Source organism: Emys orbicularis, chromosome 4, assembly GCF_028017835.1.
Source record: "Emys orbicularis isolate rEmyOrb1 chromosome 4, rEmyOrb1.hap1, whole genome shotgun sequence".
In the NCBI taxonomy this organism is placed as follows: Eukaryota; Metazoa; Chordata; order Testudines; family Emydidae; genus Emys; species Emys orbicularis.
In genome coordinates, this window is record NC_088686.1 from 41814474 (window position 1) to 41943745 (window position 129272).

Here is a 129272-nt window from a genome sequence, read left to right on the forward strand (position 1 = left end):
AGGCTTTCTGGGGCTTGTGTCTTGGTTGTGGGCTCAGAGCGATCAGGCCCATACACCGAGCAAGTGCCAGGTTTCCATTTGAGCCAGGAGCTGCACAACATCACAAGCAGTTCTGAGCCGAGCCGAGCCGCTCCACGTGTAATGCTATGGCAGTGCTGGCTCTGGCAGCACGTTCCCGTGGCTGGGGGGGCGGAGGGGGAACTAGCTGTGTGTGAATGTGTGGGGTAAGAGTAGTGAGTCATCCAGGCAGGCGCCATCACCCCCACGGCAACGCATGCCTGACACAGCAGCAGCTGACCTTGAGCTGGACCACATCCATCAGACGGGGGAGAGGTGGTGGAGAGAACGGAGCAGCGGTTGATTGGGTTTGTAAGGGACTAACGGCACAGAGTGACAAGTCATGCTCAGGGAAGGGGAAAACTAAAACTGGGGCTGGGGTGAAAGGGGTGGGTAGCCATGCACTTCTCCCCCTGCAGGACTCTAACATGACACCCTATTTATTTTCCTGTGCGACAGTACAGTACAGTGCACATACATCACCAGCCACAAGATGTGAGTTCTCAGATGAGATTCCACAGCACCTGCTCCCTGAGGTGTTCAGAGGAGGGTTTGTAGCATTACCTCCATGTTACATGTGGGGAAACTGAGGAAAGGAAAGCACTTGCCCAAAATGACACAGTGACTCCATAGCAGAGCTGGGAACAGAACCCAGAAAAATCCTGGCTTCCAGACCCTTGCTCTCACCATTAGTTCCCATTCCCTCTCAGAGCTGGGAATAGTACCCAGGAGTCCTGGCTCACAGTCCCCTGCTACTAGATCATTCTCCCCTTAGAGAAAATTCCTGTCGATTTCACAGGCATTAAACCAATAGGATTCTGTACAAACTACTGAAAACCCTATTGGATTCCATAAGGAATGATTTCCTCTCTAGGGGGTTTGAACCATCCTGGAGAATTCTAGGGCAGGGATGCATTTCTCTTAAATGCCATAGGATGGTTTAAAAGGGGTAGGGGCTAGAAAAAGTTCTCCTTTCCTATTCAAGTCTACAGGATGTTTCCATAATGGTACTTCCCAGAGCTGGGAACAGAGAGACTCCCAGGCCCCCTGCCCTGCCCACTAGATCATACTCCCACCTCTCTCGTTGCTAGAATAGAACTCAGGAGTCCTGACTCCCAGAGCCCCTGCTCTCCCCTCCCTCTCTGCTATAGAGAAGCTTATGCTCTGACAGCCAAGGCCGGCACCATGCGTTACAAGAAAAGCGTCTCAATAGCCTTTGTGGAGTACGGACAGGAATGGTCAGGAAGGCAAGTGTGCTGCGGAGAATGGAGGCGAGCAATAATTGCCCAGGCTTCTCCCACCAGTTCCTGTCAGTACGGAGAATGGTGCATCCGGCTCAGGAAAGCAATGACCCAGTTCCCCAGCCGGGACCCCTTCAGCCGCAGGAAGAGTTCATATAAGTTGATCTGCCACAGGCTCAGAGCTTCTAAGAGAGAGATCTTGGCCTTTCTGTACAGGGAGTGAGACTTGCTCCTCTGATACCTGGGCAAGGGAGAGAAACAGCTGCATTAATCTCCCAGGACACAGCCCAGCAGCAGGGTAAATCTTGGATCTTAGATCTTGAAGACCAGGAACCCCCCTCCCCCCCGCCCTCAGGTGCCAATTGTCAGCCAGGATCCCCACCTCTGAGGGATCCCAGTTGGCTGGTAGGTCAGGGTTTCCTGGGTTAAATGTTCCCCAGAGAGGAACGGTCCCTCCCAGCAAAAATGGGAGAGAGGAGAAAGGCTGTGCAAGTGCAATGAGCTTGAGATCAGGAGTTCAGAACTCCAGGTTTCTGTTTCCACAGCTGGTGCTGACTTGTCTTGGCCTTCCCTGTTCTATGCCTCAATCTACCCATCTGGACAGTGGGGCGATAGCACCTCCCTTCCCCCCTCCCAGGGACATTATTCCATTAGTCAGAGTGTTTGACATTGCAGGGGGCTATCCAGGTGCTAACTATAATTATCAATAATAATAGTTAATGATGAGCACTCACCACATGGTTTGTGTTCATGTAATCAGATCCCTAAACAACACAACATTCGACTGGTCCTTATAGAGAACCATCACTGCTAACACTGCACTGCTCCAGGACCTCTCCCCTAAGGCTCTCAACAGTGCTGGGGAACATGCAGCACTGAGAAGTTAAGCAATTTGCCCGAAGTCACACAATAGGTCAGTGGCAGGGCCAGGAATAGAACTGGGCACTCCTGACTCTCGTAAACATAGTACTGGGCCCCTATCCAGTAACACAAGTTAATGGAGCCTCACGATGCCCTCATGAGGCAGACACAGAATTGTTATCCCTACTGGGCAGATGAGGAAACTGAGGCACAGAAAAATGAGGTGACTGGCCGCCAATCAAAGAGCAAGTCAAAGTCAGAACCAGGGATAGAACCCAGGAGCCACACCCCCTAACCACAAGGCCATGCTGTGAGACAGGCAGCTGTGAAGTTTGGGTTCTTTTTCCATCAGCTGTTTCTGGTGGGGACATTAATCAGATGTGGGGCGAATTATGATCCCAGAATCAAAAATTTAGTACAAAATCCCCACTGTTTCCAGCTCCCACCCTGTTCCCAGTTCTGTCTGGCTCCAAGTTCCTGCTGAGAGCTCCTTCCCTATGGAGACCCGGGGGTGGGGAGTTGGGGTAGGATGGGGGAGAAAGAAGATGAGATTGAGAAAGAAAAAAGGGGGCGGGGCCTTGACAGACATGCTAATGAGGGAAAAAGTTCAGGTAAGACAGGGCAGTTTTAGAAGTTCCAGAGCCGCCATCTCTGCAGAATCTCACTAGGGGACAAGAGACAGGAGGGGTCCAGTGGGGGTTGGGGCTCCTGTCTCAGAGACACAGGGACTCACGTGGAGACGGCTCTAATGCAGCAGCGAGACATGTTGAGGAAGGAGCTGGCACTGGCCCGTGTGTGTAGGGCTGACTCAATCCCCCTTAGCAAATCATTGGTCTTCAGCAGCAGCAGCATCTGGCGGGGCACGTTGTTGAGGAGCTGGTTGATCTGAGGTAGGTAAGCAGCAGCATTGGTCCGGATCTCCACGTCCTGAGCACCGTCAGAGCAGAGAGGAATGGTGGGGAGAGAGGAGAGAGATGTTAACAGAGGCCTCGGAGTCTACGTCCTGCTGCTTCTGCCGGGCAGACTGGATGAAGCGGCTGCTGAGGAGATTGCGTCTCTTTTCCAGCAGCTAATGGGCTCCAGCCTCCTCCTGCAGAGGCCTGTCTGCATAGGCGACTGGGGCAGAGGACACAGAACAGGTGGGGAGCCAACCTCACCCACGAGAGCCTGACTGAGTCTGTCCTGACCGACTTCGCAATTCACTCCCATTTGCTGCGTTCAAGCGGCTTCCCAGCCTGCAGCTGGCTGGAGCTCCCGGGTCAGCCACAGGGGGTTGCTCAGTGACTCTGTGCCCCAGCAGCTGGGCAAGTTGCTGCTGCAGGGTTCTCAATGCTCTATTCCCCTCTCCCACCCCCATCTGCACAGCGAGTCACATCGTGATACGGAGACTTCCCCATACGGGGTTAGGAGCCTTTCAGAGTCAAAGGGACTTGCTACCATCAGAAGTGTCTCTCCTCTTGGACCCTAGGTCAGGAGCACCCAGGCCTGTATATAGCTCATCATGGCAGCTGCTGCCTTCAACCCAAGCTTCACCACACCTGCCCCCAGCCGGAAACACTGCCTGCAGCGGGAGAGTTCTGCAGGCACCAAGCAGGACTTAACTGGGTGTTTGGGGAAGATTCCCCACACCTGCAAAACATGTCAGGTGGCCGCCCAGCCCAGGCATTTTACCTTTCTGCTCTAGCTAGGAATTTGTAATGTACCGGCTAAGTAATAACAGAGTTCTGAATTGTGCTGGTCAGGAATTTTTCAATGGACCTTTTTCTTTTTTTTCCACAGGAAAGGGCCAGTTTCCACTAACTTGAGTTGAGACAGGTTCTCACGTCTGGGAGGGACTCTCTGGGCAGAGAGAGAGAGAGACAACCCCACCCCAGGACAGCCACACGCCTGGGGCTTAGAGCACTCACCTTGGAGGCAGGAGAGCTGGGTTCCAGTCACAAAGAGCAGGAACTGGAAGTTGGGTTTCCCACATCCCCAGTGAGTGCCCTAACCACTGGGCAATTGGCTGCTGTTCTCTGCGTGTGCCTTTTTCACTAAAGGGCTCTGTCTCAATGCGGAACAGGAAGAAGTTTTGAATTCTTTTTGCAGTACAGGAAAACTGAGTACTGTCCGGCTCTAGTACTGAACAGATTGTGCCCAACGCCTGGCATGAGAGAAGGGCTCCCAGTGTCCCTGACTCCAGTCCGAACACCCTGCCCAAGAGGCGGCTGTCCCTGATGTCCCTGACAGTCATATGAGGAACGTCCTGGGAAAGAGAAGCCTTGCGATGAATCCTAGTGTTCGCCTACAGCCAAACTCTTTGGGGGGGTTCTGAGCTACCAGAGATGGGCTCTCCCTCCAAAAACAAACCAACCCCATAACAGGGATCAACCCCATCTGAAAATTCCCTCCTTGGCAAAGCGGGGCCTGGACCAAGATAGCAGGGTGAGCCTAGAGGTGCACTGGCAGAGCTGCATGTGTGGGAGCCTAGGACTGGAGTTGCAGGAGGTGCTGCAGATCAGAAATGAGATGCATGTCTGAGCCATTGGGGGGAAGCTTGTCCACTGCCTGCCCACACTCTCCTGGCTCTTGCTAGAGCTGTCAGTCCTACTCAACAAGAATCCCAATGAATCTAGGGCGGTGTAATGGATCATCACACACATGGACTTTCCCTGCATCCTCCAGCAGCTGTGGCATGAACCAGAAGATCCAGAAAAAGGTCAGTGGAGCATTTGAAGGGTTCAGAACCCAGAATGTCACATGCAGAATGCACCAGAAACAGATTCTTATATAGAATCAGAGTTATGGTTGGAGGGGGAGGGGGAAACGGACAGTTATAAAAGAATTTCTCCTCCACAGTGGGTTTGACTGGGGCTGTACATTTTCCCTGTACTGGCTTTGAGACCCTTCTATCATGCACATAAGACTTGCAGAACCATAATAGACCTATGGTTCACATAAGTCTGGTGTGCACCTCCAACAGATCAGACCAGTTGTGTACTTCATCCAGTACCCTATCTGCTGCTGCTTTGTTCAGACAATGATCCATCTAATCTGGTGTCCTGTCTCTGACAGTGACCAATGCCAAATACTTCAGAAGGCAGCTTAATAACTCTCAGTGCACCTAAATGTTTAACATTATCCCCTGGGGTGAAATTCCTTCCTGACCCCAACTTATGCCCTGAAGCATAAGGTTCCTCATCAATTTATCCCAGCTACCATCACTGAAGAGGATATTCCCTCTTATACAAAATATCTAATCCTTTTTTGTTTGTTTGTTATTCTTAACATCTTTGCCTCATAGATTCTAGGACTGGAAGGGACCTCAAGAGGTCATCGAGTCCAGTCCCCTGCCCTCATGGCAGGACCAAATACTGTCTAGACCATCCCTGATAGACATTTATCTAACCTACTCTTAAATATTTCCAGAGATGGAGATTCCACAACTCCCTAGGCAATTTATTCCAATGTTTAACCACCCTGACAGTTGGGAACTTTTTCCTAATGTCCAACCTAAACCTCCCTTGCTGCAGTTTAAACCCATTGCTTCTTGTTCTATCCTTAGAGGCTAAGATGAACAAGTTTTCTCCCTCCTCCTTATGATACCCTTTTAGATACCTGAAAACTGCTATCATGTCCCCTCTCAGTCTTCTCTTTTCCAAACTAAACAAACCTAATTATTTCAGCCTTCCTTCATAGGTCATGTTCTCTAGACCTTTAATCATTCTTGTTGCTCTTCTCTGGACCCTCTCCAATTTCTCCACATCTTTCTTGAAATGCGGTGCCCAGAACTGGACACAATACTCCAGTTGAGGCCTAACCAGCGCAGAGTAGAGCGGAAGAATGACTTCTCGTGTCTTGCTCACTACACACCTGTTAATGCATCCCAGAATCGTGTTTGCTTTTTTTGCAACAGCATCACACTGTTGACTCATATTTAGCTTGTGGTCCATTATAACCCGTAGATCCCTTTCTGCCATACTCCTTCCTAGACAGTCTCTTCCCATTCTGTATGTGTGAAACTGATTGTTCCTTCCTAAGTGGAGCACTTTGCATTTGTCTTTATTAAACTTCATCCTGTTTACCTCAGACCATTTCTCCAATTTGTCCAGATAATTTTGAATTATGACCCTATCTTCCAAAGCAGTTACAATCCCTCCCAGTTTGGTATCATCTGCAAACTTAATAAGCGTACTTTCTATGCCAATATCTAAGTCGTTGATGAAGATATTGAACAGAGCCGGTCCCAAAACAGACCCCTGCGGAACCTCACTTGTTATACCTTTCCAGCAGGATTGGGAACCATTAATAACTACTCTCTGAGTACGGTTATCCAGCCAGTTATGCACCCACCTTATAGTAGCCCCATCTAAGTTGTATTTGCCTAGTTTATATTATGTAGCAAGTAGTTCCACAGGTTAACTATACTGCAAAAAAACCCTTCCTTTTAGGCTTAATGTTACTGGATAATTTGAAACATATTCAATAAGGGCGTGCTTATGCCAGTTGACAATCTGTAGGACTCAACACCTCGTGAGATGGCAGTTCCAGAGAGAGCAGAAATTCAAAGATCACATAATTGTGTTTGAGATTATTACAGTTGTATTTTTAACTTTTGCTTCCAGGAAAATCTGGGGATTTGAGCATGGACCGGGATATTCATTGGGTTTCCTAGCAACAAGTTAAAATGGCAAGTGGAATCTTGAACCTCGAAATGGGGTAATGTCAGCCCTTCAGAGCCTGGATAGAAACATGGGTGTTTTGGGGCATGGTGGTGAGCAATTCCCACATTTCATTTGGTGGAACAGTGGACATAGGTGCCGACTTCGTGGGTGCTCCAGTCCTGGAGCACCCATGGGAAAAAAATTTGTGGGTGCTTAGCACCCACTGGCAGCCAGCTTCCTGCTTCTCCCCCAGCACCTCCCACCTTCCGGTGGCCCTCTGATCAACTCCTCCCCCTCCCTGCCAGCACCTCCGGCCCGCCGTGATCAGCTGTTCCAGGGCGTGCAGGAGGAGCTGGGGGGAGGGGGAGGAGCGGGGACGGGGCGTGCTCGGGGGAGGAGGTCGAACTGGGTAGGAAGAGGAGGGGCGGGGCGGGGCAGGGGTGGGAAGAGGCAGGGCTGGGGTGGGGCCTTGGGGGAAGGGGTGGAATGTGGCAGGGCCTGGGGCTGAGCGGGGGTTGAGCACCGCTGCTCAATGGAAGAAGCCGGTGTGGGAATGGGCACACATTTCACAGGATAAGTACTATTCATTCCCCCTTCCCCCAGCATGCTTACTACATTGCCAATCCCCCTGGATGTGGATCCCACACAGATCACAATTAAATAACTCTGATACATCTCAGTCTAGTGCTAAGTAAGGGTATTTGTCCCCATCACAAAACAACCACACTATGTCATCATAGCTGGTGTTTTCTGACCAGGACAAAGTCTGGAATAGCAGATGGTGCACAAGATAAGGCCTCCGGTGTGCCAGCAGATCTGGAGAAGCAGAGGGTGCTGCAAGACAGGATTTAGAAGCATCATCAGAGCTGTGTGTTACATGGTACCTACCGCCACAATGTCTGGTTCTCGCTGCTGCTATTAACCTCTCAGTTTCACCCCAAAACCAAAAGAAAGAAGCTGCCTTCCCCTTAAATGTAAACTCACCTGCTGATGCCAGAGGGGAGCTGTATGGTATTTGTGACCCACCAGAGCAAACCTTAACTCTGGCCACAAAAATCAAGCACCAGCCCATAAAGAGTGAGGAATTTCCACCACATAATTTCACAACAGCCAATTTTAACCCTTCTTTATGAATTCTTACCTGCATATTACATCTGCACAGACACCATTTACCAAGCAATACAAAGCCAACTCATTTTGTCCTTTACCCCTGCCCTCCCCCCACACTTTGCCACTACAATAACACAAACTTCTTACACTCACATTAAAATAAGCCATGTGAGACATGCTTCCCCCCACAAACACTGGACCACCTGTTACTGCCATACCCCTGCCTGCTTACCTCTACAAACAACATGGTTGCCCATTTGTTCTTTAGTGTGATGAAGATGGGTGCTGTGAGTGGTAGACAGATGTACATGAGTATAGAAGGACTCGTGATACATGGACAGAAGGAAGAGGAAGAATTTAACTGGTGATTTTCTAGATTTTTCATGATTGGGTTTATGGGATTTGCACTTAAGCAACCTTGACTTACCTCCTGTACTAAACAACCTCTGTCATTTCCAAGGATTTTTGATGAGCATGCATCAGTGCTGATGGTCATTCACATGACTAGCAATTAACACTAATATGTATTATCCTCCCCCACTGAGCTCCGATGTCTCCTCTGCCCCTTACCCAGCTCGGTGTGCTCCCTGCACAGCTGCACTCAGGAAAATTTTCAGAGAAGGGCGAATTTACAAAGGTTTCCTCTACCAGAGCTGGTAATTTATTTAACCAAGAAAATCTTATGGGAAATTTAACTGACCTGTGATGAGTGCGTGTGAGAGATGAGGAGACTAAATTCAGCCATTAAAAGTGCATAGCAAAGGGATTCCAGGCCACCTTTAGTCCATCTCTCAATGCAGCCTCTCGATAGGCCTGCTAGGGCAGCCATTAATATTAATGTCAATTAACTAGGTGATTATAATGGAGAAAGACACCACAGGAACACGGAGCGCAAACAGGCCGTACCTCATTGGCTGTGACCGGTGACCGGTCGATGCCCCTGTTGACAGAGTCCCAGGACCTGGCGGTGAGCATGCATGCAAAGAGTGGGTACAGGTCACCTGCCCCTAGCCGTCGGCTGTACTTCTGCACCCTCTTCATATCAGCCTTGATCAGGGACTGCCAGAGCCGGCAATAGTCCAAGCGGAACTTCTCTGTCAGGACCTGGGGAGAGAGGGCCATGTTCCCCAAAGGAAATCAATCAACAGCACCAGGGCAGGGAGGGGGAAAACCTATCCCAACGAGCGGGCCCCTTTAACCACCTCCGTGTCTGATATTTCAAGCTTCCAGGCATAAAATCCCATTGAAGGGTGGTAGGCGCTATAGGAAAAATCCACAAGGGGGATCTGCAAGCCTGGGGTGCCTCTTTAATTCACCAGGGCTATGACTGGCTGGGTGAGATAGGAGGCTCTCAGCTCAATTCTGGCCTGAAGCATACAGGCATGAGTGACACCTCCCCAGAGACAGTGCACAGCATCAGCCTGCTGGCTCCCAGCACCCTCCATACTCACATACCTGGTAGAGCCCATGGTCCAGCAATATAATGTGGGCCTTGCCGGTGGCTGGGCACTTCCTCACGAGCACGTTGCCCGGGTGCGGGTCACAGTGTACGAAGCCATTCACAAAGATCATTTCACTGTACATCTTCCCCAGATTGCGAGAGATCTGAAAGGAGACAGGAGGCAGTCACAGCACAGGACAGGGCTACCAGCTACTCCACGGTCTAACAACTACAGGGAGGGGAGAGTCTGCCCGCATCATGTATGCCAGGGACTGATGACTACAGGGAGCAGTGAGGAGCCAGCTCCTGGCATGTACCCTGGGGGCTGATGATTACAGGGAGAGGAGGTGCTGGCACATACCCTGGGGTCTGATGGCCTGGGGCATTCAGAAATATGGGAGTGTCCATCCACGGGGCAAACGTGGAGGGGGTTGTGGGGACAGGTGTAAAGTGTTCGTCTATGGCATAACTGGAGGGAATTGGCACAAAGGCTAGCATCCATCTGGGTAGAAACAGGGGCACCCATTAGTGGAGAGGAAAGCCACAGGGGCAGATGAGGAGGTATATGTTGGAGCAGTCATGGTGAAGGTGTCTGACTGGGGCATCTGCCAGGGCAGAAGTGGGCATCAAGGGACAGACACAGGGGAGGAGCATCTGTCTGGGGATGGATGGGGCAGATCCAGGGTGCACATCTGAGGCAGACAGGGCAGCATCTGTCGCTCTGGGTGGGGTCTGCCTAGGAGAGACTGTGGCTGGTTTCTATAAAGGGAGTGTCTCCCTCCCTACATTGCTCAGTCCTTCTCCCACCCCCTCCTCAGTCCAGTGCTAATCTGATTTATGATGTCTGGGAAGATGAAGCGACAGCAAGAGGCTGTTTAGATCATCCTGTCATGGCCATGTCCCCCCCATGCTGTGGCTGCCTTATCGCAGGGTGATTTTATCACAGTTAAAAGCCTCCTGGGAGTAAGTAAACAGTCCCCAAGCCCAGTGTCTCGCTGGGGCAGGAGCAGCGCCAGGTCCCCCTTCCCATGCACTTGTGCAGCCCTCAGTAACACATACCCCAGCCCCAGCCTCACAGCTCCCCTCCCCACCCCCCAGAAAGTTCCAAAGAGCCCCCCAGCAGGGCACCAAACAGGCAATTAAAAGAAAATCATTATAAATGATTCCTACCGCTCCCCCTGCTCAATGCAGTGTAACCAGCATGCTAAACCCCCTCTCCGCAGGCAGCCTCACTGGAAGGGGAAAGGGATCCCAAAAAAGGGGCAACAGGGATTCAAATGCCAAACACCTCTGCACAAATAAACATCACACAGTGCTTTGCAGGGATCACTTTGCCAACCACTGAAATGCATCCGCCTCTGGGATGGGATGAGGCAGCTGTTTGCCAGCCACAGAGCTACGCTGTGCAGTGTTACATTAGGACAAGAAACGAAGATCCCCATATTTTGTTGACTCTGCAGGATGACATTGGAGGATCAGAATGCTACCCAAACTGGAATTCGGAATTAATTAAGACCCCAATTCCTATGGAAAGTGCCTGAATGACTCCCAGTGGTCAGGAATAGACAACATCTTCAGCAGCACAGCTCCCCTATCACCATGCTAAGGAAGTGGGGCCAGTACTGACCCCTAACTATACATGGGGGCATTATTACCAGTATTGACTGAAGGAAGAGAGCACCACCTGAATCACCAACACAACCCACAGCAACAACTAGGTGATACTTAGAGTGATCCAAGCACTGATCCAGATCAAACCTGTTTAGCTTATAAAAGCTGGTGGGATCAAAGTACAACGTGCTGTGGTGTATTAAAAGAGCCAGCTAATAACTGCACAAAGAACAGGGAAAGGCAGCACAGAAGGTCCTTCTTAATCTGTTAATTCATTTAGATGATGGGAAAGAATCTACACTGGGTTCACAGACCAGCTGGAATGGATCGGGCTTCACCTAGATTACAGAATCAGCTTTTCAATTCAGGACAGCTGGGTTCAAATTCTGTCTTGGGTCCAAAGTGAACTGAATTTTGCTGTCTCAGACTAAACTTTGTAGATTTTGGAGGCTTGGAATAGCCAGGGTTACTGCAGGTCAGGATTGACAGGCATCGGCAAAGCTGTGCATGAGGGCCCAGAACTGGAATAGTTGGGTAGCCCTATAGGTCAGGGCCCAGGGCTCAAATTCCCACCCAAGTGCTAGTACAATGCAGGGAGTGAGACAGAAAAAGGGTGTAAGTGAGAAGGGCAGGAGCCCCAACCGAGTGACTGCTGCCCTCATGTGAATTCCCATCCTGAACACCCATGTCCTATGCCCTGCCTTCCTCTTCAAGTGCTGTGAGGACCTACTATGTGAGCAGACTAGGATTCCATCAGGAGATCCCCTGCCCCTCCTCCTGTCCCTGTAACTCTCACCTCTACCTTCTCCCCTCAGTGCAGCCCTGGGCAGCCAATGTGGCGCATCGGAGCCTTTCCCTGAGCCTGCTCTAGAGAAGCCTTTGTCCTGACAGAGTGTCAAGCTGGAGTGTGAGACCAGCTGAGCTGGCAACTGCATAGCACGTCACCCCTCTTCCTGCCCTGCACGCTCAGGCACCTGGGCCTCAGGCCACCCAGCTAGTTGCATGGAGGCCTTGCTGCAGCTAGGCCCTAGAACTGGAATCTCCATGGGATTTGGAGCAAGTGATAGGAGGGTGTATGTAATGTGTCTGTGTGCGCGTGCACGTGCGTCACGGGGAGCATGCGCTGCATGTCCGTGTGTGTGTTGTTCAATAAGCATACGTACATGACTGTGAGTCTGTGCCTATTAATGCAAACTACTTCCAGTGAATGTGGCTGGAATTTCAAAGGGAATTCACTTGTTTGGCCACAGTTGCCTCTTTTTTCCTCACTTTTCACCAATATCCCCATGACCAACCTTTACTGGCACGATCGATCATTCACAGAAAGGGAGTCCCAGAGCATCACAGTCTGTGCCGGGAGTGCTTGAACGCTCATCCACTCAGGGAACACAAATAACAGCATAGTATTTACCTGACCAATCACCACTATGCAACAGAGCCTGATTCTGGAATATTCATGATCAATTCACTGCATATAATTCTTTAAAAAATAAAACAAAAAACCACCACTTGGAAAATCAATTGGAGGAAGCTGCAATCTACCCCCTCAGACACTCCAGTGCTGCCGGCCCTGGCTAAGGTGTCCCACCCTTATCACTGCTGACCTTATCCCTTCCACACTGACCCAGCAGCCAGGTAAATAACAGGGAATAAAATGAGATTCACCTTGGAAGAAGGCAGCTAACAGATATGGGAAAATAGCCCCTGAGAACCTGCTACTCACTGGGAGGGAGAAATCTGGCAAGTAGCGAGGCTGAGAGAGTCCAACCATAGGGGTGATGGTGGACAACAAATTAGATAGGAGTTTGCCGTGATCTATGGAAGCATAGCCCAGGCATGGCATCATGACACAGAGAGGTCACAGCATCCAGCATAGTGAGACCCCAATCAGCACCAGGGTTTTTAGATGTTGCTGTGATACAATAATACAATAATAAATAATAATAATGTGGCCATGCCTGGAATCCTGCATTCACTTCTGGGCACCTTATTAACAGAAAGATGTAGACAAACTGGAAGGAGTTCAGAGAACAGCAGGGTAAATGATTAGGGGGCAGGAGGGATACACTTCGGAGGAAAGATTAACAGAGCTAACGATGTCTGGCTTGGCTAAGGGATGAAAGAGAAGGGATACGATAACAGTCTACAAACATCTGATGGGTGTGAACACTGAGGAGGGAGAAGAGCTACTGAGGCCAGGTCTACCCTAGTGAGCTTACAGCGACTCAGCTGTACCAACGCAGCTGCACTGCTGTAAGATCTCTCGTGTAGCCACTCTATGCCGACGGGAGAGATTTCTCCCATTGACATAATTAAACCACCCCCAACGGGTGAAGCTCTCCTGCCGCCATAACACTGCCCACACCGGCACTTCTCTTGGTGTAACTTATGGCGATCCAGAGGCTATTTTCCTTATACCCCCAAGCGACATAAGTTCTACCGACAAAAGTCGTACTGTAGGCAGAGCCTCAGGGGGTACAAGGGGTGTAACTAGGAGGAATGGGGTGTAACTAAGAAAGGGCCTAGTCTGGATGAATATAAGGGGAAAATTCATATCTTGTCAGCAGAGGGAGCTGGGTCTGATAAATCAGAAGGGTGCAAGATTTGCCCCTATCCCAATGGCTTTGCCCTGTGCTGTTCAAGAGATATTTGCAGGATGTGTTACTGAATAAATCCAGTTCAATTCAGGTGCCCATGTTGCATTGGAACACGCTGGCAGTAGCCAACAAGTGGTATCGTAGCATCACCACGGCACAACACAAACAGCACGATGCCACCACAATAATATGTGACATCACTACAGCCCCATGCTGTGCAAAGAACACAGTTTCAACACGACCTTGCCACTTCACGTGGGAGAGGGGTGAGTCACTGGGAAGAGTCTAGCTGAAGAGATCAGCAGATGGGAGATGGAGAAGGGGAAGGAACCAGATCTATAGAGCCTGCTGTTAAGCGCATCATGGAGGAACATGCTGTTGCAGGCTGTGACACACTCTAGCAATAGATACATGCCAGACTTTGACTTTTACCCCCTTGCATTTGCTAAGTTTATGAACTTCTCTCAGCATATATGATATGGCAATGACCCTAGAACACATGAGCAAACACACAATAACAAATCACCATTCCTAGAAGTCCTGAGCTACCCTACAACAACGGCTGGGCACAGCCTTCCAAGGGGAGCGGCGGGGGGTAAAAGATATATCTGGCTTCAAGTTTAAGCTTGATAAGTTTATGGAGGGGATGGTATGATGGGATAGCCTAATTTTGGCAATTAATTGATCTTTGACTATTAGCGGTAAATATGACCAATGGCCTGTGATGGGATGTTAGATGGGATGGGATCTGAGTTACTACAGAGAATTCTTTCCTGGGTGTCTGGCTGGTGAGTCTTGCCCACATGCTCAGGGTTTAGCTGATCGCCATATTTGGGGTTGGGAAGGAATTTTCCTCCAGGGCAGATTGGCAGAGGCCCTGGGGGTTTTTCCACCTTCCTCTGCAGCGTGGGGCACGGGTCACTTGCTGGAGGATTCTCTGCACCTTGAAGTCTTTAAACCACGATTTGAGGACTTCAGTAACTCAGACATAGATTACGGGTTTGATACAGGAGTGGGTGGGTGAGAGTCTGTGGCCTGCGTTGTGTAGGAGGTCAGAGTAGACAATCATAATGGTCCCTTCTGACCTTAAAGTCTATGATTCTATGAGTCATGTGCAACCCTGCAATAACAAGCCAGTGTGTCCAGCTGAGCCTTCATCAGAAAAAAACCCTATAAAAAAAAAACATTGCATAGCCCATCATAAGTGAGGTTCCTGGAATAGCATACCATTGTGCACAGTCTAATGTTCGTAAGAAACCTGTCGATAATAAAACAGCATGTGCACTCTGAGTTTCAGAGCAACTCTACATTAGCAAGCCAGGTTGCACAGTTGCATTGCTCATGTGTAGCCCTACAGTAACACTGGGGGAAATCAACAAGATCCAGAGAACCAGATTACTTTCACTCTCCCTGTCTTGGGAATCAGCTGAAGATTCAAGTGAGTGCTGATTCTTACTGCATCCTTCCAACCTGCCGTGACTTGAGTACAGATCCGGACATGCTTATAGAACCTGTGATGTTTGCACTGGTGAGCTGAACTCACTGCTGTCACAGAAGGATCCCGGGGGTGCTGGCTGATAGGGCAGTGTCCTTTCCTGTCTCTCCTCCATTTGTTCCTGTCTCTTTAGATCAGGAGCGGATACTAGCTGTTTGCCCTAATTCATCTGTAATATTTGCTAATTATTTTAAGAGATGGCGACACTAACTTCTATTGATCTCATTAAAAGTAAAGGTCGTTGTGCAGCTCATTTCTCAGGGCTCAATATTACCTCCTCAGGCCAAAAGAATAGCATCGATTCTGGAACCTTAATCGAAGGTTAATTGGATTTGTGAGTGTGTTGCTTTTTTGGTCATTTTTAAAAAAAATCCTGCCATTGCAGAGACCCAGTTAAACGGGTGTGAAATTAGGGAAGGGCATTGGAGATGTAAAACCCTCATCATGGCTCTGAAATGGTCCTCAGTGAGGGTTTGGAATGAGAGGCCATGGGTCTTGAGCTTTCCCCTCCAACACTGAGCTGTTAAAATCAAGACACAGCATCTTTGTGTAGTACAACATTATCATTGCACACTGTGTCACGCTGAGATAACATTTAGGGAAGAAGGATGCAGTTAAGATGTAGATGTATTCAGGACTCCTGGGTTCTATTCCCAGCTCTGCCTCACTGTGTGGTTGTGAGAAAATCATTTTCCCTCTCCGTGCCTCAGTTTCCCCATCAGAATAATGGGGAGAATGATATTAATCACCTCCCCGGGGAGTTGCGAGATTAAACTTATTAGAATCTGCAAAGTGCTATGGAGGGGGTAGGGAAGGGCATAGAAGTGTTATTTATTTATTGTATACATTTGTGTTGTAACTTTGTAACATCTGAAATGGAGTCAGGGCTCACTTTCCCCTATATGGAAAGTGAGTATATAGAGTATATTTCTTTGGATTTAATGTAAAATGCGTCTCCAAGACTCCTTGGGAACTGATTGATGTTGATGCTTGAGATTGACTTACAGTCTGAACAGCCCTCATCTCTGTTTTAACCATTTGCTGGGTGTCTTTGTACTGCTCAGGAGCCTGTATTGCCAGTAGCAGCTCTCTCGATCTCTCCTTACTAGTGTCTGGCACTTTTTGCACTAAGCTTTAACGGGGGCAAATTAAAACGATCTCTAAGGAAACTGCTCCCCAAACTGAAGGGTGAGGTATAAGCAGCAAGAGCAGCTGATCTCTTCAGCATTCTTTTCTGTGCTCCCTTTCTGCAAACACTCCAGCATTATGAGCACAAATGCTCGAGAAATGAGAGGTTCCAGCTCTGGTATACACAACGGAGGGCTCCACCTCTGTGCAGGGGGCTAGCCAAGTGCACCACAGAAATCCAACTTGCATATAAGCGATGCATAGGCCTTACATTGGTACTGTGTACAGTGAGGTATCCTACCTCAAGAGAACATTTCACAGTGTGTATTTCTCGGCACTCAGAAGAGTGCCAGACACTTTACAAAACAAAGAGGAAGACCCGGTCCCACCCCTGAAGAGTTTACCATTTCAGATGATTCAATGAGTGGAGACAGCAAACAGCAAGAAGGGGATGCAGCGGCAAAGAACAAGGATTATAGCAACAGGTGCCTGGAGTTACTCAGCTTAGGTCCCTTGGTGGTTTGCTTTTACTTTTGATTAATATAAAATATATCATTGACTGAATGTTACTTGTAACATTCACAGTCTCCAGGCAGGTGGCTAGCGACAGGAGGCACACGGTACCATTTCTGTTCCCCGACTGGATGGCTTGTGTAACTAATCGACACAGCACAAACTACAAGTTGTGAATCTCTCAGTGGAATCTACAATTGGACAGTTGAGCTGTGCTAGTTAGATACACCAGCTACAGCTCAACCTGTGAGCTGTATGTTCATTTACAACATGCACAGCTTGCACAATCTGCCGACCAAGAGCTCTCTGGGTGAGACGGGTGACAGAACCTCCGTTGGGATAAACAGGAGAAGCCCGAACAGAAAGGTTCGGATAAGGAAGACTGTGAGTTTTATGGGGACAAGTCTCTTTAAGTGAGTCAATTAATGTTTGAGTGGGTTCAGCGTGGTGGCACCTGTTCCATCAGGGAAGGGGTTCTTTAGAAGGACGTACTCTGAACAGCCTCATTCTTCTTTACTTTCCTGCAGCAAACATGTCATAAGTTCCTGGATCCCTGTTTGCTCTCCCCCGTCCTGGCCCACAAATGCTCTGATCTCCTGAAACAGAGAGAGTCCATTTCCAAAAAGATCCAGGTCTTATCCCCACACACCCTTCCTTGCCTCTAGATTACAGCAAACTAATTTCTCTGAGATCCACGCTCCCCTCCCACCGTTAATATCCCAGCTGCGTTCTCCTCCTCGGCTGTGCTTGCACATGAATAGGTAACTGTTCCACAGGCAGATATTTCAGTGTTTGCACTTGTCTTTAGAAATCAAAGCCTTCTCTGATTAAATGCCATTACAGTCCAGCGCTCGGACGGCTCCAGAGAGATTAATGTGCTTTTGGGCAGCTTTAATGATAATCCCGCTACAGACGGCATTAAGTAAATGTCAGTAACCTGGTTTGAAGGGAGCTTTCACCTCAGGGATCCTTTCCATTTAGAGGAGAGAGGCTCAGCTTGCTCTTCAAGTCTGCGTTACTGCATGAGAGAAATCCTGCTTGCTGAGGACTCCTCTCCCTCCACCCAGTTAAAAACGGTAGGGAAGAAGCATGCCTGAGAGAGAGATTTTACCCGCAGCTCCGTACTGTTGTTTTGTTGACAATTAATAAAAGAGTTAATCGTTTTTTTAAAACTGCATGTGTGTAAGTGAGCAGCTAAGTGGTGTCTACGGGAACCGAGATGGCCTGCGTAAATACCCCATCCAAGCACAGAGCTGCAGTAACTGCACAGACTGACCAGGCAGACAATAGCCCAGGGGTTTTTGCACCCCGCAGAAGCAGACCTTTTTTAAAACCAACCGCTGGAAACATTACGACAATATCTTTGGGGCTGGCACAAAGCCAGCATGCTGGGAGGTTTCATCTCAACATGGCACCAGCGCACTGAGATGTGGTAACGCAACCTTCCCAATCGCGTAAATACGACAGCTGGAATAAGAGCCAGCTCGAATTTCCAACAAGGCTCCGAATGAACCCCTCCATGCCACCGAAAGCTTTTGTGAATTGGAAAACGTGCAGTTAGCTTAGTCTTTACATTATTCTGTCACATCCGGACACCAAAATGCCCCAGAGAAAGGCTATGCTTATGGAGATTCCAGTCTGATCGGGAGCAGGAAACCCTAGAAAGCTGACAAGAATGCCTGCTCCACTCCCCTCCCCCGGGCTTTCCCAGACAACTTTGCAGCCCCAAGCTGTTAGGGAGGGAGGGATAGCTCAGTGGTTTGAGCATTGGCCTGCTAAACCCAGGGTTGTGAGTTCAATCCTTGAGGGGGCCATTTAGGGATTGCGGGCAAAAATCTGTCTGGGGATTGGTCCTGCTTTGAGCAGGGGGTTGGACTAGATGACCTCCTGAGGTCCCTTCCAACCCTGATATTCTATGATTCTATGACGGAAGTCAGATAAGCAGCTGGACTTTAGGGGGCTCAACTTGCACTGACTCTCCAGGCTTCCAGAGCTGAGGAGGACCCACCTCCGTAAAACTCAGAGAAGCTTCCAAATGTGGATCCAAATGTTGCTCTGGGCCCCTATTTCTAATGGGTCAAAACCAAACTCCAGATCCAAACTCCTCAAGACTTGGGGAATGTTACGATCTAGATCAGAATGTTGTGGATCAGACTCATCTCTGCTTCTGACATTCTCCTATCACCAGGCTTTGTGCAAGGACTTTATCTCAGGGGGAAGAGAGCTGCATAAGACACATCTCCTCAAAGGAAGGGAGAAGGCACCTCTGAATGACTGGCTAGGCCTTGTCTGGGAGCAGGCCAAAATCCAGCTAGTAGTTGGCCACATCTTTCTAAAGGTTACCCCTACTTGTGGCATGACAATCTCCACCTCAAAAATGTCAATAGAGCTCCTTGTTGACTCGCTCTTCTGCAGCAGGAGCTCTTCTATGCTGGCCAGACCCTGAGAATACAAGATATGGGGGCTCCAGCAGCAGGGGCTCCAGCAGCAGGCAGGGAGGGAGAGGGTTGACCCCAGACTTTCAGAAAAGTCACCAAGTGGCTGCCTCAGGGGGTTGGGCATGAAATATAGACTCTTGTTCTTCTAGGTTACCAATTCCAGTGCAGCCTCAGGGCAAAGGCAAGGAGCAGGGTGGATCAGAGGGGTCAAGGGATAATAGGATATGGAGCTGTCCGCTCTCTCTCGGTCTATGGTGTTTTTAAAGTACCTTTCACTACGGTTTTTAAGTGCCAGACCTCTAGGTTGCCAGTTCAAGTCAGGCATTGGCTCTCTAAGTTACCAGCCTCAGCAGTGAGGCCAAACACTGAACAGGTCATGGAACGGGAACTCCCTGCTCCTCCCTAGGAGTTGCTTCAGAGCAGTGGAAGCCACTTTCCCTCCTGCTACCCATGCTGCACTTGTCCGAGGGGGGCAGAGAGGCCTTCAATCTAGGCTGTCAATTTGGCACCACTCACCAGCATTGAGCTCACTCTGAAAGGAGTTTCTCTCACAGAGCGGCTTGGGAGCTGAGGAACAGGCACCCACCACAGAGAGCAGCCCAACAGGAAAGGTTGGATCTCAGGGTTAACCATGCTGAGATGTTTCCTAATTATGTTTCCGTGACTAGAGCTGGCTGCTCCTGTCTGGAACAAACTGTTGGCCTAGCCTGATTATGTGGTTGATGAAAGCAAGGCTGCAAAGTCCCCACTGGCTTAAGGTGAATGGAGGTGGGTGGGGGATCTGCTGGGGACCGGGCTCTTTTAGTCTCCCTTGATTGCAAAGTCAGTGAACCGTCAGCACCTTGTGAATCACACTGGGACGGCTCTTCACAGACCAGACGTATCACAGAGCTAGTCACAGATGCATTTAGCTTGGTAAACACAAGACAACTTCCCTGTAGCAAAGCCTACACAAGAAAGGCAATGTGTGTGCTGTGCCCACTGCTGATGAGACACATCCCCATGCTGTAGGGTTGGGATACAGGCCTCAACCAGCCTGTGATGGGGCACGTACCCCACACAGGCCCAGAAGGTGTTAACGTGGGCATGAGAGGCCAATTAACATATCTGGCAGCACCTGCAAGAGATAGGGACAGAGAAAGCTAGGCTGAACTGATAATGAAGGCCAGCTGGAGAGGGGCTGAGTGGTGATTATAAAGCCGAGAAGTTTGTAATAGAAAGGGGCTGCCAGGAGAGAGTCTGCACTCACTCTTGGGGGGATAGAAGAAGTAAGAAGCCATCCAGGGAGGCAGCAAGGAGTCTGAGGGAGTAGACCTTGCTGTCAACTACTGGGTTTCTTGGCAGGAACCAAGAGTAGAGGGAACCCCCCAGAGAGTAAGGACCACAGAGCCCAGAGACAGAGGGAATACATACTATAAGGTCATTGGACTATAGCTTGACTGGACTCTGTTATCCTGGAAGGGGTGGACTAAACCACTACCTGGCTGGAGGGCCAAGCTGCAGGAAGAGAGACCACCTCACCGACGGAGCGACCGTTGGCAGTGGGTGCCATAGGAGAGACAGCCGCTACACCACGCCTGGCCACAAGGAGGTGCACCTGTGGTGAGTGAACCCCATGGCACAGCCTAGGGATGCAAACGTGCATGGCAAGGCTAAGGGCCTGAACTGCAGCTCCCAGAGGGGAGCCCTGCGCTTGGGTGCAAGTGCTATTAGAGAGGCTCCACTGTCTCAGCCAGTTCCATGTGCCATGCAAAGAACCTGAGTGTAAGTGAGTGAGAGACTACGCCGTCAGCTGCCAGGGTGAGCTAGGTGAGGAAGCTCTCTGAATAAAAACGGGGGCCTGACCAGCCATTTTGCAGGGAAAATACAAAGTACTCTGCCCTTCCCCTTGGCTTGTCCGACATGACAAGAAGCCTATGGCTGGGAGGGGCGTGCCTCCTCTCCAATTCAGCATCAAGGTTCGCCTTGTTTTGTTCCTCGCACTTTCCCAACTGAACTCCCCAGCAGACATGTTTCAGAAGGCAGCTGCCTCCCTTTACTGGGCAAGAGACTGTTGCCTCTCATTGGCTCAGCTCGCTACAATGTAAAGGAACAGGTGAAATGCAGATCAGCTGGGAGGGGTAGGGAGACACTAGTCCTGGTCCCCACCTGCCCAATGCTTCCCTGACAACTCTGTGTGCCTATGTAGTCAGGGAGGTGTCTAATGCCTTCTGGGGACAGTTGAGGGGACACAGACAACTTCCTAGCCTGGAAGGGGCTAACACACACATAGTTCCCTTCCCCCAGCTGTTCTTTGGAACATCCTTAATTGACGGTGAGTGAACTCTGCCACGGATAAAAAGGGAGGGGAGGGATGAGGCGTCCAGATTTCAGAGCCGAGCGGAGGGACAGATTAAGTACAATTGATTTTATGCTGTAGCTCTTTGATAGCTAGTCAACCAAGTGGTGCTTTGAGGCTCATCAATAGCGCACAGGGGAAAAGGCTGGCAGCACTGACTCAATCAACACTCACAGATTGGGAAGGGAGGGTTGAAACATCGTTCAATGGCTCAAAAACCTTCCCCCAGGCCTGTTCTCAGCCCTTTCAGGAGGTAATATCTTGCTTTCTTCCTGTCCCTTTCATGTCAAGGAACCCAAAATGCTTTATCAACTTCATGCTATACACAGAAAACACTTCACCCATCACTGAAATGCTGCCACCTCTGGGATGAAACACGGCAACTGTCTAATAGTGTATAGCAACATTATACAACTGTTTAGGACAGGAAGTGAAGAGGAAAACTGTACTCAGTTTCAACCACAGAGGGGACTAGAGAAGGAGATTTAGGGAAGCAGAATATAATGACCAATTGGAATCTGGGCAGCACACCAAGGTTAACACTGTGACTCTTGCAAACTCTTTAATAACCATGATCTGCTATGACCTCGGTTGTATGGCTCTTTCAAAAGATGCTATCTGAAGCCAAGCAGAGACTCCTAAAAATTGTTAGGGATGTAAGCTAAATTCCAACAATGTTGCAACTTAAAGGCGAAAGTCCTACCAGCACCCCCACTTTAAAGAAGGTTAAAGTTCTGCCAAAATGCAGAAGAGAGAAGAGGAAGGATGCTGTGTCAGAAGGTGACCCTGTTTCCTAGGATAACATGAATTGCCATCATGGAACAAACCAACAGTCCACCTATTATCTGAGCAAGATACCCAGTGTCCTGCCTCCTACAACGAACCACAGCACAGGCTGCAGAAAAGGATGTGAACTCCCTTTAGTCAATCCATACAACTCTGCAATCCTACAGGGTAGATGGGTTGCAGGGGGGACCTTTCTGATCCCAGCAAGTGGTCATCTCTTATGCCCTGAAGCACAAGAATTGAGAGTTCTCTCTCAGATGTATCACTACAGATGCTGTTCTATTTATGTGCGTCATCCCTTTTTGGTCCTTCACGGACAATCAGTCTCAGCGATACCACGTCTAATAACATCACCATTTCTATCTCTATGCAACACCCTCAGTGTCCGACCTCAGAGATGGGTGACAATTTACCTCATTGACGTCGATGCTGTTCCTCTCCATATAGGCCCTGTCATTCACCTGCCCACCTTCCACAAACTCCATGAGAAGGACGCGCCTGGTTGACAGCTCCCAGTAGATCCTAGGGACCTGGAATGGGATGATGGAGCGTTAGGCCAAATCATGGGACAGCAACAGCAAGGGAGTCATGCACCAGTGAGGAAAAGGGGAAGGAAGAAAGGAACTTTATAGTGGAGGTGAAAAGAACCCATGTTCTCTCCCTATTTGCAAGAAGGGATGCCACCACATCCACCCACCTGGGTGCTTTTCCTTGGTTACTTTAACTGCATTTAATCCTGGTGAAAAGCACTGGAGACCACAGGCCTCTCCCCACAGCACAATGGTCTCAGCAACTCCATCTCCTGTCCACATTTAAGGCCTGACTCTCCAAGGCACTGAGCACTTGTGACATCCACTGGTGTCCGTGGGTGTTGTTAGACGCTCAGCCCTTCTCAGGGTCAGGCTTCTAACTATTACCTGTTGCATGGATCTGAGTCACATTGTCGGTTCCTCCAGGCAAGAACCCTGGTTCGTATTTGTTGTGCACTGTGCACAGAGCTCTATAAATGATAAGTAATCATCATTGGTATCTCGAAGGTGCCCTTTGGAACACCAGTGGACCCAGGCAGACAAGCCCCATGCACTTCAAGCTGTCAGCAATTGAAACGGGAGAAAAATTAAGCCTCACAAATACGGGGTTTGTCACGGAAACCCTGGGAGACCCGTAGGCATCTCATTGCAAATGTGACACTGTCACACAACCGCAAAATGTCACAGCGCTTTCTGCTCAAGCTGCAGTAAATTGGACTGAGTGAGGTACGAAGAGGTGGAGTAACTGGCCCCAGTGTTGCACAGAGACTCAGCAAAACCGGAGTCCTAAACAAGCTTGGCTCCTTTTCCATAAGCACCAGCTTGCACCTCCTACCACATTCTGTGCAGGCTGAGACTCCTGCTGTTGACAAGTGAGCCAGATTGCTAATGCTCCCACTAGACAGAGCTTCACCTCATGGCACCCTCCGTTAGCAGGGCTAAGCTAGAGCCACCTTAGCTGAGCGGATGTGCTATGCTATGGAGTGGACTCACTAATCCCACAGCAAGGGTCCATGACCCTGAGGCAAGCCTGGGAGAGGGAAGCAGTGCTGCCCACCTCGTATGAGTGAGGCCAGGGGAACCAGCCATGCCACTGTAGCTCATCACAACCCCTAAGCTGGCTGCATTTGTTTTATAACTTCAGTTCTGTGGGGCTGTGGTTAGTGACAGTGCCTTCAACCTCACCTGCTGCCCTCCAGAACTCCAGTTCTTGTTCTCCTCACAGCTCCATGAATGCCCCTCACTCCTGACCTGCAGCCTGCCTTGCTATTCCAGTCCTATGCCCACCACACCTCAATCCTGTCCCCTAGCAGCCCCTGCTATTCTAGCCCGGGTCCCTTACACCCAGCTCTTCCAGGGCCCCTCAGTCCTGCTGTGCAATGCTCCCTACAACCTTCATGTGTTAGCCGCCTGTGATTTGAGGCCATATGTCCAACATGAAAGGCAAGTGCACTTACCCAAGGTCTCCCCTAGATCCATCCCATCTGGACTTTTATTATTTTGAAACTTGTCAGGAAGTTAAAAGTCCCACAGCCACTGGACACAGACTCCAAAATTAACAGGTTCCCCAGCTCCTGCAGTTACCTGGAGCACTAGCTCCTAAACATACTGAACCCAATGGCTTTAGAGGATTTAAATTCCAAGCTGACACTCATCCCCATCTTGAGATTTACAGTGGAGGGTTAGGAGGGTTACTAAGCCCCATACAAGCATTTGGAGATGTGAGGCAAAGTCTTTGGTGATTCTTGAATTACTCAGAGATGTTTGGCTGTAATGCCAGTGCATGGAAACAATTTATCTCTGGCTTTAAAAGCTCAGCTGGGTTCATAGCAAAAAATCCACTCCCTAGCTTAGTTGTGTGTTTAGGAAAATTAATGATACAGGAGCCCAAATCTCCTGTTGCCTACGTGTTGATGAACACTTCTCAGAATCGGCAGGTCAGATGGGAGGATCCATTACTTAGCCATCTCGCAGCCATTTGTTATTGTTACCTGTGTAAGCATCCTGACAGCTCTTTAAACCACGAGGACCTGATTGGCCATCTCCATGGGGATTTACTCCATAATATCCTACTTACAACAGCGACGGACACAGCTCTCCAAGATGCATCACTTTTGATAAGCATCTCCTCAGCAGAATTGTTAGTCCTTGGCCTCCTGCCACCCCAATGTCCCACTGGGTTGTAACTGTGCTTAGGGAAAGGCAGTCACATGGTGCCACTGAGCTCCAAAAGGATCATCCCATGCCCACTGCCAGGATATGAGGAATCACAGGACAGGCAGGAGGGACGAGGGAAGCAACACCCTGCAAAACCTGATGAAAACTCACATGGTCTTGGGCATCTGTCACTTTCACCAGGAAGTGAAAGGCAAAGGGAAAGAGTTGTGTTGATGCATATGTGCTTGTGTCATGTGAGTGCATTTGTTCGTACGTCTTTGTGTGTGTGCAAATGGATTTGCATGCCAGTGTCTGAGTGTGCATATGCCTAGGTGTGTTTATATGCACATGTGGAAGCATGAGGATGGGCATTGTGCATGCAAGTTTCAGTGTGTGTATGTGGGGTGAATTTGTGCACACCCCTGAGCATTTCAGTGGGGGACCTGTGGGCGTATGCACATACTCACATGGCTGTCTATATGGTGATGAGCATGAGAGGACTATGTAGGTATGCATGTGGGCAGATGAGTGTGTTGGTTTTTGAGGAGACAGATGTGTGTGTCGCTGTAGCTGTGCATCAGTGCATAGGGTGGGCAGAGTGTATGCATAGGGGAGCTGTGTGTTTGGCTATGGATGTGCACACATGGAGAGGGGTTCTGTATGTGCACTGGGTGAGGAGGGTGTCTGTGTGCAGTGCGGGTGGATTGAGGGGGAAGTGTCCTTCCTCCCACTGCAATATGCATGGGCTCTCTCGCTCAACATACCTGCCCCACCCCCGACTTCATTAGTTACAGCCCAGCTCTTCTGTTTGAACTCCATTTCTAGCCCTTGCTTCAGAGGAAACCCAGGAAAGGTGCCATCGGATGGCCCAGCAGCTAATGGCAAATTCACAGTGCTCACGACAAGGCGAAGACCTGATGGAATCAATCTCTCTGGCCCAGGAGGAGACAATCTAACCCAGATGAGGGCAGGGCTGGATGGCTCAGAGACGATGAGTCACAGGGTACAGGGACTTTCATCCCCAAGTCCAAATTTTGAACCAGCCCAGAATGGTAGTGACAGAAAGCTGTTACCATCTGCCAGGTGTTCAGTGGCTTGCAGTATGAAAATGAGTTGGAGAGTCTCAGCTCAATTCCTAGCCAGCCTCAGCGAGAAGCCCAGCATCGAATGGGCCATGGGGACTGAACTCCCCTCACTCCACCTGGTTCCTCCAGGTCACGGATGAGGCACATTGATGGGCATGATCAGGCCATCAGTCTCCAGCACTGGTGATCCAGCACTATCACCAGCATTCAGGGCCGGCTCTGGCTTTTTTGCCGCCCCAGGCAAAAAAGCCTCCGGCCGCGCCCCCCCCCCCCCCCCCGCGGGGGGGGGGGGGGGGGGCGGAGCCCGGGGAGGGCGGCCGGAGCCCCGGGGCGAGGGTGGCGAGCCCCGGCGGGGGCAGGGCGGCGAGCCCCGGCGGGGGTCGGCTCTCCCGCCGGGGGGAGGGCGGCCGGAGCCCCGGGGCGAGGGTGGCGAGCCCCGGCGGGGGCTCCTCTCTCCCCCCGGCGGCCAGAGCGCCGGGGGCAGGGCGGCGAGAGGGCGGCGAGCCCCGGCTGGGGCAGGGCGGCGAGCCCCGGCGGGGGCTCGGCTCTCCCCCCGGCGGCCAGAGCGCCGGGGGCAAGGCGGCGAGAGGGCGGCGAGCCCCGGCTGGGGCTCGGCTCTCCCCCCGGCGGCCAGAGCGCAGGGCGGCGAGCCCCGGCTGGGGCTCGGCTCTCCCCCCGGCGGCCAGAGCGCCGCGCCGCCCCCCTCCAGGTGCCGCCCCAAGCACCAGCTTGGTTGCCTGGTGCCTGGAGCCGGCCCTGCCAGCATTACATTCACTTCAAAACAGAAGATTGTTGCTATACATCATTGTCCTCCCGCACTGAGCTGAGGTGCCATCCCTGACTCCTGCCTGTGCATGCACATAAATTAGCACACACACACACACGTGTGACATGCACGCACTCTCCTACCTTCAGGAAGTCAAAGTCCTTGAGCATGTGGGCCACCTTTTCTGCATTCCTCCCCTCATTGAGGAAGTCCAACTCCAGGGGCAAATTCTTCTTAGCTTCATCCACCAGCCACATGAACTCAAAGTCTGGGAAGATCTGCTTCACGGTCAGCAGGAGAATCTGAAATCAAGAAAGTGATGGATCAGCTGCACCACTGCTCCCGAGCTGCTCTGCAAGCAGCATTACAGGACCAGGCAGCAATGCACAGCCCCCTGCACCCGGAGCTGCGCCTGGCCTCTTTTCTCTCCAGTCAGGAGCCCCTTGCTCTTAACTGAGGCTGAATACAGCTCCCACTTTCAGTGCTCCGAACCTGGCAAGGGAGAGAACGAGTCACAGAAATGCACTCGCGTCTCTCCCACACACTAGCTGCAGGTGTATTCACTACGGAATGGCTCTCCCCTACCCACCCCTGTTGTCACAGGGCAAACTTGCTTTGTCCCACATTGCCTGAGGACCAAAAAAACCAAATCTCTCCAAATACCTTTGGGGCTAATGCACTGTCATGGTGCAACAGGGCAATGCAATTGCCTTCTCCTGGAAGACAAGGTCTGGTCTGCTGCACCCACACTAGCTGTGACCAACATGCCTGCTGAGCTGTTAAATAGTAGAAAAGCCACCCAAGGGAAGCAGTAGGAGCCCCACTGCATGGTGCATTTAAAACTAGACAAGGCAAAGCTCTGGAGGATAGGCTGTATGGTGTGATCATGCTGGCCCCTGAAGGGGTCAGACTAAGTGACCCGCAAGGTCTTTTTTGAATGTCTGATTCCTGTGATTTGATGAGTCACTGTTCAGTTTCATTTAATGGCCTTCAGCTAATGTGAAATAGGAACATCTAAAATAAGGCCTGTCACCTTTACGTTACTCCTTACGCTGCTAAGCAAGAACTTCGCTGACACAGGAAAATGCCACTGGGCAGTTCAGAAATGAAGGCCAATTTTCTTTACAGATAGAAGGCTGCAGCCCTTGCAAAAACACTCTCTACGAGGGTCAGGGCCCACCCTCAGCTGTCCTGGGGTTTTGACTTATTAACCTTTCAGACTGAAATTGGCAATGCTGCCTAAGGGATCTGGATACCCAGTTCCCATTAAAATGAATAGTTACTGGGCAGTCGGACTCCTTAGGTGACTTTGCAAATCTTAACTTAAATATTTAATGGACATTTCTGTTTACAGAAATACTTAATAAAGTACAAGACCAGAAAGAGGAAATCTAGGGGGGCAAATGATGGACAGTCCTTCCTACAGGAAATAGAGGATGGCCCAGCAAGATGGTTCTTCAAATACACGAGACTGCATTTGGTGGCATAATCCTAGTTATAAAATGTTCTAGCAAAAAATTCCTGTGTTCAGTTAAGGGACACAGTCAGCATAAAACTCAAGTAAAGCTGTGTAAATTGCTGCAGCTCCACTGATTTCAGTGGCCAGCTGACAGCAGCTGAGGCTCTGGACCCATATCTTTAAAAAAAAAAAATCATTCAGTTTGTTATTCAAGCCACCGGAGAGTCCTAAAACGGAAAGACTTTTTAAAAAGTAATTCACTTTGCATGGTTTATACCATCTGTTTTGTTCTTCACTAAGCCAGGAAAATGAAAATAGACCCGTCTGTGTGTGAATCTAGACTGTTTCACTTCCTGGCTCAACATTGTGAGTCAGGGTTTCCTGCACTGCAGTGGGAATGTTTGCAATGCACTTAGAAAGGGAACTACTATTGAAATGTAAAACAAAAATAAATTCATAAACCATTTCTGCTCCTGTTCAGCTGTGTGAAACCATTTATTCACATCCCCCTCCAACTTCTCTTATCTATATGTCAGTCCTAAACTCAGTCCACGGTGTCCTTTTAAAAATGTAATCACTGGGTTTCAGATCTTATTGAATGATTTTCTCCCATTATGTCTGGGGGCATAAATCCTCTCAAATTTACGTCACCCAAATGAAATGTAACCAGTGATCTCCATGTACGTGTGCACAAAAACTTTCCAGGGCTGCAGGATTACTGCACTGATGCTTGTGATCAGAACATTTATACGCTGTTTTCTGCTTTTTAAAATAATGATTCAAATCTATTTAATGACTTTAAAATTAACAGGGACATACTTAATAGCAATTTGTCTGGCCCTTTTCAAGAGCTGTCTAGAATACAGTCCTGGAATAAGGGCGTGTGACGTTGCACTCCATATCATTTTATGAAAATATACTAATGAGTGTGAATATAATGTAACTGGAATAGGCTTCGTGCAAAAGGTCTCTTGTAAGGTATCATTACAAAGCTTATAATCTGCTGCGTGTGGTCATCCTATTTGTATGAATGTATCATTCTTGTATCTGAAACTAGGAATATAAAATATAACTCTGAGGTCCTATTGTAGTTATGTAAAGTGTGGGCCATTAATGGTGGTTTAGAATCTTGGTGGCTCCCATCAACTAGGACAATTGACTGTAGATGGCTGTTTACTTGCAAGCCTTCCTGTGAGTCAGGCTGGGAAGAATGAAGGCTTGGGGTCTCACAGGACACCATGTCACCTGGTGCTGGAATCCATCTTAAACCTGGTGCTTTTCCATTTAGGAGGGGTGGGGACCCAACGAGACAAAAGATTCCTGCCTTGTGCCAAAGGTATATAAGGGGGTGGAACAGAACAAAGAGGGGCAGTCATGAGAAATCCCCTAGCCACACCTGAGCTAGAACAAGGACTTTACCAGGGGAAAGGATTGGGCCCAGACTAGAAAGGAGTCTAGGCTGTGAAAGATGCTTATTGGAACATCTCTGAGGGTGAGATTTACCTGTATTCAGTTTCCTACTGTATTAGGCTTAGACTTGCGTGTTTTTGTTTTATTTTGCTTGGTAATTTACTTTGTTCTGTCTGTTATTACTTGGAACTACTTAGATCCTACTTTTTATACTTAATAAAATCACTTTTATTAAATAACCCAGAACAAGTAATTATTACCCGGGGGAGCAAACAACTGTGCATATCTCTCTATCAATCAGTGTTATAGAGGGCAAACAATTTATGAGTTTACTCCGTATAAGCTATATAATGAGTAAAACGGATTCATTTGGGGCTTGGATCCCGTTGGGAGCTGGGTGTCTGCGTGCTAGAGACAGGAGCACATTCTAAGCCGTTTTCAGTTATGTCTGCAGCTTCTGGGGGACGTGGTTCAGACCTGGGTCTGTGTTTGCAGCAGGCTAGCGTGTCTGGCTCAGCAAGACAGGGTACTGAAGTCCCAAGCTGCCAGGAAAAACGGGCTCAGAGGTAGTCTCAGCACATCAGGTGGCAGTCCCAAGGGGATTTCTGTGACCCAACCCATCACAGGGTGGATGTAGGGCAGTGGTTCTCAAACTGGGGCCGCCGCTTGTGTAGAGAAAGCCCCTGGCGGGCCGAGCCGGTTTGTTTACCTGCCGGGTCCACAGGTTCAGCCGATCGCGGCTCCCACTGGCCATGGTTCGCCGCTCCAGGCCAATGGGGGCTGCGGGAAGCGGCGCGGGACAAGGGGTTTGCTGGCTGGTGCTTCCCGCAGCCCCCATTGGCCCGGAGCGGCGAACCGCGGACAGTGGGAGCCGCGATCGGCCGAACCTGCGGACCCGGCAGCTAAACAAACCGGCCCGGCCCACCAGGGGCTTTCCCTACACAAGCGGCGGCCCCAGTTTGAGAACTACTGACGTAGGGAGAGTTGAGTGGTATCTCCCTCTGGATTTATCAGGTGCTGTCCTGATTTTTAAAGAGTCAGCAATGATGCTATGAAACCTGCAAATAAAGGCAGTTAAATCGTAAATTTTCTATCTAGTTTTTCTGATTCTCTCTCATCACTCTCCGTAGGAGATCGTATCAATCAGTATTTAAACGGTCCTAAATGCGACCTCCTATCTAGTTGCAAAGTCTGTGTAATTCTTAAATGGCCAGATCCTCAGATGATGTAAATCAGCATGGCTCTAAATAGAGTCTGAAAAAACCAGTGCAAAGGCCCTGCACACACAAAGGACCCTACAATAACAACAAGCCAATGTGTGCAGGAGACCTTTCAAAAACAAGACAATGTATGCAGGGAGCATTCATGAGCAACTATACAGTAACAAGTGCATGCAGCCTAGCACTCACAAGTGACCCTACAATAACGTAAGTGCATACATAACAGATGCTTGCTGGCATCCCTACTAGGACAAACCAGAAGGTTTTGTGAACTGGAAGGAGAATAATTAATTTAAGGAAGGAAATAGATTTTTTAGTTTCAAGCTTCCCAAGGGGATTATTCTAAAAATAGAGAAGAAAGAATCATTGTAAATGTATTTATTTAAATGTCTCCTAATAGTACAACAAGCAAAAAGAAATCCAATCCAACGCTTCACAGCTACACACTGGGGAATGTGCTGGTAATAGCCTATGTTAATGGAGAGAATGTGCCGCTGGGTATATCTACACAGCCCGCTGGCCCAGGCTTCAGAGCCCGAGCCGCAACTTCAAAGCACTGTCTACACAGCTATTTTTAGAGCCCTAGTGTGAGCTCCTCTAATCCAAGTCTGTCAACCCAAGCTGGGAGACTCGCTCCCATGGGCTGTGTAGACCTACTTATGGGTCTAGACCCTGGATCCTTCACACACAATTTCCTCTTGTCCCAATCTCACACTTTGTCATCTTTCTTGTTCTTCCTCCTGCCCTGACTCTACTCAGCCTCTTCCATGTGGTCCTGGGTTTAAGCAAAGCATGCCATGATCATCCTGGTAGCCTCTATGCAACTTGCATGCAAAGTGCAGAAGAGATCTCATCGAGTGACTGATGCAATCAGAAATACAGTGCAATCAGTCACAGGGAATGATTTTTTCATTGTAAATTTTACAGCCCTGACTGCAAGGAAACCTGCAGGCTGAGCAGGTCTGACCATGCCAGGGGCACTTACCTCCTCCTCTTCTCACCTTGGCTATTGCAACTCTCTGCTCCTCAGCCTGCCCAGGTCCTGCTCTCTGGACCCCTACATGTGCAGGATGCCACTGCCCACCTTCTTACATGCACAGGAGAACACAACCTCTTCAACCCCATGATCAGACAACTCTAGTTACTCCTCATGCATTTCAAAATCCAGTCAGAAAATGCCCTCTTTGGGCCAGATCCCTAAGTTAACTGGAGTTGGGCCAGTGTAAGGATTTCAGGACTTGGCCTCGTTTCTGAAACCTCCATGGACTTACTCAGGTCTTTCTCACAGACCTCCTCGCTCTCTTCCTTTTCCCCTCCCCCTCAGCTCCCTTTCTCCCCGTCTGCCCATCCAGCACTAGACTCCAATCCCTCCATCTACACAATCTCATCCCTGACAGTGCAGCCCTCATTGATTTTGTGTTTTATTTTTGTAAGCCTCTAACCACATCATTTATCTTTGTAGAGTATTTTGGGATACAGGGCCCAGGCCACTATGCTCATACCCCCATAGAGATAAGTGCTGGTCTGCCACCTGGGTGAATCTGGCCCAGCATGTTTGCACGGAAGGTGCTCTGGCTTACCTCCATCAACAAAATGTCCTTGGAGCACTGAGCCTGAACCTTCGGGTGCTGGACTTTCACTGCCACTGTCCTCCCATCCTGCAGCACCGCCTTGTGGACCTGGGCCAGGGATGCTGCTCCCAGGGGAGTGTCCTCAAAACTCACAAAGAGCTCTTTGATCTGCCAGGAGAAGAGGAAGAGAAGTGAGCACGCTTGCAAGGATTCACAGAGCCAGTCCCATATGGAATCCTCCTAGAGACTGAAACCCTAGATCCACAGACCAGGTACAGCATGGGTAGTGGCTCTGCACATTTATCCCTTCCATTCCACCCCTGTGCCTCATCCCTGACCTGGTGGGGTCCCTCTAGAGCCCAGTCAGTACTTGACACCGTTGTGGAGACTGCCAACAAGAAAGTGGGGGCTGTGATTGTGATGCTGCCAATTGTGAGCTGGACACCTGTGTCACTAGGCACTGGACAGTGACCCAGCAGTTCCTTCACACAAGACATTGAACAGGCAGCAGGTGGCAACGACTTTCAGTCACCCCAAGCTGTTTGTGTGCAGAGTGTGGTGATTACAGTGGGCACCGGGCAGGAGTTGGATATGCTGGGTGAGGGGCCAAACTGTCTGTCCTTTTACACAGAATTCTATATTTTTATTTAACATTACACTACATGGCACATCATAAGATCCTGAATATCTTGGCAGCACATGTGCTGTGCTGCTTACATTATAGAAGGGATATCAGAAGACTATCATGTGCTTTGTTAAAGCCAGCTATGTCACCATGCATTATTAATTTGTGGCTGATGGCTAGCTTGGCTGTTGGGTTACTGAACTACTGTTTGCACTTCCATAGATCTGGGTTTCAAATATTTTTAGCTCACAGGTAGCTCTTCAAGGGGCATTTTCTCAGTCACAAAATTCAGATGATTGACAGTCTCAGGAAAGGCCCAGGACAGGATAGCAGGGCATGTGGTGGGGCAGATGAGACGTGTCTCAGCAGCACTATGCGTGAGAGGCCCAGCATTGGAATAGCCAGGTGAGCTGTGGGTCAGGAGTGAATTTGATCAAGTCTGTGTGTATAGGGAGCCCAGGTTTGGAACAGTACTGGGATGGTGTCTCAGTTTAGGACAGAGATGCATCAGCAGAGCTGGGTGCGGGATACTTGCTGAACCCCTTTTTCCACTGTGCTTGGCTCGCACTAATATGAACATTGGAGGAGCACATAATTTGGGGGGTGGGGAGTGAAAACTGAGTGCCCATACATTTTTATAACCTGCTTTTTAAAAGGTAATTAAAGATGGGAACTGCAGCAAGCTGGCAATTAAATATGAATAAAGCCCTTCTAAACAGGCCTTTGTGCAACATGTTAAACAGAAATTCTTTATGCTGATGGAGAAGGGGGGGTAAAACCACTATCCCAGGAGTGGCTTGTTCCCTGATGCAGCTGCTGAGAACAGCAACCCCCTCCCACTCCCCGTGGCATCTTCCACTAAAACTACTGGTTTCAATTGGATTCAAAGGGAGCTTCAGCCGCCTCACTGGGAAGGCACCTTTTTTTAATTTATTTTATTCCTTTTGGTCCTGGCGGCAAAACCGATTAAGTAAAACAACTGCATTTAAAAATGAGTAGTTGTGTATTTTTTAATTACAGTGGGTCCACAATTCAGACATATCAAAATTCCTCTCTCCAGATGAAAATAATCAGGTTTCTTTCTTTCTTTTCCTTTCTTACTTCCCAATAATTCACTGGATTTGGGGTTTCTGACTTCAGATTATTTTAAAGAACTAACCCCTTGTGAGGGGGACCGGATAGCTCTGGGAAGCTCAGTGGTCCAGTATCATACTTCCAGCCACACCAGACAAGATCAGTGGTCCGTCTGATTACTGAAGCAACATGGTCTAGTCGTTAAAACACAGGACGGGGTCAAGTGGCCTGAATTTGGTGTTGAGGCACATTTGGGAGGACAGTTCGTGGGATAAATTTGTACTGGCCCTGCCTGGATGGTGCCTGTCCTGTGGTTTTAGAGGCCTTTAGTCCCCTAGGCTGTCAGCCCAGCCACTTTTTCCAGAATTGAATACACTCTGAAAATAAAAATACCAGCATAGGCTCCTCCCAGCAGTAATGGCTGGTGTGAGGCACATATCCCCCGCTGAGCTTGTGGTTTCCCACTAAATACGGTGCGCAGACAGCTGCTCCCATGGAATCTCTCAGACAGAAGGGTCTCTTTTTATAAATAGCCTGAATTGCTGTGACCACCCAGCACAGGGAGATCCAGGCTAGCCACAGTGGCCAGCTGAGCTTGTCCAGGCAGAAAACCACAGACATACACACACACATGCATGCGTGCACACTCCATGCTAGGGCAGCACAGGGAAGAGCTCAGGCGTAGCAAGAGGATTGATGGCCTCTCCAGAATCTGTGGGGAGGGGAGATGTACTGGCAGCGGGGGCATCACGTGAGCAGGTGTGAGGATGAGATAAAGTGGCAGCACAATTAGCTCTGGGCCACAGGCCCCCTGCTCAACAAACTTCCCTCATTCATCATGAAAACGTCCTTTCCCAGTCCAGTGCTTTCACAGAGGGCAGCCGCTCTTGCCTCTGCTGCAGGCCACTCAGCTGTTGTATGTCCCAGAAGGTCCCAGGCAAGTGAGAGAGTGTGTGACCAGGTGCTGGCATTCCCTCTGACATCCCCCTCCCACTACAGCCAATGAGAGTCCATAGCGCTTTGCTGGCTCAGAGACAAAGCCAGTCATGCTCCCAGCACTGTCAGGTGGGGAACAGGAGGCCAGTCCCTGCTTCCTCTCTCCCTCCAGCACAGGGTCTCAGCCACTCCACAAAGGCAAAAGGGTGTGGCTGTAGCTGTGGAGGCAGCATGCTCAGTAATATCCTCAGGGGATGGCAGGAGGGAGCACCTATGTCCTGCCCCCAGTCTCTACGTCCTGCCGAAGCCAGCAGAATAGTGAGGGAAGGTCCTGGGGCACTCTATCCTGTAGGATACCTAAAGGGCTCCCAGGTTTACCTGGGACAACACCAGGTCTCATGAAGACAAGACAAGGTGGCTGATGCCATTTGTGACCCTAGCAGCAGGCGTGGAAACTGTGTAGATCGAGGTGGGAAAACAGTTTCTAAGCAGGTTTAACCTGAGAAGGGGAACCTCAGGGCCACATCGTCAAACAAGTCAGGTGCCCAACTGCATGCGTAGCTACTGCAGCCAGACAGGTGAATGGGATACCTGCACGTGCCAGGGTCTCTAATTAGCCATCTGCATGTGCCGTTACCCATTCGGCACATGCTCTCCTGGCAACTGCACGTGCCATTGCACTTAACTGGCTTGAAAATGCAGCACTGAATGTTTAATCCTTAAAAACTAGGCTTGTTTAATTTTAAACATGCAAGATCTTTTCATGATTACTACATTAGTATTCAAGACGCAGGGAGCTGCTATAAAGGCTCTTCCACTATCTAACTAGGTACTTATTAATTGCTATTTATTATTATTATTTGTATTGTGGTAATGCCTAGAGGCCCCAATTAAGACTAGAGCCCCATTGTGCTAGGTGCTGTACAAACACATAGTAAAAAACAGTCCTGATCCCAAAGAACTCATAATCAAAATAGACAGACAAGAAGCACCATTATCCCCATTTTACAGATGTGGAATAGAGGCAGAGAGAGATTAAAGGGAACATTTTCAAAAGTGTCTCAGTGATTCAGGAGCTTAAGTCCCCTTTCCAAAAGTGACCTAAGCACATAGGCATCTAACTCTCATTGAAATGAAAACAATGTCAAAGCCTCAATTTCCCAGTGCAGAGGGCCTTTGAACCTCCTGCCCCCAAGGATTTCTATGCACTCTTCTTCCTCACCGTTCATTAATTCTGTCTCACAACCCCTTTCGAAGTGGGGATTGGATATAAAGGATCACTTCTCCAAACACTGGCCTGGGACACAGCAGCTGCTTGGTAGGACAGGAAATAACGAATCCTGTCTTCACCTGAGAATGCAGCGGGAACTGAATGAAACCACAGAGCTGGGACTTGGCCAGGGCACCAGCGTGAGTAACCGAGTCATGCAAACAGGGCGACTGGAGCTTTATTGACCACTCATAGCTGGGACCAAAGAGTCGCTTCTGTTTCCAAAAAATGTGTAAATGCTTAAAAATAGGGGTTCAGAATGGACGGGAAACTAGTGGAAGGCTCTGAGAGTGCCTAACATGGGACCTGGGGAACATTTCACCCCCTTGCAGGGTTTAGGGAGCAGCAAGGACTGAGCAGCATCAGCACATAGGGGCATGAGAGCTGTGCCATTTACTAACACTCTGCCATGTTCCAGAGCCTCGTTACTTCACAGGAGCTCAAAACTTTAATAAAGGGGGAGCGAGGGTTCAGTGTTATTCCCATTTTACAGATAGGAAAACCGACACGCACAGAGAAGTGACTCACGCAGAGCCCAACCGCGAGACAGTGGCAGAGCCAGGAATAAAACCCTGGAGTCTCTCAGAATTTAAGGCCAGAAGGCACCATCATGATCATCTAGTCTGACCTGCACATTGCAGGCCACAGAACCTCAACCACCCGCTCCTGTAATAGACCCATGGCCTCTGGCTGAGTTACGGTTTAAAGACTTCAAGCTACAGAGAATCCACCATTTACACTATGTAGTTTAAAGATGCAAGTGACCCATGCTGCAGAGAAAGGTGAAAAAAACCCAAGGTCTCTGCCAATCTGACCCAGGGGAAAATTCCTTCCAAACCCAAATATGGCGATCAGTTGGACCCTGAGCATTTCGGCAAGACCCAAACAGCCAGACACCTGGGAAAGAATTCTCTGTAATAACTCAGAGCCCTCCCCATCTAGTGTCCCAGCACCGGCCACTGGAGATATTTGCTACTAGCAGTCGCAGATCAGCTATATGCCATTATAGGCAGTCACATCAGACCATCTCCTCCATAAACTTATCAAGCTCAGTCTTGAAGCCAGTTAGGTTTTTTTTGCCTTCAATACTCCCCTTGGAAGGCTGTTCCAGAACTTCACTCCTCTGGTAGTTAGAAACCTTCGCCTAATTTCAAGCCTAAACTTGTTGATGGCCAGTTTATAGCCATTTATTCTTGTGTCAACATTGGTGCTTAACTTAAATAACTCCTCTCCCTCCCAGGTATTTATCCCTCTGATGTATTTATAGAGGGCAATCATATCTCCCCTAAGCCTTCATTAGGTTAAGCTAAACAAACCAAGCCCTTTAAGTCTCCTCTCATAAGGTAGGTTCTCCATTCCTCTGAACATCCTAGTAGGCCTTCTCTGCACCTGTTCCAGTTTGAATTCATCTTTCTTAAACATTCAAGATCAGAATTGCACTCATTATTCCAGATGAGGTCTCACCAGTGCCTGGATAATGGTACTAACACTTCCCTGTCTCTACTGGAAATACCTCGCCTGATGCATCCTAGGATCGCATTAGCCTTTTTCACTGCTGCATCACACTGGCGGCTCATAGTCATCCTGTGATCAAGCAATACACCGAGGTCTTTCTCCTCCACTGTCACTTCCAACTGATATGTCCCCAACTTATAGCAAAAATTCTTGTTGTTAATCCCTAAGTGCATGACCTTACACTTTGCACTATTAAATGTCATCCCATTTCTTATTACTCCAGTTTTCAAGGTCATCCAGATCTTCTTGTATGATATTCTGGTCCTCCTCCATACTGGCAATACCTCCCAACTTTGTGTCATCCACAAATTTTATTAGCACACACCCACTTTTTGTGCCAAGGTTATTAATTAAAATGTTAAATAAAATTGGTCCCAAGACCGATCCCTGAGGAACTCCATTAGTAACTTTCCTCCAGCCTGACAGTTCACATTTCAATATGACCCACTGTAGTCTCCCCTTTAACCAGTTCTTTACCCACCTTTCAATTCTCATATCAATCCCCATCTTCTCCAATTTAATTAATAATTTCCCATGTGGAACTATATCAAATGCCTTACTGGAATCCAGGTAGATTAGATCTACTGCATTTCCTCTGACTAAAAAATCAGTTATCTTCTCAAAGAAGGAGATCAGGTTGGTCTGGCACGATCTACCTTTTGTACAACCGTGTTGTATTTTATCCCAATTACCATTTACCTCTATGTCTTTAACTACTTTCTCTTTCAAAATTTGTTCTAAGACCTTGCATACAATTGAGGTGAAACTAACAGGCCTGTAGTTTCCCAGATCACTTCCTTTTCTTAAAAATAGGTACTACATTACCAATTCTCCAGTCATAGGGTATGACCCCTGAGTTTACAGATTCGTTAAAAATCCTTGCTCCTGACTCCTATCTATTGTAGCTCTTGATTCATGCATTTCTGAAAATTGTAACCTGTGAAATGGCCTGGAATTCAAGATGGGGCTGGCTGGGCAGCTTAGGAGTCACTGGGAGCCTCGTGTCTCTGGCACAGTCATCACAGATGATGATGCTGTGACGAAGTGGGACTGTTCTTAATGTTTCCTCTGAATACCGTGTGGGTGCCTCAGTTCCCCCTATGCATTTCTTAAGTCTCCAGTGTGCATAAATGGCCAACACTCTGTATCCTGGCAACAAATGGCTGGGGCCCTTCCCCCCTGCAAGGGAATAGCTAAAGGTGAACAAAGAGATCAGGTGACCTCCTGGCCCGGGAAAGAGACAAAGGCCAGAAAGGAGGGGCTGGAGGGGGTTTCAGTTTGGAGCTGGCTGGGGACAGGAAGTGAGGGCAGACGGGGTTGTCTGCCTCGCTGGGCCCCAGAATGGACCCAGCTGAGGGGTCCTGTTCTCTGTACCTACAAGCTCTGTTTTAGACCGTGTTCCTGTCATCTAATAAACCTCTGTTTTACTGGCTGGCTAAGATTCATGTCTGACTGCGAAGTGGGGGTGCGTGCAGGACCCTCTGGCTTCCCCAGGACCCCGCCTGGGCGGACTCACTGTGGGAAGCGCACGGAGGGGCATATGCTAAATGCTCCAAGGAGAGACCCAGGAAGGTGAAGCCGTGTGAGCTTCTTGCCCTGAAGACAGTCTGCTCCAAGGGAGAGGAGACTCCCCAAAGTCCTTACTGGCTTTGTGGGGAGCAGTTCCAAAGCATCGCCCGGGGACTCCGTGACAGATGCACAGGATGACCAGTGGCTGCTGCCTGTCTCCTTTTGGTCCCAGACAGTAGCATAGCCAAATGAGTCTGGGGAAGCTTGGGTAAAGTCATTCAAGAAGTGGGGGATCATGCAATGAGGGGGATGAGACAACGAGCGATCATGCATTGAGAATGATGAGACCATGGAGGACCATACAGTGAGAAAGTGATGTGGGGGGGGGGTTGGAATAAATTTACCTTGTGTTTGTATGAAAGCTATCTCCTGTGGTTTGTTCCCCAGCACCAGGAGTTACCTTGACATCGCGGTTGTGCTGACACAATGGCTGTGCTAATGTTTCACTCCTGAAACAGAGAGCACTAACACTCGCACCTCAATCACAGCTCTGGGAGTGGCTATCTGGATTTCAGGGGGACACATGAAAGATCAGGTGCCAAACACAACTGTGCATCCATAATTGGGGGCAGGATCCAAGGCAGGTTACTAGTCGGTTGTACACCCAGCCCGGCCTTCATCCTCACTATAGCTGGGACCCTCACCCCTCTGCCCCCAGTCTGTTTTCACCAAAATCCACTGGAAAATCCTGATTTCCACTAAAATCAGGCATTTCTGGTTTTCCAATTTGCACCATAATCAATAGGGTTCTGATCGTGAGGTAGGGGAAGAGGCTGGGGTGAGGGGGAGCTGGCCTGAGTGGGGTGAGAGGCCCACTAACTCTAACCCAACCTGAACCCTACACCCAAACCCTGAGATTACTGCCTAACTCCTGTATCCAGACTCTGCTCTCCTCCTACTGGCCTCCGTGCAGTCACCACTTCGGCTCTGTATACTGAGAGACGAACTGGCGATTTTAGGGGAAATCACGCTTTGACAGTTTTCCAATTTCCACAAAAATCAACAGGGTCCTGCCAATCGCTGTCAAGAACATTCCCTGAAATTTGGGAATGGATTGGATGCAATTTTCACAAGTTATCATGCTACATACAGCCAGACAGAGGAATGAAATTGAACTGAAATTAGGGCTTCCCTTTGCTCAGCAGATCTAAAATGGGTCAAAAGTAGGGCATAGTTCTTGTGCCTGATGGGCACTTGGGAAATGCAGGAGCTCAGTACATCAGCTACCTTCAGTGGATCCACCTAGTACTGACGCCGGTTTAGGGTAGGTGGTCAAGCATTCAAGTAGGCCCCATTCTTTCCTCCCTACTGAGACCGCCCCCACACTCAATGTTAATCCATCAATTCTAGTAGAGAGAGGCATAACACCTCTCCTCCAATTTCTGCAGGCAGAGTGAAGGTCTGGAAGCGTTGGGGAACGCAGAGGAACATGGATTCTGTACGTGCTTTAGACACATGCTATTAGTCTAAATACTAAGAGAGGTGAAGGTAAGCACCAGGTATTAAATAAGGATATTGATATAATAGACATCACAGAAACTTGGTGGAACAATGATAATCAATGGGACACAGTAATACCAGGGTACAAATATATAAGAATGACAGAGTTTTTTGTGCTGGTGGGGGAGAATCACTGTATGTGAAAGAAAGCCTAGTCAACTATAGTAAAAATCTTAAATGACTCAAACTGTACCATAGAATTTCTATGGATAGAAATTCCATGCTTGAATAATAAGAGTATAGCAGTAGGAATATACTGCTGACCACCTGACCAGGATGGTGAAATGCTCAGGGACAGTAGAGTCTACAAAAACAGAAAACCTAATGATAGGGGATTACACCTATCCCCGTATTGACTAGGAACATGTCATCTCAGGACAGGATGGAGAGAGAAAATTTCTAAACACCATTAATGACTGCTTCTTGGAGCAGCTAGTCCTGGAATTCAAGGGGAGAGGAACCTAGGAGGACTGGGCACTAAACAAACTCAAAAACACTGTGGGGAATGAAAATAACATTTTACAGTCTTTTAGACCCAAGATATGGGGGTTTCTTTTTAAACAGAGATTTACAAACTGTAGAGAGCCAGATCCTGCTCATGCAAAGGCAAATTCCCACTGAAGTCAACAGGAGTTTTGCCTGAGCAAAGATTGAGTGAGGTGTATTAATAAATATTAATAGCTCCCCACAATTTTTAACATTTTTATTGACAATAGGATTGTTGGTTGTTCCCATTTAAACTTCCCCTTTGCAATGTCACAACCCCAAACTCAACAGCACCAACCAGTGACTAAGAAACACAATGTGCAAATAACCAGGTAGTTCCCTGTTTCAAGCAGAGCAAAATGCAAAAAAGCTTCATAGCTTCAAGAGCACACAAGTAAATTGGTTTTTAAAGGGCAGCGGAGGTCAGTGAGCTCATGTTGCAGGAGCCCTCCAGGAGTAAAGGGAGTTCATAGACTGGTCAGTTCTTGGTCTCTCACATGAGACAGCCACTGAGGGGCCCAATTAGTGACAAATGTGAGAGTGGATTTTGTGAAGTGGATGCCTGCTCACTTGGAAACAGACTGAGAGCCACCAACTCATCTCATTCTGCAGACTGCGAGGGTCTGCTACCGTATTTCTAAAGCCTCTTGGAGACAGGCACTTTTGGAGTTTTCACTTTTGAGGCTAGCATTTTCTCTGAACTCAAAACCTGATGTTCCCTTGCTGGAGTAGGTCCAGGATATGTCAATGCTCATTCTGCTCCTGCCACCTTTTCAAAAATACTTGGCCATCAGTGGCATGGCACTATGGGCTACTCGCTCCCTGCACGTCTACAGGACCAAGGCTGATGGGGCAAGAACATGTCATTCCAGGGCAGAGACCCTCACTTCCCAGACTCCAAACCATTACTTTTATCTGTCGTGTCTGCTCTCTTCCATCCCAGCTAGTTGTGTTCCCCACCCAGAAGCAAAATGTCTCAGTGTTACTCAAGGAGTTATTAAGACACCAAAAATTGAAAGATTAGATTTATCGCAGCAGACAGTGGATTATGAAGAATAATTCATCAAATGTCAGAGCAAACAGACCACAATTTATAGAAGGCCTGATTGAGTCAGTGAAATCTGACTGTACTTCTCCCCCACTAATGAATACCAAGCCTAATTGATGGGACCCAAACTCAGCTGTCGACAGTGTGTATTTATTAACTCTATTTTTTATAATATCTTATATATCTACAGTAGAGTGGCTTTCATCTCAACTGATCCTGAAGCACTCATATACATTTCATCCCCCTTGGATGTATTCATTATGACAGTCTTTAATGACAATCACACAGAGTTTGTTCTACAGGACTTCTGTCTCACTAAGTGCACAGGATGACCAGTGAATGAGGCAGATTTCAAGAGGAGAAAGGATGATCTCTTGTGTTTAAGGCACTAGACTGGGATTCAAGAAAGATGGATTCTAATCTTGATTCTACTATAGATTTCCCATGTTACATTAGGCAAGTCTGTATCATAATTGCATACCCACAAGGGAGCGGAATTAAGATTGCTCAGGCAGCCATAAATATAACATTTCCTAAATGTTGAGTGCTTGACTTTGTATATACACAACATACAAAGCGCTATGCTAAAAGAGTATTAAGACTGCAAACATTCATACACATGCATGTAACTTCACCCAGTACTGAAATGCATCTACCTCTTGGGTATAACATGGCAATTGTTTAATAACGTGCAGCAATATTACATAAAGGAAGTGAAGAAGAATACTGTAGTGTATCAGTTCAAATTACAGGGAGGCAGACTCTGGCCACTATACTGGGACCAACACCCCAACTCTTGCACTAGGTTCAAAGAGTTCTTTAATTACAATAAAGAATCAGAGCCTCCATTTTAAAGTCTCATCTGAAAGATGGCACCTCCAGCACCACAGCATCCCTTAGCAACATGCTGGGGGGTTGGGTAGTGACTCAAAGGGAATAGCATTGAATCAGTAGCAGCATTTCCTGTAACACCTTAGTGCTCCAGAGAGGTCTCCCAGGCAAGGGACATGGATGACTTCATAGAATCATAGGACTGGAAGGGACCTCGAGAGGTCATCTAGTCCAGTCCCCTGCACTCATGGCAGGACTAAGTATATTCATGGCAGGACTAAGTATTATTCGCACTTCAATTTGCACGAGTGAGGATCTGCTACTAAATACTTACCAGGACAAACCCTCCTTAGTGTACATGATCTGAGGCGATCACAGCACAAGATGAAATGGCTGCTGGTGCATTGCTGACCCAGGATGGCTTCTTAGCTTCCTTATCACCACACTTGTTCACCACCCTGAAGATATTCCTTACCCACCCCTACTTATGCTACAGCCATGTTCTGGACTTACCATCTTCTACTGTACATACATGTCCCAGTCCTATCTGCTTCTGAACACCCACAGGTGTAATTTCCACATCCTGTAAATCACTCGCAGATCCTTCTCCTTAGCTAAGATGGGGAACATCCTGTTTTCTCTCACCATCTGAGGGAATACAGGTGAACGCCTTTTCCTTTGCCCTGCTCTTCCCACTAGACAAACTGTTGCTCATCTCGATGGCTAGAAGTCTCATCTGTGCCCTCAGCTCACATCTGTGCTACAGTGCCAATTCCCCATCCCTGACATACTACAAAAGGCATCACCACCTTGGATGGTGTCTTCAAACAGGTGGCATGACTTGTCCTTCACCTCTTCCTCAGTGTCACCTATTGAAGCCAGGGTTACCATGAAGATACAAGGTTTGATTCACCCAGAGAAGCTACTGCAGACCCTGCACAGGCCCCCAGGCAGCATGTTGTCCTCCCACATGAGGATCACCATGGTGCTAGATGCTCATAACATTCCCATTCCATCGTGGGACCCATAACCAGCTGATGCAGCCCCAGAAGTGGGTGGTGATAACCAGAAGAGGGTGTGACCAGGGCACCTAGGAAATGTCAATTCAGCATATTGGGGTAGCAGATCCAGCCACAAGATAAGACCACCTCACAATGGAAACCCTGGGGAGGGCAACAGTGCAAATGCCATGCATCCTACTCTGGAGGGAATCCTTACCTGCCTGCTCAGGGTTTGAGCAATGTGGACCCCTCTGCACCAATCAGTATGAATCAAGCCAATGGCTTCTTCTTTTCTCTCCTGTGACCCTGCTGGAGCTCTGCACCCCATTCCCTTGTACTGCTCTGCACAGCTGAAGAAGACCATTTGGGATTCCATCAATGATGCTTCCTAATCACAAAGTCATCGTCACAAGAGAAGGAACAAACTCCACCTCCTGGAGACCAATGCAGAATTGTTCCCCTAGAGTCCATTGTCCAGGATTCTGTCCAGTCTCTGTTCAACTGCCCTTCCCTCTCCTGTCACCCTTTTCTTCTGGTCTCACCTTGCCAGAGAGAGCCTGGTGGGAAAGCCTGTGTGCAGCAAGTCCCCCTGCCCCTTCTCAGTTTGCTGAGCCATACGGCAATCAGCATCAGTTATTATCCTGAGTCAGTATTTTCTAATTTCTACAGACCAATGCTTTGGGGGAAAGTACCTTTTATTCCATCCCTGTTTACTGCTGCTTAACATCTGTGCTCAGGCAAACACATGGCACCTTCATTTATTTCCCTGATTAAAGTCAGATGTTTAAGACAAGACAACACTACCTGAGAAAATTACTAATCCTGGATTAAAAACCAAGATCCACATGTGGCATTTGCAAGAGCAAGAGGCGGGGACAGCAATGAGCAGACAGCACCAGTGCATGTTGCCTATAGCCCACCCCCTCACTCCCCAAGAGGCTGACCTGAACCCCTAGCTGGTGTGCCATTCAAACCAGACAATCCCACCCTACCCTGCAGGCCTAGCTAGAATCTATCTAGGTTCTTATGCTGGGGCCCATTCCCTTGATATCAATGAAACTCAAGATTAAGAAAAATGACGTATAATTGAGGTTAAAAAAATTTAGATAAGTTTGTGGAGGATAGGCCCAAAGATGTTAGCCAAGATGGGCAGGGCCACAATCCCATGCTCCACGTGTCCCTAAACCTCTGACTGACAGAAGCTGGGACTGGACAACAGGGGATGGATCACTCGCTAATTGTCCTGATCGGTTCATTCCCTTTGAAGCATCTGTCAGTGGCCACTGTTGGAAGACAGGACACTGGGCTAGATGGACCATTGTTCTGACCCAGTATGGCCATTCTTATGACCTATCTCTTTTTCTTCCCTGATGGCAAATGGCAGGTTGAGGGTTGGACTGTTCTTTATACTACTATTGTTGTTGTTAAAGAATAACAGAGCATGAGAGTGTTGGGGAGTAAATGCACTATGGCCATAAAGCCTGGGCAGAGACATGGGCTTTGCACGTAGCTGTAAGAGGTTAGTGGTCATTCATCAGCAAGAAGTTTCATGGTCTAGACCCAGTTCCCATGAAGGCTCTGTCTCTCACAGTCACGAGCCCATCTCCCTGTGTTGGTCGACAGTTCCTCCGCTTCTGTAGAAGGGAGCAGTCTTGGGAAGGCCCTAGGTTAGCAAGGACTAATCCCATGCTGGGGATGGAAATTAGGACAGCAACTGTGACAAATGAAGCGAGCAGGTAGCTCCCTTTTATGGACACCCAGCCAGGCAGTTAGCCGTAAAATCCCTCTTGGTGTCTGTTCTCTGCTTGCTTTCCGTGTAAAGGGTTAACAAGCCCATGGGTAAAAGAAAAGGAGTGGGCACCTGACCAAAAGAGCCAATGGGAAGGCTAGAACTTTTTAAAATTGGAAAAGAAGCTTTCCCTTTGTGTCTGTTGTCTCTCTCCAGGAAAGAGGGAAACAGAGGGCAACAGGAATGCTGTGTAAAGCTTTAAGCCAGGTATGAGAAATCATCAAATCATACCTAGAATTACTTATTTGAAACCCCCCAAATATGTAAGGAATGTTTAGATAAACGCGATCAGGTTTATTTCGGCTTGTGGATCTCCTCTGTGCTAACCCCAGATACTTTTGTTTGCTTGTAACTTTTAAGCTGAACCTCCAAGAAAGCTATTTTGGGTGCTTAATTTTTGGAATTACTCTTTCAAAATTTGGCAAAAGCCTAAGTTCCAGATGTATTTTCTTTCTTTTTGTTTTTAATAAAATTTATCTTTTTTAAGAACAGGGTTGAATTTTTGGTGTCCTAAGAGGTTTGTGCATATGTTGTTTGATTAGCTGGTAGCAACAGCTGATTTCCTTTGTTTTCTTCCTCAGCTCTTCCCTGGAGGGTGGGTGAAAGAGCTTGAGGGTACCACACAAGGAGGAATTCCCAAGTGCTCCTTCCTGGGTCCAAGGGGGGTTTTTGCATTTGGGTGGTGGCAGCATTTACCAAGCCAAGGTCAGAGAAAAGCTATAACCTTGGGAGTTTAATACAAGCCTGGACTGGCAAGTATTAATTTTTAAAATCCTTGTAGGCCCCCACCTTCTGCATTTGAAGTGCCAGAGTGGGGATTCAGCCTTGACAGCAACCTTGAACTGAACTGGGCTCAATGGGAAACCAATGCAGAGAGTGGCAAATTGGGCTGGTGAGATCCCAGCAACACATGTTGCTGAGCAGGTGGACCACTGCATTCTGAATTAGCTGGAGCTTTCACAGAGCATGGAGTTTTATTCCTAGATTATATGAGAGTGTGGATTGCCATAGCCAGATCTAAATCTGATACGACCAGGCGTCATCTGGCCACTGCAGATGGAAGTGGGTGTCCTTTGCCACTGCAGCTATTTGGGTGTCCAAGTGCAGTACAGAGTTAAAGACCTCTAAGACTACAGACAGGTTTAGCTATTTTAGGGGCAGGTGCTTTCAATGGATGGGATTATTACGGAGGAGGAGACTTCATTAAAACACATCCCTCTTCCAATTAGCATCACCTTGGTCTAGTCCAGCTTCAGCCAACTGCTCTTCAACCAGATGCTGATCTTCGCAAGGCATCACAAAAGCTGGGCAGCGGTACAGTGAACCTTTGACATAAAGCAGATGTGCAGCTGGGCAGTGGACATGAAAGGGTCTAGAAATTACTTTATGTCCAGCACAATACATCCTGTAGCACAAACAGTTAAAATAGGTGAGGGACAAGTAACAGCTGATCTGTGATGTTTCAGAACCAACCTCTGAACTGGACCCACAATTTTGTGCATACAAAATCTCCACACTTGTGCTCACAAAGTCAGCTATATCAGTGCCCACTCTGCACATAAAAATGGGGAGGCCTAGAGAGGAAATACGGTCATCAGTCCAGATCAAACCAGTACCACTTAAAACATTATAGATGGTTTTCTTCAATGCAAGCACCCCAAGTGCAGGATCAGATTCAGAAATCCAGCTGGACTCTTTCTGCCTCGTATGGAGACACCAGTAAGAAAGATTCTGTTGCTGGAACTTAGTTGATCGTTTTGCTATGATGCATAAGCAGGAAAAAAATCCAAGTGAATCTTCCATAGCTATGCTGGCTCTGCAGAGCTGGCAGAAGGGAAACCTCTGGGTCAGTGGAGTCAGTGGATATATCCTACCTATTGCTGCACCATAACAGACCAATGGTCCATCTCACCCAGTATCCCACAATCTGCCACACTAGATCAGGCCAATGGTTCATTAAGGTAGTTCTACTTCCTGCCATACCAGATCAATGATCCACCTAGTTCAGGATCTCGCTTCTTGCCACGCCAGAACAGATTTTTGGTCCCACCTGCTTCTGCACTGGATCAAGCCAATGATCCATCCTGTAACCCATCTCCAACAACAGCCATTATTAGATGTTCCTGAGGAGTGCTTCCTGACCACAGCTGGTAGTCAGCATATGCCTTGAAGCCTGAAGATCAATGCCCCATATAAAGTGTATTCAATGCTGTTTTGAGTCCTATAAGCTTTTTACCCTATACAACATTCATGCAGGTCTAAAAACAAAATAAAAAAGGAGCCTCTTTATGCAACACCAGTAGGGGTGAACATATCCCCATCACACCCATACCAAAGGGTCAGTTCCCTGTTCCTTTTAACACTGCCCTCCCCAGCAAGCACAGACACAGAAGCTCCAAGCTGCCATGGGCTCTCCCTCGGGCTCCCCAAACACACTTACCTTTTTTCTAATTTGCTCTTTTATCTTGAGCTGTCTCCCACTTGAATTGAATGATGTTCATTAAATCTGCTGCCTTCTCTTTCTTTTTGAAGAAATATTACCTTGCCTGCTTCTCCCTATCTCCGCCTGTCAGGACAGAGCTGTGTCTGTCAATCTCAGAGATGGATCGGAATTGTGGCCCTTTGAGAGAGTACAACTTCCCCAACTTCAGCCAATTCTTTTAATTTTTAATTTGAAGGACTCTCCCTGCTTCTAAATGCAGATCCCCATCCTCATGTCTCTGGGGGCAAGCAGGACCGGGATCACACTCTCCCTCTGCTTCCTTCTGCCAACAGCCTCTTTCACCTCTAGCACAATTCTAGCATCTGCCCAGCTCTGCACTGGGATTGCCCTGTTCCAGAGCCCAGGGGAGGGAGCAGACTGCACAGTCCACATTGAGATTCTTCTGGTCTGGAGCTCCAGCAGGCTCCTTGCAGCACCACAGCTCTCGTGCCCCACGGCTGAAGGCACAAGCATACCAGGAATGTCCCAGCAGTCTATCAGAAAGAGAGGCCCTCCTACAAACTAGCTCATAATCCCTCAGGGTCCCGCAGGGGCAACTGAGGGGAGGCACCACCCTAAGCAGCAGCGGAAGCCATGGCTAGAAACAGAAGGAGAGGAAGCCAGAGAGCCCAGCTGGCTCCTCCAGTGGCTCCCACCAGGTGTGAGGATCAGAGCACTGGGAAGAGTCATAGGCACCACTCAGACACTTTCCAGCTACAGAGTAACCTGACAAGTGTCCAGCCCAGCGAAGTTCTAGAGAAAGGCCAGGCTGATCAGGTCCCCAGGACCCACACAGGGAGTGAAAGACAAAGAGACACATACAAACAGAGCAAGAGACACAGAGAGAGAGAGAGAGAGAGAGAGAGGCACACACACACACACACACACACACACACAGTGTGTGAGCAATGAGGGACAATAGCGGGAAACAGTCAAAGGGTCCCTGGTGGAAAATTAGGAGAGCTTAAGATTCTGCCTTGCTGATGGGGAATAAGGAGAAGCCTTACGTTCCAGCAATGTATGGGCCGTGTCTTAGGCCTGGTCTACACTGGGGGGAGGGGCGGGGGGAACGATCTAAGTTACGCAACTTCAGCTACGTGAATAACGTAGCTGAAGTAGATGTACTTAGATCAACTTACCGTGGTGTCTTCACTGCGGTGAGTCAACTACTGCTGCTCCCCCGTCGACTCTGCCTGAGCCTCTTGCCAAGCTGGAGTATAGGAGTCGACGGGAGAGCGCTCAGGGGTCGATTTATTGCATCTGTCACAGATACAGAGGTTTCTCCTCTGCTCTCCTCCTCTAACCCCTCCACTTGTCCCAGCGACCTCATCCCATCTCCTGACCTCCCTTGCACCCACTCTCATCCCCTTCTTTACTCTTCTCCTTAACCTCTCACTCTCCTCTGGCTCTTTCCCCTCACAATATAAACATGCTTTTGTCTCTTCCATCATAAAAACCTCCACCCTTTACCCCACTTGCCTCTCCGACTACTGCCCCATCTCCCTTTCATCTTCAAACTCACTGAGCCCACTGTTTACAATCACTATCTGGAATTAATCTCCTCCAATTACATTCTAGACCCTCTCCAACCTGGCTTCTGCTCTTCGTACTCAACTGAAACTGCTCTTGCCAAAGTCTCTAACAACCTCTTCTTAGACAAATCTGAGAACCAGTACTCCATCCTCATCCTCCTGACCTGTCAGCCACCTTTGGCAATGTTGACCATGCTCCTCTTCTTGAAATGTTGTCCTCCCGTGACTTCCATGACTCTGTCCTCTCCTAGGAGTCCTCCTACCTCTCTAATTGCTCCTTCAGTGCATCCTCTAGAGCAGGAGTAGGCAACCTATGGCACAGGTGCCGAAGACGGCACGCGAGCTGATTGTCAGTGGCACTCGCACTGCCCGGGTCCTGGCCACTGGTCTGGGGGGGCTCTGCATTTTAATTTAATTTTAAATAAAGCTTCTTAAACATTTTAAAAACCTTATTTACTTTACATACAACAATAGTTTAGTTATATATTATAGACTTATAGAAAGAGACCTTCTAAAAATGTTAAAATGTATTACTGGCACGCGAAACCTTAAATTAGAGTGAATAAATGAAGACTCGGCACACCACTCCTGAAAGGTTGCCGACCCCTGCTCTAGAGGATGCTCCTCATCCCCACTCCAACTTTCTGTGGTGGTTCCACTGGATTCTGTCCTTGGTCACCTTCTCTTGTCCCTCTACACCTTACCTCTGGGTAATCTCATCCACACAAATACAAATTCAACTACCTTCTCTATGCTGTTGACTCATAGATCTACCTCTCTACTCCAAACCAGTCTCCTTCTGTCCAAACTCAAATCTCAGCCTCTCTCTGATACCTCCACATGGATATCTAGCTGTCCACTCAAACTCAACATGACTAAAACAGAGCTCCTACTCCTCCCCACCAATCCATCCCTCCCATCTCTTTTCTCAAACACTGTGGGCAACACCACTATCCCAACTCACTCAGGCCTGTAACCTGGATGTCATCACTGACTCAGAGTGCTCTCTCAGTCCTCAAACCCAGGTTAGGCCTAAGTCTTGCAGATTCTTTCTGCATAACCTCTCTATGATAAGGCCTTTCCTACCCATCCACATAACTAAAACTCTCATCCATATCTCACATCTTGATTACTGCATCTCCTATTCTCTGGCCTTGACAAATGCAATCTTGCCTTGTTCATAGCCATTCAGAATGCTGCTGATGCAAAGATAATTTCCTAGCCTGTCTCTTTCAAGTCATCCCTGCACTAGCTCCCTCTTCTCTATCACATCAAACATGAGCTACTTGTCTTCACTTTCAAATTTATTGTAGCGAGGGGGCGGGGCCTCCCTCCCGGATGGAGACAGCTGAGACCATCCCCTGGCAGGCAGAGCTGGGACACCCACGACCGCCCCGCCAGAAGCAGAGGGGCGGGACAGGACCCGGAAGTATAAAAGGCAGGCCCTCCAGCTCAGTTGGAGGAGAGCTGCCGGAGGAGCAGGACGTCTCCCATCTGCTGCTGGAGCTCGGACCCAACTGAGGCTGCTACAGTGCCAGAGACCCAGAGAGACTGTCCGAGCTGCCAGATATTGGAGACATTGAGGAGCTGTTGGGGATGTCACTAGCCGTTTACCCCGGCGAGACGAATGACGACCCCGGAACACAGGTACCCCCGAATGGGACTGTAGGAAGGAACCCATGCCGAATAGGTGTCGGCTGCATTAGGGACTTCCAGCCAGTCAGCGTGTTGCAGCTGGATTCCCCGCTGATCCAGTGGCAGAACATTCCGCCACTGTTACGGCCCTGGCCTGGGATGCAGTGAAGTTGGGTGGGCTTGCGTCCCCCTGCCACCCCAGCCCTGGGGATGGCAGCCTCCCCACCTTTAGGTCAAGAGGCCTGTGTTGGTCTGTCATCCACCCAAGCTAGGATGTCAGATGGTTTTGCTGTCTGCCCCGCAAGAGAACTGATCCCTCTAGACCAGGAGTTCTCAACCTTTTCCTTTCTGAGACCGCGCCCTGCAACATGCTATAAAAACTCCATGGACCAGCTGTGCCACAACAGCTGGTTTTCTGCATATAAAAGCCAGGATCGGCATTAGGGGGTAGTAAGCAGGGCAACTGCTCAGGGCCCCATGCCACAGGGCCATCACAAAGCTAACTTGCTCAGGCTTCGACTTTACCCGCGGGTGGTGGGGCTTGGTGCCCCGGGTTGCAGTCATGCGCAGCTTTCTGCCCTGGGTCCTAGCGAGTCTAATACCAGCCATGCATGGTGGCCCCCTGAAACCTGCTCGTGGCCCCTGAGGGGGCCCCGGGCCCTTGGTTGAGAACTACTGCCCTAGACTGCTATGTTGCTCTGCCCTGACTGAAGACCGGAGCCCCTTAGCTGTTGGTGCCCCACCCTGCTTGAGGGCCTGGGCCCCCTAGACTCACTACTGCTCTGCCTGACTGCAGGCCAGTGCCATTAACTGTTTGCCGCCCTGCCTGGACTGAGGGCCCCAGGCCTATAGACTCACTTGGGCTCTGCCTGACTGCAGGCCAACAGAGTCCTTAATTGTTTGCCGCCCGGCCCTGACTGAGGACCAAGAGCCTATAGACATGCTGCTGCTGCTCTGCTGGATGGCAGGACAGAGCCCTTGACTGTTGGCTGCCCTGCCCTGTATGAGGGCTGGGGCTTACAGATTCAATTGCTGCCTGGCCTGGACTCCAGATTTGGGCCTAACAACTGTTGGCTAATTCCCCTCTGAACTGAGTCGCTATAGAGGCATGGTAGCGAGGGGGCGTGGCCACCCTCCCTGATGGATGGGGTGGGGGGGACAGGTGCAACCTCCTTACAGCCATGGCATGACCTTTCCCCACGCTACCTATCGTCTCTCATTCGCTAGAGATGTCAACTCAACTCCCACGATACTAGCCTCCATCATCCACTTGTTAAATTTTCAAAAAAGCACCTTTGTGCTTTCTCCCATGCTGTCCCTCATGCTTGGGAGGAGCTCCCTGTAAACATCCACAAAGCTACCTCATTGTCCACCTTCAAGTACCTCCTTAAAACTCTCCTTTGCTGTGATGCCTACAAAACACTTAATAATGGTTAAGTTTCTGGTGTGCTGAGACTACTGCATATCACACTGACCAATATTGTCCTATTGTTTCCTTGTACTCCCTCATCTGTGTGTCTGCATCCATCGCTAGTCTCTTGTCTTATACTTAGAGCGTAAGCTCCTTGGGGCGGAGACTATCTTTGTGTTCTGCCTGTACAGTGCCCACCACAATGGGGTCCTGTTCCATGAATAGGACTCCTAGTGCTACAATAATAACACTGCTCTACAGCCAAAATGCTTCTGAAATAAATGTAGTCAAACTTTACTAATTCTGGGTCACTGAGAACGAAAATGATGCTTAAAATTGTTGATTGGCTCTAGTTTTCAAGATATGCTATTGGTCAGTATCTTGACTTGGGAATGGCGGAGGATAAGTGAGTTATAAAGGGAAGGGATCTCAATTTAAACCAGAAATGACTAAAATACATCTTTGACTGGATCTATGAATAAATCTATGACTGGGTTTGGACAGTACTTGCTTTTTAGGCAAAACAATGAATGATGCAATCTGAAGCTGGTATTGCGTCATACATGATATGAATTGCATCATGTTATTCCTAGAAGTCATGGATGATGCAATAATAACGAAGCTTACATCACTCTGCTGAACAAATTGCCCTATATCAGCTCTAGAAATCATACTGTGTCGTGCTCTCTTATTTGTCAGTGTTTGATTTTGCAAAGGGACACATTTCTGTTTAGCCAAAGCGAGCAGAGATGCCTCGTACTTGTGTGAACAGTGCAGGTAACTTCTGCTATGTTTGTGGTGAAGTGACTTTTGCATCACAAAAGCGCAGTATAACCACTATGGTTAAGAAAGCCTATCACCTTTATTTTGGCTGCAAAATTGGAGATCAGGAGAAGAGGTGGGCCCCACACATATGCTGCAACACTTGTGCAACAAATCTTCGCCAGTGGTTGAACAGGAAAAGGAAATCTATGCCTTTTGCAGTGCCAATGATTTGGAGAGAGCCAACAGATCATACCAGCAATTGTTACTTCTGCATGGTGCCTCCAGTTGGGAAAGGTGTGTCAAAGAAGAAAAAGTGGACTGTGCATTATCCAAACATTCCATCAGCTATACGCCCAGTACCCCAGAAGGACTGCCGGTTCCTGATGCACCAGAATCATTCTCACTTGAGTCAGACGAGGAAGAGGAAGAGGATGAAACTTCTGGTCCTGAACCATCAACGTCACAGGACCCACATTTTCTCCCATCCTCCTCCTCTGAACCACACCTCATAACACAAGGTGAACCAAATGACCTTGTCAGGGATTTGGAACTACCCAAGAGTAAGGCAGAGCTGTTGGGCTCCAGACTACAGCAGTGGAATCTCCTGGCAGGTGATGTTAGGGTTTCCATGTTCCGTGACCGTCAAAAGGATCTTGTCCCATTCTTCTTCATGGAATGTGATCTTGTAGCCTGCAACAACATCGATGGTGTGATGGCAGCCCTCAACATCGTTCACGATCCAGATGCGTGGAGACTGTTCATTGATTCATCGAAGACGAGTCTTAAAGCTGTTTTACTGCATAATGGCAATGTTTTGCCATCAATTCCAGTTGGTCATGCAGTCCATATGAAGGAAACCTATGACAACATGAAACAACTTTTGAGGTGCATAAACTATGACCAACATCAGTGGCAGCTTTGTGGCGATTTGAAGGTTGTTGCTCTCTTGCTTGGTCTGCAGACTGGATACACAAAGTACTGCTGTTTTCTCTGCCAATGGGATAGTCGTGCAAGAGATTCCCACTACATCAAGAAAGATTGGCCACTTCGACAGTCATTGGAGCCTGGGAGTAAAAGTGTTCAGCATCCACCACTTGTTGAATCAAGGAAGATTTTGTTACCACCCTTACACATCAAGCTGGGTCTGATGAAGAACTTTGTCAAGGCCATTGACAAAACACAAGCAGCTTTCAAGTACCTCCGTGGAAAATTTCCAAGGTTAAGTGAAGCTAAGATAAAGGAAGGTGTCTTTGTTGGTCCTCAGATTCGTGAACTTCTTCGAGATGATGCATTTGACCATGCACTGCGTGGCAAGGAAAAGACGGCATGGAAAGCCTTCCAGTTAGTGGCACTAAATTTTCTCGGAAACAACAAGGCAGACAACTACAGGTTGTTGGTGGAAAACCTCCTCAAGGCATACAAAAGCCTTGGTTGCAACATGTCACTAAAGATACATTTTTTGCACTCTCATCTAGATTTTTTTCCACCGAACTGCGGAGCAGTGAGCGACGAGCACGGCGAGCGATTTCACCAGGACATTGCAACAATGGAGAAACGCTATCAGGGCAAATGGAGCCCATCAATGCTTGCAGACTATTGCTGGACAGTGACAAGAGATGCTCCATTTAATGAATACAAGAGACAAGCCAAGAAGCGCCGAGTAGACACTGAATAGGACTAAACTATGTACAGAATAGTTTTTTGCCTTTTGTTTCATAATAAATTTTATTTATATAACCCTTTTGCTGATTTTTAAAGTGTTACATAAACAGGACAGGTGAAATATTATCATGTAAAGCAACCATAAACACATGAAAAGACCTAGGTTTACAATTTATGATTAAAACTCTACTATCTACACAATATACATAGACATAAAATGTAAAAACTTAAATATCTTAGAAACAGTAGCCAGTCAGTTGTTTTAATTGTCATATTTGAATTCAGCACATCAAAATACATAATAAATAGCACATTTTATCTCTGAAGCAGACGACTTCTCAAAAATTGTAGACCAGTGTAATCATCCCCCCACCACAAACATGGGGTCTCATTCCTGTTCAGCCACCCGCAGTGGGCACCTGGGGATCTCACAGGTACCCACAATCGTTTGAGCCAATTACTATGGAACACCTTTTGATGCATCGCCGCAAAGGATTCTGCTTGTGCACTGCAAAGAGATGGAAGAACCTTTGCGGGAAGGAAGTGACACAGACAGGGGACTGGATGGGGCATTGAGCAGGAGGGTGAGGACTAGGGGAAATGGGAGCCAGGAGCAACTGGGTACCTAACCCCATCTCCCCATGCGCACTATGCCCCATCCTGCAGGTGATTCCACAAACTCTGGAAGCTGGGAAAGGCTGATAGACAGAGGGGTGAGGGTAGGCGCAGAGTTAATCTCAGCCAGGGAGAGAGAGGCTCTGTGTCTGTCTGCAGAGCTGCCCGAAGGTCCCATCAGCAGTATGCTTCAGCAGCATCAACAGACACTGCCCTGTGAGAAAGAACCAGCTGCCAGCGCCTGAGGATACAGGCACCGTGGGGAACAGAAATCACCTGAGCCTCCTCTGAAATCCTGCTTCAACTTCTAAAGATTGGGAGCTTTGGGAAGTGTCAGAGGGGGTTGGGCAGTGTGTGGGAGTGGTTTATGTGGTGTGGGGCAGTAGTCATGGGTATCTGCGGGTTGGAGTGCCCATTTGGTGGGCAAGAAGGGGTGTGTGAACTGGTACTCTGTGCATTTGGGTTGTACAGGAGCAGGGCCGGCATTAGGAAGTGCGGGGCCCAATTCGAACATTTTCGGCAGGGCCCCGGCAGGGATGACTAACCAAAAAAAAAAAACATGTAAAAAAAAGCCTCTCATTTCTTCCATGTATTATTTACTTTCCATATCTATATAAATAATAAAATTATATATTATGTACATTGCATCATATATGCTGTTTATCGGTTATTAATGAACTCTGTTTCACATGTGTGGGTCCCTGCCACTCCCTTGGGGCGTGGTGTGCACATGTATGGGTCCCAGCTGCTCCCTGCCCCCCTCATTGAAGCAGGTGTGCAGGGTTACTGCCCTGGGAACTGCAGGGCACCAGTGGACATGGTGCTGTACGCATTTGGGAGCGCAAGGGGAGGAGCGGAGTGTGGGGTGGGATGTAGTCCCGGGTGGCGGGATGGCACTGTATGCGTTTGGGAGTGCCTGGGGAGGAGCGGTGTGTGGTGTGGGATGGTGCTGTACACGTTTGGGAGCGCACAGGGAGGAGTGGTGTGTGTGGTGGGATGTATTCGTGGATGGCGGGATGCTGCTGTACGCATTTGGGAGCGCATGGGGAGGAGCGGAGTGTGGGGTGGGATGTAGTCCTGGGTGGCGGGATGGCACTGTATGCATTTGGGAGCGCACGGGGAGGAGCAGTGTGTGGGGTGGGATCTATTCGTGGATGGCGGGATGGTGCTGTATGCGTTTGGGAGCGCATGGGGAGTAGCGGAGTGTGGGGTGGGATGTATTCGTGGATGGTGGGCTGGCGCTGTACACATTTGGGAGCGCACGGGGAGGAGAGGAGTGTGGGGTGGGATGTAGTCCTGGGTGGCAGGATGGCACTGTATGCGTTTGGGAGCACAAGGGGAGGAGTGGTGCGTGGTGTGGGATGTATTCGTGGATGATGGGATGGCGCTGTCTACATTTGGGAGCGCATGGGAAAGAGTGGTGTGTGCAGTGGGATGTATTTGTGGATGGCGGGATGGTGCTGTACCCATTTGGGTGCGCACAGGGAAGAGTGGTGTATCGGGTGGGCTCTATTCGTGGCTGGCAGGATGGCGCTGTAGGTATTTTGGAGTGTGAGGGCGAGGAGTGGTGTGTCAGGTGGGATGTATTAGTGGCTGGAGGGATGGCGCTGTACGTGTTTGGGAGCACAGGGGGGGAGGAGCGGTGTGTGGGGTGAGATGTATTCATGGCTAGCGGGATGGTGCTGTACGTGTTTGGGAGCACAGGGGGGAGAAGCGGTGTGTCAGGTGGGATGTATTAGTGGCTAGCAGGATAGTGCTGTACGTGTTTGGGAGCACAGGGGGGAGAAGCGGTGTGTCAGGTGGGATGTATTAGTGGCTAGCGGGATGGTGCTGTACGTGTTTGGGAGCACAGGGGGGAGAAGCGGTGTGTCAGGTGGGATGTATTAGTGGCTAGCAGGATAGTGCTGTACGTGTTTGGGAGCACAGGGGGGAGAAGCGGTGTGTCAGGTGGGATGTATTAGTGGCTAGCGGGATGGTGCTGTACGTGTTTGGGAGCACAGGGGGGAGGAGCAGTGTGTGGGGTGGGATGTATTCGTGGCTGGTGGGATGGCGCTGTATGCGTTTGGGAGCGCGGCGGGGAGGAGCGTTGTTTGGGTTGGGATTTATGTACGCCTGGTAGGATGGTGCAGTAGATGTTTGGTAGTTCACAGAGATTGAGACATAGAGGCACCTTTTAGTGTCCAATATACAAGGGAATGTGTGAGAAAGATATTTCTTCAAGTGATCAGGAATGTTTACAGGCCTTTCATCAGAAAGCAATGAGTCAAAAACATGCCTGACCCTGGGAAAAAAAGTAGAGGAACAGCAGAGACGGCATCACACTATGCAGCAGCCTACCACTGGATCGGGAACAGACATTTCTGACAAACAGACAGAAACCCAAAACAGAGTGTGAAGCCCTATCCCAAGCAGACTGCACCCACCTCTGTTCCTTCCTTACACTTTCACAATAATTATATGGATTATTACATTGACAAAGTCTTCTTGAATTGCTTGGGGTATAGGAGTATGGGTGTGGAGGTTTGTGGTGTATATGGAGATGTACTGGGTTGTGCGGGTCATGTGGAGTGCATGCGTGGGGATGTGGGTGGGATAGGGCTGTTACCAAAGACCTGTGACCTCACAGCTAATTCAGATTTTCTAAGCTAGTTACCGAAGATGAGTAGGCATCGACAGGATCTTGAAACCTCTGTTTATGGATGTGACAGAGCAAACAATAGATGCACAGCTGTACAGTACACTACACAACAGTTCAGGACAGGAAGTGCAGAAGATTCAAATGGAATTTAGGGAGGCAGAATGGAATGTCTCACAATGGAATCTGGCCAAGACACTTGGGTTAATAACCCTTGTGACCTACTCATAGGAAAAATGCTCTGAGATCTATAAAAATTACAGAAGGGAAAGCGCCCTCAGTTGAATCACTCACCCCACTCCCTATAACACAGCCTCCCTTAGCACCGCTCTGGGGAATGGGGTCAGTACTGTACTGGCTCCCTACTAAGCGAACCACACCACTCCCTGAAGCACAGCACCTTCTAGCACAGGGGTTCTCAGTCTTTTGTACTGGTGACCCCTTTCACACTGCAAGCCTCTGAGTGTGATCCCCCCCCTTATACATTAAAAACACTTTTAAACATATTTAACACCATTATAAATGCTGGAGGCAAAGTGAGGTTTGGGGTGGAGGCTGATAGCTCACGACCCCCCGTGTAATAACCTCGTGAGCCCCTGAGGGGTCCCGACCCCCAGTTTGAGAACCCCTGTGCTAGCAGCATGCTGAAGTCAATACTGACTCAGAAGAGAAAGTCCCCTGTTGAGTCAGCCACTCCACTCCCTGCAGCACCTGTATTTTCTATGGTGATCTCCCTTTCAAGAACTGAGCTAACACCCTCTCCCATATCTTCCTCCCTTTTCTGTCTCTATTCCCTTCTCTCCCTCCACAGCTCTCTTGATCTCTCTCCCTTCTCCCTCTTCCTTCCATTCTTTCCCTTCCCCCGCCCCCTCCTCCCTGTCTCCTTGTTGAGCTGCCAGGGCTCTGGTTCAGTGGCGTAACTCAACTGATTTACTCGCCTTAAAGCAGTGTTTGCTCGCATGTAAATCACCCTCTGAGCCCGGCCTGTAAAATGGGCTTGTTCACTCAACTCTATGAATAGGAAAGTAGGCACAGCTGGCCTATTCATAATCAACATAAAAAATAGATTAGCACTTTACAGATTAAACATTATCGTTTCAACAGTTAACATAAATCAACTGCACTTATGGGCCCAGCGCTGCTGCTGCTGCTGCAGTGGTGGCAGGGCGACATACTCTGCAAGGGAAGGGCTCCCGGGCTGGGGGGTCTGGTAGGGAATGGTGCATTTCTCTTACCCCTCAGACATGAGTTTCCCCTTGCAAGGTGTGCTGCTGGAATCCATTTCAAGGAGCAAAGCTGGGCTAAGAAAAAGGAGGTGGGAGATTCATCTCCAACTATCTACCTAGATTTCTATTGTACCCAGCACCATCATATCTAAAGACCAATATCCAATCCTCCTACTCCCCCATGGCTGATACAGCTGAAAAATATTTGCTGGGGGGAGCAGGGGAGGGGCCTGCAGGCCACTGACTGCAATCCAATCTGGGTCAGTACTGACCAGTCATTACCATCTCGTGGGTGACATGAACAGAGATGGTTGGGTCTCTGTCCAGTTCTTAGCAGGGCAGGTGTCTGCATCTCAAAAGCTGCATCGCAGCTGAACAATGCACCCTTGTGGGGTGTCTCAGCAGAGCAGCCAAGCACTGAAAGGGACCCAGAGACTGAGCTCCCCCTTGGAGGTCCCTCCTTGTTAAAGGCAGTAGGGGCCAGATAGAGTGCAGGAAGCTTGTGCTGCTGCTCACGCTACACCTGTTCTTTAGTCAGAAAAGGGGCATCAAGTCACCCGGGCTGTCAATTCAGCACCTTTCACCAGCGCGATACTCACACGGGAGATGTAAAGGAGAACCTTTGCTGACAGAACCAGCCCAAGCCAAGTGTGCTCCCTCCCTCCTCGGCTGAGCCATTTGGAATCACACATTAGTTAGCCTGTTCCCTTGAGGCAATCACCTCACCCCAACTAGAGTCACCCCCCTGATTACAGACAATGGCAAAGGGCCTTTGATCCGGGATCCATCTACAACAGGCCAGGCCTCTTTCAAAGTCAGAAACCAAAAGATGGACACCAGGAAGCCACGCCATGTCTCCCGCACACAGCGACAGGCTGGGCTTCCAGAGGCCACTTGGAAGACACCAGCCATTCAGAGACTTGGATAGGGAGCTTTACTCTCTAGCAGGGACAAAGTCAAGACACTGGGCAGCTCACAAGAGAAGCGGACTGAGGGAAGCACAACAGTTACCTACAGTGGGATTTGCTCATCTTCATAAAAGGGCCCTAGGAATTTTAATCACTCTAGGCCTCTCTAGCCCTCTGATAAATGGGAATAGCATTTAATAGACATGAGCCAGTAAGTCACATCCATTACTGTCTCTGAAGAGTGTCGCTTCTTTTCCTGTTCACAGCTGATATTTCCTCAAAAATTATTCACTATCTGAAATTATCCAGTTCATTTTTTTTTTTAATTTTCTTGCTAATTATTTTAACCTTAGAGGGGAGGATGGTGAACAGCCCTTGGCAAGAATTCACTATTCGAGCACAGCTGGCTGGTTGTGATTGGTAAAATAAATCATGTGGTATTGTTTTGGTTCCCTGATTGGAGGTGCATGCACACGCTCCCTCTGTGAACAGCAGCATGTGTGAATTTATCATTCCACTTGCTCCAAATGCTCAGGTGTGACTCTGAAACGTGTGTCTGGTGAACCTTCCTGCCCGAAAAACCAAATGACTCCAATGTTCACAAGACATGAATACAACATCCACATAATTAGCTTTAAAATGTGACCGAATATTGATGGATGATGTTGGGCACTCTTCCTCCCTCTCTAATTCTGACCTACATCCAGGGGGTTGGGAGGCTTCAATCACTGTCTGGAAAGTGCTTTGAAATCTTTGGGTAGCTCCTTACAATTCTCAACCACAAAAGGTCATGTCCTCAGCTTTAGCCTTCATCTGAACAGTGCACCCAGCCAAGGGCTTCTATCATTCCTACCCACAGCAGCTTGTGAGCAGTGAGGAGCAGCTGCTGGCAAGCTTCACGAGCTTTATATGGTTCAGCAGTCTCCTTTGGAACTAGGGTCTGCCTCTCAGGATGGGCCATACAGCAGCACTAATTAGACCACTGATTCACTTTATAAACTAACAAAAAAACCTCACTTCATCCATTTGGCTTCACAAGGAGACCCGGACATGCCAGGGTTGGAGCCCACAATTCCCTTATTTCATCTTAATGACACAAGCATCCTTCTGTGGGAAGTCCTATCAGAAGACACACACACTCTGCAGATGGGTCAGTGAATCCAATTGGGAGAGCTAGGTACACAGGTGGAGATTGCCATCTTGAAGGGAAGAATCCATGGGGGGCAAATGGGAGATCTGAGTATACAGGCAGGAGGAAATCAGGAGGTCTGGGTCTAGCCAATCTCCAAGTTGGAGGACCAGGTGAGACTCCTTTCAGAGTGTGTCTGCAGCATGCTTGGAAACACAACACCTCCAGTGCGGCAGTCTAGAGTACTGCTGTCCCTGCCCTGATCACAAACTCCGTCCCTTTGTGTATTAAACAGATATCCAGGTTCCTGGACAGGTGAAATATTCCCTTGTGAGCCTGATCAGATGAAAGTAGCATGGTGCCACCACATGAGGAACGTTAACAGGAACTAGCTGTGTTCAGCTGGGGCTAACATTGGGGACAAAAAGGGTTACCCATGTGCTGAGGCAGGTTTCACAGTCGCCCTGTTAAAGACCCAGACTTAGCCATTAATCTATAGCACACGCCCGCTAATCAATGCCTGATCTGTCATTCCAGAGCCTCAAGGGACATGGATACCAGGAGAAGAGATTTAGCGTGGCTGTAATGCATATCAGCAGACAAGATGTGGCACAGTGATGACACGTCATCAAGATCCTGAGCAATCACAAGTTAAGGAGACCTCTTTGGAAAACCCATCCTCCACACCTGAGACCTCAGGAGGGGACAGTAGCTGTCAAAGTCCATCAAGATTATTATATGCTACAACGTGAACACCTAATAAAATTGTAAATTAGAGAAGGAAAGGCCTAGTGCATCCCCCAAGGAGCCAGGGCAGGATTATTCCCTATAGGATATTACCCAGGACTTTTTCTGATCTGATTCCAAATGTGCCAAGAGATGGGGCTTTCGCCCTTGCCCTTGGGAGATAAGAAGGCCAAACTCAGAAAAGCAACTGGCTGCTTAATCCATTACCAACATCCCAAGCGTTAAGCCATAGACAGGCAGGTAGAAGAAAACCAAAGGAGATTATCCCCCAGACAGTTCACCAAAGCCATCCTTAACTTGGGTGATGGGAATGGAGTCTCCAGCAAGTGACTGACGTTAGCTGCACTCAGTAAGATCCTCACACAGTAGCCAAGAGCCAAAAGAATGAGTCTCCCCGGGCAATGCTGCCAGAGCTTGTAACTAGGGGTGCTCTTGTTCAAAGGATAACAATGACAACTGGGATTGCATGGCTTCGAGGAACAGTGATTGTGGGGGTGTCAAGTTCCATGTTGGAGGGAATGTCAGTAGCAGTGGCTGCTACAAAATGAGCAGAGATGACATAAAGGGACAAATTTGTGAGTCCAACAAGAGCCAAAGTCCTGGCAGGCAGCATGGCTGTCCTCATATGCTCAGTGCCCTGCTGTAAGACACACGCCATACCTCCTGTGCCACCAGAGAGGTTACTCATCTGTGTGAGGGCCCAGCCACAGCTGCAGGTGGCTTCTTTGAGGATTGCCATCAATGGGCATCACTTTCCTGAAAGGCAAGCAACCAAGCTGGTGAGAGCAGAGGTAGCTGCAGCACCAGCACAACCAGTCTCCACTGCCTTTCAGTTGACTAATGCAGGCCCATTTGTTCTGGGTGACATTAATGCTTCTTGCCATCTATCTCAGACTCTTTAAATTACTGTTTTATGGCCAAAATATTTTTCATAATTGATAAAAATCTTTTTATATGCTGGGTTATTGAAAAAAGTGAGGTTTTTTATTCCTCATTATAGTTTTAATATAAATGTGTATTTTATCGATAGCTGCTTGGAAGGCTTGTGCAGAGGGTGGGGGGGGCGCTGGGATGGGCACAACCTCCCCTCCCATTTCCCCATCATCCTCATCTTCATCACCTCCAGCCATCAGGGCAATAGCCCCGAGATCCCATCTTCAAGACAGATGAGTGATGGAGTCAGACTGTCATCCACAATGAGGAGGATCCTGTGATGGGGAGCAGGAGATGAAATGCAAACAGAACTCAGACTCATCAACCTTATTACAGCTCCCAGTGCCAGTGAATAACATGCATGGGGGGAGCAGCAGCAGCTTTCTGGGTTCAGCCTCACCCCAGCATTTCCCTGATGCGAGGGTCACACACCATTAAGATGATGTTGATAGAGGGCCAGCAGAGCAGTTCTGAAACAGAACTGAAAAGAAACTGAGCTTTTGGCGTGGAGGTAATTGTAGCACAGAATACACAGCACAATCCCCAGGGTCACACAGCGATGCAGGGGATGCAACGATGCACCTCCTAGAAACGTGTGAGTGACCAGGTATTCCCTCAGGCCAAGTGACAGTACTGCAGGGTATGAGACCCACTGCCACAGGACTGTGCAATAGTACAGGAGCTGTGACAAATCCCCTGCGATTGCAGACGGGCCCCACTGCAGAATCAGCCATACTCCCCGAGGGCTGTGCAACACTGCCAGGCATGCAATGCACTCCTGGGGCCCACCGCAGAATTTGCAGCAGCCTGCCCTAGGGACCATGTGATCCAGCAGGGCATGTGGCTCCCTCCCTAAGGGTAGCATTACAGGGCCAGCTGCAGAATGTGGAGCATATACCCTCGGGGACAACATGACATTATAGGACATGCAATGCAGTCCCCTCCTGCCATCTGAAGGCTCAATTGCTCTCCCAGGGGGATGTACAGTGCGTCAGCAGCTCTGTAGCTCAGGAGAAAGAAAAACCCCTCTAAAGCTTGACACTCTGCTGATGGGCTTCAGAGGGAAGAGAGTCCTTCCTCCCATCTTTCTCAGCCACAGCAAAGGCTGCCGTGATGTGGAGCACAGAATGTGGTAGGAAAGAAGAGAAGAGCTGAATAGGAGCCCAGAAAGTCTATGTACTTTTTTCTCTGCTCCAGCCTGCATCAGCTTATGACACACACACACCCATGAGACTGTCTGACCCTTTCTGTAAACCGATTCTGCAAGAGTCATGCAAAGCCAGAGGAGACACAAAAACAAGGTCCAGATCATGTAGAGTTATTAGAGATCTCATGGCAAAAACCAAGGTGTCATCCCGGATCATGGGTACATGCGGACATTAAAGGTCACATGGCAAGTGTCAGTCCCATTGTCCTAGCCCCATTCCAATTCTCCCTAGCCTCTGCCCCCATCTCCCAGCAGCTTCAAATAGCTGTGGGATTCTTTGTCACTTCCTATCAAACGGCTCTGTGCAGTATTCAACAGCAACTATATTCCACCAGAGATATGGATGCATTTCAGTGCTGGGTGAATGATCCTGGTACATATGATCTGGAAAGCACCTTGGGGTCCTTAGGCGCAAAAGAAGCTACAGGAATGTAGTTCCCTGTCCTCCCAGGCCACATCTCCGCCAGTAGGGAAGGCAATCTATCTGGTGAGGAGTATTTCACTTCACATCACAGCCTCAGGGCCATGACAAGTACATAAGTTTTAGGAATATGACAAGAGCAGGGCCCTTGCCCAGGGCATGGGGACCCCTGAACTACAGCTGTCTCTACAAAGCCAGCCCACCTGAGGTACAGCACAAGATGTGCTTCTGTCATATCCTCTCCATTGGCAAAGAGGGGGGCCTGGCACCCTTCCCCATGACCTGCTCTGCTCAGCACGTGAGCTGGCTCATTTCACAGCAAAGCAGTCCTTAGGCAGCAGGGAGAATCTGCAGTAATTGTAGGCAAAAATGATGAGCTCCCTGACAGCACTCACGCACCAGGCAGTGAGACAGCTGTGTTCCCCCACCTACTCCCACAAGGTGGGACTGGGTGGAGGCCCCTTTCAAAGCTGGGCCCTTAAGCTATCAAGCCGGCTATGGTTTGGGTCTGGCTTCATGAGAGACAAGCCTTACTCCTCACACGCTTCCCCATTAGCTGAGATCGGACACAGCACCTGAGGTAATAGTCCCCAGGTTTAAACATCAGAGGCAGGGGTGTTCTCAGGGAAGAGGGGACGGACACACACACACACACACACACACACCATAGTTGTGCAAATCAACCCAGATGTGCATGTGTGCATAGAGCGGTGCGGGGGCTGAAGGCTGTCATTTTCACTGGGGTCCCACGTTCAGTGAAGATAGAGTCACCAGACGTCTCAATATTGTCAGGACCATCCCAATATTAGGAGCTTTGTCTTAGACATGCAACTATATCACTCTCCCTGCCGCCCCCCCTGCCTCCCCCCCCCAAAAAAAAGTGTCCTGATTTTTCACACTTGCTCTTTGGTCACCCTAAGTGAAGAGCACTGATCAGAAATCATCCCAGCCCTGGCTATCACATTCAACCCTGCCAGCAATAAGAGTGTAAAATTCATTAGGACTTTACTTATTATTAATGTGGGGCTGGGGCTAGAGAAATGTATGATGAGACTGCAGGGAAGGAGGAAGTGCCAGAATCCTTCTTCGCACACCCCAGTGCCAGACAAGGAGTTCCGCATAAGTCCCTGCAAGGCCTTCAGCTGCCTCTTCTATAACAAGACGCTCTCCAGTAGGCCAGGGCTGGTCTGCCATCTACTGGTCATTGGGAGCAGAACTCTTAGAACAGCTGGGCAGGAGCAGGCCCCGTACCTGGGAGAGGCAGCCTCCTCTGTCTGCACTTGGTGGGTGGCAGGGTTTGGAAAGTCTCCAGCTTTGATTTCTAATATGCCTGTTTGGTGGTTCTGTTTGGAGTTAAACTCCATCCTGGCTCAGAACCCAGCTTTATTAGAGCTCCCCCCCGACAGGCTCCAGGAACAGGGAATCAGAGGTCTGGGCTCACTCGAACCTACCAAAGGAGATTGAGAGGAACTGACAGAAACTTCTGCAGGGATCAGGAAAGTCCAGAAAGACCTGGTTTGAAAACCGGGGAACATGATCTACATGAGGAAGCTGGGAGTAGAGAGTGCATTTGGGCACAATGACTCTCCACAAAGGGAAAAAAACATCTGGGATAAGTGAAGTGATCAGGGGAGGAGTCAGATGCTGTGGATATAAGTGAGCTGGACAGATGCCTAGATTTGTGTCTGTCAGAGGAGGGGACTAAGGGGTCTGCGGGAAAGGCTGGAAGGTGAGACTCAGACTGATTAAAAAGGGCCTGTGTGTGAGGATGGGCTGGAGAATTGACCAGAACTGAGCTGTGTGAGCATTTCAATCTGGGCAGGATGGGGACCATTGTGGGGCTGGATGGGAGAGGGCAAGCTCAGGCTTCTTGGGGTGTGCAGGAGGGCCAGATAGGCGGTTGCACTGGGAGGTGCATTGGGACCAGACAGAGGTAGGACAATGAGTCAGGACATGCAGTGTGGCCGGAAAGGAGAGATGTCAGGGAGTCTAAGCCACTTCGCAGTGCACTGGAAACCAGAGGACTGTTCCTGAGGTGTAGCCCACAGGTATTGATATTTGCTAGGAAAGGCATAGGTATAAGTTGAGGCAGTAATGCAACAAGCCTACAAGCCTCAAGGCCTGTAAAACAATAGATTAGCTAAACTAATCCAAGCATAAGGCCCCAAAAGCCTTAGCATAAGCAGCTAACCAGGAGTAACCCTCTATCATACAGGATAAAACGCTGTAATAAACAAGTATGACTAAATTGTTGACAGGTAACTCAAGATGCTAATTTATACCAGCTCTAGCTATTTTAAGTTAGGAATATCAACAGATGTCCAACCACAAGAATGCCATGGTAACTAATTGACATGTTTGTTAATGAGCTTGAGGTAAAAGGCCCAGTAAGCTATGGGGGAAGGGCACCCCAACATTAGAAGGGTGAGGAAATACAGAGAAGGAAAAGGGGCGGAAACCGCTACCATACCGAATATGCACGAGGCACAGCGGGCATCAGCATAACACATTATAAAAGTTCTATCGCAGCCTGCGCGCCTCGGGAGATGCCAAGATGATAACACCGCTGCTGCGGCTGCTGAGGAGGATGACTAACACTTCAGGTTTTTCTAAAAGGGAAGGTGTGAATATACTGATGCTCAGATGCAGGGTGTTTTGGCCATCTTGTATTATCTATTTTGCTGGGTTGGAGTGTTTGTGATTTTGCTAACAGTGCTAATAAAAATATTACTAACTTGTCTCGTTGGTGCATACCGGGGTTCTTGTAATAACTATATCTCTGGGTCTGATCATGAGAATCCTGTCAAACCACAGAATGCTAACTGGGAATTACTATATAATCAACAGATCAGGCAATAGAGAGTCATATTTGGGGGTGGGATGGACAGCATTGGAGCCAAACAGAGGAGACAGATATCAAGGACACATGGAGGAAAGGAGTTGTTGCACAGGTTGCTGAATTGGTCCCCATCCATGAGGGAGACCTGGATACTGTGGTGAAGGATGCTCTGGAAATGCCAGCCAGTTCCTCCCCCTGTTTCTAAAGTATGTTATTTTATTTTATTTTATTTTAAAAGAGCTAGTTTTAAAGTTTACTGATTTGGTACTACCAGAAAATATTTACTTTCCAGAGCTCCTCATAAATCCTTCAACCTTTTGTCTGATCTCAGGTTCCACTGAAAGTAGTTTGGCTACATTCCAAAAATATATGTAAAGAGGGGTGGAGGAGAGGAAAACTTTGGGGATGGGGCACATGCCTTGTCAAGTTAGGTTAAAAGAACAGATACAAATCAGAGCTGAATAAACTTCCCTTCCCTCTGGCACTAACAGCTCCCACTTGTGTTCCCTGTAAGCTGCATGGTTGGGTGGCCGCCCAGGAGAGAGTCAAGTGCTGTGCAGTTGATTAGCAGAGCCACACACATCCAGCCCGCAGTGTGTGTTCAGGTGCCCCTCCCACAGGCTGCTTTGCAGCCAGGTTGCTTCTGCAGCTGCTCCCGGGACCCTCCTGCTGGCTGTGCGGGGGAGGGGAGGAAGAAGGAGGGTGCTGATGTCATGGTGTCCCCTTCCCCCAGCCTTTGTACCCTATCTCCACAGAGCAAGGTAGAGGGGAGGGGAAAAGGCTTAGGACTCACAGCAGCTCTGAGGTTTGAACAAGCCTTCGGGTGAGTGAGTGCCTTAAAGAGACAGCGCACAGTCTCTCAGAGACTTCCCCAGCAGCCAGCCCATGCGTGCACACACACACACACACACACACCCCGTCTCTCCCCCTCCTCTCTGCCCATGTGCCCCATCTCCGCAAAGCAGAGGAGGAGGGACATGGTTCAGGAGGAGGAGAGCTTTCAGGGAGTGCCTTAAAGAAACAGCGGACGTACGTCTCTCAGAAACTTCCCCAGCAGCCAACACACACACACACACACACACACACACACACACACACACACACACACACACACACACACACACACCTCTCCCAACACTGTTGTTGTTGTTCTTGGTACTTCCTGCAATGCACATATATTCTCTGTAATTTTATTCTTTCAAAGTGTTGTTATTTGAGTTTTTTGACTGGTCTATGCATTTCATAATTTTTATTTCTCTCTTACACTTAAATTTAATTCTTTGAGTAGTGAGTTCTAAAATGCCTAACTTGTCCTGGCTGGAGTAATTATCCCTATTGATAACTTTTAAAAAATATATATTATATCTAGGTTTTTTGCTTCCACTGGTGGCGCACATCTGCACATTACTTTGGTGCACATAACAAAATTAATTCCACACATGGGTGGAAAAAATTACAGGAAACATTGGCTCCCACCCTTGAGTGTTTCCTGAAATTTAGTGAAATTTCCTTTGCTCAGTGTCATCCCATTGCTCCTATTCATACCCTCCTGGAAAGCCTCATCCCCAAAGTTTTCCTCTCCCCCACCCCTCTTTACATATTCTTTGACAGTTGTCACTTTTGACATGGTCATTTAAGCAACCTACTATGACTGACATTAAAAACACAGCATTTGCTGACAGTGCTCACAATGGGACATTGGCGATTATTTATTATTTTTATTTCAATAGCTCCTATCTAGCACTAGGCACTGTCCAAATACACACAGATCTGAGCTGTTGCAGTATTCCCATATATTTAGAATAGGAGAAGACAGTGTGATCCACTGATTGGCATGTATTATGATTCTCCTTCTATGTCTGATCAGCAGAAAAGTCATCTTCTACTGCTCCAAGCTAACGGATTTAGTCCTGTAGCTCAAGAGGTAGCGCTCCACGCTGCAGTGCTGAAGGTCCTGGATTCCAACACAGCTTATTGGCCCATGATAGGAGTTCTTACATCCCCACAATCTCCTACTACAGGAAGTGCTGTATGCGTATTGAGCTCTTTTAATCGTTGCTCATAAATCAGGCCCATCAGCCTCCTGATCATTTGTGCTGCTCTTTGAGAACTCTGTTTATTTCTGTTTCTCAGGTGCATGGGGCTTTAAGAAGCTATTCTAGGTGGGGTCACATTAAGGCCACCTAGAGAAGGACTACTCCCTCCCTGCACCATGACATGATGCGGCTGCATATTCAACTCAGTATTACTGTTTTTTTTCCCCTCCCTACCACATCCCATTGCAAACTCCTGTCTAATTTGCTGGCCACTCTCACCCTTAATCTCTTTAGCCTTTGCTGTTTGTCAGATTTCTCCCTGCAATATCACTATTTTTGGTGGGTTTTCCCTCCCAAATCTGTATTGATCCAGGCTGAACCTCATTTCATTACTTTCTGCCCCTGCTCCCACCCATGACAGTTCTGCAAATGAATTCTACAGCAGCAAGATTGGGCCCTAGGTCCGTTTGGATCATTTCTTTGAATCTCTCCGGAGTTCAGGTTCATTATCTGCTTCGAGTCCATTTTAGCTGCAGGTTTCCAGGCATCATGCTGTTGTCTCTGGGTTCCTGACCCACCAAGGTAATATTTCAATATTCCATCTCCCACTCCCACCCTCTTACCAAAATCCCAATTTTCAATTCAACGTTTTGTTTTTAAAATGTGGTGAACATATTTCTACGCATGGACTAACTTCATCCGTGGTGTAAGCCCACGGCCTTCTACAGGCTCCAGCAAGGAGGCCTTCAGCAGATTAGGCTTCTCAAAACCCTTTTTGTTTTTAACTACCTTGACACAGTTGCCTATAACTAATGGACTCAAGCAACTACCTCTGACCTCATTATGATCCACCCTTACCAGCGCCTTTCTTTTTCCCCATTTTTCTTCCCTTATCTCTATCTGATTCTTTCTTCTCTGTCTCTTTTAATACCCTTTTCTCTCTCTCTTTAGCATTCCTATTTGCTTCCTCTGTCTCTTTAAAATTAAAGATCACCCCGACACTGCCCATGTGAGTGAAGTGAATGCTAAGAGGAAAGGCTGCTGCTGAGAGGGGGATTCGAGCTGCCTCGCTGGGAATCAATGAGGCATGGAAAGCTCATCTAACTCCTGAAACGCTGAAAGAAACCAGGGCGGATCAGTGGCAGCTGAAAATGCATTTAAGAGAGAAGAAAAGGCCCCGTCACCGAGCGCCCCATTCAGCTACAGAGAGAAGCAGCGCGTGCCGAGCCAGAGGCGGCTGCTTTTGTGTTTTAATACTGTCTAATCCCAGCCCAGCTTCCCTCTCCACCCACCACAGGGGAAGGCTGGCTGAACCTCTACTCTAGGGAGAAGCTGGAGGATGGGTACTGCAGGGAGTGGTTACACTGGCCTGTTTCTCTCCCTCCATCTATTTGCTGTGCTATGAATCCAGCTGGTACTAACCATGCGATGAAGCTGGGGGCGGGGGAGTGTTGGTCTCACACACAGGCAATATGAAGGCTGGTCATAAACTGACATTAACTCTGCAATTGAACTATGGGGAAATGCTCACTGTCATTCATGAATATCCAACCCCCTTATCCAATCCCTCATGTCATTGATGAATAGCCACCCCTACAACTTACACAGAGCCAGACCCATTCCAACCCCCTACATATCCACCCAGAACACCCCCCTACAGACTCCCAGGTACACACACCTAGCCATACTACCCACACCGCCAGGCACACTCTCCCCAATACATTCCCAGACACGTAGCCATAATATAAAGTACCTGACATGCACCCCTTGCTCCCACACTACCCAACCCTCCCCCAGCAACCCTGACCCATTTACCCCCACCAACATTCCCTACCATTACCAGGCATAAAGCTGCCCCTCCTCCCCACATACCACTCCCATCCCCACTGCTCCGCTTCATACCCACACTCCCTACGGCCTACTCCCTACATCCGAGGCGCTCCTCAGCCTGGGGGTAGAGCTGTCACCATGAGGGATGAGTTGAAAAGCCGCAGGATATCACACTTACTTCACTCCCAGGCCCCAAGGGTTAATGGCGCAGCCTCCTTTGCTACTCTGTTGCCTTAGTGTCAGCAGCAAAAGCGATTTATGCTGTTATTAAAGGGACTTATTTTTTTTTTTTCATCTGGGGTTAATTAGGGGCTTGTGAAAGTAAAGGGCTGTCAGTGCCAGCTACACATAGTAGAGAACAGCCAGAGGCAGTGCTATCTGCCCACACACAGATCTGCCAATGCACCTCGCTCCTCAACTGCAACACCCCCGCATTCCAATCCTGGGGAACCCCATAGCTCTGCTCATGGCCCTCAGTCCTGACCTCTAGCACCCTGCTATTCTCATCCCAGGCCCTTGCACATACAGTTCTGCTGATGTCCCTCATTCCTGCCCGGCAACCCTCTCCCCCTCCCCTGTAATTCTCACAAGACTTTGCCAGCCATGCCCAGCAATGTGTGGGAAATACCACACTTGCCCCAGAGCTAGGATAAGATGACTCCCACAGCTGTCTCTCTTGTAATATAAGTCTTCCAAAGCACAAGGCCAGTGTCCTGAACTCCCTTGTCATGTTTCCATCTATGAAGGAAAATCACCAAGCAGCTCATTGCTCCTGTTTCCCTCTGGCTAGCTGCCCAGAGCTGCCATGCTGCAGCTGGTTTGCCTGGCAGGCCAGTGAGGGCTGCAATGTCTCCTACCTCTTTGCCCAGGTCCTCACGGATCACTTGTTCAATCTCCTGCATGCTGCTCTGTGGGGCCTGGCTGTGTAGTACCTTCAGGGTGCGAGTGTATTCCTCAGGCAGAAGGTAGTCGAGTGCCCCCAGATGCTGTCCCACTTTGATGAAGGTGCCTCTGTTGGCACAGCACAGGTCCCGGAGGCGTTCCGCAGAGCGCAGATGCACCTGCAGAGAGATCAAAACATCAGCGAAGCCCCTATCTCCAACTCTTTGCTCCTTATTCCTCCCTCCACCTTTGCTCCCCCTCCCCCCCACACGCACGCACACACACTTTTACTTCCTTAGGTTTCAAATGCAGTTGCTTTTTTTTTTTCTTCCTTGGAGGTGCACCTGCATCACCTATTGTCAGCTAAACTCTGGGAATGTGTTTTGTTGATGAACAGGAACCGACACAGAGCCACAGGAGGCGTGCCACAGCATAAAGCAAAAGTCAGGACCATTGCTCCCGTTTAAAACACACATGCGTGGCTCTGTTCTCAGTGCGAGTGCAGTGGAGTAAAGTGGGGGAGGGAGGAGAGGGAAGACAGATGCCATCCTGAGGGTGTCAGCACAGAAACTTCCTCGGGGGAAGACATTCTATTTAAAGACACAGCAAAACAAAAACAAAGTATTTTCTGTCAATTTAGCAGGGGTAAATGGTGCTGATGGGCAGCTCCTCGGCAACAGGATCCTATTTACCAACAGAATAGCTACAACCTGTGCAGTGGCAGAGCCAGCTTAGCACTCAGTGCTGTTCCACCAACCTCCTCTGCCCTCCCCCATGCGCTGGGATAGGACGCTCTCCAGGGCCCATTCGGTCCTTGCCTCTCTGCTCGGACAGCCACCAGGGGCCTATTCATGCCAATTGAAGTGTGGTTTCAGTGAAGTGAACACTAGGAATTAGGAGACCTCTCAAATTAATTTCACATTGGCCAACAAGCAGCCATCAAACTACAACTGTAGACGGCTACAACACCACCACAAACAAGTGTAAACGTCCACTGGCCAGGTCTGGATTTCAACCGGTGACCCTGAATCTGTATCAGAAAAGTGTACCAGTCACCTGACCCTTTAATAGCAATGATTTATTCTGCCTTATACTATTACTAGGAACGCTCCCTGTCTGGGGCACAGGCACACTCAACATTCAGGAAAGTAATAAACTGTGACTGACTTTATCCTGCTACATTATTAGAATTCCAGCAAATTTACAAGTAAAAAGACTCATGCAGATAGCAGAAAAGTATAGAAATGGATGGAAGTGGCTAATACCTCACGGCATCAGGTATCAGCAGTCAGTCAAATCCCAAACATAAAAGCAATTCTGGAGTGAGCTCCCTTTTTCAGTGACATTGCCACAAACATCAGCTCCTAGCAGTTCACACCCAGTCACTCAGATATTCAGAATACCCGGAGAAATGACCAGCAAAAAACTAGCATTGGTGTAACTTTCAAAAGTTTAAAACAAAAAACAAAAACAAGCACTAAAAAGGTAGGAAATACAGAGCTCAGGTTGCAAGCTCAGCCTTTACTCTGCTCACTACCCCACTGCTTATATTTTAACATATAGGCTATGTCTGCACTGCAGCTGGGAAGTGTAATTCCCAGCTCGGGTAGACTTACACATGCTAGCTATGATCGGGCTCGTGTGCTAAAAATAGCAGTGTGGCCACAGTGGCAGAGGCAGTAGCTTAGACTTGTACCTAGGATCTCAGACAGGATTGCACTCAGGCAGCTAGCCCAAGCCACTGTCATTACCACCAGAGCCACACTGCTATTGTTAGCCCACTAGCTAAAATCAGAGCTAATATGTATATATCTACCCGAGCTGGGAATTACACCTCCCAGCTGCAGTGTAGACATACCCTATATATTAAAACATAAGCAATGTGGTATTGGGCAGAGTTAAGGCTGAGCTTTCAACCTAAACTCTGCATGTCCTAACTTTTAAGTGCTTGGGTTGAATACTCTTCTTATAGCATTATGAATTATTGATCAATGAATACAACAATGTGGGATTTTACATCCAGTCTCACATCCAGTAAGTTGCAATACAGGACTTTCAGTCCTCAGACTTGGCTCTCAGTCTTCAACAGGTTTCAAGTACATAAAAGGTTGTTACAAAGAAGAGGGAGAAAAATTGTTCTCTTTAACCTCTGAGGACAGGACAAGAAGCAATGGCCTTAAAATTGCAGCAAGGGTGGTTTAGGCTGGACATTAGGAAAAACTTCCTAATTATCAGGGTGGTTAAGCACTGGAATAAATTGCCTAGGGAGGTTATGGAATCTCTGTCATTGGAAATTTTTAAGAGCAAGTTAGACAAATACCTATTAGGGATGGTCTAGATAATCCTTAGTCCTGCCATGAGTGCAGGGGACTGGACTAGAAGACCTCTTGAGGTCCCTTCCAGTCCTACGATTCTATGATTCAAGGTGCTCCATGGCCCAGGCCCAGCATATGTAAAAGATCACATAAAGCTCCAGAGTGAAGACCATTGCTCAACAAGTGGAAGACCATTCCACTTCTCTGGCACAGTGGAACTCTCGACTATAAAGCTTGTCTGTGCTGGAGATGGAGTTTTCTCAGGGGCTGCTCAGAGGCTGTGGAACTACAGACCATCACAAGCCTCACCACCTTCTGCTTCAAGTGCAAGACATATTTCTTTGACCAGCCTTCTCCCATTTAAACATAGAGCAGTGTCTACATTAAAAAAAAACAACCCTCAGACTCAAACCCAAACCCTACATTGCACACACAATTCTCTTGTGAGGCTGAGAGAGAATGAACCATACATGACAGAGGTTAGTCGTGTTGCTTAATGCGCTACTGGAAAGCGCTCCGAAGCTATGGTAATTATTGCGGTATAAGAACCTGTGTAGAACAGAATAGTGGAACAGGGAGACCTCCCTGTGACCCTAAGAGCCCCTCAATGCCAACTCCAAACAAGTCAAGCTTGAAAACTGGGTCCAGTGTCTCACTCAGGGAGTACAAATTTGGAGCCTAACTCCTCAGTATCCTGAAAGAGCACTAGGGTCCCTTTAGACAAAGCAGGGTACATCCTCCAGCTCCTTGCCAGCAGGTGAGGGGACTCTGACAAAAGTATGCCTGGAGGGGGCTCAAGAAGTTAAACATCCTTGGGGCAGGTTGCAGTAGAGGACATCAACCATTTAACACCCCAGGACAGATCAGTGCAGGCAGCATTTTGGCAAAATGAGTTTCCACTCTTTGAAAATAACTAGCATGCGCTCACACACAGACACCCTCAACAGGATGGACTGCTGTAAATGCTTTGTCCCTGAGCTCCAATCCCTCCACTCATGTCCAGTCCACTTCCCGTACCAGTTCAACACCTGGTCCTGATCTTCCCAGCTCTCACGCAGCTACGTCAGTGATAGCATCTCTCCTTTGGGACAATGCACCTCACCAAGGCCAGAAGAAGCATGCAGGAGTCAGAGACAAATCTCTCTGAATCAAGGGGATTCAGCTGTGAAACGAGCTGCTAGAGGAGGTCAAACCAATCCAGAGTCTGACCCCTTTCAGGGCACCCTACAAAACCCTCTTCTACGACAAAGCATTTCTCACTATAAACAACAATACCTTAAAAGAAGGGGAATGGAGCAGAGCAGAAAACTCAGGAGATACATGAGGGATATTGTATGCAGACCTCATTGACCTATGAATCACATAGATACTAAGGTGTTGGGCACTCCAGAAAACCCAAAATAGATCAGACAGGTAGATGGATGTGTCAACACACACACATAAGCTTACATGTGCGAACGCAGATGCACACACCTTTGCGAGTGTAACCCATACTACAAAAGTGCACACACCCGCCACAGCTCAAAAGTGCACTCAGATTTACATACACAAAATGCTGCCTTCAGGTTGTCTGGGCTGCAGTCACAGGTAAGAGTGTGCTGCATTTTATTGGACTCCTTTGATTCTTTTGTTGTGGCAACTAGGTTCTTGACCTGGCTGTTCCCCCTGCCTCTGCCTTGTAAGAGATGGGGGAGACAGGCAGAGAAAGGGAGTGAGGAACGGAAGGAATGAAAGAGAAAGAAACAGCAAAAGAGGGAGAGAGGGAGTAATAGGGATGAATGAGAAAGGGGCCAGGAGGAAGCCAGAGCAGCTGGGCAGTTTGTCACAGTACACGGAGTTCAGCCCATTATAGGAAAACAGCTTTTATGCAGCTTGGATAATTGTCCTCAACACACTGTCTCCAGCAGAGGAGAAAAAAATCCAGCAGCCAGTGAAGGCAGCGGGAGGCAATTGCTGTCTATAGCTCCCCAGAGTTTGCCTGTATTCCAGGGGAGAGGAAGGACAGGCTGGGGGCAGCCGGTTTGAATTAAACACATCCAGCCCCACTTGTGTTCTAGGATCTCTGATGTGGGAAGAAGGTCAGGCCAGAGCCCTGTGAGCTCCCAGAGACAAAATGGGAACCATGAATATGCTGCCCCCACACAGCTCGTAGTCCCTGCCAGGCGAGAGAGCCAAACCAAAGTTTCCCGTGTGGCTTACTGCAGAGCACTAAGCATCGGGAGGCTCCAGGGACTGACACAAGGCACTAGGCATCAAACCCAGGTCTCCTGCATGGCACTGAAGAGCATCATGTATCAGGCTGGCCTGGAAAGGGAGAGACTGGAGCTAGGGACTGAACCCCAGTCTCTTGTATAGCAAGGCAGGGCTCTCGTCTCTTCACCATCACTAAGCACTAGGCAGGCCAGGGGGGTGAGGGATTGGCGCTGCGAATGGAATCCAAGTCTTCTGTGTAGCAGGACAGGGAACTAGCACTAGGCTGGCACAGGAAGCACAGGACTGAGGCTGGGAGTCATTTACTCACAGAAAGCTCCCCAGCCTAGAGGCAAAAGAACGGGAGAATCTGTTCCTGACTGATGTTCTTGCCCCAAAGCCCCCTCTCTTGCCCCGTTGCCCACACAGATCACCAGGGTCCCTGCTGTGGAGGCAAAGACAGCCCACCTCTCCTCTGCCCCAGAGACAGCAAAGGCATGCCCTGCGGAACTTTGCCACCCCTTAGGAAACTCCAAATACCTCCAGCACACACCACCTTGCACTGTGAGGAGTTATCATCCTACTGCTCAGAGAAAGGCACCCACATCTAGGAGGGGCTCTCAGGACAGCAGGAGCAGCAGCAGAAAAACAAAAACAAAACAATGCTCTCCTCCTTCCACAAATTTGGCCCATTTATGCTGGAAGTACTGATGGAAGCATTGTTGGCTCCCAGGGCCACCGTCTGGGTCTCTGGCCTTGCTTTTCCCGGGTGGTGAAAGAAATTAGAGTATGTCTGGGGCCCTCACTAACAGACTGATGATGAGGGGAATCTACCATTAGCCCTAAAACATAGGACAATAGTCCAATCAGTGCTAACGGGACCAGTTCGATGTAGAGACTTCACAAACCCACCATCCAGTATCTAACTTCCCTTTTCTTAGCGACCTAATGAAAAAGCTGGCAAAAAATGGTCTCCAGTACCCACTGTTAGCTGCCAGGATCCTGGATTGCTGCCAGTCAGGCTTCAAATCAGAGTATGGGACATAGAAGGCACTTGTTCCTCTGGTGGATGATCTCCTCCTGATTATAGACAAGGGAAGAGCACCACACACATCCTGCTAGACCCCTCTGCAGCATTTGATACCACTGATCACAAGATACTTCTGCTCCACCTCTAAGAAGCTACAGGATTTAAATAGAAATGTCCTGAAATGGCACAGGTACTTCCTCCAAGACCCAACCTAGAGGGTTGTCATGGGCAACTGCCTCTCCAAAGCCCTCACCTGCAGAGCCCCCTTGGATCAATCCTCTCCCTTTCTAATATCAGTGAATATCTACCTGTAGCCTTTGGGACAGCTGGTGAGACATGGGCTGAAATGCCAGCAGAACACAGACAACACTGAGCTGCACCTCTCCTTTACATCAAACACGAGCAGCACCGTCCGCCAGCTCTCTCAGTGCCTGCCCAAACCAGCACCTGATTGAAGCTGACTAAAGCTGAATCCCAGGTAAGAATGAGATGTTGTTGGCAGGATCAGGGAAACACTGCTAAGAATCTGCTTCCTCTACAACATCCCCACTATCAAGGGCACTTTTGGACTCCTCAATGCTATCGTATGTTCAAATAACCAAAGTGGCATAAAATGCCCACATATATCTGCCAGCAGCCAGAAGATTATTTCTGATCCTATCAGACACAGGCCAGGTCAGCTTGACCCATGTGTTCAGGACCTCAGGCCTACTCAGAAACACAGATTGCCACAAACATTAAAATAGCTTGGAGGTTCTGCACTGGCACCCAATTACACCCCTGCTCCTGCAACACGAAAGTTGATGGGAGCTTTTCCATTGACTTCAGGCCCTAAATGCAGAGTCCAGTTCAAAGTCTCTGTCCAATACTCAAAGACATCCCTGGGACTGGCCCTCACTACCTGAGAATTCTTCTGTCCCTCTGCAACCATCACCTCCTACAACAGCAACGTTCCTCTAGAACAGTGATGCTGTCGACCAAGGGGGCAGGCCCGTGACTGCAGGAGACAGAACTTTCCCAGGAGCTGGGCCTAGAATATGGGACTCTCTACCACAAGGCATAAAAATGAGCACCATCCTCATCATGTTCAGAACTGAATGCAGAGCTCCTCACTTCAGCTCAGCTTCCCCTCAGTAAGCCAACCCACAACAACTTAGCGTGTGAGAGAAGATGATTTGAGAGATATCCCTTTTAGAGCAACATGTGGCTAAAGTCCTCCAGAAGGGTCACCAAACCCATCAGCAACAGGACATTGGTGCCAGTCCTGCCTCTGAACCTACGCTCAGTGGTCTGGGTGGGTTTGACAAAGCAGATAGCATTTTGCTGGCTGTAAGGGAGGAGGTGGTTGTGATGTGCTCCGCAGAGAACAGAGTTGGCCTAATACAGAAGGGCTTCCCAGTTGGCTTGGCAGGAGGGGGAAGATTTGGGAAAGGGGCAGGTGGCTAGACAGGGGTGTGTGCAGACACACAAACATACAGTAGGCAGTTAGGAGGGAAATTATGCATTTCAAATGCTGAGAATCACCAAGCTTAAACCTCATTTGGACACTGCTTCAGTGTGTGTGTGTGTGTGTGTGTGTGTGTGTTTCTCTCTCTCTGCACTCTCATCTCTGAGTCTCTCCTTGTCTCTCCCTCCCTCAGATTCAGCAGGACGAGTTGTCCATGTTCCCCATAGTGCCCGCATCAGACACACATGGGTTGGCCCTAATGCTGGGTAAAGTGAACTGACTTGGATTTTCAAAGAGATTTTAATATGGCCCTTCATAAAAGGCTGAAAGAAAAGAAATAACCCCAGAGTGTTGAGAGGAAGCTCCTCATGGCTTAAGCACTAGACTCAGCAAGTGGAGAGAGAAGGTAACATTTTCAAAAGTACTTACGTGACCCACTGAGTTTCAGGGAGACTTATGCTCTTAAATCACTTAAGCTCTTTTGAAAAAAATTACCCAGAGAGTCTTAGTGAACAGCAGCTCCTCAGATCACACAAAAGCTAACAGTGAGATGTCTGAAATGGGACCAGTGCTAGTTAACTTTTAAAGGCAAGGAACTGAGTAAGAAAGAACTAAAAGGTCACATCAGGAAATTAAAATACTTCAACACAAACTTGATTTCATGGTGTTTCTGGCCAGGGGGGACCATTAGATCATCTAGGCAGAATCCCAGGTCTGCATCCCCCTGAACACAAAAGGAAGCAAGGAAAGACAAGAAAAAGCAGCAGGGTTAAATGGCAAGTTTCAGGGAAAGTCCTCAAATAAAACAAGGATTCTTTAAAAAGGGTAATCCACCCCAAATAAAAACCATAGGAAGATGCATAAACCACAGCAGGTGCATAAACCATAGCTGGCAAAAATGAGTGATGGGGATTAGGAGAGTTATGGGGGAATCTGAAGAACAAATAGCCAAAGACAAATACAAGTCACCAGAAATTCCTGATCCTGACTTGCACCTCTAGGCACTAGTATAGATACTAATGTTTAAATAATAGTATCAGAAACTGGAAGCCTGTGAGCAAATTGGTGGGTCCACTGGGCAACCAAAAGTGGAGGGAGGATTTTGGGGAGAGAACTACCCCAGAATGACTCTTTTCAGATAATAAAGATAAGGCACTGGCACACAGTGAGGTGCCAAAAGAGGAGATTGCTGGAACAACTGCAGCATTTCCATTGTGTAAGGCACCAAGAATTGTGAAGGAATTTTAAAAGTGGATGAGCTGCTAACAAAATACACCAGCTCTCATTAAAATCAGCTCTTTTACTCAACAACTGGAAGGTAACAAATGTTGCACCTGTCTCTAAAAAAGGATCCAAGAGTGATCCTGGAAATTATAGCCCAGTTAACCTTACTTCTGTACCAGGTAAATTAGTTGAAACAATATTTACAGAGTGAGCTATATAAATCATCTAGCTGAATGTGATATGATTGAGACAAACCGGCATGGATTTGGGAAAGGAAAAAATCATTCTTCTCCAATCTCCACATACCAGAATTCTCTGAGCCTGTTAACACAAAAGTAAATAAATAAGAAAGGGGAGATATCTATTTGAACTTTCAAATAGCCTTCAATGAAGTCCTTCACAAACAGCTATTACAAAAAACAAAGTAGTTACTGGTAAGAAACAAAAAAAAAAATATTGTAATGGATCAGAAACTGGCTATTACCTTGTTTGCATTAATCTATTCCCCATCCCCCCAAAAATTCTCAGCTTTTTTACACCCCAATTCAACTCTACCAATGGTTACAAAGGTGGGATCTCTAGTTGAGACAAGGTTCCCGCAGCCATTGGTGTTTTTAACTATCTCATTTTAAACCTGCACTGAGCAGAGTTAGACAACGTGGCAATGTAAATACCAATGACCACAGGAGCCCTGTTTACACTAGCACTTCCACTGTTGCTGCCCCACTGAAGCTGAATCAGTGGTAGCAACACTGGAAGATTTGGGGAGGAAAGACTAGCGTAGACACAGCCTAACTGTATGTCTATATTGCAAAAAAGTGTTAGCACTAGCTAACTAGGGTTAAAAGAGCAGTGAAGACACAGAAACTTGGCTCGTAACTCTGATTAACAACACAAGTTCAACACCAGACTGGCCTAAAGGCTTACACACAAACTGCTAACCCGAGCTGCTGTATCTTCACTGCTATTTTAATCCAAATTAGCTAATGCTAACACCTCTTCTTTTTCCAGTGTAGACAAACCTAAGAGACAGAAAAAAGCATAGAAATAAATGGTCAATGTACAGCATTGCCAAAGGTTAACAGCGGAGTACCTACTCCACTAAGTGCACACTAATGCTGGTGTTCATTGTATTTATCAATGAACTGGCAAAGGGATGAACAGTGTGGTGGTAACATTTCTGGCTGATATGACATTACCAGGGTTATTCAAGAACAGAAAAAACTGTCAGGAATTCCAGAAGTACCTAACAAAGCCAGGTGAATGAGCAACATGGTGGCAGATGAAATTCAGTGTAGACAAGTGCAAGGTTATGCATGTTGGAAGGAACAATTTGTACTACTCATATGCAGTGATGGGTTCTAAATTAACTGTAACCACTAAAGACCTGTGCATCGTTGTGGCGAGCTCAATGAAAACATCTGCTCAATGTGCAGTGGCAGTCGAAAAAGCAAACGACTTGTTAGATTGTATTAAGAAAGGGATAGAGAATAATACTAAAAATATCATGCGATTAGATACATCCTCACCTTGACTAATGTGTTCAGTGCGGGTCATCCCATTTCAAAAAAGATAGAGCAGAAACAGGAAAAGGTCCAGAGAAGGGCAGCAAAAATTATTGAAGGCCTAGGAAAAACTTCTGTACAAAAACAGTTTAGTTTAGAGAGGAGAGGAGAGGAGACGCACAAGAGTGGACAGGAAGGAGTTATATAAAATAATGAATGGCGTAGAGAAGGTAAATCCATCGCTTCTATTTTTCCTCATTATACAACAAACAAAGGGGCATTCAATAAAATAGAAAGGCAAAAAATTTAAAGTCTTTTTAAGGAAAAAAACAACCCGCAATACATACTTAAACTATAGAATTCCCTGCCACAGGTTATCAAGGCCAAGAGTTTAGCAAGATTAAGATGACTTTATATATTTTTTCAATTTGAAAATAAATAATAAATAATAAATAATAATAATAATAATACCTAGGTCTTATATTGTGTTTTTCATCTGCAGATCTCAAAGCACTTTACAAAGGCAGTCCACATCATTAGCCCCACAGTCACAAGAACATCTGCACTTATATTAGAGAGGATAAAAATGAATAAATTGCTTTAATCTTTATTTATCAGGGGATAAGCCAACTTCTAACTGAATGGGATCAAGAAAAACTTCCCCCTATTGGCACATTATTGCATAATTATCCACGAAGAGGCTTTAAAGCTTCCTCTGAAACATCTGGTACTGGCCACGGTTGTTAACAGGACAGCAGACTAGGTTGTGGCCTGATCCACTCTGGCAGCTCCTGTGTTCCATTTCATGTGTTTCTGAATTATTTGGAAGAGGAGAAATAAGAGGAGGAAGGAAGGTTTTATGGCTAAGACACTGAAGTGGGATTCAAGAGATCTCAGTTCTGTTCCTGCCTCTGCTACGGACTTTCATTTACCCAAGGTTGCGCAGTTTTATTGATCTCTCTAGGCCTCAGTTTGTGTGTGTATAAAATGGGGATAATACTGCTGACCTACTTCACAGGGAGGTTGTGAAGCTTAAATTCATTAATTTTTGTGAAATGCTCTATAGTAATGGAGGCCACTAATTAGATACAGAACTTTGGCACCCAGGTGGTGAAGTCTGATGACGATGCCAAGAATCAGATCCCAGCTGCTAATATGCAGGGATGGGCAGGAGACAGCCTAGAAAGCCCTCCCACCTTTGCAGGGGGCAGACGGAATCCCCGTGTCATGAGCCCAAGGTGTGGGGGAGTCAGCGACACTAGCAGCATTAGCCATTCCAAAGGTGGTGTGGAAGTGGTCTGGCCCTGATCCCTTTTTCTTCCTCACCTCTTAGAGTCAGGAAGCTGGTGATGGGGCTACACAATGCAGATGGCTGGTAAAGCCACAAAACAGTCCTGTGTAGTCTGGGGGAGTACAAATTACAGAAGGTTGTGAGGAAGTTCAGGTGGATTCAAATACAAAGGGAGATTAGGCAGTGCAGTGGCAGATGGAATTCAGATCAATAAAGATGTTTGCTTAAGATACAGCTGCGATTAGAGTAAAATAAGGTATTTGGGTGCATTCAAAACAAAGGATAGAAAACATAGGACCTATTAGAATGACACAACACTGAGCAATGAGACACCTGCATCTGGTGCTCTGTGTCCTGTTAGGACTGCATTAACTTAAAGAAGCCCTAGCAGAGATTAAAAAGATTCAGAGAATGGATGCTCACAAATTTGTTCGATTTATATACATGACAGGAGTCAATTAAACCAGAATGACCTGTGAATTTACGGCAAATTAAAGGATCTATTTTCTTCAGACAGCACATAATCACCCTGTGGAACTTACTGCCAAAACAGTCAAAAACTGGTGCCGGGGCTGGATCATTTTATCACCAATACAATACATAGCCCACATGCAGCTGAAACAAGGGCAAGCAAAAATCTACTCTGAAAGGATTTTTCCCATGTAGGCCCAAAGTCAAAGGCACACGCAGACACCCAAACTCACACACATACAAATGCACATGTCGACACTCAAACTCACATGCACACAACCGAGCCCTGAACTCACATGAACATGCAGACACTAGAACTGACACCTATGGTACATGCACTCAGCCTCACACCATGCTGACACCCAGATTCACACCACCTCTGAAACTCGCAAATCTGTAACAACCAACACCACTGACTAGAGAGGGGCCTGACCTAACCCCCCCAGTTCTGAATGACATTGGATCCTGGAGACATTTGCACTGGTCCTGGGAATCCCAACTTTGCGGGTCAGGCCCACCTCTCCAGCTAATCGAATCCTCTGCAGAGCTAGGAGAGGTGGGGGGAAGTGGCACTTGATGGTAACTGTAGCAAAGCTCTCACATAACCACCAGCCACCTTGCTGGACTCCTTCCTTGCAGTTGGATGCATGTACAGCTGGTACCGATTCCCTGGCTCATGCTCCATCTTCATTTTGCTCCAAGCTTGGTCATTTGCGCTCTGATAATCTCTCATTACCAATGACCTTGTTGTAATGAGTTTTCATCTGCCTCATATTAATTAGAAACATTTTCATTAGCCAGCTCAATTTTGGGTAAATAGCTAATACAAGCAGCTGCATTGCTATTAGTTATCAATTGGGCTGTTAAGGGGGAGGCTCAAAGTGAGGGGAGCAGCTGTTTCCCCTTTAACCACCTACAAAATGCAATGGACTCTTCTGTTCAGGCCTCCTTAGAAAGGCTGGATACCAAAGCACAGTGAGGCAGTGGATTCCATATTTACTCTCTCCTGATAATGATTCCAGATCAAACGGGCTCCGTTTCCAAATCAAAGAAGAGCTTTTCAAATTCAAGCACCACAAATAGAATCTGGGATCGGAGAGTCAAGCTGGGTCCTTTCTGCATCACATCATCATCCCCAATAATGAGGATTCTGCAGTAGAAACTCATGGCCCAAATGAAATGAGTTTGGTGCTACAAACAGACACAACTACTAGATAATTCACACATCCCCTGCGGGATCTGAGACTAGAACCATGTTTGGTCATTTCCAGAAATTTAGGCCTCTACCACATGAAGTAAAGAAGAAGAACTTCTTTAGCCAGCACTAGCAGAAGGTCCCTTATATGCTGCACAGCCCAGCTACTAGCAGGCTACATTAATCACTCACTCCTACACGCATACCCAGTATATTACACAGCCCTGTGAGACATGAGCTTATCTTCAGTGGTAGCTGAGGGCACTCAGCAGGATTGGCGCATTAGCTGCCAAAGTAGCTGACAACACATAAGGCAGAACAGTAACCAGCTCACTAGCCCACAGCCACATTGGTTCCTATATGGCTGACAGGAGTAAAAATTCTGATCAACAGCGTTAGCAGATCTGACTCAGACACATACAGGGAAGCAATATGGGGAGGAAGAAGATGCTAAACCTTCTGCCCACACAGACTCAAGCTCAAGGAAATCTTTAAATGAATGTTCATTCAACGTATAGGAAGCCACAAGGTGCATCTCTTATCAGCTGAAACTGTAGCACAGCAAACAATTAAAGGCTGATGACCTCTCCTCCAAGTTTGGAGAGACCCCCTGGCTGCTACAGTCTATCAGTCTGTGGAGCAGACTTCCAAGGAAAGCAGTGGAAGCCCCATCATTTGGGACACTTAGCAATAAAAATACTTGGCACTTCTATAGCATGTTTCATCTGTAGATCTCAAAGCACTATACGAAGAGGGGTCCTTTCTCTTATTTTACTGAGGGGGAAACTAGGGTACAGAGGAGGGAAGGGACTTACCATGTGTGACCTTGTGCGAGTTAATGGCAGAACTGGGACTAGAACTCAAATCCCGTTTCCTAGTCTGGTGCTTTATCTTCTAAATCGCCACCATCTCACTCTCACCTCGCTCGGCTAAACAAAAGACCAAGAATTGTACAATAAAGGACCATCCTGCATCAGCCAGAATCATCTCATAGGAGATTTGTTTCTAACTTTTATGATTCTATGGTTAAAATGACCCTTGTTTTATATTCCACCACACGATTTACTGTCAATAATACAGCTTGACCCACCACAGCCTACATTAATTGAAGAAACTATAGATTTGGTTAAAGGGAGAGAAATTTACAAAACAGTATTGTGTTATTAAAATGTAAAGCTTCTCCTGCAGCCTGGGGAACCCACACCCAACAGCCTTGAGCTACTACATAGGAACCTAGAAAGGAACTTGACTAGGAAAACGAAGTGAAACTGACCAGGATAGCTTCCATGCCCCAAGCGGAGACAGATGCAAAAAGTAAACGCAAATGAGATTTTTTACATTTCATTTAGTTTTTGTAACCCAAGGGCTTATTTTAACACAGGGAAATAAACTGCCAAATTCTGCTCTCCCGTCAGCGTAACACACCAAAGTCGTTGGGAACAGAGTGATAGGAGAGCCCAGTTCTGCAAGCTGTTGGGTGCCTTCATCTCCCAGGAAACAGAGCACCTTGCACGACAGGCCTCAAGTGAGGGCAGAATTTGGCTCATCATCATCAACATTCCTTTCAGCTTCTTTTTCAGCTAGGGGGGAGAGGAGGGTATGGGCACACAGGGGAAAGGGCCAATCTGTTCCAATAACTGTCTTTTAAAGGCAAAGACACCAAGTTACTGCCTTTGCTCCCTAAAGCTGATTTCAGCCTCAAGGGGAGTCCTCTCAGAAAAGAATGAGAGAGAAGGACATTTGATCACTTCAGTTCCTATGATTGTGCACTGGGGTCCTTTACACTAGGCCCTGTGCATAAATGATTCAATTCCGCAAGCCAACATATGAATGTTGGCTAATGATCCAATCCTGCAAGGTGCTGAGCACCCCCACCTACCTCCGAAGATACATCAGACACTCACAGTGTTGTACAAGGGTCGTATCCATGTGCATGGATAGCAATGGGATTTCCACATTGGGATGAGCTCAAACCAGACCAGCAGATGACAGTGCCGGGCCTATTGGTACAAGCACATGCAAGTCTAGAGGCCTGGTGTAGCACAGCCATTTGCAACACTGGTGTGCTTCCAATTGTGCCTCTAGTGCCCTTTAGTCATGGTGGGACTGGGGTGCCTGGAGATCTGTTTCATGATTCCCTGTGGACTATCCCTATAAGAAGTAACACAACAGCATGACTGTAGAGGACACAGGGGCATTCACAGAAGCTGCAATGAAATCAGACACGTGTTTCGATCCATTGATCGCAGCGCCTGCGGCTCCCGTTCCAAGGCAGGTGAAAGTAAAATGAATTTGACACAGCATCTCTCAAAATCTTCCTAGCAAAATTAATTCAACTTGGCTTGGATAAGAGCAGGAGGATGGGAATGAAAACAGGCAGAAAGACTGTAAACAAAGGGGCACAGGAAACAGCCTTGTATTGAGCGGGGGTCAGCTATCTGGAGGGGTGACCCAGAGATCAGTGTTATCATTATCATTTGCCATCTTTAATGATAATATGGAAGAAAGGGGCTAATCAGAAAATTAATTAAATTCACAGATGCTCCTAAATTGGGAGGTGCTGCTAGTGCCTGCAGAAATAACAGTGGGACCTGGAAAGGTCAGAAAACAACAAGAGAACCTGGAAATAACAAACTGGACACATGTAGCAAATGGATCTGAGGGGAAATTGCCCCAAACATAGATATTTAAAGGTGGGGAGACACGGGGAAAGCAGAAGAATGCTAAAGGAGAGCTAGTGTTGGGTCGTTACGGGGGAGACCATTAGACATGAGTTGCAGTGGGAGATGGCTGCCAAACCAGCCTATAGTTTGTGGCTGTATACATGGCTGTATACACGTCATAGGATAGAAAAGCGTTGGGGACATTCTTTCTACTAGAAAGAGCCCCTCAGTCCCAGGGAGATGTAGACAAGCTGGAGAGAACTGAGACAACAAAAAGAATGAAGGAGCTGGAGTGACAGATAGGACAAAGGGTAAAAGCGCTAGCAGGCAAATCAGAAGCCAGGGGGAGTACTGTGTGAGCCAGGATGGATTAAAAATTGAGGAAGAGCTTCAGGATTTACACTAAATATATGACACCTGACCCAGCTGAAGATTAAAGGGGGACTTAATAACAGCCTCTAGATGCCTGAAGAGTCTAGACACCAAGGAGGGAGAGGGATTGTATAGGCTGGTATAGAGATCTAGGAAGGAGGGGAGGGATGAAATTAAAGTACAGGAAACTTTAGGTTAAATATCAAGAAAATCTTCTCAGTGCTGAAGATTCCTGACCCTGGGAGCAATGTGAAGGAGGGTGAGAGTGGAGTCCAAGATGTGGGGTATGGAGTTTCTTCAGAGGATTTCACTCTGAGAAGCCTACAACAGCTGGAGGTCCTAATGTAACCAGGAGCTAAAAGATTCAAGATAGGCAGACAGGTCAGAGTTCAGAGGGCTCATAGAACGAGTGGAAGAAGATGCAAACCCAGGTATCACATGAACAGAAGGGAAGAGCAAGGCTGAAGCTAATAATGAGACAACAACAGAATATAAAATAAGACTTTCCATAGGGAAGAGAGCCAAGAGCTCACAAACCACCAATGATCTGGAGACAGATGTTTCTTTACTCAATACTTTCATAGAATCAAAGAAATTAAGAGATGGAAAAATTCCTATTAAGTCTCATCTAGTCCATCCCTCAGGGACCAAGGTAGGATTGCTCCCTCCAATCTATTCTTCAAGGCTTTGGATGAATAACATCACTCAAGTGATTGGGTTTCCACTACTTGCCTTAGGAGACAATCCCACAGATTGATCAAACCATACTGAGATGTTCCGCTTGCATTTCCCCTTTCTCACTTTCATCCCATTGCTCCTAGTTACCACCCTATATAGTTCCTCTCTCCTTAGTGTATACATCCTTCAGAGTTGTATCAAAGTGACCATCAGCTCTTACTACTGTAACCCTCCCCCTTCCCTTTACTCCTCACCCCAGGATCTGTTATCTTCACACATTAAGATAGGTTATGTGTTAATTTAGGCTCAATCTCCAAAATCCTCACTCTGACAATATTCTCACTGAAGTCAATGGGAGAAAAGACTGAGTAAAAGATGAATAAGGAGCTCAAGATTAAGCCCTTTGACTGTAAGCTCTTCAGGGTAGAGGCATTGTATTCTATTTGTCTGCTAAGCACCACGCACATTTATGATGATGTGTAAATAAATCATCATGTTCCCCACTTAATCACTGCTCAACTGTGTTACACACGTTTTTTTTAATCCTCCTTGTAAATCAGTCCCTCCAGCCTTCTGATCAATTGGTTGCTCTTCTCTGAAACCCCTCCAATTTGTCAGTATTTTTAAGTATCTTTTGATGGCACTGAATATGCTAATAAAGAAAGTGGTTGGAATGGGATGGATTACAGCACATCTAATAGCTGACAACTGGCTTCTTCGGGGCCTCTGTAGGGACTGCAATGCTGCCACCTTGGAAGTAAAAGGGCTCAGAACACTCCTTTGCTGACATGCAACTTTGTCCCTGATCAACATGAGCTCAGCTGATATGATGAAAGTGTGAGAACCTCTTTGCACCTGCTCAACACTGTATCCACAGTCACACCCAGATGCCCAAACTGGCAACTCTATGAAAACTGTACTCAAATGGTTTAATACGGACTGAGCTAAACCTGCTGTAAGCAGGTGGACAGATATTCAATAGCAACCGCTGTGTCTATTTAACATTTACCACACCACTGTATATCTGCCTTGCAATGATATCTGAAACTGCCCTCCGACAGCACCTGTGACTGCAGGTAACATCTTCAAGAGTCCCTAATGAGTTAGGGCCTGAAGTCCCATTTTCAAAAGTGACTGAGACACTTAGAAGCCCAGGTCCCATTGACTTTCCCCCGATCCAGCTAGCCAGTAATCTATATTGATATTCCTTTATCTATATCGATCATGCATGCTGCTGAGGTGGGAGGGAACACAGTGGAGCTTTATACAATGCTTTTCATACTCCAGATGTCCCAAATCGCTTACCCCCAACACTCTTTTCTTTTTGAGAGAGAGGGGGATTGTGGGGGATTGTTAATTTCCACTTGGACAACCATACCCCAGAGATTCATAGAAAGGACTAGTAAGTTTAACATCTCCTCTGCAGAATGGCACCTTCCTATCATTGCAAAGCAGTCAGCATCTGGGATGGGCACAAACTCTGGCATGGGACACAAACCCATGACTTTCTAGTGTGTAGGAAACAATCTTACTACACAGGCAGCCATACTAACATGGGGCAGTAAGAATACACCAACTGTGAGCATTACAGGCTTGCTCCTGTTATCAATGAAGTCAATGGAAGTTTTGCCTTAAAATGGGAGGATCCCCAACCTTCCACTGCACTAGGATTAGGTGAAAACCTTTCACCAAACACTTCTCCAGTGTCCTGTCTCTCTGCAGCCTTAAAAACACCAAGGAAAAGGGTGGCAGCACTGCTGAAACATACATGCTCATCGACACTACAGCTTGATGCACCAGTGTGAAGTCAGGAACTTTCTCCAACCATCCTCTAGGGGAGGGGACAAAAATGCATATTTGCTTGTGAGAAGGGGAGGATCTAAAGGTTCTTGTGATGTGGTGGGAGCAAGGTCTGGACCAAAGGTGGCCAATACTCTGTCCCCATTAGCATGTGAGCATGGTGATCAGGGAAACCGCCTACTCAGGTGCTGCTGCTGGAGGGAAGGAACTGTCACATCAATTTCACCTGCACAGAAGAATCCAGGCTGACATCACCACCTTTCTTACCTTCCTATCAGTCTAATTCCACCCTACCAGCTATCTGTCATAAGAACGGTCATACTAGTCAGACCAATGGTCCATCTAGCCCAGTATGCTGTCTTCCGATAGTGGCCAGTGCCAGGTGCTTCAGAGGGAGTGAACAGAACAGGGCAATTTATCAAGTGATCCATCTCCTGTCATCCAGTTCCAGCTTCTAGCAGTCAGAGGTTTAGGGACACCCAGAGCATAGGGTTGCGTCCCTGATTGTCTCAGCTAACAGGCATTGATAGACCTAGCCTCTAGGAATTTATCTAATTCTTTCTTGAATCCAGTTGTACTTCTGGCCTCCACAACATCCCCAGCTACAACGTCCACAGGTTAAGTGTGCATTGTGTGAAGTACTTCCTTATGTTTGTTTTAAACCCGCTGCCTATTAATATCGCTGGGTGATTCCTGGTTTGTGTGTTACGTGAAGGTGTAAATAACATTTCTTTATTCACTTTCTCCACACCATTCATGATTTTATAGGCCTCAATCATATGCCCCCTCAGTCATCTCTTTTCCAAGCTGAACAGTCATAGTCTTTTTAATCTCCACTCATACGGAAGCTTTTTCATACCCCTAATCATTTTTGTTGCCCTTCTCTGCACCTTTTCCAATTCCAATGTATCTTTTTTGAGTTGGGGAGACCAGAACATCACACAGTCTTCAAGGTGTGGGTGTACCATGGATTTATATAGGGGCATTAGGATATTTTATGTCTTATTATCTATCCCATTCCTAATGGTTCCTAACATTCTGTTAGCCTTTTGAATTGCTGCTGCACATGGAGCAGATGTTTTCAGAGAACTATTCATGATGACTTCAACATCTCTTTCTTGAGTGGTAATGGCTAATTTAGTCCCCATCATTTTGTATGTGTGGTTGGGATTATGTATTCCAATGTACATTACTTTGCATTTATCAACACTGAATTTCATCTGCCATTTTCTTGCCCAGTCACCCAGTTTTGTGAGATGTCTTTGTAACTCTTCAGAGTCTGCTTTGGACTTAACTATCCTGAGTCAATTTCGTATCGTCTGTAACCTTTGCCACCCCACTGTTTACCCCCACCCCTTTTTCCAGATCATTTATGAATACGATGAACAGCCGAAGTCCCAGTACAGATCCTTGGGGATCCACTATTTACCACTCCCCACCGTGAAAACCGACCATTTATTCCTACCCTTTGTTTCCGATCTTTTAACCAGTTACGAAGCCATGGGAGAACCTTCCCTCATGACTGACCTCCAATAAATCAGAGTCACTGTCAGACAATTAGGCCTTCAAAGGCAGCTCTCTCTTTTATGTAACATCCCCTCTCCCAGCAAGTAACTCCATCAGTGAGGCTAATGCAACAAACAGGCTCCAACAGCTACAGTCGCCCAGCCATGGTGATGGCATTCAGCACAAATGCCACAGCCTCAGCAGCTGAAAGCCGGAAGAAAGGCCAACCTAAGGCTTCCAGAGTGGTCATGCTGGAGCTCTCAATGTCCCAATGAAATGCTCATTTACCAAACTGGAGGGGGGAACAAATTCCTTTCCCCTATTATTGCCTCCTCCTTAGGGGAAGCTCTGAGCTTTCTGAAAGAAATAGCATCCTGTTCCCCATCTTCTGCTTTGGATACATTAGTTACCAGGGTGCCCAGATACTACAGAGATGAGTATGTTAGAAATGCCACAGTCAGATTAAATTAGATTAAGTAGGGGGCCAGGAGAGACAACAATGGGCTCAAACTGCCATTTTACAAAATTGTAGCTATAGTTATAGCATTGTGTCTTAGTGGTAAGACAGTGGCACTGGTACCAGTGGCAGTAAGAAAGTAGTGACCACTAAAGTACAGTCCTACTTTTAAAAGCAGAGCTGTTCCCTGCCCGGCATCAGAGTTGCTGACTTCAATGACAAAAGAAAGTTTCCTCAGCTTCTTGCTTCTGCTAGCTCTGCAGAGCCAGCCCAGCAACGGGAAAGGAAGCTGGAGTCTATTAGCCCTGCAGAGGCCACACAGCTAAGGGAGAGGGAGCGATCTCTATTCTTAGCCCCATAGAGATGAGATAGCTACCAGAGAGTTAGCTGATGTCTATTCTGACTTACACATCATCAACAGAATCATTACATTGCAATTACAAGATGAAATTCCACCCTCAGTTGCACCTTTGCATTCCCAATGAAGACATGAGGGTTGCCCAGGTGTAAATGAAGGCAGAATCTGGAGACAGCAGGGTTACCCAGTGTCACTGAGGGCAGCATTTGCCATGCACAATCTTTATCAGGGATGGTGATGCAGAAGCCAGAGAGAACCCAGCATGATTTCAGATCTTAGGTTGAGTCAGAGATAGCAGCTACCAATAAATCATTTTACTTCTAAGAATAATTGACCTGGATGATTGAAGTAGCATGTGGGGGGTGGGGATAGAGGTCGTGCTCCATGTTTAACAGTCACTTTGCAGAGTAGACCACATTGCTTCCATTGTGGTGCTGATATGTTTTCACTTCCCCCACCCAGCACCACATAGAAACGATCACATAGCAATACTATCTTCCCACTGCCCTATCACTAATGTGACCACAATGAACCAGATCAAGCTTACTTTCGCTGCTCTTTGACTTGGTTCAGCTGAACCATGAAGAAGATGGAATTTATATTCTCCTTGTATATCTTTATGGATTAACCATTTTGCCCTTTCAATTGCCAAGTGTTGACTTTTTTCACCCACACCATGTTTGAGGTGAATGAACCTCCAAGATCTAGGCCTGCTGCATTTGTAAATGCCAAACACACTACAGGAGCTTCAAATTCACTAGTCAGTAAAGCTATCAGATGTCTTGTCCAGTTCTGACCTCAAGAAGATTGGGTGTCTCTATACATGGCAGACCCATCGTCATTACTTGTTCTGCTTCTGAGGCAGGGGGCTGTCTTCTGAGAAAACACCAATGTCTGGGGAACTCAGCAAGCTCACACAATTGGTAAGGGTATGTGACTGGTTGGGTCACAGAAATCCCCTTCGGATTGCCACCTGATATGCTGACACTACCTCTGAGCCTGTTTTCCCTGGCAGCTTGGGACTTCAGTACCCTGTCTTGTTGAGCCAGACATGCTAGCCTGCTACAAACACAGACCCAGGTCTGACCCACGTCCCCCACAAGCTGCAGGCTTAACTGAAAACAGCTTAAGAAGTGCTCCTGTCTCTAGCTACCAGACCCCCAGTTCCCAATGGGATCCAAACCCCAAATAAATCCGTTTTACTCTGTATAAAGCTTATACACGGTAAGCTCATAAATTGTTCGCCCTCTATAATACTGATAGAGAGATATGCACAGCTGTTTGCTCCCCTAGGTATTAATTATGTACTCTAGGTCAATAAGAAATAAGTGATTGCATTAAGTATAAAAAGTAGGATTTAAGTGGTTCCAAGTAATAACAGACAGAACAAAGTAAATTACCAAGCAAAATAAAACAAAAACACGCAAGTCTAAGCCTGATACAGTAGGAAACTAAATACAGGTAAATCTCACCCTCAGAGATGTTTTATTAAACACAACAGCGACATGGAGACAGAATCGCACATTTGTGTGTGTGTGTGTGTGTGTACACACACACACACACACATATCACATATCACTTCCACAAGAGGAATGCAGTTACTTCTGGGGTAGTATGCAACAGCTGCTTAGCAAAACACACTAACAATAGTTTGGACCAAAAAGTGAAAATTTGAAACTTCAGGAGGAAGGTTAAGGAGATGGCATATAATTAGCCCAGATTAAAAATTTGACCATGACACAAGATCCAACACACCTAATTAATCTTGCATGGAACCTGTATGGTCATAAAGTAGTCAGGACTGGGCTTTACATCTCATGCAAAGAAACAGCAACTCCAGAAGCACAGCACTCCCTAGCACCACTCTGGGACCTACGGTCAGTAATGACTCAGAAAACATTGAATCATCTCTATGGCTTACTGCAGACCCTGGGATTTCTTTGGGCACTGCCCACCCAGGTGACCTGACCAGACCTGAACCTGCTTAGCATACGAGATCTGAGAGGAACACAGCACAAAAAATAAAAAAAGAAAAATAACCCAAACAAAGAACTAATCAGTAAAAACAACCCTGGAAACCCATTACATTTGCTTTCATTTTTGTAAATCCCCATCTGCAACAACATTTTGTTGGCTCATACAGACAACACATGCCATTAACGGATATCTGGGAGCTGTTAGATTTTAGTATCCAGTTGCCCAAAAGAAGAAGGAAAGGAAAGAAATCTCCTCCATAGACCTATTAATCTGCCATAACGAGAGTCTTCATAATTAATTTGTCCCTAACAGGTGCTTTGTAATGGTAGCGAGAGAATATATCAGGAATAGCAATTACCTCTGGTGTCAAAATGATGAGGAAAATAAATGTTCAAGCATCAACAAAATACCAGCGCCTTCCCCACCCCTCCCGATGGTGGGGGACAGCACTGCACATTGGAATTACAGTGCAGTTAATTACTAGGCATGTTGTGACTGAGAATTCATTTTCCATCTTCAGATGAAATTTGTTGAGCAATGCGGGTGGGGAAGGGGTGGCAGTGGGCACCTGTCATAAGGATGGCGGTTGTGTGGGGAGTGGCCTAGTCTATGTACTGCTTCTTCTTTAATTATCTGCACATATGTCCCACAATTATAAGCAGTCAACAGTGTATTTATATATTTAAGGAACTTTCTTTCATTAACTGCACATATGTCCCACAATTATATATTTTTTAAGTAAATGAAAAAGTCTCACCACAAAAGGAGAGTGTGTTGTGATTTTTGTAAATAATAGACTTAAATAATAATAATAGGAAATATAATGGGCTTCCAGGGTGGTTTAAAAAAAATCAGTTTCTTGGGCCATGACTTCATCAGATTTCATGATGCTAAGCAAGCTGAGGTTGGTCAGTTCTCAGATGAGAGACCCTAAGGAGAACCCAGGATGCTGCAGAGAGTGGTGCTGGTGATACAATAGGTGACCAAACTGGACAGTCTCTACGCAAAAGAATAAATGAACACAAATCTAATATCAGGAATCATAACATTCAAAAACCAGTAGAACACTTCAACCTCTCAGTAACAGACTTAAAGGTGGCAATTTTGCAACAGAATAGCTTCAAAAACAGACTCCAACGAGAAACTGCTGAGCTGGAATTAATATGCAAACTAGATACCATTAACTTGGGTTTGAATAGAGACTGGGAGTGGCTGGGTCATTACACATATTGAATCTATTTTCCCATGTTAAGTATCCTCACACCTTCTCATCAACTGTCTAAAATGGGCCATCTTGATTATCACTACAAACGTTTTTTTTCTCCTGCTGATAATACCTCATCTTAATCAATTAGCCTCTTACAGTTGGTATGGCTACTCCCACTTTTTCATGTTCTCTGTATGTATATATATCTTCTTACTATATGTTCCATTCTATGCATCTGATGAAGTGGGCTGTAGCCCACGAAAGCTTATGCTCAAATAAATTTGTTAGTCTCTAAGGTGCTACAAGTACTCCTGTTCTTTTTGCGGATACAGACTAACGCGGCTGCTACTCTGAAATCTTCTCTTAGGCAGGGCCGGCTCTGGCTTTTTTGCCGCCCCAGGCAAAAAAGCCTCCGCCCGCCCCCCCCCCACCCGCGGGGGGGGGGGGCGGAGGTGAGCCCCAGCGGGGGCTCCGCTCTCCCGCCGGGGGGAGGGCGGCCGGAGCCCCGGGGCGAGGGTGGCGAGCCCCGGCGGGGGCTCCGCTCTCCCCCCGGCGGCTGGGGGGAGGGCGCCGGAGGGGAGGGCGGCCGGAGCCCTGGGAGGAGGGCGGCGAGCCCCGGCGGGGGCTCAGCTCTCCCCCCGGCGGCCAGAGCGCCGGGGGCAGGGCGGCAAGAGGGCGGCAAGCCCCGGCTGGGGCTCGGCTCTCCCCCCGGCAGCCGGGGGGAGGGCGCGGGGGGGAGGGCGGCCAGAGCGCCGGGGGGAGGGCGGCGAGCCCGGCTGTGGCCCCGCTCTCCCCGGCGGCCCGAGCGCTGCGCCGCCCCCCTCCAGGTGCCGCCCCAAGCACCAGCTTGGTTGCCTGGTGCCTGGAGCCAGCCCTGCTCTTAGGATTAGTACTGATACAGGCAATGCTAGGAATTCTGCTAAAGAAAAGGAGGTTTGATCTGTCAGCTTGGACACGTGCTGTGAGCATAATAAACTGTAGCCTGGGAGACTAACACTCAGTGAGGGAGAGTAGGAGGGCAGCTCCAGATGAACAGGTGGTGAATTTACCTTTCACCTCAGGACATATGGGCTCAGATCCCAAGTGAAAATAAAGAATTTGGTGGGTCGTAGCCTAGTTCCTAATGACCGCATCGGGAAAAACCACTGTACAATTGGCTGTCTCTGGGCTGGGAACACTGAAACTGCAGGGTGTGCTGCAGATCCAGACTGAGGTGCAGAGTTGGGGGATAGGGATGGAATAGGATGGGGGTACATAGGGCATGTCAGGATTGAGGGACATTAGCAGAACTGGGGTCAGGGCTAAAATGAAAGGGGTGCAGGGCAGGATTCAGGGGCAGCAGCACTGAAATAGGATGGGGAGATGTATCAGCACAGCTGGGAAGCAGGCTGGGCTGGAATTGGAGGAGTGCAGGTCAAAATTGAGGGGCACCAACAGAGCTGTGTGCAGGAAGCTTGCATAGTGTTTGGGTCTACCCAGTATTGCTAGCTTCTTACTTTCCTAAGAACCAAATTAAAAAAAAAAAAAAAAACACCTCATCTCTCTTCCTGGTCCAGACTAGTCCCCACTCAGAGAAGTCGCCAAAGAACAAAGAAAGCCATAGATTAATCTGATTGACACTGGTCTCAGACAGTACATCTACACAGCAATTCATCAATTACAGCTAACTCAGGCTGTAAAATTGCTGCGTAGACATTCGAGCTTGGGCTGGAGCCCAAGCTATGGGAACCCTGCAGTGTGCGAGGAGACAGCTCAGACCCCTTTCTCAGCTCCCCCAATTCCAAAGCCAGGTTTCATTAGTGTTGTCCCTCGGTCAGGGATCACTGCTTCCTGCACTGACAGCACATAACTCTCGAAGCAGACTCTGCCAAGCCGAAGCCAAGGCCAATGCAAGAACCAGGAGTGAGGAGGCTGCACTGAACATGGGGAGGAGAGGGGAGACAGAAGAATAGGGAGGGAGATGGGCAGTGGGCATGCAAGTCACCTCTTGTTGGGCTGTGGAAATCCCTGTTGCCTTGAAGCGGGCACAGTGGACATACTCCAGCAGTGAAATGACAGCTCCCAAACTTCTCCTCTCAGAGCAACCCACAATCACAAACCAGTTTGGAAAGCCCAATTCAACCCTACAATAAACATCCAGCCTGCAGAGCATAGAGCTCAATGATAATAACAGTGGGTACATGCCAGCAAACCTACAATAGAAGCTGTGTGTGGAGCCCAGCACCCTACAATAAACAAACCAGCCTGTGGAGCTTGATGCCCTTGAGCATACAATAACAAACCAGCACGTACAGCTATTCCTGTGCAACCCCACAACAATAAATCAGCTTTCAAATTCAAGCCCCGGGGGCAGTAATTATAAAGAAAAGTTACTTTACCATTATTTTTTAAGATACCTTTGTCAGTGACCCCTTTCAATGCACTTTGAAATTCAGCAAAGCTGGCAAGACAGTAAATGGATCTGTAGTAAGGGGGATAATTCAGAAAGCTCTCTGGGTGTGCAAGTCCATCATTAAAATGTGGCTATGACCAGCGCAGAGCCTCTGTAGAGATGACTCTTGTTTCTGCGTTTATCTGCTCCCCAGGGGTCATTTCCAAGTCACATCAGCTCAGCATACTGACAAAAACAAGTTGTTACTGGTGTCAGCCCTGTCTGGGCGATACAGCTGTGGAGGTGGGAGCCAGTGCAGCAGGCAGAGCAACTTCCATCAGCAGAATTTGCAGCCACAGAGACAGGGCTGTCAAAGGGCTGCAGCAACATGAGCAGGGCCAGCTCTAGGATTTTTGCCGCCAAAAGCAAAAACAATTTTGGCCGCTCCCCCCCCCCCGTTTTTTTAATTACCCCCACCCCCAGCCCCGCCTCAACTCCGCCCCTTCCCCAAATCCCCAGCCCTGCCTCCTCCCCCCAGGCTCTCAAGCCTGGGAGGGAGAGCAGCGGCGCACGAAACAACTGTTTCGCACGCCGCTTCTCCCCCTCCCTCCCTCCCAGGCTCTCAAGCCTGGGAGGGAGGGGGAGCAGCGGTGCGCGAGCGGCAGCGGAGGTGAGCTAGGGCAGCCGGGGCACATTTTTAGGGGCGGCATTCTGGCGCCGGCCATGCCGCCCCTAAAAATGTGCCGCCCCAAGCACCAGCTTGTTTTGCTGGTGCCTAGAGCCGGCCCTGAACATGAGGGTTCCAAGGAAGCTGGCTGCCATCTTGGATTCACTCCCACTGAGAAAGGGTCTCCCCGTGGCCACTTTGGCAGCTGGGATTCTGATGATAAATGGCTATTTCAACAGGAACATACAGACCCACGTATGAACACACACACAGATGCCCACAGAGACGTGTACAAAGATACACAAGCATTTGTCCAGATGCTCACATGCGCACACACTTACTTACACCAACACCTTTCTAGACCGGTCACCCAAACAATTCCCTTATTCATTAAAAGGGGCCACCACAGCTGGTCGTGAACGCTCCATTTTGTTTTGTCCCTGAACTAAGTCAGCAGCTGCTGTAGCTCAGAGCAGCACAGATTCCTTCATCCCAGCCCCCGGACTCTCACTCTGCCTGGCGCAGACAAAATCCCTCCCCACCCCATGGTGCTCAATGGATGGAAATGAAGGCGATTTCCCTCGGGACAGGCCTTTCACTCAAGTGTGCAAACAACGTGGCTCCCACATTAGCGCCCGGCGCCTGCCTAGGACCCACTAAGACGCCTTCAACATTCATGCCAACCTCGGAGAAGTGTCTGTAAGTCACTGCCCATTACAGCTATTCCCTGGGCACTGACATAACAGGCTAAATGAAGACACTGGTTTGACAGGTAAGATAATTGTGTGTTACCTTCCAGCACATTCCTTTATCATACGCACTTTGGGGAGAATCTGATAAGGTCACTGGTTTAGCACAGCAAGTCTACAGCATTTATCCCTGATATCCAATGCTAGCCTGGACCCTGGTACTCAGAATATCCCCGATATCCAATGCCAGCCTTTTCTCCAGCATTTATACATCCCCATTATCCAGGGGACATCATCTCAGTGCCAAATCCTGAGGACAGAGTGGTTTGACTTTGTGTGCAATGCCAATCTCACAGAGGTCTGGCCTTCCTTCAATCACACATTATATTCAAAGGTAGCACTGAATGTTTGTAAGCCTCGTCCCCAGGATGGACAAAAACACCTCAGCACACCATGCTCTCAAACTCTCCATGGACACACAAAGGGGTACATACTCTGGCCTTACCTGGCACCAATCGAGGGCTGTCCTAGAAATTCTTGGATTTGCAAGATTGAGCCAGATCTGGAAACTTCACTACACGGTGCCTGCCACGTCACCATCAACCATAGTCACTCTGGCTGGCGCCACGGCCCTCAATAGACTATGTGAATTTGATGATAATCATTATCAAAAGCCTCTGACATCCAGCATAATGTACCTCTCCTCCCTGTTTTTCTGGCCACTCCCACCTTCTTAGTGGCATTTGGGTAGTCAGTGCTTTTTCCTGGGAGCCCAATGTGTGCACAAACAGCTTAACTGGACCTTTCCAATGTGCGCAACCTGTCTCTTATCTACAGTGATTTTAACCTGGCATCAGGTTGATCAATTCCCTCATTGTCTTTAAGTCTTCACAGGCCTCCCTAGTCCTGACTAAGGTAAATCATTTTGTCACTTTGCCTCCTTTTCCAGATGGTTATTAAATATATTGAGCAGTGGCACATTTATCAAAAGCCTTTGGAAAATCTAAAGGAATGAGGGCCGTTGGTTCCCCTTTAACTCTTTCAAAGATGCTCACCTCTGTAGGAGATGCTGTGGGTAGGCAGAAGGGATGTCTGAGAAGGCTCACCCACCCTTGTTAATAAGTCACACAACCACAGGAGATTTTTTTCATCCTCTGCCGCTTCAGGACAGCCAGAGAACAGCAGTGACCAGCAGGGTTCTCCTTCATCCTCAGCTGACAAGGAGACTGACTTTTGCTTTGCAACTCAAGGTGCTGGATGTAGCTGATGGAGTCTTTTAAGGTTTGGGTCCTGCACAGCTAAGAGACCCACCTTTCTCTTTGTGCTTCAGGTCAGCTGGAACATTCAAGGCAACAGTCTCTAGGTTTCAATGTCAGGAGCAGGTGGGTGCTCTCAATTCAGGACCCTTGAATCTGTAAGTTGTTTCCCCTATCACTCTGACAAATCTCAACTTTGCTGACCATCAGGGTATGTTCCAAGGCCTATCTGTCTTCTCAAGCTTTTCTTTGGGTGGAGGGGTGTTGGAAGTGGGGTCTGTAGATTTTAGTGGGGAGTTATTATTGCAAGCTGACATTGGTAGCATTTGGAGCATACACTGAGTTCAGGACAGGTACATTTTTATGAACTCAAGATAAAAAAAGAAAACAGGCTTGAGAAGCATGACTTACCCTTACCAGCACTGATTTGCCCCAGCAATCTTTATGATTCTCTTAGCTATTGTTCCCAGCCTGAAGTAAAACTCTTGGGTTTACAATTCTCAAGCCAACTTTGGTTTCTAGTTTTAAGATGGTGTAAATGGGCCCTCACCTCCTGAGCGCCTCTGAGCAACGGCATGCAGTACCACAGTCCTTTTCTCCCCCCTAGTGCTCCTGCAGGTTGCCAGCTGACTTTGGTGGGTCTTCAGTGGCTTGGCCCTCAGGCCAAGTCACAGAGGTCAAAGTGAACCCCTTCCAGGGTTCTAAAGAGTCCAATAAACAAACAGTCCCTTTGCCCTTGGTAGGGTCTTCAGCTCAGCTCTGGGCCCTTTAAATTCGGCCCTTTGTTTGGGCTCCCAAATAAGGCCTGCTCCCTTTTCCAGTTTATGCCACTTTTCCTGTGGTGGTGGGGGAACCCAGACCCACTCACTACTCCGGGTTCCAACCCAGGGACCCTATAAACAGCAGCCACATGCTGCTCACCTCAATCCTTTGCTGCTAACTCACTGGGCCTCTTCCTGATGGGCCCTTTTGTCTCCAGCCCCTCCACAGACCAACATCCTCAGGCCCTTCTCCCTTTTCAATCTCAGTATAAGATCAGCTAGCCATAAACTCTGGCTACCTGCCAGGCTCCTTTGGCCTGAGAGCACCACCCATTTTCACTCCTCTGCTCCCAGGCAGGAACTGACCTGCTAAGGCCAGGCAGATCGTTTTACCTGAGCCACCAGGGCCATGATTGACTGTTGCTAACGCCTCTAGCCCTTGGAGGACCAGGGCTCTGGTTTCCAAAATGGCTGCTCTGGAAAGTCCACTCTAGGTATGCTTGGAGGACCAATGTTTGCTGCTCTTTTCCTCAGAGCTTGCTGCTTCATGGAGAAGGATGTCAAAGGACAGTGGAGGCCCCAGCAGGTAGCTGCAAAGGCCGAATACACCAATAGATGGATATACCACTGGCCACCCTCTGGGTCTTTTGTTTTAATAGCTGCTTTCAAATAAGCCACACAAGCTGCCAGGAGTTCAGCCATTTGGGTCCTCAGTTCCTTCAGACAGATGCCATCTATTCCTGGGGCCTGATCCAAAGCCCACAGATGTCAGCGGAACAGGCCCTTAGTCACTGACTGCAATTTAATTTCTCAGGTAGTTCCATCATCTGTCTTGTTTTTGATGCCCCTATCTTTGACAGTCACTCCTTGAATAAACCAGAATATGTATTTGCACCTCTCCTCCTCTGGGGTAAAAACCAAGGTAAAGAAACGAATCTCAACTGTGGTCTTTTTCAGGGCAGGAACCATCTCTCAATGTGTGTACATCACCTAGTACAATGGGATCCTTATCTCAGATGGGGTCTCTAGGTGCTGTCAAAATACAAAAACAACAATAATAATAAACACCTCTTTCTTCACTCTGATTGCTCCCTTTACATGCAGGAGTTACAAAAGGTTCATGGACTCACCTACAGGCTTTCTGCAGCTTGTGCTTTAAGAATGTCTTAGTGCTTCCATTCCTACATTTGGCTAGATGTTCCTCAAATTTCCTCTGGCTATTTTTTACCTTTAAGAAGCTGTAAGGAAACAAAGCTACCAACAGTCTGTAATCAAAAAGTGAAGGAACAGCCCCACCTGGAGGCAAGAAGCAAGAACGCATGTGAGACACAGCCTTTTTGTTACCATGAGGGTATAGGGGAAAGAGAGACACAATCACAAAGGAGCCTGCAGATAATCAACAAATCAGACAGTTTCAGCTGGCGGAATGATCCAGTGTGTGAGTGACATGTTCACAACCTGCTGCTAGGTTCCTACTGCTGGAATAGATGTCCAGTGACCATTTCAGACATGAAGGTGCAGGACCAAGAAGTCAAGTTGAGACTAAATGAGGCGTCATTTACTGCCTCTCACCTTCCTCCTCTCCTCCCAGGAAGTGACAATGGAACAGACCTTTTCTCTGAACAAAACATCTTAAAGTGCGTAACAATGTTCAGCTAAGCCCACCACCTGATTGGCTTGATATCTCTAGCGCTTCAGAGTTCAAGACCAAAGTAACAATCACACAATGGGCAAGTCCATTGATGAGACTGAAAGTGGGGGAGGAATATCTTATTATAGGATTTATTTTATCTGTTACATTTTCAGTGTAAAGTTCTAATGTTTCCCACGTTGACAGGTGGTTCACTAGACTGTAGCACTCACACCCACACAGAGTCCCCAAACCACCAGCTCGCCATTCTACATAGGAGCTGGCCATGCGACAGCACTCACTGATGATGAAGAAGAGACATAATGGGGAGCACAAAATATGGCAACTGGCTGGCTTAGGATGTTGGGGATGGGACATGATGCTTTTTGCCCTCTCTGTCACTGGTTACAAGCCAGTTCACCATCTAAAGGCAGTTTGGTCTCATGGGAAATTAATTTGAGGTTCGCAGATCAGTTCACCACAAACAGGGTTTTTTTTTGTAATGTTCTCACATGTCCACGCCAACTCCCTTCTCATCAGCTGACATGGGCCACAGAGACTCAGCTCACCTCACACCATAGAGAGGGTACCTTCAGCTCAGAGAGGAGACACACCGGCAGGGGATATCTGTGGGAGGATCTTATGCTCATGAAGCTGCGAGGGGATGGTGCATCATGTATTCCCTAACAGAGCTGTTCTGGAGCAGCACCATGGAGAGCTCCTTGGAATGTCCCTTAGCAGGTGCAGGCAAAGCTTCAGTCTTTAAACTTCAAACTGTTATATATAGAATCATAAGAAATTATCATAGACATGGGCTCCTTCTCCAGCCTGAATCATCTGCAAGTCTTAAGCCATCTTTACACACACTTCCCTCTTCCTTCCAGAGACAGGAGGCTCCGGAAATCTGGCCACTACACCAAATGCCAATGTCCTCTTTATAAATGCCCCCCTCATTCAAGAGACAAACACTACAGCTTCCAGGAATAGCCTCCCAAGAGCAAGAGCTCTGTATTTCATATAGTGGCAGCAGAAGGTGGAAGCTTCCAACTAATTGCCCAGGTCCAATAACCAGCAGCTTGACTGAGGAGATCATCCCAATTCTGCTCTCAAAGGTAATTAACCTTCCCAAATGATTTTTCCCTGACAAAGCAATTCTGAAGCCAACAAAGTTAATTCATGGACAGATTCTAAATATGTCCGGAGACTTCCTTAGTGCAGATTCCTTCCCTCCTCAACTTCCACTACCTCCCTATTAACATATGATGACATCCATGTCCTCAGCACCCACATTTTACACTAAACTGATGCATGATGGGATTTTTGTCCTATTTAAGCCTGTTGACTGCGATGGGTTCTCACTGGGGTGCCACCTGGAACTGGGGTACCACTAAGCCCTCTGACCCACCAGCCTGGGCTCCCTTTCACACTGTGCTGCTGTGACAAGCTGCAAAGCCCTCCAAGCTTGCACTTTCACCAGCATTCACACAGGTAGAGACACACCCAGCTGCGGTTACATGCGGGCTCTCTAACCACTAGCCTCACAACATAGGACCCCAGAGCAGTACCATCCTGCCCTGGTCAAATCTGGCCAGTATATGGGTTTAATACTCAGTCTGCCTCTCCCTCCATGTGAAGAGGACATGCACACTTGTGGTAACGAAGCTGAGATTTTCCTCAGACACCTTAGTCAAACGCGCGCTGGTTTGGATTTAAACATAAAATAAGTTTATTAACTACAAAAAGATAGATTTTAAGTGATTATAAGTGATAGCAAACAGATCAAAGCAGATTACCTAGAAAATAAACAAAAAACGCAAACTGATCTTAACATACGAGATAGGTAAGATATGAATTAGCAAATTCTCACCGAGTGATAAGCAGGCTGGCAGATTCTTAAGGCACAAGCTGCCTTTGCTTTGCAGCTGGGGTTTCCCAGGTTTTCATACATAGGCTAGAAATCCCTTTAGCTTGGGACCATCACCTCCCCAGTTCAGTCTTTTTTCCTCAGGTGTTTCCAGGTGTGTTGTTGTAGGGAGAGTGAGGTACCATCAAGATGTCATTTCCCCCTTTTATATCTTCTTCCCACTTGCTGGAAAGCTCTTTTGCTGTGACCTGGGTCAAACAGTTCCCATTGTGCAGTGAGAGGTTTCTACTGTACAAAGTTCCTGGGGTAATCCTTGTGCTTGTGTGCATTTCCTCAATAAGCCATTAACATTGTTTGGCCTTTTTACTGTTGTACCTGAAAGGCTGCTTGTGGGTGTTTTCAACCTCACAACATGTTTCAGTAACACATACATAGCCAAACTTCATAACTTCACATCCAACAATAGTACATACACACCAATGAGATATTAATGTCTAGCAGATCAAGACTTTTAGAATGATACCTCCCAAGGCACACTTGGTACAAAACATATCCTAATTACATGACAGTGGTGAATAAGGAGGTGCCAGGGTGTCACATCGAGCATGCAGCATTTCTGTACCAATGGGCAAGATGGCACACACCTAGTTGCTACCACCACCACGCTTTGATGCCAGCCATGAAACAAACTTTGTGCTTTGTGACACCTTCAGATCTGAAGGTGGACCTTCAGAAAGACAACAACATCCATTTATGAAGTGTCAACAATGGCACCCAGATGCTATTGTGATGAGCACGTTCGAAATGCCCCAGGGTAGGTAAAAGAGAGATTAGAGAGACAGGGACATTACGGAGAGGCTGTGTTTTCCCAGAAGGAGAGGATGTGTTTTCCCAGAAGGAGAGGGAACCTGAAGAAATGTCACAATTCAGAGAAGGAAGGAAGACATCAGGTAAGAAATCTCCAACCTGACAAAGGTGGCTGAGCTGACATCCCTCATCTCTCCTGTGATCTGAATTACACATGAGGGCATGAGCAAGAGGCAATGCCCACCTTCGCATGTGTCCCACCAACAACAAGTTAAGCGAACTAGCAGGAATGATCAGGACCATATCATAAACCTGTGAAAGTACTGATCTCCTGGTGTGCTCCTGACACTGGACATACATATACATCCTACTAAGTATCCAGTGTCTCCAGAGCAAAACATGGCCACAGATGACTGCAACATGACTGGATCAGCACTTACTGGCATTAGCAGCAACTGAAGAAAGTGCCAGGAGTGCCATGAGATTCCTCCCTGCAGACTGAAGATTAGGGTTACCCTGCTTGCCAAGCCACCAATATTGATTGGAAAGGTTGCTCTGGCAGGTGTGAAACTTACATGGCTCATGCCAGTTTCACTCCTGATACTGACAGCTATAAGTGTCAGCAGAAGGAGTGGCAAGGACAGGGCTCTTATCTCACTTGATTGCTGGGAAAGGGCATGGAGTACTAGCAGAGAAGTAGCTCCCCACACCTCTTGGCTGGAGCAAGGGAGAGGCAAAGAGAAGTGAGAGCATCAAGCTGAGGTTTATAGATCTCAGAGAGACGTGGCTACATCCCAGCTCACACTGTTGTCTCACAGGAAGTAGTAAATACTCCCCCAATTTGTTGATCATAAAGAGGTGCTGAGAACTGCCTGGCTGAGAACATTAGCATCAAAAGTGGCCCATGAGGGACAGAAAAAGAGAGTGAGATTGAAGAGGTTTCCTTGGAGCTAAGTGAGAACCTAGCTATGAGTCCCCAGGGAACCTGTTTCTTTCTTAATCTGCTTTGTATTTAATTGTTTCCTAATGACTATGTCCCTGTTTGGCCCCAACAGGCTCAGGAACTGGTGCTGCCACTGAGGTTTCCTATCTCTCGACTGAAACAGTGGGTTATTCAGGGTCTCCTGTTTAGCTGCTTAATAGAAATTATTATTACAGAGTGAGCATCGTGTTCTTTGTATTCCAGTAGCATCCACAATGTGCTGCATACTGTCTACACTCGCAAGCAGACACAGTCTCTGCCCCATGGAGTTGGCAGGCTAAGCGAGTGAGCAGCATACAAAGGGCAGAAGACATGGGAGGAAACAGCCAGTCAGAATATATACACAATATTTTAAAATAAATGCCAGCTATCCCCAAGTCACTCTCTATTGGGCCGTTGTCAGTTGGCTAGTTTCTTGTAGCTTTGTTATCTGATGTGGGCCTTGATGAGGGATGGGAGGCAGAAGGTGGTAATGGCCGTTTAGATCAGTCCAGGCCTGGATGATGAAACACAAAAATAGTCATGGGAGCAGCACAGAAACAGGGAGATTGAGGCTGGCATCACTGCTGGAGTAAAAGATGGGGTGGGGAGGCTGACAAGATAGGAGATGTTGGTGCCAGATTGAGAGCCCTGAAGACCTCTGTTTATCCACAGAACAGGTGTAACATGGGCAACCCCCGGGACTGGTGTCCCTCAAACACATACTGCCATCTGCTAGTGCACCATGCCCCTGACCTGGAGGGACTCACCTTCAGGCTGAGAGGGCAATGCAGTCTCTCTTGGCCACTGCTGATGGCCAACAAGGGGCCAATTAATGCCAGGTCTGATGGTGGATTTTCTGATGACTTATCCATGAGGCACCAGACAGAGACCCAACAAACACAGTCCACAGAGACCACTAAATAGCTTTCAGGTAGTAAAGGCTTTCAGTTACTACCCACCTGGGCTGGACTGGGACCAGTGCCCTAAAAACAAAGGGCTCTGTATGCCATTCCCCAGTCCCACTGCAGGGTCATTATCTTCTGCATATCTGACACTTTGCTAGCTCAGCCATCCCAAGAGCGTTGCTAGAAGGCCACATTCCTAGTTATTTTCAGCTAAAACGCTCCTCTCCATAATACTCCCCCAACAGCAAGACAAGCCAGGATACTACGCTCACTGAAGGAGTTTCACCTGCTCATGCTATGCCTGAATTTGCTTCACAGCCTCCATATCCCTGGCTTTCCCCTCTCAGCAGCCTAAGACTTGAAGAAAATGCAGGCCATGGTGCTAAGCCCTCTTGCATCGCACTGACTCGCTCTGCCAAGGCACAAGTGCTGACTCAGCTAGTCTTCGCTGCCAAGTGGGGAGAGCACAGCACAGCTCCAATGAACAGGGCCCTTTTCTGATGCCCAGAGCACAAATCGGCAAACCATCAGAAGCAGCATGACAGAGGTTAATGAGGCCATGGAGACACACGGCAAAAGGTCGGAGTTTTGCAAGGGCTGCTGGGAACAGCTGTCAAACTACAAGCAGTCTGCAGCACCGGCAACTCCACCACCTCAGCTTCTCTCAGAGCAGCTACAACTCAGCCCTTCTGCAGACTCAGGTTTCAAAGGTACAGTCTTTTTAAAACACTTCTAATGCTGGGGAAGGTGCCAGATTGACAAGCCTGGAATCTGGAGGCTTCTGAGCCAACAGCTACAACTTAGGCAGCGGCAGAGCAAGCTTCCTCCCACCACACTGCTCACAGGCCTGATCAACTCTAGGGGAGTTCAGTCTCCCACTCAGTCTTTGGCCACTACTCTAAAGTTGCCAATGCGGGGGGCAGTTGATTATGATGGCAGATCGTGTGCTGTGCACACCTGTCCACTAGGAACTGGACTGAGAACCCACCACTTCTATTCACATAGACTAATGGACAGCTGCCAGAAGGTCGTGATTTTCACTCACTACCAACCAGTGCTGGATTGGACCCAGCATCCAAGAGTGAAAGCCATAGTCCTCAGGGCTACTGGAGAGTTATGGAGATGGCAGAGACACGGGCAGACGGAGAGAGAAAGCTCCAAACTCCCAAGTTTGTCACTTTGGCATCTACCGCCAGTTTCTTCAAGTGCATCAGTGACACCCACCTGTGATTAGAAGAGCCACAACACTATTTCTTTAGCTGAAGGGGAAGGTGAGAGCAACCCTAGGCAGGCTGCTCTGCAAGACACTTCTAAGCACTTTGCATCAGTTAAAGCCAAGTATATGTTACTAAATACTAAGAAGGGCTGTGTGGTGCACTGGTGGTGGCAGTAGGGGGATGGGTGGCCCAATCCACTAGTTCTTCACCTCAGGACACCGGAGTCTAACTCCTAGATGTGTTAGGTGAAAAATTAAACAGACTTGGTAGTCCTATTGCAAAATTACTGCCTAATTTGGCATAGATCAGCACAATCCATATTCTCTACTCTGAAGAGGCCCCAGGACTAGTACAGCAGAGGGGCTGCAGGGCAGGGACAGGACTGAAACACAAGGATCTGTGGGTCAGGATTGAAGGGAACTGGCAGTGCAGGTGGGGAGAGCCCAGAACTGAAAAACAAGAGATCTGCAGGGCAAGTTTGAAAGGCCTTGGCAGAGATGTTGTAATTTATAATCTTCGTTCCTGTCACTACAGATGCTATTTTTATTCATATTAATTAGTTACATCAGAACTCAGTGTCAGAAAGCCTGGCAGCGAAGAGTCCCTTAGATTGCCCAATTACTTCTCTATTTCTTCAGGGATGCTCTGCAGCCCTGACTGATCCCAGAGGATTCACCACTCGTCCACCATATCTGCCCCATTTCAATTCACTCAAACCTTGTGTTACAGCCCCCACCAACTAACTGGCCAAGCAGGACAGAGACAAGACTGTCTTGCTGTTGCTAAGCAACACAAGGCCACCTGCCTTCCCACTCCCCCAGCAGCTCAGTGCACTACATCAGTGGTACTCCACTTCAGTCTAAGCAGCAAGAAGCCTGAAGTGGGAATCGAACCTGCTTTCATCCCAGTGGCTGACTGACTAAGGAAGTAGCTCGGTGGAGTGCATTGCCTTTGGTAGAGCTCTCTTTGCTTGCCAAGCCTCTGGGGGACAGAGCCCTGTGCTATGGTCACGTTACCTGTGATTTGAGGTAGGCATACTCCTGTGATCCATACGGGACACTCCGGAGAGAAGTGAGGTAGTCATAGGTGATAACAGCTGTCTGAAAACCAAGCCAGAAACAGTATGAAGACTCTGCAGTAATCTCTGATCAAGCCAACAAAGCTTTTATTAAAGGGACTCTTTCGATTTAGCTTTAGGCCCTAAATTTAAGTTTAGTTTAAAATAAAAGGGTCACAAGGAACAAAAAGTAATACAAATAAAAATATTCATGTCAATGAAAATCAGTGGTTTACACTTATGGAAAACTTCCCTGCAGGGCAGGAAACTCAGTAACATGGAGCTATTAAAAATAAGTAATACTCTGTATTTCTAGAGCACCTTCTATTCCAGGCCATCAAAGCACTTTACAGGTATTAATGAATTAATTAAATATCCCAACCCCCCTGGGAGATAGGTCAGGATAATGTCCATTGTCCAGATGGGGAAAATCAAAAGGACAGAGTAGGGAAGTGACTTGGCCAGTGTCACACAGCGAGTCAATTGCAGAGCCGGGAACAGAACTGAAAGAAGCCTTGATACCCAATCATGTGCCTTATCCGCAAGCCAGGCCCACCATATATGACAAGCAGAATATGAAACTAACTAGAAACAGCCTGAGGCTTCCATGTGAACGGGAGTCTTTCCCTTTCCCTCCTACCCAATCCCTGCAGGCAAATCCAGGATTGGCAATGTCAGAACAGCTGCCATGGTGTCAAATTGTGATGTCTAAGCTATTACTCAAGGGATGGTACAGGAGAGGTCAGTCTAACACCCATCCACATCACAACTACTCCTGTGGTTTGGTAACCGATTAGCATTAGTCACTTTCACCGGTTACAAATCACACAATTCAGTTTGTATCCACGTAGCAGCTTTTCTACCATTGTACTCACACCTACTACACTGCCCATCCGCATTCATATCAGTGAGTGCTGGGAAAACCTGGGCAGCTAGCCCTTCCTCCTGGCCTCAGCTGGGGAGAGAGTGGCCAAAAGATATGCATGCAGAGCAGCGCAAGGGGGAATGCTTTCTGGGATGTCCAGTGCACAGAGAGAACCAGACAACCTGGTTACAAAGATATAATAGGGTAATCCAACTACATGCAAAAGAACAATGTTCTGACCTGGTTAAGGAAGACAACCATGTAGCCAAGCTACTGGCAAGGGTGAAACACTCTCAGCTACCCTAGTTATTAACCCTGTTAACAATGTGAGTGAGTGGACACAAACCATGTTTGGAGTTGACCAGGCAACTGGTTTTACACTAGGTTAAAAGTTGTAATGTAGACAAGGTAACCCTTTTCAAGTGCCTAAGTGACTGATGGGCCTAAGTCCAAGAGAGACTTAGGCACTAAGGAGTGTAAGTTTCATTAAAACCAATGGGGAGTTAGGCTCTGAAGATCCTAGTTCACGTTTGGAAATGGGACTTCGATGCTTTTGAAAATTTTATCCTAGGCCTAAAGTTTCTCTCTCTCTCTACAGCCAGGAAGGGCAGGAATGGAGATGGAAATATTCAGAGCAATTTCATGAAGTTTTAACAGCATTAAGCATGGGTCACTTGCTGTTATGAACCAGTTAATAGCAGATTCTCTGTAACTGGAAGTCTTTTACTCATGATTTGAGGATTTCAATAACTCAGCCAGAGGTTGTGTGTCTATTACAGGAGTGGGTGCATGAGGTTCTGTGGCCTGCGATGTGCAGATCAGACTAGATGATCACCACGTTCCCTTCTGGTCTTAAAGTCTATGAGTCTAACTGTAGCATTTGTGATAAGAATTCCCATCTGGATTTCAATCCCCACCACCACCCTTTGTAATGACAGGAGCCATTTGCAAAAAACAGATCTGGAATCAGATTTCCAAACATCTCAAAACTTACGGGGCATTTGATTCTGTGGTGGGATGAATGCCCAGCACCAGTGTAAAACTTGATGGGCCCCTTTACACAAAGTACCGCTAACATGTCCACAAGCCCAACTCTCTGGAGACAAATGAGACAATGGCATTTCTGCGTTAGAAAGAGAATCACTAGAAATGAGCAATGGGCAAACTGTGGAAGATTCAGACAAACCTCTGTCCAAAGCTCTGTGCTCTGGGGTGAGGTTGGGAATCAGATACAAACAAGGGTTTTGCTCTTTCCTTTTTGGACAGACGTTTCTGATATTTCCCGGTTTTGAAGTTAGAAACCTGTTAGGAGAAGCCTTTTCTTGTGATTTTTCAGCCCTTCCTGTCCCTGCTGAAGCCAGGAGCTGCAGAGGTACGTGAAGAAGTATTTGGAGAAAGACTTTACCAAGCATTTTCCAACATCAAAAAATAGCTTTGGAACAGGGGGACCTTTGGATCAGCTTTGGGTGAAGGTTTGGGTTGGTTCGTATGTTATCTCTTGTGCATGATGGTAATTATCACTTCCAACTTGAAAAGAACCAGCTAACAGATTGCCCTGCATTACCGAGGAAGAGGAAATTTAATTAAGCAGTTACTAATTACATCGTAATCTTGAACAACAAATTAGTATTACGATGATTCTGATAGGCAACTCTGACATTGCTAAATCCCCAAAAGTGTCTGAGATGCACTTCAGCTAAGACATAGGATGTTAACTTGATGCTTTCTGAAAAGGCAGAGCCAGTGTTAGACCCTGAAAGAGGCAGAGGGCAAACAAAGCAGCTACGTCTGATTTCTAATGCTATCCAGAATGCAGAGGTTTTCTTTGACTTGCTGCTATCCAGGCCCCAAAGAGCACCCCACTTTCATCAAAGACTAGTTCTTTGCACTCCGTGCTCCGGAGGAACTGATCTTCATAGATATAAGAAGACCTATGAGATCATCCAGTCCCTTTTGATGGCAATGCAGGATTGGTGCCCATAGTGCATTTCCCAGCCTTTTGTCGAGTCTAGTTTTAAAATTCTCAGAAGATGGAGCTTCCACTTTGAGTCATCCAGCTGCTGGCTTCCCACTCCCCTCAAGTTATCACCTGATCTCCCCACCTCCTGGGAGGAGGTCCCCACTCAGTGTCCCTGCCTCTCTGTGTTTTCTCTCTGCTGGGCCCTCAAAGACTGACCAAGCATGAGCAAAACCTGTTCCCCAAACCTGAGCTCAGGCAAGAGCTTTCCCCCAAACCACATAAGCAAGGAAGTTTAACAAGGACAGATGAATACACATGGACAAATTAAGAACTGATGCAAACCTTCTAGCAAAACTCAAACTCGCCAGAGGTTTGAGAATATAGTGGCAGGTCAGATTTGTTGTCTTTCCTCTCCACGTCTTTTTTTCATGTTTACAGCTGTTGCTGCTGAATTTGGCCTGCATATGTCCCTGGAGACAGTGCCCCAGCTGCAGCCTGGCTTTGGCCCAAGAGGTTGAGTTAAGCATCCAGACTTTTGGGTACTTCTCTGAATATAACTTTTGAACATTTTGAAGTTCAACTACCATGACTGAAGCCCCCCTCCCCCCCAAATCGCAAACAATTATGGGAGCCTACTGACCTGCTAAGTAGGGGTCTGCCCAGGCTGGATTAAGGGATAGGCATTATAGGTCCACGTTGAGGTCCCCCACTCCCAGAGGCACATGTTTGCAATAGAATCTAAGCCCTCATTTTAAAGAAGTCTCCATCCCTCATGGTTGGGGAGAAACACTTGAAAACGAAGAAGTTAACATCTTCTGACCCTGATAAAGAGCAGGTCGCTAGGGCTGGGAAGGCAGAGGTCATTAGTGCAGCAGCATAGCAGAAGCTCACACTGGAGCAACCTGACCATATGGGGCCTTGTGTATGTTAGAAGAAATAAACCATTTTAAAAAGTATTCCCCATATTTTAAAAAAAGAGTACTCCAGTACTTACAAGGGCTAGAGACCACCAGCAGATTTTTCTGTGGGATATTGTTTGCGGCTGCTGCTGTAAAACACTGTAATATGTGGAGGCAACGTAGTCTAGTAGTGGATTGAGCCTGAGAGCAATGGACTGCTGAGTTCTAACAGCTCTGCCACTGACACCCTCTGTAGCCATGGGCAAGTCACTTCACCTCTCTATACCTCAGTTTCCCCTGGGGTGTACGGCTGGTCAGTGGTGTTTGTACAGTGAACATAAGAACGGCCATATTGGGTCAGACCAATAGTCAGTCTAACCCAGTATCCTGTCTTCCCACAGTGGCCAATGACAGGTGCTCTGAAGGGAATGAACAAAACAGGCAATCCCTGAGTGATCCACTCCCAGCTTCCTGCAATCAGAGGCTACAGACACCCAGCACATGGGGTTGCATCCCAGAACATCTTAGCTAATAGCCATTGATAGACCTAGCCTTCATTAACTTATCTAATTCTCTTTTTAACCCAGTTATACTTTTGACCTTCACAACATCCCCTGGCAACAAGTTCTACAAGTTGACTGTGCGTTGTGTGAAGAACTTCCTTTTGTTTGTTTTAAATCTGCTGCCTATTAATTTCATTGAGTGCCCCCTAGTTCTTGTGTTATGTGAAGGAGTAACAACATTTCCTTATTCACTTTCTCCACACCATTCATGATTTTTTAGACCTCTGTCATATCCCCCCTTAGCCGTCTCTTTTCCAAGCTGAAAAGTCCCAGTCTTTTAGATCTCTCTTTACAAAGAAGCTGTTCCGTACCCTTAATCATTTTTGTTGCCCTTCTCTGTACCTTTTCCATTTCTAAGATACCTTTTTTGAGATGGGGTGGCCAGAACGGCACGCAGTATTCAAGGTGTGGGCGTACCATAGATTTATATAGTGGCATTATGATATTTTCTATCTTGTTATCTATCCTTTTCCTAATGGTTCCTAACATCCTGTTAGTTTTTTTGACTGCCACTGCACACTGAGCAGATGTTTTCAGAGAATGAATCCAAGATCACTTTCTTGAATGGTAACAGCTAATTTAGACCCCATCATTTTGTATGTGTAGTTGGGATTATGTTTTCCAATGCACGTCACTCTGCATGTATCAACACTGAATTTCATCTGCCATTTTCTTGCCCAGTCATCCAATTTTGTGAGATCCCTTTGTAACTCTTCACAGTCTGCTTTGGACTTAACTATCATGAGTAATTTTGTATCATCTGCAAATTTTGCGACCTCCCTTTTTTCCCCTTTTTCCAGGTCATTTATGAATAAATTGAACAGCACTGGTGCCAGTACATATCCCTGGGGGACACCACATTTACCTCTCTACATTCTGAAAACTGACATTTATTCCTACCCTTTGTTTCCTATCTTTTAACCAGTTACTGATCCATGAGAGGACCTTCCCTCTTATCCTATGACTGCTTACTTTGCTTAAGAGCTCTGGTGATGGACCTTGTCAAAGGCTTTCTAAACTCCAAGTACACCGTATCCACAGGATTACCCTTGTCCACATATTGTTTTCCTTTATAAAAGCCATGTTGACTCTTCCCTAACAAATCATGTTCATCTATATTGTGACGTTGTGCTGTCTATATGGTTTTATAAAAACATAATAAGAAGTGAATATAATGTAACTGGAATAGTTTTATAAAAATATGATAATAAGTGAATATAATGTAACTGGAATATGCTTCACGCAAAAGGTCTCTTGTAAGGTATCATTAAAAAGCTTATAATCTACTGAGTGTGATCATCCTATTTGTATAAATGTACCACTCTTGTATCTGAAACTAGAAATATGAAATATAACTCTGAGGGCCTATTGTAATTATGCAAAGTGTGGGCCATTAATGGTGGTTTGAAATCTTGATGACTCCCATTGTCTGCAGATGGCTGTGTCTACCTGTGAGTCTTCCTGTATATGGGTGTGCTGGCAAGTGGGTAATGAAGTCTTGCAGTGACATGTGATCATGTCACCTGAACTGGAATCATCTTTAACCTGGTGCTTTTCCAGTGGGGGAGGGACAAAGGGTTCCTGCCTTATGCAAAAGATATATAAAGGGGTTGAAGAGAACAGAGGGGAAGAGGAGCCATCATGAAGAATCCCCTAGCTATCACCTGAGCTGGAACAAGAGCTGTACCAGGGGAAAGAATTGTGCCCAGGCCTGGAAGGTGTCCAGTCTGAGAAAAAAACTTACTGAAGCATCTCTGAGGGTAAGATTATCTGTATTCAGTTTGATTAGACATAGATTTGCACATTTTATGTTATTTTGCTTGGTGACTTACTTTGTTCTGTCTGTTACTACTTGGAACCACTTAAATCCTACTGTCTGTATTTAATAAAATCACTTTACTCTGTATAAGCTTTATACAGGGTAAAACGGATTTATTTGGGTTTAGACCCCATTGGGAGTTGGGCATCCGAGTACTAAGGACAAGCACACTTCTGTGAGCTGTTTTCAGGTAAACTTGCAGCTTTGGGGCAAGTTATTCAGACCCTGGGTCTGTGTTGGAGCAGACGGGAGTGTCTGGCTCAGCAAGACAGGGTGCTGGAGTCCTGAGCTGGCAGGGAAAACAGGAGCAGGGGTAGTCTTGGTACGTCAGGTGGCAGCTCCCGAGGGGGTTTCTGTGATCCAACCCGTCACATATATGTCTGCTAACTATAGTAAAGAACAGAATTTCAACCAATTTGCCTGGTACTGAAGTTAGGCTTACCAGCCTGTAATTGCCAGATCACCTCTGGAGCCTTTTTTAAAAATCAGCGTCACATTAGCTATCCTCCAGTCATCTGGTACAGAACCTGATTTAAGTGATAGGTTACATACCACCTTTAGTAGTTCTGCAATTTCATATTTGAGTTCCTTCAGAACTCTTGGGTGAATACCATCTGGCCCTGGTGACTTATTACTGTTTAATTGATCGTTTGTTCCAAAGCCTCCTCTACGGACTCCTTAGTCTGGGACACTGAAATGATAAAGTGCCAAGTACTATACTTTGCATTATTTTTAATAAGATGGTGTCAGTTTATGTTTCTGCCATACACTTTCAAAACAAACACCCTCTCAGGTCCCAGACATTCTTCACATCACCTTCTGCTCTGGCCTACACACCTTTCCAGCCTGCGTGTGTAAAGGGTAATGGATTCTGAGATCAGCTACAGACGGCGCTCCTTGTAATTCTCACTAATGAAGCATTTAAAAAGTGCAGAAGATGCAGGCTGACAGCTGCTTAGCACCAGGGGCTTGTAAGTGATGGAGCTCCTGGCCTGAAGCGACAAATGTATGGCACAACAGAGGTGCAGGACAGACTGATCTCCTACACAGTTTCTGCTCTACCTTGTAAATCTGGCTGCCAATGGATTCTCCAGAGAAGGCTCTCATGGAGAGGGTTACAACCTGTCTAGCTGTCATGCTCATGTTTTTGAATGCTGTGATCAACATCTGTGGTGAAATGAAGGTAACACTCATCCAGGACTAGTGGGGCTCTTCGGCATTTATTTTAGAAACAGTGTGTGTGCTGCCCCCACGTGCGTCTCCTGTCTCACCTCTCCCACTTTACCCTTTCCCTGACAATAATCCCCCCCCAAAACACATTCAGACACCTTCCCCTCCCCAAATTCCTCCCACTAAAGACCCCAAGACAAAGTTTACAGGCAGGGTCCCAACACACTATTCATTCAACAACATGGTCCTTTCAATGAGCGGTTGCTGTAGGAGAAAAGGAGCCACCATCAAGGATGCGGTGAGCAGCTTCAAAGCAAAATGACTGGAAAAAGCAGTGGGGTGATGCCCAGGACTGAGTTCTGGATAAGAAGTGGGTGAAGGGGATGTGGGGTAAAGAGACATAGCAAAGTGGGTGTAGGCCCCACAGGGCTGTCCAGATAGATTCCCCAATAAGCTATACTTTCACTCATTGTCACAATCTGTCTCTCTTCCTCTTCGTTGTAAATTACCCTCTAGCCCTTCTACGTGTTTAACCTCTTTTCCCCACACAAATAACAAAACAGAGAAAAACCCAAATTCCTGGAGCTCAGAGCCAACTGTGCATTTGAAACATATCAATACAGTAAACTCAGCGCCAGAACTGAGCTCGTGTGAACTCCAGTTCTCTCTTGAGGATCCTTCTAACCCAGCCAGTAAATCTCTCACCCTACCCTCACACAAACTGCCAGGGTGAAACTTACTGTGGCAATGGCTCTGCCCACCCGAACAGCTCCAAAATCATTGGGATCCAGGTACTTGCTGCTGTACAGGTAGAAACCAGAGCTGGCTGCTGCCAGAGAGACAAGTTTCAAGGCCCTTCTGGCCATGCTGGCGACCACTGCAGAGATACAAAACAGGAACCATCACCACTTGAGTGGAAGAAGGGAGTACATGAGGAACAATTCAGGCCAGCCTTGGCCAAAAATTCAAAGTCATCCAAGTGCTTCCTTCCAGAACTCATTTTTCAGGTTGATCAGCTGTCAAGTGAGCATGTGAAGGTCTGTTGGAGCAGAGGACTCTATTAGAACAGGCCTCATGGTTTCTATCTCTTGCTATGAGAGGAGAGTGTGGTCTAGTGCTTAGAGCAGGGGCCGTGGGAAACAAATCTTCCAAGTTTTAATCCCCGCTCTGCCACTGACTCAACACTAATGCTGTACTTTAGTTTCATAGTGATCAGTAGGCAGGTGCACAAGGAGCTCCGTTCCAAGCTCGTTATTATACTACAATAGTTGTCTAGTGTCTAGAGGCCACAAATCAAAGATCAGGGCTCCACTGTGCTAGACACTGTACATACACATAACGAAAAGATCGTCCCTAGCCGTAAAGGGTTTACAATCTAAGTATAAAACAAGAGACAACGGGAGCATAAAACAAACAGCAGGAGCACAAGGTAACAGTGAGTCAGTTATGATTAGTGTAATAAGCAGTAGTCACAGCACACCAGCTGCCTAACCATTATCATGAGTTTTGTAGGCTTTAGTAGATTTTAAAAGGGGATTTAAAGGAGGATAGTTACAGATTTTTACAGGGAGCTCCTCCCATGGGAGGAAGCACAAAGGTGCCTGTTGGAAAATGTTCCAAATGGACAGGCAAGGCTGTCATTATTGATTGCGTGGAGGGCTGGGGGTCAATGTCTCAATAGATGGTAGGGTAGAGACATGCCATGAAGTGCCTTAAAGTCAAAACAAGTAGTTTGTGCTTGATGCCGTGGAAAAGGGGAGCCAGTGGAAGGAGGCAAAGAAGGGGGTGACCTGGTCAAAGCGACAAGCCAGGAAGATACCTGCCTTCTCATCATTTATGATCCTGCCTGAGGCAGTATGGTCCAATAGTTAGAATATGAGACTGGTAGTCATGATACCAGAGTCCTAGTCCTGGTTTTGCCTTTAGCTCAACGTATGATCTTGGGCAAACCTCTTAACTTCTCACTCTCGGTATCCCTATAAAATGGGGGAAACAATAATATACCTGTTTCCCTACTTTAAAGGGCTGTATTAACTACTTATGTTTGTAAAGTGCTTTGAACATGTACTGTATAAGTGCTATTATTATTAATTGAGGCATTTCAGGGTTGGGCAGTTTTGTTTTAATGCTAGGCTCTAACTAGATTTCCCCCCTCCCCAAAGGATTTCATGATGTGTCAGAAACTCTTTAACATTCTCTCTTACCTCTAACATTGTCCTTCCCTGCTTTATTAAATGACACTTTTGATTATTCAAACCTGGAAAGTGTTTACAAATCCACTTTACTTTTTTCCCCTCATTCCATTGATGAAGTTTTTCTTTTTATATTTCATTTATCTTTGGCAATGGAATTAGGAGGGTCAGTTTCATTTTCTGTTTCTAATCAATTTCACTCCAGTTAAGAAAGCCTAAGGCTGCTGGTTTAGATACCCAGCAATTAAATGAAAAAAATTATCCACATTTCTTTTTTACTTCTGTCACAGATCACAGATCCTTGCACCTAGTTACAATCGTTTGTGAGTGCGCTCTTCCTAATGGCAGGCCTTGGGGCTCTACTTCACTCGAAGGGGAGTCCTATGACTATCACTCTTAGACTGGATCCCAGACTTCAGCATCCCTGTTTCACGGAGGAGCTCCTTCAGAAGAGTCAGTTTAGCTTGGTTCCCGCATGAATCGGGAACTTGGAAACTTTGGCCTGCAATCTAGGAGTTGCAATGTTGAACATCACAGAGCCTAACTTTCAGGTACCTAGAAAAAAGTCACAGAACAACCCTGCAATCCACAAAGCCCGAGTTAGGCATGCAGGCTTCCTATATAATGAATGGGGAGAGTTAGATGCCTTAGAATTAAATTCATAAAAGCAAGCATGCTAGGCGGGGAGCCATCTGAACTAGCCAATGGGAGATGCTGACAACGGAGGTGTGTGCTAAGCCCTGTCCCTCTCACACAGTTAGGCACTTATCTATGTGATCCATGAACCTGGAGACAGGTGGCTTAGGCACCTAAATGGTTTCTTGAGGGATGAGTTAGGCACCTTCCTTGGTCCACACAGAACAGCCAAAGGAGGTGGCAGGGGAAGAGAGAGAAAGACCGAGGGGGGAAATCAAATCCCAGCTGAGTGCTTCGTAAATTGTTCCATTGGTTAATTACTCTCACTGTTAAAGATTTATGCCCTATCTCCAAACTGAATTTCCCTAGCTTCAACTTCCAGCCATTGGATCGTGTGACACCTTTCTCGGCTCATTATTAAATATTTCTTCCCCATGCAGGAACTTACAGACTGTAATCAAGTTATCCCCTTAACCTTCTCTTTGTTCCACTAAACAGACTGAGTTCTTGAGTCATGTTTTCTAATCCTTTCATCATTCTGGTGGTTCATCTCTGAACCATCTCCAATTTATCAACATTCTTCTTCAATTGTGGACACCAGAACTGGACACAGTATTCCAGCAGCAGCCACGCCAGCACCACATACAGAGGTAAAACAACTCTCCACTCCTACTCAAGCTTCCCCTGTTTATGCATCCAAGGATTGCATCAGCCCTTTTGGCCACAGCATAGCACAGGGACCTCATGTTCAGCTGATTATCCACCACCACACCCAAATCTTTTTCACAGTCACTGCTTCTCAGGATAGAGTCCCCCATCCTGTAAGTATGGCCTACATTCTTTGTCCCTAGATGTATATATATACACACATTTAGCTATATTAAAATGCATATTGTTTGTTTGCATTCAGCTTACCAAGTGATCCAAATCACTCTGTATTAGTGACTTGTCCTCACCAAACACCTGTATGCAACTGTGGTCACCAGGCACAAACAATGGAGCACATCATATCTAAGTGTCCCCTTCGTCCTTTTGCTGGGGGCCTGAAGGACATTCACCAGGGCAATGTGCTGGCTATCAAATCTAGATATAAATTTGTAGTCATTGCTACCTACCCAAGCCATACAAAAGAAGACAACCACCTGTCCTCTTCATTATTTATCACTCCCTCAATTTTTGCGTCATCTGCAAACTTTATCAATGATGGTCTTATGCTTTCTTCCAGGTAAAAATGTTAAACAGTACAAGGCCAAGAACAGATCTCTGCAGGACCCACTCAATGATGGTTCCCCATTTACAATTACATTTTGAGACATATCAGCTAGCCAGTTTTTAATCCATATAATGTGTGTCATGCTAATTTTACATTTTTCTAGTTTTTTAATCAAAATGCTGCATGGTACCATATCAAACACCTTATGGAAGTCTTAGTGTTGATGTAATATACTATTACCGTTATCAACCAAATTTATAACACCCTCAAAAATAAAAGATAGCAAGTTAGTTTAACAGGATCTATTTTCCATAAATGCATGTTGCTTGGCATTCATTACACTATCCTCCTTTAATTCTTTATTAATCAAGTTCCACGGCAGCCACTCCATTATCTTGCCCAGGACCTCCACCAAGGGCCAGATTTTGCATGGGACCAGATCCGATAGGCTACCTTTAAGCATGCCTCCTAGATCAAGCCCCGCACATGAGTTAGGCATTCATCTGTCTATCTTCCCCCAATTTGTGGACCATTCTGGGGCTTAGGCAGGAGATAGGCATCAGGCTGCCTAGAGGGAGGCAGCAGTGTACATGCTCAGAGGCAGCAACTTAGGTGCCTAGGGAACTTTCACCCTGAAAACTTAGGTGACAACACCTACAGCATTTTGCGGGAGTTTTGTGGATTGCAGTGGAGCCTAAACTGGGATTTAAATACCTAAATCTGGGGTTTAGGTCCCTAAATCCCTTTGTATATTGGGGTCTTTGTAAATAGCAGGGAACAGTTCATCCTTTTCAATACAAAGCATTATCAGCCAACAGAAATGGGTTAAAACAATAAAGGCCTACACGGCATGAATCTTACTTAACCTTCCTTCTTTGCAAGTTTTAGGTAACTGCCACCCAGCCTATATACCCTTGAAGACAGGCCCTCACATTCTCTCAGCATTTCCTTATCAAAGCCCATCCCCCCTTCCTCTCTACACAGGAGTCTTTACGTGTTTATAGTGTACCTCTGATCATAGGTTCAGGCCAGGTCAAAATAAACTTGCAAGCCTGGTTGGAGCCAAGCAGGTGGGCATTTCCCAATTAATGATTCCCCCAGGGTTCCCTTAAGGACCCTTGGTATTCTCTCTAGAAGCATCTTTATCTCTGCCATTGTTTCATCACCTGTTTGCTTCTTCTTAAAACAATCTCCTTTGATTTAACTTATTGCAGTCAAGCAGAATAATATCAAACAGGTAAACTGAGACACATACACTTTTCATAGAAATATTACAGAAATGCCCCATGCTCTCCACAACTTTCAAAATATTTTATGAAATAGTTTTAATTAATAACATTTCTGGTCCTATTTTTTGGTAAATTTGAGGCCTAAATTACTTGATAGTGTCTCCTTTTAACAAAGAAAAAACCACTTCTGTCTTTTTTGTTTTCTTCCCTTCTTTATTATTAAGAACATTTGTCTGAAGACAGGATGTAGGTCCATCTGTTCCCACATCTTATTCCCACCTGAAGCCATATTCTGCAGTTTGTGACATCACTGCTATTTCCATACCCACTAATTGGAACGTCACAAGCGGAGGATGGCAACTTTAGGTGGGAAATAAACAGCAGGAGCAGCTGAGCTCTTAAACAACAAAGATCCTGTTTTCATGCTAATCTTAGTAATAAAAAGGGGGGGCTAAAATAACTCCAATATAAGATATAGAAATAGAATTGGCAGAATCAATTGTATATCAAGGTTTTCCATAATGTGTCAGTGAGTCTTTACCATGTAAATGAGCTATTGCAAAATCCCTAGGGGTATCTTAAAGACACTGTCAGCTGTGAAATATGCCTCTCAACGTAACTGCCTTTCACTATTAAGATCTTTGCTAATGAATCATCTGCTGCTCTTCCTCTGTAGACATGAACTGGCTTCTTTGACTTTCACTTGACTTAGTCCATGATGCAGCTTAAGTATCATGTGTGTCACTTACAACCAGACTGACCCAAGCTTCCATATTCAATCATTTGACTTGTGTAACTATAGATCCTGCATTGTATGTGTGGAATAACTATGAGCCTGCTTGCAATAATAAATAAACAATAATAATAAAATATTTAGCATCTTCGCATTTTGTTTTGTGTTCGTTTTCTTTTCATTGAATTTCATACTAGTGAAAGTTGCTGGATTGACTTGGAGACTGACAGTCTCCAATTAGTCAGCACACAGATACTGCACAGGCAGCAAAGGCATGTTTATTCACCAAAGTGTCTGAGCCTTGCCCCGGAGAGACATCACTTCTACACATGAAGGGGGAATTAAGTCTCTGACCCCTGCAATCCTTGGTCTCTCATCTGAGATAGGCAACAAAAAAGCCAATGACGCTGGTGAGTTTTGTTTTGTGGAAACCCCTCAGAATTAGACGGACACCCATCATCCTGTGACACCTGTATAACTTTTCATATGGGCCATTAAACAACCACCAGATGACGACAACTTTCAGTCACTACGGACCTCAACAAGATGCAGACTGGGGACCTAGTGTTTATTCACACCATTTCAGTGTTTGCAATAATATGAGCGAAAGGACTAAATGTTAAACTTATATATGATTTAAGTTGTTTATTTGTGACTGGACTTTCAAGAGGTCCTGAGCACCTGCAGCTGCCTATGAAGCCAATGGGCCTTGAGGTGCTGAACACTTCTGAAAATCCGGCCACTGATTTGTAATCTCAACTCAATTAAACTCTGTGGGAGGGCGCAGCTTTTAGATAAGCAACATGCAGAAATGAAAACCAGAGGCTGGCACTTTATGAGGCACCCTAGATCTTCCAGCCACATGCCACAAGTACTCCTGTTCTAATCACAGCTCCAGCAGTTACCCTCACAGCAGTGAAAAGAAAGAGTCCAGAGAATTATAAACTTCTCCAGTGCCCTATACTACCAGGGAAGGAGAACTCAGGCAACCCGGCAGTAATTAAAATGGTAAGCACCGTGCTGTGAGGTAACCCTCATTACCAGTCTGCTGCAGGGGTCAGGGTCTCTGTGCCACCTGTGCTTCTCGTCTGGCTTTTAGCAGGATGGCCGAAGACGAGATTTTTTCCAGCGAGTAACACGGTGGGCGTCCCAGTGAAACACATGAGACAAAGGCTCTGAGACCGATCCTACACCGAGGGCGCCTGCTTCCAAACAAATGCCAGGGAGGAGGCGATAACTGAGCCGATCAGGCGGGGGCGGTGGGAGAGCAGAGGTTGGTAGATGTGGGGACCTAGTGTGGTGGGGCTGGGGGCGGAGAGAAGGCGGCGCTGCTTAGGGAAGTTGGCCGTGCCGAGAGGGGCACGCAGGGCGGGTGTGAGTGGAGGACAGAAGCGGAGATGACCGGGAGAACTAGGCTGGGGTAGAGGCTGTCCGGGGGGGGCAGGCGGCTGGGCCAGGGGTCACTGGGGAAATGGCGGCAGAGGCTGGGCCAGGGGGACTGAGAAGCGGGGGTTGGAGTCAGGGCCGGACCCGCGCCGCCCGGCGACTGTGCGTTTCGGGGGTGTTAGCCCCAGCCCGGCACCTCCGAACCGGCCGGCTCCCGATTAGTTACACAACGCTCTAAATTCCACGAGGCGCAGCCCCTCCCCGCCCTTCTCCGGGTGACAGTGAGGGGCCTTCCCCTCTCTCTCTCTCCAGGGACCACCCTCCCCGCAGCAGCTAGAGGGGGCCGCTCCACGTACTTACCGGCTTCCCGGCACCTCGATGCTTTTACCCGGAGAAAACAGAGACCTCCTCCCCACATATGGTACGGCCTCGCCCCCGCACGGCATGCTGGAACTTGTAGTCCTGTGCTGGTCACAACCCCGTAGGCCCCAGGATGGGGAGGGCTCTAGAGAACTACAGGCGTTGGGCCCTAGGCGAGTTCACTGAAGAGATGGGGGGGGGTTGTCACGTGGGCACTGTTGCTGAGCGAGACCGGCTCGAGCACTTGTTCGTCAGCCTGGATTCTGTATGGACCAGTTTCTGAATATGTTCAGGAGCAATAAACTATGAGCAGTGGAGATTTATGGGCAGGAGCAGGATAATCCATCCTCTGCAGTTGCTGCCAGTTTATATCAAACAAAGCAATAAGACTGCTGCCCAATCAGTCTTTCCCAATCAAGTGTCCAATGAAATACAGGTACCTGGAGTTGGAGTTTTGTTGCCTTAAACAACATCATGGACTTTCTGATGATTTGGTAGATTTATTAAATCATTAAAAGTCCTGAAGCAAGTAAAAAGCATGAAAAAATATAACAGAAGCTACTGGAATAACCAGGGGACAGGGACCTTGGAAATACAATAGAACAGGGATCAGCAACCTTCCGCATGCGGTCCAGGATGGTTTGTTTACCTTCAGCCAGGGGTGGCTCCAGGCACCAGCGCAGCAAGCACGTGTCTGGGGCAGCAAGCCGAAGGCGCAGGACCGGCAGATCACCCACAGAAACGCCGCCGAATCAGCGTGACCAGCGGACCGCCCACAGGCATGCCGCTGAAGGCCGCCTGACTGCTGTGCTTGGGGCGGCAAAAAACATAGAGCTGCCCCTGCCTGCAGCGTCTGCAGATTTGACCGATCGCAGCTCCCACTGGCCACGGTTCGCCGTTCCAGGCCAATGGGGGCTGCGGGAAGCGGCGGCCAACACATCCCTCGGCCCACGCATGCCAAAGGTTGCTGATCCCTGCCATAGATAGATGGGAATGATCCTCAATTTCAGTGCTAGTATCTATTGGAAATGTATATGTGCACCATTTACTTCTTGGGGAATTCTGTGCCAAAAAACTAAAATTTCTGCGTACAATATTTAAAAATTCTGCATATTTTATCTGTCAAAATAGCATAATATAATCATGCCAGTTTCAATTATTTTGGTAATTTATTTTAAAATGCTTGTCAGCAAGTATGTCTGTAACAACACACACACAAAAGATTCAGGAAATGTTTTGGGGGGGTTGTTTTTGATTTTTTGTTTTGTTTTGTTTACATGGATTCCTTACTAGGCGTATTAATACAGAACTTTGAGTACCGGTAATTCATTTAAACTACAATACAGAAACATATTTCCCCCACCCCTCAGAAGCAGTCCAAAGGCTTAGGGGAGTCAGGGATAACGGAGGAGCTGAGGGAGAGGGAAGGAGCCTGGGAGTGAACCTAGAGGGTTGTTGAGTGTGCGTGGGAGAAGTATGGAACATGGTTGTGGGGGGAATTGTTAAGGAGTTGGGGAGCCTCCCTCATGCAGACCCTGTCTGACACCTAGCTTCTCCCATTCAGTCAGGCACATCTACCCCTGTCCCCATGTGGCCCTGCAACCCCACTCCCATTCAGCCCCGGCTCAATGCTGTCACTCCACTAGCTCCTGAGACTGTGGCCCCTCCCAAGCCCTTCTGAACCTTACTCTGTGACACACACACACCCCAGCAGCCCTGTGTGCCCTGCTCTGTCCATCCCATGCCTCCTCACATGGCCCCACTTTGAGGAACACAGTCTCTTCCCCCTCCCTCTCTGCCAGCTGGCTGCCCTCTCTTCTGATGCCACATCAGCCCCTGGTGGATGAAAGGTGTAATTTCAGTGCCTCTCCACCAGAGCCTATTTTCTGCAGACAGAAAAAATATGTGGGGGACATTAATTCTACGCATGCACAGTGGCACAGAATTCCACCAGGAGAAAACTGTGCTCATCAGTAACAATGAAACTGTTAACAACAAGGGAAAGATTATCAGGAGTGAGGGGAAAAGCTTTCTCTGCAGCTGGCCTTCAGCTAGCAATTTCCTTATTGTGAGAAATAAGAATGATGACAAATCTTACCATATTCAAGAGTAAATGTAAAACTAAGCTCTTCACCAAAGCCTTCCCAGAATAATGATGATGATGATGATAAACAGAAAAACAAAAAAGCCTAAATACATGCTTGGGAACAGAGAACCAAAGAAGAGAATGTTAAAATCTTGATGAGTTAGCACAATTACTGTGAGGCATTCAGATGCTATGGTATAAATATCTAGATAGATAACCACCCACTGAAACATTTAATAGATATCATTCTCCAATAAAATATTTTTTAATTGGAAACCAGTGATAATCAATTCCATTTTCCAACCAGTGTCCCTGTAATGAAGATAAGATGGACTTCAATAACAGCTGTGTAATCCGTAGTGGGAAATACAAGTATTCAGGATGAAGTTGAGGAGACAGCATTTAGAACTGATCCTACCAAAAACAAAGGTGACAAATCAATGATAGCTAAGCAAGGATGTAAAAAAGCAGAATGAGACAAAAGAGGCCTTGTTAATACAGTCCACATCTCTCAGAGATATTGTTTCAGGCTGTGTGCAGATTCAGGCAAACATCACTACATTGGCTGTACTCAGTTCATATTTTCAAGGTTTCTTTTGCAGCTAAAAGAAGTAGAAACTTTTTCTTACATGAAATCTTAGATTCTGAAGCACAAAGTCTCAGCCTCCCGAAAAACCATACTGAAGCAAACTAGCCCAATTCAACTCCTGTGCCCAAGTAAGATTCCCGCTGGCCATCTTCTTTCCTAGATATATTATTCTCAGGATGAATGTCATTTTTTCTAAGCTTCTGTGAGCAACTGTCAAGCAGGTGGCCCAGAAAACCTTCCTCTTGGGATCCCTGGTGGCAGGGCCGGCGCTTCCACTAGGCGACCCTAGGCGGTCCCTAGGGCGGCAGGATTTGGGGGGCAGCATTTTGCCGCCCTTGGCGGAAATTCGGTGGCGGGGGGGTCCTTCCGCTCCGGGTCTTTGGCGGAAATTCGGCGGCAGGTCCTTCACTTGCTCCGGGACCCGCCGCCGAAGTGCCCCGAAGACGCGGAGCAGAAGGACCCCCGCCGCCGAATTCTCAGAGGAGGAGCGCTGCCGCCTAGGGCTGCAAAAACCCTGGCGCCGCTCCTGCCTGGTGGACAACAGACAATATACTGTTCATTTTCCTTAATGTTCAAAATATGATCAAGACTATATCTTGGACTCCTGCTACGCTCAGTCCCAATCTCTTTCTCAGTGTCCATGTCTACCCCCCCCACACACACACACACACACACACACTCAAATAAATACATGAGTGCAGT

At 47.4% G+C, this 129272-nt stretch overlaps 1 protein-coding gene across 1 annotated transcript; it reads right to left on the reverse strand.

Moving 5' to 3' along the window:
* Positions 1-1367: 1367 nt before the first annotated feature.
* On the reverse strand, positions 1368-119023 carry ADCK1 (aarF domain containing kinase 1). Its single transcript, XM_065404067.1, has 10 exons — positions 118887-119023; positions 110830-110913; positions 72972-73175; positions 32467-32625; positions 26941-27099; positions 22673-22789; positions 9368-9517; positions 8819-9016; positions 2893-3086; positions 1368-1539 (listed from the first exon to the last, which is right to left on the reverse strand). Exons 1-10 carry the CDS (start codon positions 119010-119012, stop codon positions 1368-1370), a joined length of 1563 nt encoding a protein of 520 aa, XP_065260139.1. The 5' UTR covers positions 119013-119023.
* Positions 119024-129272: the final 10249 nt, after the last annotated feature.

Excerpts from the sequence above, each read along its gene's own strand:
- ADCK1 (XM_065404067.1), bottom strand. The coding sequence starts at position 119,012 with ATGGCCAGAAGGGCCTTGAAACTTGTCTCTCTGGCAGCAGCCAGCTCT. Across the intron at positions 73,176-110,829 it reads ATGCCTACCTCAAATCACAG|GTGCATCTGCGCTCTGCGGA; the intron begins GTAACGTGACCA and ends ATCTCTCTGCAG. Across the intron at positions 9,518-22,672 it reads ACAGCATCGACGTCAATGAG|ATCTCTCGCAATCTGGGGAA; the intron begins GTAAATTGTCAC and ends GTCTCCTTTCAG.